Source organism: Equus quagga, chromosome 11 (assembly GCF_021613505.1).
Source record: "Equus quagga isolate Etosha38 chromosome 11, UCLA_HA_Equagga_1.0, whole genome shotgun sequence".
NCBI classification, from domain to species: Eukaryota; Metazoa; Chordata; class Mammalia; order Perissodactyla; family Equidae; genus Equus; species Equus quagga.
Window position 1 is genome coordinate 28,538,337 of NC_060277.1, and position 144,179 is coordinate 28,682,515.

A 144,179-nucleotide genomic window follows, 5' to 3' on the forward strand; every position below is an offset into this window, starting at 1 on the left:
GCACACAAACTCCAGGCTTGGTGCCCACAGGACCTTGTAAGTGATTTATATGGAACAACAGCCTAAGGAGTGGCAGTGATGACAGGGGCTAAGGTGCTAATTCCTGTACAGCAGCGGGGATCTTGACTTTCTGAATGGTATGGGGAAGGCCAGGAAAGGCTTGAGCATTTCTAGTTGAAACCAGGTTACAAAGTGTTGGGCATGGCCCAGACCAGCCCATAGCATTTGTCATTCTTTTGAAGCTTTGACCTTCCACCTTGTTGCCAGACTGGTTTAGGTCTCATCTAAACCAACTGGTTAGGAGGTCTGCCCTGAGCCTGTTGCACCACTGGAACAAGTAACCCACAGATGCAGGTTGGATTTAGGGTGGCATTGGCAGGCAACATCCATGCCACCCACCATCTGCCCCTGCACATGCTGGATAGGCAGGTGAGACTCTCTTTCTCCCTCTGGACCAGACAACATACATTATCAACACGCATGTGCCCATTCGTTGTATGTAGGAACAGCTTTGCCTCTTGGAGGAAGGAGAAGCTGAGAAAGTCCAAGCTCTTTGCTTCTCTCTTACTGCAGCATCATCTTTGCACTGATTATGTCCAAGAAGAGAAAATTCCTCCTTAACATTTCATTGTCAGTGCTATTAGCCAGGCTCATATTCACTTGGATTGGATTAATTCTTTCTTGTTTCAGGTGCTCAAATTTTTGTTCTTATCCTGGCTGTGCTCTACTTCTGTGTAGAGCTGACAAATATGATCTTTCCCCAATTTCTTTATAACTCCTTTCTTCCACACGTTGTGGATATCGTCAAGTTTTTTGCCACGCACAAAGTGAAACTCTTTGGATTTCCCAGTGGGATCACCTTGACACCTCATCTACCAAAATAAACTAAAATTTTCTTTCAAGATCTCACCCATATATTCCCCAAAGTTTCAACCTTGTGTCAGGTGCCGTGGTAAGTATCGGAATATAAGGCACAAGATAGAGTGGTGTCCTTGCCCTTATCAAGTCGCCCAGCAGGGGAGACAAATAATTAAGCTCTAGTTAAGTTACTTGCAATGCAACAAACACTGTATTCTGCTTTTGCGTTTGTTTGACTTTATTATTCTTTAAATTTGACATATGAAAATATAATATTTCAACAGTTCATGTACCTGGGAAACGAATGTACCAAAACTGGGATGATGATGATAGCTAGAACAATTGTGCAAATCCCCAATCTGCTATGCAGGGGAGTGACAGAATTGCAGAAAGCTGCCCCCGTACAACTTTGGAGGGCAGCAGGAGGGGGCGTGGGGACACCCAGGAAGTCTCTCTGGAACTTCGGTGTACGTTCAGTCTTACTTCGTTGCTTTCAGCACACAGCGCCCTACCCCGGCGTCTGCGCTGCTGGGGCGCGGAGCCAAAGGCGCACCCAGCGTGGCTCCGCCCAGGGCGCGCGGCTCGGCCGCCTCGGAACTACAGTTCCCAGAAGGCCGTGCGAGTCCGGGAGGGAAGCGGTGGCGGAGGCAGGAAGGGCGCCAGCTTCGGCGGCAGCTTCGGCGGCAGCTTCGGCGGCGGCGGGTGTCTGCTCGGTGGTCGGTCCGGCAGTCCCCAGCCCCAGGACGGAGGACGCAGTCCCGAGCGGCCCCGCAGCCCCGGGCGCTGGCTGGGGCGAGCCAGCGCCTCCGGCCGCAGGACGGGCCCGGGGCGGGATGTAGGGCGCTGGCGCGGAGGCCGCCGGCGCGGCGGGGACAGCGCGGAGGGCGCGCCGAGGATGGAGAGAGCGATGGAGCAGCTCAATCGCCTGACGCGCTCGCTGCGCCGCGCGCGCACCGTGGAGCTGCCGGACGGTGAGCGGGGCCGCGGCGCTGGGGGCGCCGGGGCGGCCGGCGGGGCGAGGGCGGGGCTTCCTCCGGCCGCGGTGAGGTCCGCTGGGAAAACGAACCGAAAGCTGAGCAAACGCCCACGTTGACTTTCCTTCCCCGGGGCTGGGGGGCTGGGGGGCTGGGGGGCTGGGCGGCTGGGCGGGAGCCCCGGCCACCCCTCGCTCGTCTCTCCAGACCGGACAGGTGGGAGTTTGCGGGAGGGGCCCGGGCAGTGCGGTCCTGCTGCGGGAAGAAGCAGGACAGACCGAAGTCTCTCCCGACTGTCCATCAAGGGTTTTTGGCGAAGGGGCAGAAATATCAGCCAGATGGCGGAACCCTGGATTCAGAAAACGTTCCAGTTGTGGGCCGTTTTACAAACGCTGCTTGCTGGGGCTAGAGAGGTGCTTCAAAAACAGTAGTGTTTGCTTTAAGCTGCAGGTGGGGATGGGGGAGGGGTGCGGGTTAAGCAGCTTTTGTTTTCGAAAATGTGGAGCACCATTGTATTTTGACAATGAACAGATAAATAAAAGGATGTCAATGAAACCAACCTGTACTCTTAAAGTGCTGTGTGTATGCGTATATACACTTTAAAATGCATGCCTGCGCTCTTCATTTATTCATCAGACGTCAGTGGGGCTGGGGAGCTTCTACAAAGAGGAATAAGGCGTGATCCCTGTGGTTCAGCAATTTTAGTTTAGTGTGCCAGGGTTCCCTCAGGACGGGTAAAACACTGGTAATAAAGAAGGTCAGAAAGAAAGCGTTTTCTTAGCAGCCTCATGAAATCAGACGTTTTAGTGACAGTGAGAGATCGCATGCTGCCCCTAAGAGGCTTTTGGTTCTGTATGCCCAAGTGAGAGAAGGGCTAAGGGGCTTATGGCTGGTGAGTTTTTAAAAAATACATGGTGTGTGTTTATCTTATTTCATTTTTTCCAAAACTTTCTTTGAATTTCTGCTAGAGAGGTGATTTGTTAGGGAAGGGAGGGGGACCTTGGGAGAGAGCTATCAAAGAAATGTGGAAATGGGGACTTTGGGGGTAATTCTCTTGGAGAAATTTTCCCTGGTCTCTACTTATGACTCAGAATACGGATGGTTTGTGGTGACTGTTTCTCAAAAACATTTTTGTGCTTGGTACTTTGCTAGTATGAAGTAAACTGAAAATAATCCTGATTTTAATAACTAGATTTGCAGCTTCAGCTTTCTTTCTCTTTCCTTCCAACTTCCACCTTTGAATCCATTTCTTACTTAAGAAATGGATTCATATTTCTGTGGTCATTTTCCACAGTCAAATTATTGGTATACGTTGATGAAGAAGACTGCTTGTATAGTTTCATTGACACAGCAATTTGTATTGCTTAGTTTAAATCTCATTTTTTTAAATAAATGCTATTTAGAAGACTTTGATAATGTTTCCTGGTTTTGAAAGTAATATATTTTCATTGTAGAAAATTTTGAAAAGGAAAATAAAAAAATCTGTTATTCCGCCACCCAGAAATAAACAATGTTAGTATTTTCTTTATTTCCTTCTATTATTTCTTTCTCTACCAGATTAAGATCATACTAAATATAGTCTTTTATTTTGCTTTTAGAAAACATGTCACGTTTTTTATATCTTTAAATATGCATGACTTTGTAGGATTTCATAGGATACATGCAACAAATGTTCAGTCTAATTTTTGTTTTTGTAGTAGATTTTATGAGGAGCACGATTGTACTCTTTGAAGTCTCAGTCTGCCTTTATAAATATTTCCTCAGGATTAACACATGGGAGAATTATAGATCTAATTAGATCAGCATTTTTAAGGCTCTGAGTATCCACCTCTCAGCTTACTCTTTGGAAAGTTCCACCAACAGTCTGAGAACCCCTGGAAACTAGAGTGATTGAAAATAAAACTTTTTCTCATGTTAGTAGGCCAAGTAGTGTCTTGCTTACATTTCTTTTTCTTTGATTATAATAAGTTTGCTCATCTTGTTCCTTTAATTTATCTCTGTCCCTAAGTTCTGATGAATCTTTTTGAATTCTCTGATGGGCTCTTTCGAGTATGTACGTGTGTGTGTATAAATATATTATATTCTAATTATGAAAATCCAGATTGTTGTACTTGCGTTTTAAGGGCTAAGCAGAAGTTCTGAGATTTCTCTAAATTTAGGAAATAATCAGATATTTATTCTGCCTTAGAATTCAGTGATTCATAATGATCTAATTGAAAGAAATTATTAAGGTTGGGATGTTTTTAATGAGCTTTTACTCAAGTTCATTACTCTAAAATCAAGTTTGTTGCGTAGGATTAAACTGCAGATATTTGATGTACCGAGTGAGATACTGGGTGGTCACATTTATGTTTCCTTGGGATGATGAAAAGCTGAGTATTACCACGAAGTAATGAGTGTGGCCTGTTGACTCATCCTGGGCAGGGCTGACAGGGATATTCTTGGGAGGGAGGAAGGAGGGGAAAGAAATTACCTTAGGGAGATGCATTCTCGGTGGACTTTACAAAGTTGGTTTACGTTGTTTACTTATGTGGAAAAAATACTCTCAAACTACTGCATTTACAATGAATGTAGTTTGTTTAATAGAATAATAGGACGTGAGCCCATTTTAGCATATATTTGAATCTTGATTTAGGATAATCATGAATGTTTCCAAAATCGCTTCCATGAGTCTGAGCTCCCTGTTTTTTAAGGTTTTCCTTGTAGTTGTTGAGTTCTGAAACTTTTATCTATTAATAAAATTTTATTATCTATTAATAAAAATGGCCAACATATCTGATAAAGTGAGAGAGTAAACTTTTCTTATCACTCTAAAAACTTTAATTATATGCCTTCCTCAAGGTATCTTCATGAGTGTGGAGAAGGAAGCCCCTCATGACAAGTTTTATTCTGTTCCTTCTTAGTATAGCGTTTCCTGGATAGTCTCCGTCTAGCACCGTGGCTGTGGCTATATTTGTTTCTTCATACCTTTCAGTGTAGGTGAGCTATATATTTATAAGGTTAGATGTGACTTAAAAAGTAAGATCCACATCTAATTTTATCTTAATAAACACCCTATACGTAAAACCCAGGCAAACCTTATGATGCTCACTCATGCTCACTTAAAATTACGTACTGTCTTGATTTATAAGTTTACATTCACAAATAAGGGCATTTCTTGTTTATGACTTTATTTACTATAAGGTGACTTAATTGAAATTATCATGGTTTAGATGTTCGGATTTTTATTGGGGTGTGTATTATATGAGGGATAAAGAATGTTGCCGTGCCCAGGGAGGCTGAAAGCAGTGTGTTTCAATGCCTAGTGGTGACTCACTGGTGGTTAATGAGAACAGTTTAGTGGTTGCAGTCAGCATTTAAAAAAATGAAATAGAAGAGAATAAAACAAATTAGAGAGTATTGCACATATTAAATATTGTGGACCTTTTGATTATGCTATGTAATGTATACTGGATGCACTGTAGGATTTTTATTGTTGGGGCTCTGCAGTCAGTCAGGTTAGAATTCCACTTAGCCCTTTAATGCCACCACCACACAGCTTGTTAGTGCTTCAGTTTTCTCTGTTGTAAAATGGGGATAATAGTGCCTAGTTCATAAGATGGCTATGAGGATAAAAGAAATGCTGTGTGTAAAGTGTTTAGAACAGTGCCTTTAAGATCACGATTTAAAACACGTTGGCTATTACTAATAGGATTCCTTGGTATTATTTTATTTTTCTATGTTATAGTGAAAGAATTTTGTTGCATCTGCATACTAAACTTGTGAATATTGACTAGGACTAAATTGCTTTTTGTGTATATACTCACAAATAGTAAAATAATGAAAAAACGTGAAGAAATGGTAATAACTTGTTTCTTCTCTCCTCTAAATACTTCAGTGTATTTCTTTTATTTTTTTTTTCTTGCTGAGAAAGAGTTGTGCTGAGCTAACATCTGTTGCTAGTCTTCCTCCTTTTTTGCTTGAGGAAGATTGGCCCTGAGCTAACATCTGTGCCAGTCTTCCTCAATTTTGCTTGTGGGTCACCGCCACAGCATGGCAAACAGGTGGTGTAGTTCTGCTCCCAGGATCTGAACCTGTGAACCTGGGCCTCTAAAGCGGAGCATGCCGAACTCAACCACTATGTTGTGGGGCCATCCCCAATATTTCTAAATATATATTTTTTCAAACGTAATCATAATACCACCATTAGAGCCAACACAACTAACAATAATTTTTTGTCATCAAATACTCAGTCCATATTCAGTTTTCCCCCTCTCAAAAATAGCTTCTTACAGTTGGTTTGTTTGAATCAGTATCCAGACAAAGTCCACGTTATATTTAGTTGATTCATCTCTTAAAACTCTTTTAATGATAACAGTTCCGCATCTTTTTCTTTTTTTTTTTTTTACTTTTTTAAGTAATTTTGGACTTGTAGAAAAGTTGCATAAATAGTACAGAGTTCCCATACACCCTTCTCCCAGCTTCTCCTAACGTTCATATCTTGTACAACCCTAGTGCAGTTATCAGAACTAAGGGATAAACATGGGTGTAATACTATTAACCACATTGCAGACTCTATTCGGATTTCATCAGTTTTCTCACTATGTCCCTTTTCTCCTCTAGGATCCAGTCCAGGATACCATATTGCATTTAGTTGTTGTGTTTTCTTAGCCTCCTCCAAATTGTGATAGTTCTTCAGTCTTTCCTTATCTTTAATGGCCTTGAGACTTTTTAAGAGGATTGATCAGCCGTTTTGTGGAATTCCCTGTAATTTGGATTTATCTGATGTTTTCTCATAATTAGACTAAAACTATGTATTTTTGGCAAGAATACTACAAAAGTGGTGTGCCCTTCTCAGTGGACCATATCAGGGGCTACATGCTATGGATATGTGTTATTTCTGGTGATGTTACCCTTTATCAGTTGATTAAGGTGGTGTCTGCTGGGTTCTTTACCGTAAATTTACCATTTTTCCTTTGTAACTAATCAAAATTTTGGGGAGATACTTTGATACTATGCAAATATCCTTTTTCTCCTCAAACTTTAGCTCATTAATTTTAGCATTGGTATTAACTTTCTGAGGGCTGAATGGGAGTTGTCAAGGTTACTTCTCTGTAAATAACTTATTAAAAATCATAAACCTCTAAAATGCATTGAATTGAGGAATGACCATTAGTAATATATAAAAATAAATTCAAACACGAGCTGAAATTTACATAAGTATATAATATGGCATCATAGATGTTGTTGACTATTTTTTTTTTGGAGGAAGATTAGCCCTGAGCTAACTGCTGCCAATCCTCCTCTTTTTGCTGAGGAAGAGGAGGGCCCTGAGCTAACATCCATACCCATCCTCTACTTTATATGTGGGATGCCTACCACAGCATGGTGTGCCAAGCAGTGCCACATCTGCACCTGGGATCCAAACTGGCGAACCCCGGGCTGCTGAAGTGGAACATGCGCACTTAACCGCTGTGCCACTGGGCTGGCCCCAGATGTTGTTGACTTTTAATCTTTTTTTTTTGGACCAGGTTTCTGTGACTTTATTCTATAAAAGATATAAATGAAAATGTTAATAGTGTAAAGTAATAAGTAAAAGTAAGTCTTTAATGCTGTTTCATAAAAGCTTCTAAAATAATTTCTTTTATTATAGTATTGGTAGGGAGCAGGTATGGTGTATATTTAATGTTTTAAAATTGTTTTAGCTCATATAACTTTAATATTCATATATACTTAAAATTCCTGCAAACTAAATATAAGTATGATAAAACAAAGTCATTAAACACCTCTTTGAAAGCAAAAGAAATTTCAGCTGTTAAAGGTACAGAAAATATTTGGTTTGTAATTTCCCCCTCAAATCCAGAAGCTAAGTACTTTTGTGACAGTGTACAGAGGACGAGCATTAGAAGGGATAAGAAATTCTGCATTGTTGTAAATTTTGCAGTACGTCTGGTATTCTGTACTATCCTTAACGTTCTTCCATGTCTTCTTCTTGCTTTTTATGTAGAGCTAATAAAACTCTAAAGTAGTCTTAAGTATCACCCTTTGGAAAAAGTAAGGAGATAATTCTGTTTCTGTTTTTTTTTTTTACTCAGATAATGAAACTGCTGTTTATACATTAATGCCAATGGTCATGGCTGATCAACACAGGTGAGTGCCTATTTCACAAATTTACACTTTTTGAGAAGTAGAAACTTTCCTGAATTTTGTGTGTACAGCCACACACACACATACACACACACACACACACAATTTGTATGTAGATGTTGCCCTATTTAGCCTCTGTTAATACTTTTCTGCCTGTGAAATAAGAAATAAGATTTCCTGGGGGCTGGCCCCGTGGCCGAGTGGTTAAGTTTGCGTGCTCCGCTGCAGGCAGCCCAGTGTTTTGTTGGTTCGAATCCTGGGCACGGACATGGCACTGCTTGTCAAACCACGCTGAGGCAGCGTCCCACATGCCACAACTAGAAGAACCCACAACGAAGAATATACAACTATGTACCAGGGGGCTTTGGGGAGAAAAAGGGGAAAAAATAAAAAATCTAAAAAAAAAAAAAGATTTCTCAAGATCTATATCAACCGTAACATTCTATGGTAAGAGATTTTCTAAATGAATAGGCAGATATTAAGTCAAATATTTGATTGGTCTCTGACAGTGAAAAAAACATTGTGATGATTTCTGCTGGAGGTCACTACTGATCTTTAGTAGCAAGAGGTTAGGGCTGAAGGACAACTGATTTCCGTAGTGTTCCATTCCATGGATGTTCTTTTTATTGATGTAGTGGTGATACTCTTTTTGCAGGGCACATGTGAGATACAGTTATCTGGCTATGTGATGAGACGTTTACCCCGCAGCAGACAGCTCTGCTGTGGTTAGCCATTGGGTAGTTTGCTATAATGAGAAGAAAGTGAAGAGAAACTATTTTGAAACAAGTTTAAAATATAAATGATTTTTTGCTTGAAACTTCCTGTCTGGTATAACTAAAACATGTTTTTGTCTGATTTTTCTTATTTGGCCAAAAGTAATATAGATAGGCTCAACTTCCTACAAGGGGAGCAGCCAGCCCTACTGTCTTTGTTTCTCAAGAATCTAGGGAGAGCTGAAGCCAACTTAGGTGTCCTGAGAGCAGGCCACACAGCCATAGCGGCAGACCAGGAAACCTTCAGCCCTAGTTTATAGGTCAGGGCAGTCAGTTTTGGGATGATGCTGTGCTGGCTACCATGCTACACTTAAGAGAATAGTGCCTTGATTTTAGGTTGACGTGGGACAGAACCTTCTTAATAATTGGTAAGAGTAATTAAAGAGCTTTTAACTTGAGTTATTTTGTTTGTTTGTTTGAGGAAGATTAGCCCTGAGCTAACATCTGCGGCCAATCCTCCTCTTTTTCCTGAGGGAGATTGGCCCTGAGCTAACATCCATGCCCATCTTCCTCTACTTTGTGTGTGGGACGCCTGCCACAGCATGGCTTGATAAGTACTGCTTAGGTCCATGCCCAGGATCTGAACTGGTGAACCCTGGGCCACTGAAGTGGAGCACGCGAACTTAACCACTTTACCACCAGGCTGGCCCCGTATTGTTTTTAAAAACCATCTCTTTAGTGTGATGACTTGTCTTTTAATTCTCTTGGTGTAGGTCTGTTTCTGAACTACTATCAAATTCAAAGTTTGATGTCAATTATGCATTTGGACGTGTGAAAAGAAGCTTGCTTCACATTGCAGCGAAGTAAGACTGAAGATATTTTGGATTAAAGTCTGGTCTAGAGTAATGATCAGGAAGCTTTGACTCAGTGTTGTCGCACAGTAGTTCTGGGAGACATGAGAACAGACGCTTTATTCTGTTCAGGGCTTAGTGTGCTATGCTTGCCTTCTTTATAGATAGATTGTTAACCTTGAGATTGGACTCAAGTCACATATCTACTGTCTTGGTGGATTCTAGATCTCATCAGAGGAGGTTAGGCATGGGGATTGTGTTTACTGGATGTACTTAAGAGGGTACAGTCATTGAATTTTCCTTTTATTCTACCATTACGAGATTTTATGTACCAACTGCATGTGAAGTCATTGTGTTTATATTTTTTGCTTAGGTTTGAGAATGGTTTTTATCCACAATCTTCCAGGGTGTAATCAATGAATTAGTTGATATCTGGCCTCCTTTCAGGATTTAGGTAGATGTGTCAAAATTAATTTTTCATAGTAAATTTAACTTCTGGAAGGCCAAAAAGTTGAGACTGCTCTATGGTTTCTTTTGTGTACTAATACTTGATTTCGCTTTATTTGAAGTTCTCACATACTTCATAGCTTTCATCGTAGAATGTGCCATTTTGAAAGTAAAGGATATTTACTGTTTGTGACAAGTTAAATCAAAGTGTAGTAAAATCAAAATGAACTTCAAAAACAATGTGTTTAATAGAAATTTTTGTTCTTTATTTAAGCTTTGTCAGCTGTGGCTGTTTTCTGAATGTATCTGAACTGTTTTTCATATTGTTTTAGCTGTGGATCGGTGGAATGCTTGGTTCTGCTGTTGAAGAAAGGAGCAAATCCAAACTATCAAGATATCTCAGGCTGTACGCCCCTGCATTTGGCAGCTAGAAATGGGTAAGTATTTTGTGTCCTTACGTAGCTTAAGTTGTGTTATCAGATATGACTAACAGTATTCAAGGCACTCTACCTTGATTTGGTGATTTTTTTTTTGTCACCCAATATTTGCCTTGGGAAGAGGCTCTTGGGTTGTTATATACAACTTTTAAATAACTAGCATATTTAATTTATTAAATTGTTTGCTGGTATTTTCCTTCTTGAAAATATATTTGTCAAAGTTCAGTTTTACTTGTATTATAACGACATTGTATTTTCTGAAAAGTGTAATTTTCACTTCCTTGTTTTGGTGGTGTTTGTCTTGCTAATCTTTGGCCACATGTAACTCCATGGCTTATTTTTCCAAATTGTTTGTTGAGTTGATTTTATTAATGGAATTAAAGACAGAGCAAATGTAGTATGCTCAGCGTATGTGTAATGATTTGAGAACACGCTGTACTAGAGTGAACTTTCTAGATAAGGGCCGCTTTCTCCTTTCTGTCTCAAACTATTTTTCATTTTAACTATAACAAAAAGTTTTCTAAATAAATAATGTGCTTTCTAGCCCTCCGTTAAAGTTTTTTTATTAAGTAAGTTTTTTCCTGTTAGAAAAGCAGTATTTTCAAAATGGGCATATGTTTTTGCCTCTTCCTGATAACTCCGGTCATCATTATGAACATCATTATGTTTTTCTGTGCTATTTTAAACTCTACTATACTCTTCATGGGTTTTTCCTTTTTTGGTCAAGAATTTCAGATGTCACATCTCTGTGTCTACCTCTACCACTGTTTTTTCATTTCTTAAAATTCTGTTGGAATGAGAAACCAGACCAAAGTGGTTGGAATTAGGTTTAAAATGAAAGTAAGTAGTTTTGATTTAGGGCTTGAGGAACATAATTTTTGAATGCTATAAAACTTCTCTATGAATGTATATTCTGTGTCTCTTCTTTTGATTACTCTTGAAAATACTTTTGTTTCCTGTTTTAAACTGGGATTCTAGGTAGTAGAGGTGGCAGCCTAAGAGAGATGGACATGGAGCTAAAATTGTCCATTGTGTCAATCTGAGGCCAAATTATTGCATTTAAGGATTAAAGTGGAACCGAAAAATGGAACACCATAGTGACGTCCAGGTTGCACAGGGGAAGACGTGGTCCTTTGACTGTCTGTGGTCTGCCCCACTTCCTGATTTACCACGTGACCCAGTTTAGTTGTCCACTGTTCTAATAGGTAGCAATGTGCTGATTAAACAATTGTTTTTGTAGTAATTGGCCACATCAGGTATGTTGTAGTGTGTCACACCCAAGGTCATAGAGTAGATGGTTCATTTCCTTGCTGAATTGATCTCAGGTCTAGATACATTATCCCAAGTGTTTGTAGGGCAGTGACAAAGCTCTTTGAAAAAGTTACATAGAAAAATATCTCAGTATTCTGTCTCAGCAACTGTAAATGAAAGGACAGATGGTGCACAGCAGAGATAAAATATCTACTGCCATTTAGCAACAGACTTAGTCATTTAGGAGACATTAGAGTTTTTTTTTTGAGGAAGATTAGCCCTGAGTGAACATCCGCCATCAGTCCTCCCCTTTGTGCCAAGGAAGATTGGCCCTGAGCTAACATCTGTGCCCATCTTCCTCGATCTTGCATGTGGGATGCCTGCCACAGCGTGGCTTGATAAGCGGTGTATATGTCTGTGCCTGGGATCCAAACCACTGAATCCCAGGCCGCTCAAGTGAAATGTGTGAACTTAACTGCCACACCACTGGGCCAGCCCCGATTACCTTTTTTTTCTGGCTCTCTTGAGGTATAATTGACAAATAAAATTGTAAGATATTTAAAGTGTATGGCATGATGATTTGATATCCATATACATTATGAAAAATTTCCTCTCATCTAGTTAGAAACACATCTGTCACCATCATCTCATATATTTATCTTTTTATATTTTGGTGAGATCATTTAGGTTGGAGGCAATTACATCTTAAAGGTAAAGAAATATGACAGATATTACGTGATTCACGTGGCAAGTCAATGAAGAGAAAAGGAATAAGAGTAGTTCATAAGCCTCACATAACATCTAATTTGGATGCCTTTCTGTTTCTGTAAATATTACTTTTGATACTCAATTCTTAACTATTTTGGTTTTTATTATTTGTTAAATGGATGTTCTGTCCAACTTAGAGGTGCTCAGTAAATGTTTGCTGAGTGACTTGAGTACTTGTTACTTCTGTAGCCACTAATGTTTTCAGAAATAGCTTCTTACTGTAATTTCTCTATGCGTTCCAGTTTGTCTAGACTGGAGCAGAAGTCAGGGGAATTCTGCCCCTTTTGCTGTTCCATCTGTTTTTTGGGGGGTTAGTTTTTTGTTTTGTTCCCTCGCTATCATTGTCAGATGGGTAGTGTATTTCTCTTGGCCTGCTTTATCATTTCTCTCTTGACCCGTTAATGCTGGGAGCATTAGTACTGAATTGCCTTCCTTTCCAGTAGAAGACCCATTAAGCTGCCACAAAGCACTTGGATGACTGGTCCCTGTGTCATTTGGGTTACCGTAAGCTTCCTATAATTGTTGCAGTATCTGGGCAGGAAAATACTTGCTTCCTGTACGGGAGGATCCAGCATTGGTTACAATTGCATGAGAATGTTGAAAAGGGAAGACTTCAGAGTTACTGTGTATCCTTAGGTTGCATATTGGTCAGATTTGAAACCTGATTTTTTCGGCTAGATTGTGAGCTCATAAAGGGCAGAGCCCGTGTATTAGTTAATATTTTAGCTCCAATTCTTAGCAAAATAGGTGCTCACTTATTGGGTTGTTTTGATTTACTCAGGTTCTGGAAAATAGGAATAATGACTGTTAGGTAAGAAAAAGAGGATATATTTCTCTCATATTGTCCTGTACCGTTTGCAGTTCATTTTGGGTGTGTGGGGCAACATTATGGATGCTGCTTTTCTTCAGCAGCTCTTACCCTAAACACTTCTTTGGGACTGTTTCTTTGGCTCATTCCCACCTAAGTGTTTATTTTGGTAATAGGCCAGTGGTCCATGGCAGGCTTTTGAGTAGGTTTTAGAAATCCAGCAATATGGTTACAGACACACACACACACAAACGTTTTAAACAACATGTTCATTTTAATAGGACAGTCTGGTCTGTTGTCTCAAGATTATTGAAGATTTATTTCCTAAGATTTTTATAACAATGTGTTAGATGAAGGAACTTTGTAAATGTTTGGACTTACAAGTTTGCTGAGAGCTTTAATTTCTTCGGTTATAATGCTGATTTTAAATGATATTTAACTTTATTTCTGATCCCAAAATCAAACCAAGAAAAGTAATTTGTTAGTTTTCTTTTTTTGCTGAGGAAGATTCACTCTGAGCTAATATCCATGCCAGTCTTCCTCTATTTTTTAGTATGTGGGCTGCCAGCACAACATGGTGGCTAACAGAGCAGTGTACGTCCATGCCTGGGAACCAAAATTGGCCCACTGAAGTGTAGCACGCTGAATTTAACCCCTAGGACACTGGGGCTGGGCCATAGTTCTCTTTTCTTTTGAAAGGCTTATTCAGTCAATGAAAACTTTAGCTATTGACTTATATGATTGATAATTTAATAATCAATAAAGTTTTGTTGAGTTTTACTGAGAGCACCTACCTATGCTTAGTACTGAGTTGGTTAAAGAAAAGTGATATAATTCATGGTGTGAAGAAATTTATGATCTAATTGAGTAAGGAGTAATATATACACGTATATACTATACGTACTATGTACTCTATATCGTATACTATGTATGTAGTATACTTGTATATATTAATACTATATATACATACTATATTATATAACATATGCATAATATATTATTACATGTACACTATTTTATATTTTATATGTATAACTGTTTACTTAACTAGATCATAAACCTCTTCATGCTGTGGATTGTATTGCCTTAATTCAGTACTGAGCATAGTCCAGCATGTATTTTAAATGTGTATTGTGTGTGTATATCATTTGCAGTTTTCAAACTGTGAGTTTTCATTTTATTATTTAATGAGGGGAAAATTGAGATGAATATTGAATAGTGACTAGGAATGGATCAAGCTAAGGGGAAACATTGTCAGCAAAATGAAATGGGTAGGCAATTTAAAAGGGGACAAAGGACTTGAATAGACATTTCTCCAAAGAAGAGATGAAAATGGCTAATAGGAACGTGAAAAGATGTTTAGTATCACTCATCTTTAGGGAAATGCAAATCAGAACTTCAGTGAGATACCAACTCACACTTATTAGTATGGCTATCAAAAAACCAGAACGAAATAAGTGATGATGAGGATGTGGAGAAATTGGAATCCTTGTGCTTTGCTGGTAGGAATGTAAAGTGGCACAGATGCTCTGAAAAACAGTTTGGGCAGTTCCTCAAGAAATTACAAGTGGAGTAACCGTATGATCCAGCCGTCCCACTTCTGGATATATACCCAATAAAGTAGAAAGCAGGGTCTTGAAAAATATTTGTACACCCATGTTCATAGCAGCCTTATTCACAGCAGCTAAAATGAAATCAACCTAACTGTCCAATGGCGATGAATGGGTATGCAAAATGTGGTATATACATACAATGAAATAGTATTCAGCCTTAAAAAGGAAGGAAATTCTGATGTATATGCGACAGTGTGGATGAACCTTGAGGACATTATGCCAGGTGAAAGAAGCTAGTTACAAAAAAGACAAACACTGTATGATTCCACTTTTATGAGGTACTTAGATAAGGCCAAATTGTAGAGACAGAAAGTAGAATGGTGGTTTCCAGGGGCTAAGGGGAGAGGGAATTGGGAATTACTGTTTAATGGGTATGGAGTTTCAGTTTTGCAAGATGAAGAGTTCGTGAGATAGGTGGTGGTGATGGTTGCACAACAGTATGAATATACTTAATATGACTAAACTGTACACATAAAATTGGTTAAGATGATAAATTTTATGTTATGTGTATTTTACCATAGTACAAATAATCGGAAAAAAATGAGTGGGGGGATGCATAGACATGAATTTTATTAATTTTGTGGTTATGTTTTTGTAACTCATCTTAGTATTAACTTTTAAATATTTTGCAATCTGGATGTAGGATACAACATTGAGGCATCGTTTTGCTATATCCATTCCCCTTCCATTGGACTTACATTGTCTTATATTTCTAGTGAAGATTGCTGTTCCAGATATTCAGTCAATGCTAGAAAGTTCTCAGAATTTTGAATGATGAATTTGTCCCAATGACATGGAAACCTCATTGTGCCTTTTCTTTATCCTATTATCTTTGAGTCATAGAAACAATTTTGTATTCTATTTCAAATGTTATAGTGTTTATTTAAATATTGCAGATATACATTGATACTTGCCATCGACTAATGTTGAGTGTACTTAATATTTCAGTAAAATAATTGTCATTTGTTTATTTTTCTGGGACCAGTTATCCGTGACTGTCTCTTTTTCTTTTTCAGGCAGAAGAAATGCATGAGTAAATTATTAGAATACAGTGCTGATGTCAACATTTGTAATAATGAAGGCCTTACAGCAGTAAGTGCTAAGAATTTTATCTGAGATTTTTAAAATACGTTTTAGAAATTAGTATTGAAGGTGATAGTAATGTAAAGTGTAGTACAAGTGTTTCTGCAAGTTACTTCTTTGTGATAATTAAGAAGATGCAGAATGGTTTGAGATAGAGTTCTCAGCTCTATTTTATTAGGGGAAGTTACGGTTCACCACATTGCTCCTTTCTCCTCCTTTTTAAGTTTATGACCTTTCATTTATTTTGAAGTCTTATTCCCTTAGCTTTTGTCACTGACTTTCAAGAGACTTCTTAGGAGCATCTCTGCTAGGGTGTGTTACGAGTTCATTATAGGAGAGCTGTTTTTCATTATGTCCTTTTAAATGCTTTTCATGTGTACATTGTAGGAAAATTGGATGGCTAGGCAGAAAGGAAAAGAAAGGAATGAAGGGAGTGATGACTCACCTGTGTTTCTGCACTCAGAGATAATCACTGTTAATATTTTGGCCTGTATCCTTTCAGACTTGTTATATCTTACTCAAAACTAGTATTTTTATTCATTTTGCCATATGACTTTCTTTTCAAAAAAAGTTAATGTATTTTTCATCTACATAGATATTATAGGGAGGTAGTGTGGGATATTTCTGAACAGATTGTTGAAATCCAGAAACGTTAATCAAATTGTCATTATTTAGTGGAGCATTATTTATTACAAAAGTAGAGATAAAATAGAATTATGTGATTATTGAGAAATTATTTTGAAGTCATGACAGAAGACGTTAAATTTTATCTTCCTGTATGTGAGGTGATGGATGTATTAATTGACTAGATGATGGGAGTCCTTTTACAATGTATATCAAATCATCACATTGTACACTTTAAAAATCTTATAATTTTATTTGTCAGTTATACCTCAATAAAGCTGAAAAAATTTTTTTGCCTTCCTTTGGTAGTATTTGTAGATATTTAATCTTTTATCTTTTGACTAAAGAATATTGAGTATTTATGTGCCATGCCAGTTTTTGAGGCCTTTCTGATTAAATTCTTTTTGGTGAGGTAGGGGGCTGGGGCATTAAAAACAGCTTCCCTAAGATTTGAATTATTTTGTGAATGACTTATTAAAGAAAAAGCTCAATCATGATTATTATATGGAATCCACAATTTCTGTGATAATCCTGATTTTTCTTATATATTAGCAATATAGCACCATCTACTCTGTAAAGAAAAACTGTATTCTGAGTATCTACAAGATGCTTAGTGATATTGTAGGTACCATAGAGGGTTATTAAACTATGAAATTGACAAAGCTTATCCTTAGGACATTATCTGGCATAGGCAAGATAAGATGTCTAATATTGAGGCTGGCCCCGTGGCTGAGTGGTTAAGTTCATGCGCTATGCTGCAGCAGCCCAGGGTTTTGCTGGTTCGGATCTGGGGCGCGGACATGGCATGTTGAGGTGGCGTCCCACATGCCACAACTAGAAGTACCTGCAACTAAGATAGACACCTATGTACTGGGGGGATTTGGGGAGATAAAGCAGAAAAAAAAAATGTCCAATATTAACATAATATGTTTAATCACGTAAGTTTGTATCTGCTAATTTCTCCCCTTCACTCTTGAACTTTAAGGGAAGTGGAGTAGAAAATTTTTAAAAATCAAATTTTTCTTTGAAAAATTATCCATGCATATATTTGAAGAGTGAAATTATTCTGTCAGGCTTATTATAGAACAGTCTCTACACTCCTGCCTGGGACCGACCTTGATGTTCTCTCCTGGGGCTGTGAATGGTGTGATGTGCCTCCTCCTCTTGGAAACTGTTCTGGCCCCCAGATTTGTTTCTACCTAGTCCCAGACCACCATAGTGGAAATGAATTCAACAGCCGGGCCCATTGACCCCATCAGCTGAAGCAAGATGAGATGGTGAAAATGTGTTGCTGCAGAACTGAACAGTTGCCACCAAATACGTGGGACAGTAAAGCCAGGGGCTTCTGAGATGGAAGAGACCTTCAATGGGGAGCCAAGAGTCCCAGGATTTTTCTCACAAAAGGAGAGAACGGTTGACTGCATGCTTTCTAGACTGGTCACCCTCACAAAGGACTCCTCATGTTTCTTCATTCATTTGTTCTTTCAACAGGAATTTCTTGAATACCTACTATGTGCTAGGCACTTCACTGGTGTGGTGATAGAGCAGTGAATATGGCTGATCTGATCCTTCTTGTCCCCAAACTTCCAAAGGAGACAGGAAAGTCTTCAGGCAGTGGTGACACAGTGTAATGAATGTCAACATAGGAGCCGGAGATGCTATCCAAGTCATAGGAGGGGACCCATCCTCACCTCGGGCATTGGAGGAGGCATCCTAGGGAAGCATCACATGGGCTGAGGCCAAAGGGTCAAATAGAAGTTAGACTGGTGGAAGTGGTGGTTGTAGGGTTGGCAGTGGGAGTCGGGAAGAGAGTTCTAGCTCTATGGAAGTGGTTGGCAAAGACTTAAAGCATGTAATTCTCTTCACCTTCAAAGTCACTCTTCCACTTTTTTTCAATAAAGTATATTCTATGCTTACCCATCCTGAATGTTGCCAAGGTGCATTGTCAAGGATGAGGTGGGGATAGAGCCAAACAAAAGAACAATTCCAAATGTTGGTGTCTGCCAAGGCTCCATCATTCAGCACCATAAACCATAAGCTCAGGGCTTTGTAGACTTTTCCCTGCCTTATTTATATTGCTGGTAGGGGTGAGGTATTTAGACTTGAGTTGATTTGTTCTGAACTCAGAATTATCAAAGTGAGACAGTAAGAGTGATGGAATATTTGTTAACGTGCCTATACCATCCCCCAACTACTGTCAAAGAATTCATTGCCTCTAACAGAGAGTTCTATGAGAACAAAGCAAAAGAACATCCATAAGAACTACTGAAGGCAGTGATGACTTACTTTACCCAGGTGGCAGAGTCAGGGTGAGATCTTTGCCTTATCTGTCTGGAAGAAATGGAGGAAATGGGCAGTGACTGCTAATGGGTGCAGGGTTTCTTTTTGGGGAAATGAAATGTTCTAAAATTGGTCGTGGTGATGATTGCACAAGTCTGTGAATATACTTTAAAAACCAGTAAGTTGTATACTTTAAATACAGCTTACTTTAAATGGATGAATTGTATGGCATGTAAATTATATGGCTTTATACCTCAAATAAATATACATCTACCTTATGATACCCTCCCCCTAAAAGAAAACATTCTCTTGACCTTCCTCCCCAGCCTCCAAACTTCTCACTCAGGAGTCACCTCCTCTCAACGGTTTTAATGGGTTTAAAAATTTTGTTTCCCTATATCTAAATAACATGCTAATATTGCTACCTTTTGATTTTTCAGTTTTAGGCATCACCTATTGACTTTCTGGAAGATAAGGTGATTGCTCTCTTTTTCAGCCACTCCCATTATCCATCCTGTACAAGAACATTTCCCTCATAGCCTTCAATCTAGTCATAATTTTAGTTAGATCATTTTTCAGTGTTTTCATTTTTTTTTTTAAGATTTTATTTTTTTCCTTTTTTCCCCGAAGCCCCCCGGTACATAGTTGTATATTCTTCGTTGTGGGTCCTTCTAGTTGTGGCATGTGGGACGCTGCCTCAGTGTGGCTCGATGGGTGGTGCCATGTCCGGGCCCAGGATTTGAACCGACGAAACACTGGGCCGCCTGCAGTGGAGCTTGCGAACTTAACCACTCGGCCACGGGGCTGACCCCAGTGTTTTCATTTTTTGTCTGTATAAAATTATTCGTAATTAGGCCAAGTAGTTTGCTGTAGTTACTTTCTTACACAGCATTTGCTTTTCATGTAGTTAATAATTGCGTTAAGAAAATTGAGATAACTGTAGATTCATATGCAGTTATAAGAAATAATACAGAGAAATCCTCTGTATATTTTGCCCGATTTCCCTCAGTGATAACCGTTTTCAAAGTTGTAGTATAATACCATGGCCAGGATATTGACGTTGATACAACCTATCTTATTCAGATTTCCCCAATTTTGTTTACTTGTATCCAGTTTTACCTGTGTGTGTATTAAGTTCTGTACAGTTTCATTACCCATGTGGATCCATGTGTCCACTATCACAGTCAAGATTCTGAACGTTTCTGCTTCCACAAAGATGTCTTGTGTTATTCTTTTATAACCACAGCTTTCCTCCCCTTCACTCCCAGCCTAAGCCCAGGCAACCACTAATCTGTTCTCCATTTCTAAAATTTTGTCATTTCAAGAATGTTGTATAAGTGGAATCATACTGTATGGAACTTTCTGGGATTGGCTTTGTATGCTCGTTATATTTTCTGTGTAGACGATCATCTCATCTGCAAATAGAGATAGTTTTATCTTTTCCTTTCCAATCTATGTATCTTTTATTTCTCTTTCTTGCCATATTGCAGCTTTAAAATTTTTTTAAGTTTTATGAGTATTTATTATTAATTCATTACCAGATTTTCCCTGAGCTTTGTGAATATCCACATAGTATGTATTCAGTACCTTTCATCTTCCTGATTAGTTTTGAAGGAGTCTCTTATGCAGACTTCTGTTTTCTCGAAGCTGAATCGGTTGACTTCTAGGCCTGCTTCACAGCTGTTTGGAATGTCTCTTCACCATCTTCCTGGAGATTGCTTTTGCCATTCTCTTGTTTTGGTTTTTTTGTTATATAGGTTCTGTGTCTGTCTTTCCTAATTACTATTCTGTCACTTTACTGGAGCACATTTTCTAGTAGTTAACTGAGAAAGGGTGCATGGGAGGTAAATTTGTTGACATTTTGCATGACTGAATATTACTTGAGTCTTTGAGTCTGATTATGTAATTGGTAATTTAGATGACTAAAATTCTAGGCTGGGCATCATTTTCCCTTAGAATTTTGAAAGCATTGCTTTGTTGTCTTCTATGAAACTTGGTGCCATTTTGATTCTTGATGGCTTTTGTGAAACCTGTTTTTTTCCCTCTAGAAACTTACAGAACCTACTTTGTCCTTAGAGTTCTGAAATGTCATGGTTATATGTCTTGGTTTGTATTAATTTTATCCATTTGGCTGGATAATACTGAGGCTCTGTCAACCTGGAAACTCTCATGAGAAATTTTCAGAAATTATTTCTTTGATGATTTCCACTCTTGTGTTTTCCCTGTTCTCTCCATTTTGAATTCCTATTATTTGAATATTGGACCTCTTGGGCTAGCCTTTTAATTTTTTGTTGTCTTTTCTCTTGTTTCTCCTTTTCTTTGTCTTTTTGTGCTTTCTGGGGGACTTCCTTAATATTATCTTCTAAGTCTTCCTTTGAGTTTGCCTGACTATCATAGTATTAATTTCCAAGAGTTCTTCTTCCCTTTTTTTTTTTGCCCTGTCCCTTTGAAAAAATAGTATCCTATTCTTGTTTCTTTTTTTTTTTTTTTTAAAGATTTTATTTTTTCCTTTTTCTCCCCAAAGCCCCCTGGTACATAGTTGTATATTCTTTGTTGTGGGTCCTTCTAGTTGTGGCATGTGGGACGCTGCCTCAGCGTGGTTTGATGAGCGGTGTCGTGTCCGCACCCAGGATTCGAACCAACGAAACACTGGGCCGCCTACAGCGGAGCGGGCGAACTTAATCACTCGGCCACAGGGCCAGCCCCTCCTGTTCTTGTTTCGAGGATGTAGTCAGTATGTTTTCTCCCTGAGCGTATTAAATATAGTTTTTTCTTTTGCAGTTTTTTTCTTGAATATTCATGGTTCCTTTTCTTCTCTACTTTTTCTTTTTTGTTTGTTTTGTGTTTTGTCTTTCAAATTAGATGCATTTGTCAAATGTTTGGTGGAACAGGGAGAAGCTGTCTGAAAAGTCTGTCTGAATGTGTGAGGTCTTTTCACTGGGCTTCAGTGTAGAGTGATCTGCTTGGGCATTTGCCTTCAGGATCCTTCCCGATGGTAGTTTCTTTGGCATTTACTCCTGAGCTGGTCGGATTCCTCAGAGGAAGCTCTTCCAAGTGCAAGGAGCATGTTAGCTTTCTGGACCCTGGGTAGAGGGGAAGGCTTTGGGATTTCAGTATTCAGTGTGTAAACATGCACTTGGTCTCTCTCTTCCAGCGTGATGTTCTTGCTTCAGCGTCCCTGGTGTCTCTTATCTAGAGACTCTGAAGCCTCTTGTGCTCTGCCAGGTTGGGGAGGGGCAGGTATCAGCCTTGCAGAGTAGGGGAAGGATGGGGATCTAAGGGGCTAAATCTTAATGTATGAACTTTCAAGTGATGTGTTTTTAGTCCCACGCTCACCCCTGCATGAGGAGGGTTCTTACTACCGGTTCTTAAGCCTTTGGGGAGTTCTGTGATCTGAATCACCTTCCTTCTTGGCTTTCTTGACTACTGGTTTAGGACTCAGCTTTTTGTTCTGACAAGTCAAAAGCATCCAGCTTCCAAGATTTGTTGCTACTATATTCTCTCCTTTTCTTTATCTTAATGGTCTGTTGTTTAAGAAAAAGTACTCTTCTGTCGTTTCAGTGGTGTTTGGGGAAGAGTAGACTGATGCATGTGTTCAGGCTGCCATTTTAAAACAGAAGTTTGATGATAGATTTTTTAATGGAAAGAGGTCAAATAAAAAATACATGAATGTCATAGTCCACAGTTTTAACATTGATTATCTTTGAGTGATAGACTTATAGGTGTTTTATATTTTATATCTTCCCTATATATTTTATTATTTATGTATGATACATGCATTACTGGTCAAATACCAGAAGTAAAGAATATGACACCTACTGTGTTAATTACTTTTTAACTTGTTTGCTTCTGGGGAAGGAAAAATATCCATTATCTTTTCTCTAGAGACAAACTGTGCATAGAGTCCAGGGTCATCAGAGAAGCAGAGTATTTGGTGATCCTAAGTCTAGGATACTTAACTACTTTGAACCATGAAGCACTTGGTTTTGAAATAGATGGTGGTGTAACCTACATCTTGATGCATATTTTTACCCCGTTAAAAAAATAGGAAAAAAGTATATGTGCTTAGATTTTAATATTTAATATGCATGTGCTCAAAGTTGAGAAATAATAGTGTTATTTATCTGCTGTTTTTATATGAAACACTCTTGCACAAATGTTAAGTAACTAAATGGCTGCACAGATACACTGGCTGGCTGTGAATGGGCGGACAGAACTACTCCATGACCTTGTACAGCACGTCAGTGACGTTGACGTTGAGGACGCCATGGGGCAGACGGCACTGCATGTGGCCTGCCAGAATGGTCACAAGACGGTAAATTCAGCCATGAGGACTTTAAATTAAGTTGCATGTGTTTATTTTTGAAAACTTGGAATTCATGGAAAGTTTTTCTCTGCATTATTTTGGAACATGAAACGTCATAGCAAAATCTTGTAGCATTTTCTGCATCATATGGACTTCTGATTAATGTATTCTATGTGGATAAAAGGAATAGAAAATAATGCTTTTAAATCTGTTTAAAATATTTGTGATTTGGATTTCAGTTTTATTTCTGATTCATAGATTTTCATATGAATATACTAACATTTTTCAATGTAGTATGTTCACATAATTTTGTTATGTTTATTCTGTTCTGTTTTATCAAATAACTTTTTCGTATTTTATTTTTTACCTTTAAACCTCAGTTATTGGCATTAGATAGTGAAGAAAGTGAGCACCAACATTGCCTGAATAGTTCAACTTGGATTATCATATTTTTCTGTTGTCTTGGAATATGATGCAAGTACTAGAGTGGTGACAGTTGTATTCTTTCTTACTTTAGATTTCTAAAATCATACATATGTTTTGTGGCAATCCTTTTCTGTTATTGCCATATATAAACATTTGGCTTTTGAAATTGCTAATAGTTTTCTATCTTGTTAGGAGACTTTGTTGCCTTATATGAAGATTGTTAGCTTAAGATTTTAGGTTAAATTTCTGCTTTGCTCTAATTTCCTATCCTGGTTACTTTCAGGTTTTTTTCCCCCACATTTAACATTATTGATAATAGAATGTTACTTATTTACTTGCTAACCAGAACAATAACAACAACAAAAACCAACCGACAATGTAAATCACCGCCAACAGCTACAAAGATGCAATGTTTGTTTGTTTGTATTGATTTTTTTGTACACACTCTCTATGAGACTTTGTTGAGAGAATTTCTAAGTGGAATCTGGATTTCCATCTCTGCAAATTTTTTTTCCTAAACTGGGTTCAGGATGTAGGATTCTACATGTTTAGATGCTGTAGGTATGACCTCAGTTCATGATTCTTTAAGATAGTGAGGCCAAGATTGACACTGTCTTATGTTTATTAAGAGTTGGAGAAAAGGAGGGATGTAGGATTGGTTTTTTCTTTCCTGGAATTTCTTCTGAACACCAATGTTCATTTTTATTTTTTTGTCTTTTGTCATCTGAAAACCAACCCAGTATTCTTTCTCATCAGTTTGTACTTCCTCAGAGTCAACACTATTGAATTTAAAACGTATTCTGTGTGGAAAAAAAAATTATCTGAAATGTCTTAATCTTGAATGGCCCAGGATTTTAAGCAACTGTTGCATATTAGTGAGTGAGTCCTGCTGGTAGCTCTCCTAGGACAGAAAAGCACCTACTTTAATGTAAACACTCTCTGCTATAACAGATGAGTGGAGTGTTGTTTACTAAGATTGCAAACCCTACCTGTTGCCCAGGAACTTTTGTAGGAAAAAACTGGAATTCAGATTAGAAATGATCTACAAAAGCTAATTTTAGCTGCCTGAGTCAGTGAAGAAGCAAGAATTACAAAACATTTGTTCAAAGCATGGGCATTACAGACTGCATTAAAAACTTAGAATTGCTTTCTGAAGTTATTGAAGAGTAGTTAGTATAAGTATAATATATTCCATATGGTTTACAACCTAAAGCAGGTGTGGTAAAGTAAGGGAGAATGCCTCATAGTCAAATGCCTTTGAAGAATTGTATTCTCAGAAGATTTATAAGAGAGCCTGCCTTCACTGTGGTGATGAGTTTCACAGGGTGAGATTTTGCAGATATAGTAGAGGAGGAAAGGTACAAAAAGTCCTGGTGACTTGTGGTTGATTGTATTGGTGAGTGAGATCCCATCCCGTTACAGTTGGTCAATTATAGTTATCTGCAAGGATCAAATAAAGAGAATGTTTAACACTATTTTCTGAATTATTGTATGCATCTTAACTCTTTCTTCAATTAGGGCAAGAAGGAATCTTGAAAAATTAGTCTATTTCCTAGCCTCCAGGCTGAATATACCTGTAAAAGTCTGTGTTGATAGTTGTGTTCATATTATCTCCATCTCATAATTACTCATGTATTTCTGGGACATGTTCAAATCTCAGTGGGTTAGCATATCCTTTTATCTTGAGTTGGATATGATTTACTGGGCTATGAGATATGATAAGTTATTACAGGGTAAGGGATTATTGATTTTTTTTAACCCTTTGTGTATCTTTCCATAAGTTGAACACTGAGTCTAAAATGCTTTGTCAGGTATCCTAGTGACTTATTTTAGCAGCAAGTGAAAATGGCCTTTTCCTTGTCTCAAAGTAGCCAGTTGTTGCATAAATTCATGAAAAGGTCTTCAGACTTGTGTCCATGTAGACGTATACCCGTGCACATAGGTTTCAAGATTTTATTTTATTTTTAAGCTTAAAAGCTTGCTTTTTGATTATATTTATTTTATTGAATAAAATATAAAACATAAAGAGGAAAGAAACTCCATTTTAAAATATTTTTAAAAGCATGTCTGTTCTTTTTAAATCAAAGAGGCAGATATGATAAATTCTTTACATTCTACCTTCTAATCTCATTTTAGGATAGATCTCAGGAGTGCATTGAAAAGATTTTGAGCAACTGGCTAAGAGTTCTAAAGCTTTGTAGAATTTATAATTGAGTACTATATTCTTGCATCTGATGACAAGAAATGCTTTTCAGATTTGTGTTACTTTTTTTAAAGATGAAAGATTTGGAAAAAAGATGATTTTTTGTCATAAGTAAGAAATCGAGTAATCTTTGCCCTGGTTTCATAGAGATGCATCTGTTTTGTTGGAGGTAAACTGAAATAAAGGTCCCATCGTCCTCTTGTTGGAAGGAGGCGGTTTGGGCGGTTGAAGAATGCATTCCTACCGTTTTTGTCCTGCAACATAATAGCACTATGATTTTGAACTACTTCTATTTCTATTTAAAAATGATCAGATGAAAGAAATGGTCATGACTCCTTAGTAATTTAATTTTTAACTTTCCTTACGTTAGCTGTTATTAGCTGTACAATACCAGAATTATGCTTTGTCTTTGGATATTGATTTAAAAAAATCATTTCAGAGTTTGGTTATTCAGCTGGCTTATTATACAGTCTTTGACGACTTTTTCTTCCCCTCACCTTATCTACCTCCTAAGGTATTTTCTGTCTACTGATTACATAATTCAGGAAAGTGCTGTGAACACTTTGGAAAACACGTAAGAGCCATAATAGTATTGGTACTATTACTGACGTTATTAATGTGGATGACGTGATTCTGCAAGAAAAGTACAGAGAGCATTATCTGGACCCTTAATTCATTTCCTTTTTTTCAATAAGCTAGGCCTAGAGTGTTGTTTAATTTTTAATCTCAGTTTTAGAAAGTGTAGTAAAACCTATTACTATTCTACACAGATATAATTGACTCCAATTTTTTGGGGCATAAACTGAACTTACTTTTTGGTAACTATTTTCTTTGTCATTAGTTCTTTAAGATTTATTAATGTATTGAATTGCCACAAATGATTGATAACTGTTTTCCTGGAATAGCTTGGATTTATAAACCCTAGAGACCTATCAAATGGTTTAATCTCAATTTATGTAAGTTAGAGTACACAGCAGGATTAGTTTATGAATTCACTGAAAAAAGCAATTATCAGAATAAACTTTATATTGTTAAATTTGTATAGCTGAATATGAAGCTTCACAAACAGTCTAAAATGGTAGTTGAACCCTGCTTAGAGTAGATTTAAGCTCCTGAAATTTAAAAGCAGTTGTTTGACACTGGTGTTATAGACTATCTTTGCTAGAACTGTCTGGGTTTTTTACTGAAATTGTAGCCTTTTGAGGGAACAGTGCTCACCCACATTGTCAGCTTTCTTGATATCTTTAGCTAGCTCCCAAGCTTTTTATCCAGAGAATTACAGGACAACCATGCACACTTAATTGAAAGCTTTTGCAAAAACATTAATTGGATTCAGCCTTGAGGCACAAAGGTAGACTGACTAACATTTCAGAATGTATTTTTAGAATTAAAGAATTTTGTTTATCCTAATGTTGGAATTCTCCCTTAATCACTTCTGGGAAATGTGAGCAAATAATGGTTCTCCTATTACTGTTATTTTTCTAACACAACTGGATAACATTGATTTTTGCTAGACATTACATAAGGGTTCAAAGTCTTGATAGGTTTAGGTGGATGGTTTCTAGAGAAGACCTGTATAAACCCGTGACTGATTAGTGAGTTGGCCATTATTCTTATTGCATAAGTTATTTTTGCATTGCTGTTAAGTCATGTCATCAGGATTATTTTTAATAAAAGATAAACAGAGATGCTTTTTTGTTGTTGTTTGGTCTTCTTTTAGCAAATAATAATACCACAACTGAGATTTTTACTTGTAGTTTTAATAGTGAATATCTATTCCATTTTACTTTGATCAGTGTTGTTTAGAGAGTTGACATTGATAAAGTAGAGCTGCTGTGGGTTTCTTGCTTTGTAATTTATCAGTGTATTGGGCACAGGTGGTCTTGGTTAGTCACTGCCTTCAATTAAATGACTTTTGAGATTGACCCAAACATTAGCTTTGTGCATTAGTTTTCCACTCAGGATATTGTTTTATCACTTGAAAGGTCATGAAGTCTGTTGAAAATGTGTTATTTCTTCTTCAGGGTTTCTTGAAGGCTATAGGAAAATTCCCTTTCAATAGTGTTATTTCAAGGTTCCTCCCCTGCAGTTTCTTCTTCTGTGAAGAGGAAAGCCCCCATTGTAGATTATCTGGGAATAGGAGAATAGTTTTGTTTTTTGTTTTTTGGATTTTTTTTTTAGGTAGGGAGGGTTGGACAGGGAATTGAAGTGATGAATTATTTTAAAAGCATATTTTGGTGATCGAAATTAGGCACAATGATTTCAGTTCAGTGTAGTTCTTGAAATTATGTGTGTTGTATTAACTTGAAAAATGTAGATAATGAGCCGTCAGTCACAGATACTTATGTTGGTGTACTTTTACACGTGTATATTTACTAAATTGTAAGCTGAGAGGCTGAATTTTTACAAGTAAACGAGAAGCCATAAAATTTTGAAAACAGAAAAACTTATGACCATCGTAAATCACAGTTATGCTCTTTTGGACCTGGTGGCCTACAGTCTGTTAAACAGACACAGTTTAGTTTTCACAGAAGTATTTGTAGGGCTTTAGGGGTGACAAATTTGCTAAAACATATTGAATCTAAATCTGTCAAAGAGAATCCTGTCAATTTTTCTGGCTAGAACTATCACCCTCTAGCACGCTACGTATTTTGTGTATTTCTTTTGTCTCTTGGTCTTTTCCACTGGAAGGTAAGCTTCATGAGGGCAGAGATTTTTGTCCATTTTGTTCATTGCTGTAACTCCACCACCTAGAGTATCCACAGCACGTAATAGACATTGAAATTTTTGTTGAGAGAGGACTAGGCAAATGCAATGTCAGTTTGCGTGGTTTTTTCCTGCTATTTTCTTTCCATTTCTGAATGTTTGTCACTTTTTTCTTTTGTACCTTTAAGTAGAGCGTATATTGATAGTGCTGATTCTTATAAAACGTCATATCTGATTTGTTGGCATCTGTCACTGAAAATCTCTGCATTTGAGAATCCCTAGGGATATCAGTAATTGGCTGCAGAATTTATTCTTTTCAGTTATGTTTTTGCCTTATGCTTCTGTGTAATTTAAAATCCTCAAGTAGTATTGTTTCTTCAAGAGCTTTTATGTATTCATTTTAATTTAATACTTGCTCAGAGTTTTGTCTACCTGAGTTTTACCAGTTTCAAAGTTATTTTACCCTTTGTATACGTATAGTTTTACACAGACTGGAAATTTTTAAGAAAACCTGTGATTTAGGTTGTCTGTTGCTTTCTTGCTCCTCCTGTTATGCTGTTTAATCAGTAATTGGATTTTGCATTATCCTTTCTTCTCCTGTTTCAGAGCTTTTACAGAAAGAAATCTGCAGACTTTTTTTTTTTTTTTTAAATCACAAAGATTGATGGCTTTTCACTGATTTCAGTGCTGCAAGGCAGTTTTTTATTCTTCGCATTCAAATCCCTTTATATACTTTTTATCCTTACTCTGAGGGAAATGGATTTTTCTCCCTGTTTATCTCCAGGCAACGTTTTACCTATAATTGAAGCTATTGAAAGCTTTTTAGAAATGTGTGTTTCTAGAGCTGACCCGGTGGCATAGTCGTTAAGTTCGTGAGTTCTGCTTTGGTGGCCCAGGATTCACAGATTTGGATGCCCAGCGTGGACCTACGTACCACTTGTCAGCCATGCTGTGGAGGCAACCCACATACAAAATAGAGAAAGGTTGGCACAGATGTTAGCTCAGGGACAGTCTTCCTCAAGCAAAAAAGGGGAAGATTGGCAACAGATGTTAGCTCAGAACCGGTCTTCCTCACACACACATACAAAATATGTGTTTCTTTTAATGGTTGCATAGTTTGAGGATCTTAATTAGGATAATTTTATTAGAAAATCAGAAAGATTTATGAATGCTAAAGAAAATACTTGGAGTGAGCTATTTCTGCTTTCTTAATCAATTGTTTTTCTCTCTTAAGAACAGAAAGAATTTTTAATGTCTTTGTAGGATATTTCCTATATGTAAGGATATGATAGGAACATGTGACAGTTCATATTGTAAATCATGCTTTTTTGCTATAATTTGCCTGAAGTTTGTCTCACCACGTTGTTGAACAGTAGAGGGATATGTTAGTCTCATGGCTAAATTGTTTTTATACTGTAAGCTCTACAGTATAAATAAAAATACAGAAGTACTGTAAAAAGTATATGGTTTTAGAAAGGGCGTTATTTTATAACTAGATGTAAATAGCTGACTAGGCCCTTGAGCCTGACTCGCAAATCATTGTTTAGTTAGGGGAATTAGTAGATCATCTGAGATTAATGTAGTGTATGAAGATATGCTGAATTAGCCATAATACTATTAAGTAATCTGAATTCAGAAAAAATAAGAATTCCTGTCTTTTGGTAAATAGCATAGTGGTTATGAACATGGTGGCTTAGGGTTTAATCCCTGCTTCCCCGTTTGTGTGTTGGGTGCACATTACTTGACCTATTTGAGACTCAGTTTCCTACTTGTAAAAGTGGAGAGAATATCAAATTTCTCACAGGATGCCTTCAAAGAAATGATAGATGCTTTTTAGCACAGTGTCCAGACAAATGGTAAGGTTCTTCACATTATAATATCATTATGTAGTTGTAACAGATATATAATTTTTATGAATGCATCGTATGTTTTGTTAATAATCACTTGATTTCAGCTTCTCTCTGGATTGCTGGGTTTTAATTGCATGTTAATGTATATTTTCGATGTATTTGCTTTCATCTCTCCTGAGCCTTTTGAGAGATGGCTTTCTGTCTGTACTCTCTATAACAGTTAGTGAATGTTGTTGCTGCTGTCCATCTCACTCCTGTTTTGGGACCACACAGATGCAGCTTCTAGGTCAAAAATCAAAAAGGGGAGAGCCATAATCAAAAGGCTCCCAAAGGCCTTGTCTTAGAAAATAATGACCTAAATGCTTGTTTTTCTTATATTTGAAAGCTGTACTTGACCACTTTTCCTTGTGCATAAAGGAATTATGTAGCTAATAATTAAGTTCTATGTAACAATGTTTTTATTACGTAGATTTTAGAATTCCTTTTGGGATAGAAGTAAATTCAAGTAGCAATACATGAATATTATATTTTAAAATATTTTTTATCAAAATCTTTGTAATAAAACATGATAGTCCCTTAAACCACCCTTCTTCTTTGTCAAATGATGATCACCAGGCAAGTTTTTATTTTTTTTAGCTTTTCTTCTGGTATCTATTTCCAAAGAATATGGTTCTATTGCTCTTTCTTTATTACTTCTTTTAGATACCACTGAGTCATTTCCTGTTACGGTAAGTGAGGGTTTAATTCCTTTACGTCTTCCCATGCCCTCTTTCTCCATTTCTAAAATTACCTATATCGTAAACTTTGGTTAGACAATATTAGATTTATATATAGTCAGGTAAATATTGTTTACTGCTGAGTCAAATAGTGAACTATAATAACATTTTCTATCTAGGGTGATTATTTTTCTTAAAGTTAATAATTGGCTTTGCCCACTTTTCTTTTTATGAATCAGTAATTCCTCCTATGTGCTCCAACAAGATATCTCTCAGTATTGTATACTACACAGACAAATTCATTAGATAATGTCAGTTCTATTTTTTTCCTCTAAACCTGAGAATTTCTTAGTTTCTCCTGTTTTTGATCTCCAGTATTCTGGGTTCCACATCTTCTATTTTGGTGTATTCTCCTGTTTTGGAGGATAGTATCCTTCAGTAGCTTCTTGAGAAAAGGTGCACTGGAAGTGATTTTTTTGAAATCTTAATGTAGCTAAAGTATGTTTTTTATTTAAAACCATGTATTTGAATGATAATGTGGCTGGCTATAGAGTTCTACATGGAAGTTATCTACCTTACAGTTTTGAAGACATTTCATCTTTTAGATTCCAGTGTTACTGTTAAGTTTAATGACTATCTAATTATTGTTTATCTCTGGAATCTTATATCTCCAGTATGATGAAATTTCACTGTGATATGCCTTGTTGAAGATCTTTTAATTTACTAGACTGGGCACTCGGTGAGCCTTTTCAATCTGGCAACTCATGTTCTTCAGTTCTGGGAAATTTTTTGATATTATTTCTTGATTACTTCCCTTCGTTCTCTCACTTCTGTCATTTTCTGCATTCTTGTTTTCTATGCTATGTCTGCCTGGATTGATCTACAGTACTAATTTTCTCATTTTTCCTATTTTCTTTGTCTTTTTGTTTTACTTTTTTTCTTGTAAAGTTTTTCAACATTGTCTTTCCAAACTTCTATTAAATTTTTATTCCATCATATTTTTAATTTCTTATTCTCTGAATATTTTCCCCCCAGTATCGTGTTCTCATGGCTGTAATGTTTTTTTCTCTCTGAGGGTATTAGTTACTTTTCTAATTTTTGTTGTTTTCTTTGGTTCCCTTTATTGTGTTTGTTTTTCTGACTTTCTTTTCTGGTTTTAATTTTGTTTTTCGGGTTAGAGGCCTGCTTCGGTTGCCTCTTTAATGTTGTCTGTCCATTCCTGTGTCGTGGTGAGGCACTAAAACATTGGCTGGAAGCGTTGTGTACATGGCTGGGTTTGTTGACTGTCCTCATAGTATGCCAAGGTTTCTCAATCTCAGCACTATTATTTTGGGCTGGAAAATTCTTTGTTGTGGGGCCTGTCTGTAGGTTGTAGGATGTTTAGACATATCCCTGACCTCTACCCACCGGCTGCCGATTACACTCTTCCTACCCTAGTCATGAGAATAAAAAAAATCTTCCGGCATTGCTGAAGGTCCGCTAGGGGACAGCTGGGCTATTTGACAGGTGAATCTGTAACGCCATTGTCTGTGGGACTGTTGTCTGGTGCCACTCTCCAGAGAGGAAACTTTCAGTCTCTTCCTGCTTCAGGCTTTAAGTCTGGCTGCTGGATTTCTGGGAGCCTAGTGGAATGTGGGGGCTGGTTTTCACCTAACGAGTTATTTTCAGCATGGCTCCTCATCCCTGCTCTTACCTGTATTTCTTGCCTGCCAGTCCAGGACCTCCCTCTTCACCTTGTCCTGAGAATAAGCCTCCCTACCTCTGAGACGCTATTAGGAGGGATAGTGGCTAACTGTGTGTGATGGGGAGGAAGGGTCTAGGGGAGGTTCCAACTGGGTTTTTATAGGCTTTCAACTCCTTCTGCTGTTTTTAGCTGTATGTAACCGTTCCTATCTTCCAAGGTACCTGGTACTTCCACTTCCTATGTTTTGTATGTGTGTGTGCTGTAGCAAGAATTTGCTGGTTTGTTGTTGGAATCCCCATTTGCAGGCTCTTAGACTTCAGCTTTCTTTGATCTGCTAAGTCACTTACTATTCCCCCACTGGCTTGCTGTTTTCCCAAAGCTTACTGACTTATCTAGTTGCTGTTGTATTCTTTCCTGTTCTTCCTTGTGGATTTATCGTCTTATTTTACTGACATTGTACTAAGTTTCAGAGCAGCAATAAACATAAACGTGTTCAATCTAGAAGTAATATTTAAAAGTCTAATTCCAGAAACTTAAGCTTTTACTCATTTTCTTCTTTCTGCAGGAGAAATTCAAATGAGGCTCATAGGAATAGAACCAGAAAAGACTTTCCTTGTTAAGGTTTTCAGGAGAGCTTCACCCTATCCCTAACCTTCAGATGTGTATCTCTAGGATCTTATATTAGCTTACTGTCCCTTAGTATGAGTCAAATGATTGTAGAAGTAGAGCTTAGGGGACAGAGAATATATGAATGACTATCAGAGAAACTGAGGCAGTATTGGCTACTGTTAATAGCAAAAGGGCTTAGTTTTTTAACATTTTGTATTTTAATAATTATGCTCTCTGATTTTTAGAAAGTTAGAGCTCTGGTACTTTTGTCTTTAGAGGCAAAATTTTTGGTTTTTAAATTCAAATATCTAGAGCAGCACAGTCCAATTTACTGGCCACATGTGACTATTTAAACTTAATTATAATAAAATAAAATAAAAAATTAAGTTCCTCAGTTGCACTAGCCACATTTCAAGTCCTGTGTAGCTACACGTGTCAGCGATATTCTAGAGCCTTCCCGGATTCACACAGTTTCTATTGCATTGATATTTCCACATATATCGTGTAGAGCCTGAGAGGCTCAGGGAGCTTACCAAGAAGTTGAATTGGTTCAGCCATCATAATTGTCATGTTCCTACTCGTTCTTCTTTAAAGCTTCAAGTTGTGGCAGGAACTTTCCTTATATGGATTAAAATTGTGATAATTGTGTCTTTGTTTGACTTCTCTGGCTTTACTTTTGTTTCTTCTCCCCCCAGACAGTGCAGTGCTTGCTAGACAGTGGTGCCGATATTAACAGGCCAAATGTGTCAGGAGCCACTCCACTGTACTTTGCTTGCAGGTATGATATTTTATATTTCCAGATGCTCTCATTAAAGAATGTTGTACTTCTACTGTATTTCCAAATACAAATATTTCTGTATATTTTCTAAAGCTTTCTTGTTTTCCCACAAGTACTAAGCTCCCTTTTAAGATGTTTACCTTTATCATTCTGTTACTTAATTGCATGAGGAAAAGTATTTTCTGTTGCCACTGTTTTTGTATGTTATAGATGGGAGCCTTTGATTTGCTTGATTATTTAAACTTTAGACCGGAACAACAAAAGACCCCAAATAGCCAAAGGATTCCTGAGAGAAAAGAACAAAGCTGGAGGTATTACACTCCCTGACTTCAAATTATACTACAAAGCCATAGTAACCAAAACAGCATGGTACTGGCACAAAAACTTACACAGATCAATGGAACAGAATTGAGAGCCCAGAAGTAAACCCACACGTTTATGGAGAGCTAATACTCGACAAGGGAGCCAACAGCATACGATGGAGAAAGGAGAGTCTCTTCAATAAATGGTGTTGGGAAAACTGGACAGCCACATGCAAAAGAATGAAAGTAGACCATTCCCTTATACCATGCACAAAAATCAGCTCAAAATGGATTAAAGACTTGAATGTAAGACCCGAAACCATGAGACTTCTAGAAGAAAACATAGGCAGTACACTCTTTGACGTTTGTCTGAGAAGCATATTTTCAAGTCCCATGTCAGACCGGGCAAGGGAAACAAAAGAAAAAATGAACAAATGGGACTACATCAAACTAAAAAGCTTCTGTACAGCAAAGGAAACCATCAGCAAAATGAAAAGACAACGTAACAATTGGGAGAAGACATTTGCAAACCATATATCAGATAAGGGGTTAATATCCAAAATATACAAAGAACTCATACAGCTCAACAACAAAAAAACCAACAATCCAATTAGAAAATGGGCAAAAGATCTGAACAGAGATTCCTCCAAAGAAGACACACGGATGGCCAACAGGCATATGAAAAGATGCTCAATATCATTAGCTATCAGGGAAATGCAAATCAAAACTACAATGAGGTATCACCTCACTCCTGTCAGAAAGGCTATAATTAACAAGACAGGAAACAACAAGTGTTGGAGAGGATGTGGAGAGAAGGGAACCCTCGTACACTGCTGGTGGGAGTGCAAAACTGGTGCAGCCACTATGGAAAGCAGTATGGAGTATCCTCAGAAAATTAAGAATAGATCTACCATATGATCCAGCTATTCCACTGCTGGGTATTTATCCAAAGAACTTGAAAACACAAAGGCATAAAGATACTTGCACCCCAATGTTCATTGCAGCATTATACACAATAGCCAAGACATGGAAGCAACCTGGGTGCCCATCAAGGGACAAATGGATAAAGAAGATGTGGTATTTACACAAAATGGACTACTACTCAACCATAAGAAATGATGAAATCTGGCCATTTGTGACAACATGGATGGACCTTGAGGATATTATGCTGAGTGAAATAAGTCAGAGGGAGAAAGTCAGATACCATATGATCTCAATCATAAGTAGAAGATAAAAACAACGACAAAAAAACACATAGCATTGGAGATTAGATTGGTGGTTACCATAGGGGAAGGGGGGAGGGGGGAGGGAAAAAGGGGTGATTAGGCTCACATGTGAGGGGATGGACTATAATTAGTTTAGAGGTGGTGAACATGATGTACACAGAATTAGGAATATGATGTACATCCGAAAATAAACAAAACAAAAAAGCTTTAGACTAATTACTTAATAAGTTAAAAAACACGACATATCAATAATCCAGTAATTTCCATGGTTTTCTTTATTAAGTACCAGCTGAGTTCCAGTAGGAAAAGCTATTAAAGTATGTCTTGGTCCATAGTGGTATCTTTGCTTTCTCTGGATTTGTAACTTACAAAAGTTCTTCGGTCATTCTTTTTAGGTATTAAGTTATGCATTAAGTTATTTTTGAACTTCTCTCGGTTTTTTTTCTTGAAGCATACATTTTGTTCATGGGTCCATTCACATAATAAGCAAAGATTTTGTTAGCAGTTGCTGTGTGCTGTGCATTATTATAGGCATTAGTGATACATTAATACATAAACTCCATTCCTTCAAGGAACTAACAGTATAATAATTATACATGTATACCCTCTGTACACACACACACACACACAAATACATCATTTTTTTATATCGTTTTACTGAAGGTTTGTTTTAGACTGAAAGACTTGCTTTTCTTCTTGTTTAGCTTCTCCTTAGAGTCTCTGATGTTACTTTGATCAGGGTGATTCAGGTCATCATTGAACAACCTTGAATTAGAATACAAGGATTTTTGGATCTCTAGACTTCTAGATCTTATCAGAATCCAGCCATTTTCTTACATTATACTTATGATTCTGTTGCTTGGCTGGAAAATCAGTTCTTTTTGTAGTGTCCTGAATTTATGAATAATATCATTGTTTGATTCCCTGAAATCATATCTTATCTTGAGGGGTTATGTCTAGATCAGACCTTTGAAGTTTCAGATTTGAGTGTCCGCCTGCTTGATTTACATCATCGCTTGCAGGTCTCATACAACCTCAGATGTTAACATGTCCAAAATACAACTTCTGATTTTCGTTTTCAGACCTTTCTTCTAGCTTTTCTCTTCTCATTCATTGGAACCCTTATCCTTCCAGTTGTTTAAACCAGAAACTGGATCATTATTTTTTATTTCTCTCTTGCTTTCTCACCCTCCACTTGGAATTTGTTAGCTTGTTCTGTGAATTCCACCTTCAGCGTATGTTCTGAGTCCCTTCACTCCTCTCTCCCTCACTGAGGCCACCTTGTTTAAGTTGTCCCCTCTTGTCTAGAATACTGCAATAGTCTCTTCGCCAGTCTTCCAGATTTCTCTGTTGTTTCTCTCCCATCTGTTCTTTCCTTGGCAGCCAAAGTATCTTTAAAAAAAATGAATCAGTCTTGTCACTTTGTGTTTAAACCCTGTATCCCAAAACTTTTCAGTGCCTCTTTGTTGCCTTTCAAATAAAATCCAAACTGTGCCTCCACCTGTGAGACCTGTGTGGTCTCACCCCTGCTTAGCTCACTGTACTGCGGCCACACTGGTTCTCTTTGACTTCCCCAAATGCAGTGGATGCTTTCCAGCAGACTTTTCTATGTGCTGTTAGTTTGCCTGAAATGTTCTTCCCTAGGCTTTTTGTGTGGCTGACTTCTTCACGTCACTGTGTATCTGTTGCTTTTGAGTAAGGGGATTCCTGACTGGTCTAACTTGGCCTCTACTCAGATTTTCTTTCTTCTTTTTGGTGAGGAAGATTAGCCCTGAGCTAACATCTGTTGCCAGTCCTCCTCTTTTTCTTGAGGAAGATTGTCCCTGAGCTAGCATTCATACCAGTCTTCCTTTATTTTGTATGTGGGATGCCACCACAGCATAACTTGATGAGTGGTGTGTGGGTCCACGCCCGGGATCTGAAGCTACAAACCCCAGGCTGCCAAAGTGGAGTGAATGAACTTAACCACTATGCTGCTGGACTGGCCCCCTCAGATTTTCTTTCACAGCGTCATGATTGTTTCCTTCATGGCACTTCATGTTTTGCAATTGTTTATTTACTTGTTTAGAGTGTGTCTCCCCTACGAGACTGAAAGCTCAATGAAAGCAAGAATTTTATTTATTTTATTCACCACTTTATATTTAATGTATAGTACAGTGCTTTGCACTTAGATGCTTAGTAAATATTTTTGAATGAATGAATCACTACAACTGTGTGTTTTAAAAATATCGTATATGAAACAATGCCATGTATAATAGCAAAATATAGGTATGTTAGTGTTGTGCACAGGTGCGATATTTGTATAGTTAGTCTGAGCATAGGGATATGGTGAAAGAATTTCTTGGAAGTACTTTCTGCTAGGATTGTATTCTCAATAGGTTTTTTTTTTTAATTGAGGTCATGATAGTTTATAGCATTGTGAAGTTTCAGTTGTAGATTATTGTTTGTCAGTCACCATATAAATGTGCCTCTTCACCCCTTGTGCCCACCCCCAGCCCCCTTCCCCTCTGGTAACCAGTAAACTGTTCTCTCTGTCTGTCTGTTAGTTTATCTTCTACATATGAGTGAGATCACATATGAGTATTTGTCTTTCTCCATCTGGCTTATTTTGCTTAACATAATACCCTCAAGGTCCATCCATGTTGTTGTGAATGGGATGATTTTGTCTTTTTTTATGGCTGAGTAGTATTCCATTGTGTGTATATACCACATCATCTTTATCCAATCATCAGTTGATGGGCCCTTGGGTTACTTCACTTCTTGGCTATAGTGAATAACGCTGCAGTGAACATAGGGGTACCTAAGTCTCTCTGAATTGTTGATTTCAAGTTTTTTGGATAAATACCCAGTAGTGGGATAGCTGGGACCTATGGTATTTCTATTTTTAGTTTTTTGAGAAATCGCCATACTGTTTTCCATAGTGACTGCACCAGTTTGCATTCCCACCAGCAGCATGTGAGGGTTCCCTTTTCTCTACAATCTCTCCAACGTTTGTTAATTTTTTTCTTGATGATTACAGCCATTCTAATGAGTGTAAGGATATCTTAGTGTAGTTTTGATTTGCATTTCCCTGATGACTAGTGATGTTGAACATCTTTTCATTTGCCTATTGGCCATCTGTATGTCTTCTTTGGAAAACTGTTCATGTCCTCTGCCCGTTGTTTTTTTTTTTTTTTTTGAGGAAGATTAGCCCTGAGCTAACATCCACCACCGATCCTCCTCTTTTTGCTGAGGAAGATTGGCCCTGAGCTAACATCCATGCCCATCTTCCTCCATTTTATATGTGGGATGCCTGCCACAGCATGGCTTTACAAGTGGTGCATAGGTCCGTGCCTGGGATCTGAACTGGTGAACCCTGGGCTCCGGAAGCGAAATGCGCAAACCAAACCACTTTGCCATCTGGCTGGCCCCCTCTGTCTATTTTTTGATTGAGTTGTTTGTTTTTTTATTGTTCAGTTGTGTGAGTTCTTTATATATTTTGGAGATTAATCCCTTGTCGGATATATGATTGGCAAATATTTTTCTCTCACTTGGTGGGTTTTTTTGTTTTGTTAATGATTTCCTTTGTCTTGCAACAACTCTTTAGTTGATAAATTCCCACTTGTTTATTTTTTCTTTTGTTTCTCTTGTCTGAGTATTTGAAAAGATCCTTCCAAGACTGATGTCAGAGGGTATTACCTATCTTTTCTCCAAGGAGTTTTATGGTTTCAGGTCTTAGCTTCAAGTCTTTGATCTATTTAGAGTTAATTTTTGCGTATGGTGAAAGCTAGTGGTCTACTTTGAGTCTTTGCATGTGGCTGTCCAGTTTTCACAGCACCATTTTTATTGAAGAGACTTTCCTTTCCCCATTGTATGTTCTTAGCTCCCTTGTCAAAGATTAGCTGTCAGTAGATGTGTGGTTTTATTTCTGGGCTTTCACTTCTCCTTCATTGATCTGTGTACCTGTGTTTGTACCAGTACCATGCTGTTTTGATTACTGTAACTTTGTAGTATATTTTGAAGTCAGGGATTGTGATGCCTTCAGCTTTGATCTTTTTTCTCAGGATTGCTTTAGCTATTTGAGGTCTTTTGTTGCCTCATATGAATTTTAGGATTCTTTGTTCTGTGTCTGTGAAGAATATCATTGGGATTCTGATTTGGATTGCATTGAATCTGTAGATTGCTGTAGGTAATGTGGACATTTATATATTCTTCCAATCCATGTGCATTGAGTATCTTTGCATTTCTTTATGTCATCATCAGTTTCTTTCAATAATGTCTTACAGTTTTCAGTGTATAGATCTTTCACCTCCTTGGTTAAATTTATTCCTAGATATTTTATTCTTTTCGTTGCAATTGTAAATGGGATTATATTCTTGACTTCTCTATTAGTTCTTTATTAGAGTATAGAAATGCAACTGATTTTTTTAAGTCGATTTTGTACCCTGCAACTTGTCTTTTAGAATTTTGTATATATCATTCCACTCTCTCCTTGCCTGTAAGGTTTATTCTGAGAAATCCGCTGAAACCCTGATAGGGGTTCCTTTGTAAGTTATTTTCTTCTGCCCTTAATATTTTTTCTTTGTCATTGACTTTTGCCAGCTTTACTACTATGTGCCTTGGAGAAAGTCTTTTTACAGTGATATAATTAGGAGATCTATTAGTGTCTTTCACTTATATTTCTAGCTCCTTCCCCAGGTCTGGGAAGTTCTCAGCTATTATTTCTTTGAACAAGCTTTCTGCTCCATTCTCCTCTTCTTCCTCTGGAATATCTATAATCCTTACGCTGCGTTTCCTAATTGAGTTGGATATTTCTTGGTGAATTTCTTTGTTTCTTTTTAATGTTAGTTCTCTCTCCTCCTCCATCTGAAGCATTTCTATATTTCCATCCTCTAGACTGTTGATTCTCTCCTCTATAATGTCAGATCTGTTATTCAGGGACTCCAGATGTTTCTTTATCTCATCCATTGTATTTTTCATCCCCAACATTTCTGATTGGTTTTTCTTTATAGTTTCAATCTCTTTTGTGAAGAAGTTCCTGATTTCATAGAACTATCTCTGTTTTCTTGTAACTCGTTGAGTTTTTTTATGATAGCTATTTTGAATTCTCTGTCATTTATATTAAATTTCTGTGCCTTCAGGATTGATTTCTGGGTGCTTGTCATTTTCCTTTTGGTTTGGAGTATTAACATATTTTTTCATACTGTTTGATGGCGTGGATTTGTGCCTCCACATAGTGAGAATATTTGGTCATAGCCTCCACCTGCCACCACTGGATGGTGTTGAAGAGCTGAAAATTCTGAGGCTGCTGCAACCCTAGCTCACTCTCTCACAGCTGCCGCTTTTTTATCTTATGTACAAGGTGCTCTGGCCAACCAGCTGAGCTGGAGTGCCGGGTGTGGAAAAGGCGCTTTCTTTTGCCTGTATGATCCTGGGTGCGTTCTTGCTCTGCCCTTGCTATCTGCTCTCCAGGGGTATTGGCTTGATGAAGACACCCCCGCAAGTGCTTAGCCGCCTCTGTGTGGACCTTTCCATTGGGCTGTGTGGCAACTTGGAGAGTGAAGGTGGTCCTTCCAAGGGCTGCCCCTCCCTGTCTCCTCTCAGAGCCGCACATGGTCCCGTGCTCTGGGTCACTGCCATTGAGGAAGGGAGAGGAGATCCTGTTACCTCCTTCCACTTCCTCCTGGGGGTCCAGCACCTTCACCTTCAGATGTGTGGCTGTGTGGGTCTCTCACATGTCTTTTGTGTTGTGTGAATGTCCTCTGTTGGTATATGAATGTCCTTTTTGTTGTATCTTAAGGGGGAGAATCTAAGCGAAGAACTCACTGTGCCGTGATGCTCTCCGCATTATGTTTTAAGCTAGCAAACATTAGATCTCTTTGAACAAAGATGGTTTAGCAAGTCTGGTTAAAATTGAAACTAGAAAATAATTTCATCATTGTAGCAGGATGATAGATATGGAACATGGTTCATTTGTAGGACAGACTTTTAATGGTACCTGTGATATCTAGATATAGGTATACATTAAAAATATAAATTATTTCCGGGGCTGGCCCTGTGGCCGAGTGGTTAAGTTTGCACACTCTGCTGCAGGCGGCCCAGTGTTTCGTCACTTTGAATCCTGGGTGTGGACATGGCACCACTCATCGAGCCACGCTGAGGCGGTGTCCCACATGCCACAACTAGAAGGACCTGCAACTAAGAATATACAACTATGTATCAGGGGACTTTGGAAGAAAAAGGAAAAAAATAAAATCTTTAAAAAAATATATATATAAATTATTTCCAATGTATTATCTCTCATAAATGAAAGGGAAAGGAATGTGGGAAATGGAACAAGTTGACCCTGCAGACAAATTCTAGGGGTCTAAGATAAAAGCTAAACTTAATGTAAGTTTTTATTAATTGAGAGGTATTACAAGATGTATCATCATATGTCTTATTCCAGGATCAGCTAACGAAAACTTTTTTTAAAATTTAGAATTAAATTCAGAAAGTATTGAGATACATAGGAGAAAGAGCCTAGGTTTTGGAGGCAGGGTTCAAATCCCAGCTGTAAAGCTGTGCATCTTTAGTCAAGTTTCTTGACCTCTGAAGCTTTGTTTGGTTGTGAAGTGGAAATGCTGACGTCTGCCTTGTGGGGCTCTAGTGAGAATTAAATGAGGTGGCTCATATAAAGCACCCTGCAGAGTAATTTGCCCTTAGCAGTTGGTAAGTGCTCACTAAGGTCTGACACATTTTTCCACTTCCCTGTAAGTACGAAGTTGTATTGTCCTCATTCAGTTTCATTGCTATACAGGATTTTCTTTCTAAGGAATATGATGCTTCTCCCACCATACAGTCATTTTCTTTTTTTCTTTATATTACTTCTGTTCTAATTCTGAGCACTGTTTAATAAGGTAGTGCTTCTGTGAGCGAGTCATTGTCAGACTGATTTTGACGTGGAAGTGTGCTGGGAACTCTTTCCCAGCCACTTTTCTTCTCTAGGTATTTAGCACATTATTCATTAGCTTTCTTTCCTGTGTCCTGTGGGCACACTTTGATCCCCCTCCCCTGCATCTTTGTTTTCAGGACTGTAATACAGTATCTTCAAATGCTTCAAGTTCTTAGATTATCAGATTGGTTTTATAATCAGTCGTAATACTTCCAATTCCCTTAACTGGGTTCTTCAAATAAAAGTTTGGATGTATAATGATTTTCAAGTATTTTCTGTACCTGCAGATAACTTTTATTCTATTAGGAAAAATGCAGTTTAGCTGGGCTTATATAGATGCGGGAAATCAGTGGGATGTTTATGGAATTTTAGAGATCTGTAATAGAGTGAGAAAGGGGTAAGATTCTGAACATGCATTTGTAGCTATTGCCAAACAACTACTTTAAATTAGTGAACTCAAAATCAAAATAGCCGCATAAAACAGCCCATAGACCCAGGATTGTAACCCTTTAGAAAAGGAAAAGACCGTTAGAAAATATGGTCTCTTTCTTTCATAAGCAGTTCCAAAAAAATTGCAATGTATTTATTCTATGCACTTTAGCCTAGTTTTCACATGATATTGCTGAAAGAGCCTAAACTTAGAAGACAGTGCTTGAGAAATCAGTCCTAAGTGCTTTAGAAGCCCCACAGGTTCCTTATTAGTTAAATCTTTGCCAACTTCTTAGTTTCCAGGAAATACATTGGCATTTCTTTGAGGGGAGTCTTGTCTCAATCAATATGAAAAAATAAGTTGAATCGTAAAGAATAATTATTCACTGAGCAAATTTTTGCAATTATTTGAACTGAAAAATCTTTTCTGTAACACTCTGAGCCATCTGTTAGGGGATAGTCTTCATCTCTCGCAGTATTACAGGCGAGGCACGTGAGGCCCTAATTGGGTTATGTGGATTTTGTATATCATTAGCTATTTTTTCTTGGTTTTAATTTATTTTTTAAATGAAATGTTACCTGATTATAGATGAGATTTTAATGTTTTAGAAATTGCTCCAGCTTTCTATAATGTCATAGTAGACGTATTTCTTTTTCTTCATGCTAATTATCCTTTTTGCTATATATGGTACAAAATTAATTATTTTGAGACTTTTTTTTTTTTTTTTAAGGATTGGCACCTAGGCTAACAACTGTTGCCAATCTTTCTTTTTTTTTTTTCCCCTGCTTTATCTCCCCGACCCCCCCTGTACACAGTTGTATATCTTAGTTGCAGGTCCTTCTAGTTGTGGGATGTGGGATGCCGCCTCAACGTGGCCTGACGAGTGGTGCCATGTCTGCGCCCAGGATCCGAACCCTGGGCTGCCGCAGCAGAGTGCGCGAACTTAACCACTCGGCCATGGAGCCGGCCCCTTGAGACTTTTTTAAAATCACAGTATTGAAAAGTGTCCTATTTGCACATGGTGATCTTGTCTGTTCATACTGTTTGATCTCCATCATATTGTTGTCATAGCATACATCCCCTTGGCACCTTATTCCATACTCTCATGAGTACTAAGTTGTTTACTCTTTGAGGTCATACTCTATGTTTATCTGTCTTGGTGGAACAGTATGATATAGATGAAGAATTTTGGAATTAGACTGATCTAGATTCAAATTCTGCTCTGTCTTGTAACTGTTGATCTTGAGCAATTCTATTACACTCTTGAGTTATAGTTTTCTTAATTAAAAAATGGAGTGAGGGGCCAGCCCAGTAGCGTAGTGGTTGGGTTTGTGTGCTCTGCCTTGGCAGCCTGGGGTTTGTGGGCTCAGATCCTGGGCACAGACCTACATACCAGTCATCATGCTGTGCTGTAGTGGCATCCCACATAGAAAATAGAGGAAGATTGGTACTGATGTTAGCTCATTGACAATCTTCCTCAAGCAAAAAAGGAGAAGATTGGCAACAGATGTTAGCTCAGGGCCAGTCTTCCTCACCAAAAAAAAAAAAAAAAAAAATCAAATAGTTATTTTATAACAGTATCAGGGTTAAGTCAGACTTTGTACAAAGAACTGAGCATTATGTATCTCATCTAGTGGATCCTAATTAAGTTATGATTCAGGTCTCTTTGTTATTTTCAGTAGTGCTGTACCTTATTTAATGCTTATTAGTCAAATGAATGCTGTCTAAAGTTAAAACCTATAATATAATTCAACAGATGTATTGAGTACGTGTTATAAGACAGCTGCCATACTTGGTGCTGTGGAACAGGTTTGTTGTCAAGAAGTTTGCACTTTAATTGGAGAGATGGGACACATGGATATTAAATAACTGTAAAAGAAACGTGAGTAAAGTTGAACAGAATAGCTTTGTAAATCTGGGTTTCTCAGAATCTTGGATACTAGCCAGGACATCACTGTCTCCCTAAATAAATTAAGCTCAGGTTAGTTTCTTTTTACTTAGCCTGTATTTTTAAACATTATAAAGAGTAGAACAGTATTAATTGTAAAGTTACTACTATTAGCTGTAATGTATAATGTCCTGACCAGCTCAATGACAAATGATGCTTGATGAAGACTTTTCTTGATGTACACTAGTAAAACTAGTCGCTGTTGCTCTTGGAGGGATTGCTGATTTACTTGGTTTCTTGATTTTTTGCTTTTTCTGGAGTAAATTAGATATTGTGCATAAGTTAGTTTTGGCCTATTGATATTTATATTAAGGAAGGTAATCAGTATTACAGTAAAGTATCGAGAGAGTGATAGACCTATACTCTGCCACCAGATTCATAGTAGGATCCTGTTTTTTTAAATTGTTTAATTATAATTGGTTATAAATTATACTTTTCCAGTGTAATTTTGTGGAAAAGAATGAATAGGGTTTTTTTTTGAAGTTTCTGAGAAATCTGCATAGTCTTTTTCTTTGTGAAGTGGTGTACCTTTTTAGGTAATGGTATTGGAGAAAGAGTATTGGTCTAGAAGACTAGAGATCTGAGTTCTGGTTTCACCTGTGCTTGAGTTAGTAGCTTTTCTTATTTACAAAATAAAGATTTTTCATCAGATTCTGTTTCAGAATGTATGACTTCCTTGGGCATTTCGTAAAATTAGCTGTAAAGTTTGATGTCCCTGGGTTGTAAAATTGTTTTTTATTGCTTTTATCTAGAATCAGATTAGCTCATTGAATAACGAGACCTAGAGTCTAGTGGTTACTACCCTTAAAGTCGCTTCCTCCTAGCTGAGAGAGTGGCAGTTACTAATTTTCCTCCTACTAGAAAGAGAGCAGTTGGCGAATATGGGGCCTGTGGATAGGAGAGTTGCTTCTAGGTCAGATTGAATAGCTCTCAGCAGAAAACAAACTGAGTGGGTTGATAAAATGAAGGTTGGAAGCTAGGTTGTATTTTTGACTAATTAATCCCTACCCTCCCACCATTATTTTACTTTGATATTTGTCTTTTCTCCTTCCTTACTTCCTTTTTATTTTTTTAATAAGTATTAAAGTGCCATAAAATGTACTCTTGTTTAGGGTAGTGAGGTTCTTTTGGACTAGGAAGTCTAGAGACTTGGGTGTGTGTGGTAGGAAGAAGGTCAGGCTAGAGTTGAGAAGGAAGTGATTGGAAGAAAAAAGTAACGCATAAGCCTGAGTAGCAGCTCCTTATCCCAGAATATTGTGCTTTATTGTGGGTAACGTGTCCCAAGGCAGTTTTAAGATTTAATAGGTCAGTTTCTTATCTACATAGTGAAAGTATAACTTAACACTGGGCAGTTTTCCTGATTGTTGAGGATGGAGTGCAGGTCTTCCCGTCAGTTTTTTGAAATTGTTAATCCTCTGTTGATACATAGTAACTGTTCATAATTCACGAGGAAGGACTTTAAATTAAAAATATTTACTTTTGACTTGGTTCTGTTTCTTACAGCCATGGTCAGAGAGACACAGCCCAGATTCTTCTATTACGAGGAGCCAAATATCTGCCAGATAAAAATGGAGTAACCCCTCTGGATTTGTGTGTACAGGTACGTTGTTGATGTATAGTCTTAACACCTTACTTTATAATAGAAACTGAGACTGGTAAAATCACGTCATTCTCAAACGAGAGGGTGGGTGCAAAGATTTTTGTTCTGTGAAGAGTATGATCTTTGAAAGGAACTATGATACTATAAGAAATATATGTCAGTCTTCATCCAAGTTCCTCACACGACAGCTTTTAAGACCCTCGGAATCTCCAGAGTGATCAGAATGACTTTTTGTATATTATTGAAATGGCTATTGGCTGAAAGCCCCTACATAGCTTCCTGATGGGGACTGGTGGCCAGAGGAGCCAACCGTATGATTAGAGGGCAGCCTCCTCCCCCGCTCCCGGGGAGAAGAAGGGCTGGAGATGCTCAGTTACCAATGACCAGTAATTTAATAAATGATGCCTATGTAATGGAAAAAGCAGTGGGTTCTGAGAGAACTTCTGCATTGGTGAACACGTTGAAGGGCTGGGATGGTGGCATGCCCAGAGAGGACATGGAAGCTCTGTGCCCCTTCCATGTACCCTGTACCTTCCATGTAAGGTGACATAGCTTACCCTATGCGTCTCTTCCATTTGGCTGTTCCTGAGTTGTACCCTTAAAATAAACAGTTAATAGTAGGTAAAGTGTTTCCCTGAGTTCTGTGAGCTATTCTAGCAAATTCTCAAACCCGAGGAGGGGGTGGTGGGAACTCCTGACTTATAACTGGTTAGTCCGATGTATGGGTGGCCTGGATCGTGATTGGCTTCTGATGTCGGGGCACACTTGTGGGACTGAGCCCCTGACCTGTGGGGTCTGCGCTAACTCCAGGTAATTAGCGTCAGAATTGGATTAAATTGTAGGGCACCCAGTTGGTGTCCACAGAGAATTAGAGAATTGCTCGGTGTGGGAAACCCACAAATTTGGCGTCAGGCTTGTGGAGGAAACAGATATTCCTTTAGGAACTTTGTTTTTAAACTTAGATAATTTTAAATTTCGTTTTTAGGGTGGATATGGGGAGACGTGTGAAGTGTTAATTCAGTATCACCCTAGGCTTTTCCAGACAATTATTCAAATGACACAGAATGAAGATCTCCGAGAAAACATGGTAATGTAGTTGTGCTAAGTAGCTTGTAAATGAACAAGCCTTGTTCGTGCTTAGTGTATATGGCATTTTACAGTTTTGCTTAGTAATTTTATTATAAATATTTTAATAATTTGAATTTGCTTATCTGCATTATAGGATAAATATGAATTATATCAAAACTAATATTTGTGGTGATATTTGGCCCTTCTGTCCTCTGGGTCTTTGGTCTCTCCTTAAGATAATTAGAATATTCCCCATAGGTAGAGGAAAAGAATCTAAGGAGGAATCTCATGTTATGGTTGGTGATCACTAGTGTACTGAGCTCTGTATTTATAATTGATCTACTCTTTGAAAAATTGCAGTACTTAAAATTCTCTTAAATTTTAGAAGTTTAGAATTAAATTTCCATAAATACACTTGGTGACTTCTCTTCAATCTATTTATATTGTTTATTACTTTTTATTGGGTGATTTTGAATAAAGATTTTATGTCATCTAATCTCTATATTAGCTTTTGAATTTATGTAAGGCAAAATAAGCGTAAAGGACTTAATTTCAGCTCATTGGCTTTGGGATACTTACTAAACTAATAGGTACTTAATTTCTTGATAAAGTTTAATGGATTATTATATAATCACATTTTTAAATTTGTAATATATTTAGTTACGGCAAGTTCTGGAACATTTGTCTCAACAAAGTGAAAGCCAGTACCTGAAGATTCTAACAAGCCTTGCTGAAGTGGCCACAACAAATGGTCATAAACTGCTTAGGTAAGTATTTCAAAATATAATCAATCAATGGATAGCAGTGTCTGTCAGCTTTGTCTCCTTTTAGGCTTTTCTGGGAATAGTTTATTTTGTTGGATGCCTTTTGTCAGTGGTAAGATGTTCTAAAAATTTGTTGACATATTGTTTGTTTTGTTTTAAAGGACCAGAGCAATCAGCTTATTACTGAGGAGACTTTAGTCTCTCTAGAGATTAAAAATAGAGACTGACTTAAGTGGATTTGGGCATATGTGTCTAAAATTTTATAAAATGATTGCTTAGACTAGTCACATAAGTAAAATGTGCGTGAAGAAGAATCAAGAAAGTGGTTTAGGAATTTGATCACTAATTTATAAAACTGGTTATAGACTGTTGCTCAGCCTCCCAGTAAACCCTCATGATTCCTTATAAAATCTCCTCCTTGAACTGTCTCCCTCAGTTCAGTTCTTTATTTTTCCAAGAGTCTGTGGTTTAATGGCTTATTGCTAAGTCCATGAAATTGATGCCTTTGTATTACTTGCATTTATACACAGTCATGTGTTGCTTAATGACAGGGACGCATTCTGAGAAATGTGTCGTTAAGCGATTTCGTCATTGTGCAAGCATCATAGAGTGTACTTACACAAACCTAGATGATACAGCCTACGACATACCTAGGCTGTATGGTGCTACACTTACATTTCACCATTTTACACCTAAGAAAATTGAAGTTCAATGAATTGTCAAGCTAGTATATAGAAGAACCAGGATTCATACCCTCACTAATAAAGAGCGAATCCTGGGTTCCAATCCAGCTCTTCAAAATGACAGGAAGATTAGTGGAACAGGAGCAACAAGGTAGGAAAAAGGGATCCATGGCCAGAATAAGTTTTAAAACTACTTTTCTAGGGGGGCCAGCCCCATGGCTGAGTGATTAAATTCACATGCTCCGCTTCACTGGCCCTGGGTTTGCTGGTTTGGATCCTGGGCACGGACCTACACACTGCTCATCAAGCCATGCTGTGGTTGACATCCCACATAGAAGATCTAGAATGACCTACAACTAGGATATACAGCTATGTACCGGGGCTTTGAGGGGGAGCGTAAAAAAAAGAGGAACAAGGGCAACAGATGTTAGCTCAGGGCCAATCATAAAAAAACCAAAAAAACCCCTACTTTGCTAAACTGTACCACCTTACCACTTACAATGCTACCTTTAAAATGCTTTATAGAATCTGTTATTATGGTCATTTTTGACTTGTAAATAGCTCTTTGTTGGGATTGGTAGTGAGTATTGGTTGATAGTATTATGTTAGAATTTATTGTATTGTTATTGTTTTGGGAAAACCCAGTCCCCCTCCTGTGTTTCTCCTTTACTTTCACCCTTCTCCCACACCCATAACATTTCTGACGCCAGATGTTTGTGGGTTTTTATTCCCTACCTTAAGCATTTCTTCGACACCAGCTGGGTCTCCTACCATTTAACTCAATTCTGACACTATCTAGCTGGAGATAAAGTCCGATCTCACAGTTAAGGGCTCATTCCCATGAGGCTGCCCCCCTCTTCAGATGCTATCGCAAGTAGTGGGTTCCCGGGTTACCCAGAACTTCTCTCTGACTTGACTACAAATTGGAGGTTCCTCTGACCTCTTTCCCCTCAGATTCTGTTATTTTCTAGAACAGCTCACAGAATTCAGGTAAGAGCTTACTTATGTTTATTAAAGGGTTTGATAAAGGAAACAGGTAAACAGCCAGATGAAGAGATACGTAGGGCGAGGTCTTGGAGGGTCTCAAGTGTGGGAGCTTCCGTCCCTGTGGAGTTTGGTGTGTGTCACCTTCCTGGTATGTGGATGTGTTCACCAACCTGGAAGCTCTCTGAGCCCTGTATTTTTGAGCCTTTCTGGAGGCTTCATCATGTAGGCATGTTGACTATTAACTCCATTTCCAGCCCCTCTCACCTCTCTGGAGAATGGAGGTGGGGCTGAAAATTCCAAGCTTCTAATCATGGCTGGGTCTTGGGGGACCAGCCCCCATTCAGGGGCCCACCAAGAGTCACCTCAGTAGAACAAAGGACACTGCTGTCACCCAGGAAATTCCAAGGGGTTTATGAGTTGCGTGTCAGGAACCAGGGTCACAGACCAAATATTAGAACAAAAGATGCACCTAGTGCTCTTATCACTTAGGAAATTATAAGGGTTTTCGGAGCTTTGTGCTAGGAACTGGGGGCAGAAACCAATATATATATTTTCTACCATCTTCACAGCTACCAAGGTAGATTCTTAAGAACATCTCAGATACAAATCATTTCTCCCTGCCAATTTATGTTTAATGGTACTTTTGCACAATATCTCCCATTTGTTCATTTATTTTTGAATCATTTATGTTTCTTTTTTTTTTTAAAGATTTTATTTATTTATTTTTCCCTTTTTCTCCCCAAAGCCCCCCAGTACATAGTTGTATATTCTTCGTTGTGGGTCCTTCTAGTTGTGGCATGTGGGATGCTGCCTCAGCGTGGTTTGATGAGCAGTGCCATGTCCGTGCCCAGGATTCGAACCAACAAAACACCGGGCCGCCTGCAGTGGAGCGCACGAACTTAACCACTCGGCCACGGGGCCAGCCCCTCATTTATGTTTCTTAACTCACAGTGTGGTGTAATTTTAGCCACTTTAATAGAAGTTTTAATTAAGAAACTAACTGATTCAAATTTATGTTAATTAGTGATGATTGAGTTGTTATTTAACACACTTTTGGAAAAATGGATAGCCTTTTCTCTAACTGATTCTAGGAATATTTGCTAAAGAGAATAAATATTTACTGAGGTCCCTTTTGCATGTCGTGTTGTGTTTCACTGTGTTATCCTGCTTTCTGTATATTTATGATTGAAGGTAAGGTAGTTATCAATGTGCAAATGAACAGAGAAAGCACAGTTATTTGCTAAGTAAGATACTGAAGGAAAGTGTACTCTTATGTAAACCGAAGTTAAGTACGTGGATAAGGCTTTGAATTAGGAAACTAACTTTTAAACTTTCATGTTGAGACCTGGTGGCTTGGAATGAAATTGTCATTTTGTGGATAACTGGAGAAGGATATGATAAAGTTTGGATTTTATGATCTTTTCGTATAATACAAAAGAGATGTTTGGTTGGAAATGAAAAATGACATTTTTTAGACCAGCAAATCAGCTTGCAAGAAGTTTAAACTCGATAAAGTATAAAATTAGTAGACTGTATTAATAATTGATAATGATATTCAGATTCCATTATGTAAGAAAATACTTCTTACCTTAAGATAGCTCATGAAATGTTCCCTCGATTGGGTACTTTAAACAAATATTTATATGTATGGTAATTTTGCAGAGGAAAATCACACTCACACCTTTTTCATAGAAGAATTTGAGAGTCATTGTAGTTGACTTTTCCAAGAGCTGCGGCACAGTTGAAGGAAATAGTTTCAACCAAACTACATTTCTACTTTGTCAGTCTCAGCAATCTTAGGATATAAAATTAGAAACGTTTCGTAAACACAAATGTGTAAAAATCAATGCAAGCTACACTAATGATTCTATACACATTTGATTCAAAGTTATTAAAACAAAAAATTTTGCTAATGTGCTCTAGTGGTCCCAGTCAAATACAGTCTGGGTAGTAATGGCTATTATATTATACTAACAGTTGTAACTGAGAGCTAATTTTTATTGACTATTTTTAACCATTTAATAATAATTCTTAGAATGAGAAAACAACATGAATACTGAAGTGAAAATGTTGAGAAATTTTGGTTCACGTGTCACCAGGATAGAAGATACTCTGTAATTTGGCACTTATCAAACTGGAATATTTATAAGTAGGCATTTGCTATTTCCACATTACTAACCCTTATTTTTTTAAGATTAAAAGATACATAAATATATCATAGAGGAAGATTTTAAAGGACCGGGTAAAATACACTTAGGGGAAGAGAGGGTAAGCTTTGATAATTAAATTTATTAAAAAACAGTCATACCAATCGGCCCCCAAATTTATACAACTCTTTACTCTGCTTTTGTGCAACTGTTGTAATACAAGATAACTGACGTTAGAGATTTCGGAATGAAACCACCCCATGAACAGCAACAGCAAATTTTTTTTTTAAGATCTCTCATTAGATTCCATACAAATGTAGCCTAATTCCTCCAGTTTCCCTGCAAAAGAGTGATGATTGATGTTCATGATGATGGCCAATCCCTAGGCACTATGGCATTCTAAAGGGCTGTTTGATTTGTCAGAGAAAGTTTAAATTATATTTCATATGGTTTAATGTTAACTGGATCTGCGTCCTTTTTTCCCCCCATAGTGGGGTATATGTTTTATATTTATGTAGAGTCATAAGACAACTGATTATGTGGAGACCCACCCTAATGCAGATTGTCACTAACTTTAAGATTATTCAATTTGTGGCTGTTCTTACGTGAGCAATTGGTCACTGTTCTGGGGTGAGGAGGAGAAATGGGGTTATGGATAGAATAGTAGGGAGCTCAGCCTCTGCAGCTGAGTCGTGGGTCGGCCTAAGAATGTAACCAACATTTCTACCATTGCTTCTCTGTGAAATGTTCCTAGAGTTTTAAAGAATCAGTTTAATTTACAAATATACTTTTGGAAGTGAAAGTTGGAGAGTGCCTTGAAGTTGGTGCCTCAGGAAACCACCTGTTCCATAGTGGTGATTTTTTTTCATATTTTATGTTTTGCTCATTGGTTATATTCTGGTTGCTTGAAAATTAATAATTCACTCATGTGCAATCCAAATAATGTATATTTGATAACTTCCTGTTAAATAAAATATTCCATCCTGTATCATGATAGGAAAAGAATTTTTTTTTTTTGGTGAAGAAGATTGGCCCTGAACTAACATCTGTTGCCAATCTTCCTCTTTTTGCTTGAGGATGATTGTTGCTGAGCTAACTTCTGTAACAGTCCTCCTCTACTTTATATATGGGTTGCTGCCACAGCATGGCTTGATGAGTGGTGTGTAGGTCCACTTCTGGGATCCAGACCCACAAACCCTTGGCCTCTAAAGCAGAGCACACGAACTTAACCAGTACATCACCAGAATGGCCCCTTTAGGAAAGGAATTTTGCTAGTTATATTATGAAACATGTTCGATGTGGTGAAAATGTTTAAAGTATGTATTTTAAGATGTAATGTGTTTTATTCCATCTAATCTGTTCATATTTTAATTTTTACTTTCAGCCTATCTAGTAATTATGATGCCCAAATGAAGAGCCTTTTAAGGATTGTGAGGATATTTTGTCATGTCTTCCGAATTGGTCCATCCTCTCCCAATAATGGAATCGATATGGGCTACAATGGGAATAAAACTCCAAGAAGCCAGGTGTTCAAGGTCAGAAAAGGATGTGACGTTCTTAGGGAGATAGACTTAAAAGAGATGAATTTGGCAAAGCGTGCGTTCATTAATCAGAAACCTCGTCAACAGGACATAAATTTGGTTCATACGTGTGTCACTTTGTAGCTTAGGCACATCTTTCTCCTTTCATTTCTGTCTAATCAACAGCAAGTCTTAGTTGGTGAGCTTTCTATATTTTCCTTACAAGTAAAATTTTAATTCGTTAGTGTTTTCTTCTAAGCGTGGAGGTATTTAATGTTTAAATCTAATTAAATCTACTTTTTTATTGGATTATATGTTTTTAATGTGGCAATATGCAGCCATCATGATTTAAAAAAAAATTTCTTATCCGGAAGGAAAGAAAATATCCAAGATTTTTTAGATTTTGTTATTGTGTGTGTTTGTGTATCTGTTTTTAAAGTAAGGTTACTTTCCTTTACTGGGTTTACTAACAGTTCCTGAGATCACTTCAAGGAAGAATTGTGGCGATATTTTCTTAAAATGTTTTGTTTTGCTTCAGCTGCTGCTTCTATACAATCATATTTATGGATGGAATTCTTGGAAGAACCATTCCATATAAAACCCAAGGCAATGTCGCTACCCATGTTAAATTATAATTTTATGAAGTAAACAAAATGAACATGGCTGTAATTGCTATTGTTAATGTTTTTTTGTGTGTGGCATTAAATTTTCAAATAACTCAGATTTTGGACAAATGTGTACTTTAATAACTTTCCATGTTATTCTTTTAAAGGTAATTTATCTTGAGATTTTCATAGTATAAAATTTGCTTTTGGAATCATGAAGACTTCTATTTCTTTAAACAGTCTTTTGAGTATAAATATAGGTTCTTTATCCAAAAAGTGATATAAACATTTTCATGTGCCACTTCCTTGCAAACTAGTGATGATTGAGAGCTTAACTGTCTGTAAAGCTCCAAGTTGAATTAATGATTTATGCTAAATGATTCTTCTCTTACGTGGAAAATTTTTGGCAGACACAAATAAATGGTTTGCAAGCATTTGAGGCTAGTAGACTCTTTAATACCTGGAATAGGTATAAGATAGCCTTTTGGAAAGGTAGGTGCAAGTGTCTGTGCATGTTTGTCTGCTTCACTCTTTTAAGTCAGTGTAGGAGAGTTTTCATCTGTGTGCGTGTCTGTGCGTTTCTTCTTTTTTTTCCCTCTTGTGCCACCTCCTGGAAGACAGAAGTTATGCATCTTCTTGTAATTAAAATTTTGGCTCTTCACCTGCCTCTTCTTTGAACACTAGTTAGGAGTGATGACTTGCTGTCTTTGTAAAATTTGAATCTAAATCGTTGATGCACTGTCTTGTCAATGCTGTTTTAAGTGAATTTCACTGCTCAAATATTGATATTACACCAAGTTGTTCTTAATGTATTCTGGCATGGCTCATGTTGTTAGAATCTACCCGATTTGATTCATACTCATCTATAATGACGAATAGAAAATTCAATCAGGTATAGATATGGTCACCATTATCCAAATTGGGCATAGATTATACTCACTATTGTCTGATTTTTCTTTTCTTAAAATTTGAATCTTTCATCCATTGCTAATGATACCAGAAAATAACTATGTGCTAGCCTTGTATAGGCATTTAATGCTTGATTTAAATGTTAGTTTTCTACCTAGCTGATCAGTACAGATATAACAGAATAGACAAGGATATCACTGTGTTTCTTTTAGATTTTTTTTATGGAATTCAGACTCTGTTTTGATTGTCGTTTGACGCATATAATATATAAAGTTCTATTTCATTTGTTAGTATTTTTATTTTTTTTTTAAGATGATATTTTCTGCATCATTGACAACTGCTTTTGCCTCTGACCACTTGTTTTCTCTTAAATTTTGACCTTTCACTTTGGTAAAACATTTTTATTATAAAACTCAGCTAAATTTTTAAAACGTAAAGTGTTATTCTTAAGGAATTTATTAGTTGCTTTCCATCTAATTTTATGAATTAAATGTGGACTCTTTGGAAGATGGCAGAATGTTCTGCCCTTCTACTTAATAAGGATAAAATAGAAACTACATTGTCATCCATGTATATAAGGTCTTCCGTTCATTGTAGGGTGACTCAAGTTGTAAAAGTCTTAACTGTTTGCTGAGTTGCTGCAATGTTAGACTGGAAATACCATTTTAACTTTTACCACATTTTGTCTAAGGTAACAATTGGTCCCTACTTTGCATTTTGTTCACTAGGTACTCTAACATGTCACTTTATTGTTAGGATTAACTAATGGGTTTTCCATTAAGAATGAGTGGGTTTATAGGCCATGTGTTTTTAGTAGATAAAATTGTTTAACATCCTGTTGGTAGTTTTCTGATTTGTCTTAGAAATCCTTTAAGTTAATCTTAACACTTAGCCATTTTTTCAGTGTCTTTTCTAGTGCCTTGGGGCCAGGGGAGCTTCTGAAGGAGAAGGTAGCATGGTGTGAGCTGGGGAAGACAGTTTAGGCTTCCTGATGCTTGATAGGCTCTTTTGTTGTGAATATTGAGAAATCTTTCTCAACAGTTTCATAGAACTTAACTGGGAAAATTTGGAAGCCAAGGAAGATTGAGAAACTTTTAACTTTGAGATCTTATCTTTCGAGTTGTGACATTTGACTTTATCAAGTTGAAAATAGTCAGACTAACTGGATTTCAAGATACTCTTATGAACTTAAGTTAGTAATGGTTTCCTGTTCAATTTGTATCTCACTTTGGCACGTGGATCTTAAAATTTTTTTTGTTTGTCCAAGTTTGGGATTATATATTATAGCTTTGAAATATAACTTGAAATGTTTTGAAAAATCATGTATGATTTTCATATGCTTGTTACTTGATGTAGAATATGATTCTGTGGTAAAGATCACTCAATAATGTGAAATGAGGCAAGATTTTCACCGTGCCAAGAAGCCTACTGATATTTTCTGTAGTCGTTGACTCATATTTTAGTAACAATTCATATGTACAGTGCTTTGTATCTTATCTAATATTTTATCATTATTATTTATGGATATAGAAAGCATAATAGATATGGTTTTCTTTGGTTTATTTTTGATTTTTAAAATTTAGTCTTTTTTGTCTGTGGCTGCCACAGTTAGAAATTAAAGTTATTTTCACAGTATTCTTTTTGGTATTGAGGAATGAATTTTCTGAACAAACCTTCAAAGAGACAATTCTCTAGGTAAAAATACCTCAAGGTTGGGATTAAGTTTTAGTGCATGCATAAATGAAGAAAGAAAAAGTGTGAAAAAGAGAAAAGTAAAGAAGGCCTAAGATGACTTACTACTTCTCTTCTTTTTTTTCCTCGTTCTCTTCTAAGTCTTCGCTGTGTTCCTTTATTGAAGACTCTTTCTAGCTTTTTCGTATCTTTATCATCACTATCATTTTACACAGATCTGAGGTTTTATTATTTCTTTTTTTATTTTTTCAGGAAGATTAGCCCTGAGCTAATTACTGCCAATCTTCCTCTTTTTGCTGAGGAAGACTGGCCCTGAGCTAAGATCCATGCCCATCTTCCTCTACTTTATATGTGGGACACCTACCACAGCATGGCTTTTGCTAAGTGATGCCATGTTCGCACCCGGGATCCGAACTGGCAAACCCTGGGCCACTGAAGCAGAACGTGCGAACTTAACCGCTGTGCTACTGGGCCGGCCCACAGATCTGAGGCTTTTTTTGATGTTATTTCTAGAGTATTCACAATTCGCCTTTAATTTTTGCGCACTGTTAGGACTTGAAAATAGGAGTGTCGTAGGTTCAGGCTCTGCTCTCATCTGCGTAAGCAGCAGGCGTCATTTCCTGCCCTAGACTTCATCTCCACCTAGGCTGTTGATTTTCTAGGTTTTAGCCCTACTTGTTTGGAGACCAATTATTCCTTTTTTCTTTTGTTTCAAGCATTTTTACATAACCACCTGTTCTTTCTGTTTTGGAAGTTCATTTTCTGAGGTAAAGCTAAATAGTTTTGCTGACATAGAAAGTTCTTTTTTGGGGCCGGCCTGGTGGCGCAGTGGTTAAGTGCTCACCTTCTTCTTCAGTGGCCTGGTGTCCGCCGGTTCGGATCCCCGGTGGGGACATGGCACCGCTTGTCACGCGATGCTGTGGTAGGCGTCCCACATATTAAGTAGAGGAAGATGGGCATGGATCTTAGCTCAGAGCCAGTCCTCCTCAGCAAAAAGAGGAGGATTGGCAGCAGATGTTAGCTCAGGGCTAATCTTCCTCAAAAAAAAAAATTCTTTTTCATCTTTTATAGCAGGTTTACTGTTTTGCTCATGAAGAGAAACCATAGACTCAAACTTGGATCATGATTAGAATTAAGATGTGAAGGTGTCATGTCAGTATTTATGGAAGCTGGTGTTTCTTGCCTTTCCCCTGAGCAGCTCGGGGACCCTGAATCTTCCCACTGCTGTGCCTAACCATGGAAAAGCCCTCTTTGTGGGGAGAGCGGTGCTCATTCCAGCTCAGGGTGTAATTAGTTTCTTGCTAAATTTTCAAATATGGTTGTGTAATCTCCTTCCATAGTGGTATTTGAAAGAAGATTATTTCTTTTAGTTGAAATATTGTAAGGATAGGTCTTTCTGAAGCGTATGGTCCAGTTTGTAGCATTCTGTGATCATATAAGAATCAAGATTAACTTCTACATTCATTTGCAGAATGACAATTTATCATTTTCAATAGGAATGTTTAATAAAATAGTGTAGCAATGAAGGACCGTTTTACCACTGTCCCTCTTAACTGTTAATCTTTATTTGGGATTAAAAATGTTCTAGCAGGTCTTTTTTCCCCCCAACTTTATTAAGATATAATTCACATGTAACATTGTATAAGTTTAAGGTGTACAATGTGGTGATTTGATTCATATTTATATTGTGAAGTGTTTACTGCGGTAAGGTTAGTTAACACATCCTTTACCTCACATAATTGCTATTTGTTATTGTTATAGTGAGAACATTAAAGCTTTACTCTCATAGCAACTTTCAAGTATACAGTACAATATTGATAACTATAGTCACAGTGCTGTACATTAGATCCCGTTATCAGGTCTTTTAAAAGTAGTTGGGCATTTATATTTCTGCTTGTGTTATAAACTATAATTATCAGAGATGATGTATATATTTCATCTTCTCTTGTACTTAGTCCTGTTGTAACATTTGTGATCCCATAATATTTAAAAAATAAAATTCTATTTGCTGTTAATTTACAAAAGACATTTATTCTCAAATGGCGGAATATTTTAAATAGTGTAGAAATAAGAAACAATTTACTCTCTCCCCTCCTTTTTCTTTTTTAAGCTGTTAATCTTGACCTGGAATTAAGAATTTGCTAGTCAGTATTTGATAGTTACCAGTCATTAGAGATGGATTTTGTATGTGTGGGTGAGTGTGTATATATATGTGAGTGTGCGTGTATATATAAAATCATCATATTTTAAAATTTCTTATAAGTTTCCAGAGTTCTAGGAATTACATGTAAAGAAAAGAGTCCAGTAAACCAAGCTGTTTATTAGGCTTTTTAGGAATTCTCATTTCTTTAATTGGAAAAAGCTGTAATTGAAAATTGTTGACACAACATTAATACCATAAAGGTTAGGGGGATGTATACGTAAAAGAGATGTATACTTTTAAAACTAAATATTTGAAAATTTCTAAAAGAAGAAAGATTGCTTATAAATTTTTTTGTTAGATTTTAGTTTTCCCAGTTTATTCCAAGGAATAAATAAATGCAAATTAAATTTTTGCTATAAATAAAGAAATTGTCATTTATATGACATTCATATGTTTTTGTTACTTACCTTTAGGCATTACTGTCCCATAAACTTGGGGAAAACAGAAGTATCTGGAGTACGTCTTCTCTTTTATAATATTTATTTGGCTGTGTGGGTTTTTTATCCTGGAGTTTAAGAATGATGTTTGAAAAACACTTTTCTTTTTCTCTTAGCCTCTTGAATTGCTTTGGCACTCATTAGATGAGTGGCTAGTTTTAATAGCTACAGAATTGATGAAAAACAAAAAGGACTCGACGGATATCACTTCTATTTTACTGAAACAGAAAGGCCAAGATCAAGATGGTGCTTCCATTCCTCCATTTGAACCTCCAGGGGCCGGGAGCTATGAAAATCTATCCCCTGGCACAGGGGAATCTAAACCAGATGGTCTTGGAGGGAAGCAGGAAGCCAGTGCAGACTGTCAGGATGTGATTTCCATGACAGCCAACCGGCTAAGTGCTGTCATTCAAGCTTTTTACATGTGCTGTTCTTGTCAGATGCCTCCAGGGTAAGAAGGTTTCTGCTTATTATTTCCTTCTCTGATAGGTGAAGAAAAGCTATGATTTTTTTTGTAATTTTGGTCACAACAAATAATAATTTGTTGACTTTAGGTTCTGTTCTGATCTTGTTTTAGGATACTCGTTGTACTACTCTAGAATTAGTACAGAATAATTGAGTTTTAACCATTTTATAAGTTATTAACATACAGAATGGTGATTGTCACTTTGTATAGGATCACTTAATTATGTATTTGAAATGTGTAGAGCAGAGATGCTTAAAATCTCAAGGTTTTTAAAAAGTCACTTGTTTATATCATCTGTTAATGAAAAGTTATTATGTATATTTTTACATGTTATAAATTGGCTAGACATGCCTCAGTTTCCTAAATTTATAAAGATGATCCAAACCCATGTTCTTTTTTTCCTCTAGAAGCCAGTCCAGTTCAATACATAGTTATCAAATTGATAGATTGCCAACTTGTCTCTATATTTTCTGATTGTCTTTTACCCCCTACAGAATGACTTCACCCCGTTTCATTGAATTTGTCTGCAAACATGATGAAGTTTTAAAATGCTTTGTTAACAGGTAAGGCTTTCTCTGACTCATGGACTGCACTTTTAGCCTTTTCTTTCTTCATTTATAGTTTTCGTGTCAACAGAAAAAATGTTACTTCTGTTGCTAATCAAAAATGTTCAATGACAAGAGAAAGTATAGTAGATGTGGATTAATATGTGTTTTTCTTCTGTTTCAGTGTCTGTATATCTGAATTTGCGTTTCACTTAATGCTACTCATCCTTCCTGTACATTTAAACAAAATATATTTTTCTTTTAGAAATCCCAAAATTATATTTGACCACTTTCACTTTCTTCTTGAATGTCCTGAATTGATGTCAAGATTCATGCATATCATAAAAGCACAGGTAAAAATTTCTCTTAATGTTGTTTTTAGTCTGTCTGAAGAGAATTAATTTTCTTAATTTGAGTACTGTTTAGTGAAGTAATTATTATACTTGAGACCTCCTGCTATGGGAGTAGTGAAATCACCTTTTTTCTTTACTTTAGTATGTGGAAGCACATTAGTCTGTTACTTTACTATGAGGAGTAATCTTTGTTCTTGAAAAAGCGTGTATTGTGTGCCTACTATGTACAAGGCTTGTGCAAAGACAACAGAACATGTTGCCACATTTCCTGGAAGGAGTTTTATGGAATACTAGTCCTATAAGGCTGGTGGTCCATGGCAAGAGAATTTTGTCCCCAAATAGATTTGAGAAATGTGACATGTGTCCTGTTGGGAATTTATAAAGCATATCAGCAGCTGGGTAAAGGCTTTGAGAAGCACCTTGATAAAAATAGTGATTTAACTTTGTTAATCCTCCAAACTTATTTGATCCAAGAAGCTTTCCCCCACCAGGGTTCATTCCACATATCTCATGTTTCATGAAACATGCTGGGGAAAAGCTTGTTTTGCTCCTTACCAGTTCTGTCACTTTGGGCACATTTCCAATATCCTTGAGCCTTAGATTCTTCATCCATAAAATAGAGGTAATGACCCCAACCTCATAAAACTATGGTGAAGAATAAGTGTTAAGTAGTGACTGGTATATGTGTTCTACAATTGGGAGTCGTTTTGGAGATAGAAAGCATAAGTCCTTTCTCCAAGTGGATCTTAATTCAGTCTATCAGGAGAGATAATAAATGTAGCTATACAATAGTGATTACAGTATTACCTGGTTCTTTAGGAGTTTAAGGGAGAAAGAACTTGCTTCTGGCTGCTGTAGCCAAGGGAAATTTCAAACAGGAGGTGGATTTTAAGCTGGACCTTTTAAAACATGCTAAATTTTGATGCGAGTAAATGGGGAAGGTGAGCATTCTAGCCTACGTTTGGGCCAGGGCACGTAGATGGAAAACTGTATAAAACTACAGTGGTTGAAGCACAAATTTTCTGTCGGTGAGGAATGAGAGATGATTCTGGAAAGGTAGGTTGCACTCATACTGTGTTGAGCCTTCCTCGACTGCCATATTGGAAAATCTTCTTTGTTTGCTAGACTGTCAGGAGCCACTGACAGCTTTGCTTCAGGAGAATGACATGAATGATCCCGGCAAAATTTTAGAAAGTAATTTATCAGAAATTAGGCTAGACTGGAGGCTATGGTTTGGTTAGTAGTCATAAGATAAATGTGATAGGTGTTTTAAAATGTCTTTAGGGACACCGACCCTTTCAGAATCTAAAGAAAGCTAAGAACTAATTCCTGTAAAATTATATACGTGTATATAGGTCTTTTTTGACATCTGTTTAATAATGATGTAAAAGAGAAGGTATAATAATAACTTACATTTACTGAATGCTAACTTTAGGTCAGGTACTGTAGACTTGCTTTACGTGGATTCTTTTATTTTCCTAACAGTCATGTGAGATGAGTACTCTTCTACTGAAGCTGAAGAGGTTAAGTAACTTGTTTAAGTCATTTAGCTACTAAGTAGGAGAACCAGAATTTAAAAGTTCATCTGGTTCTTAAGTTCATTTTCTTCACCTGTGCTATGTGACTCCATTCTAGGACAAATGAGATTATAGATGAAAGAAACTTTTAGTTTTTGAAAGAAGTAGTTTGCTATTTTTATTATCATCTCTGCTTTTCACTTCCTTTTCCCTCTTCCCTTCCTGAACAATTAAGTCAAAAAGCATCTGTGTTAGCTATCCACGTTTTTGACCCACAGAGGGGATTTTGTTGCCTGACCGGGGTGAGGAAGGTGTCGTGTATAGATGTGGCCCAGCATGGGGTTTTGGAGGTTGGGCGTGGTAAAGAGAGTGTCTGTGTAGAAGAGGGGCTCAGCATGGAGTGTGTGAGTTGCAGCGGCATGTGGAGGATGTCTGATGTGGAAGACAGTGACAATTGCGCAGACTAGTTTGACAGAGCCCGAGTGGGGGCCAGGGCATCCATGCAGTAAAGGTCCAGGTCGGTGACAGGAAATTAGTTATATACAGAGTGGGGTGGTTGATCAAATAAGAAAGTATAGTAAAGATAATGGCTGCCTAGTTTCTCACCGTTGGAGAAAGGACTTACAAAATGGAGGAGAATAGAATGAACCAGTGCTATTGGAGAGGAATTGGAGAAATCAGTGTGAACTTACAGTTTTCATTGTAGATAGATAGAGCAAACCTGGCACCCAGTTCTTGGTCTCTCAATACCATTCTCAACGAACCAGGGCTCATTGGAGAAGTGGCTAATTTCAGGGCTGGGTCAGGGAAAGTACAAGATGAGCTTGGAACATCTTATTGTGCAAGAAAGTTCTTCAAAGATTGATGGGGTTATGTCAAAATGACTCAGAACTAGCTTGAATGGACTCTACTGGCCAAATCTGGATCAATTCAAACATAAACATAAATAATGATGGAAAAATATTATAAATAAAATCAGAACAGTACTGAAAAAATTAATGAATGAATGGAAAATTTGATGAGGGATGGGATATTTTTACAGTCTCAAAGTATCTCCGCACAGAACACTTACTAGTTACAAAGATTCAAAAGGAACTTTACGGTGGAGAAGCTGGGCAGTGGTCAAAGCAGACATATTGGTGTGCCAGCTGATAGGATGCACTGAGAAGAACATGGCGTCACTTCCTTGGTATTCCTGCCAAAGATGCACACCCTGAATTTAGTCATGAGAAAACATCAGACTAAGTCCAATTGAGGGACATTCTACAAAATAACTGACTTGCAATCTTTAAAAGTATCAAGATCATGAAAATTAGGAAAACAGTGAAGAACTGTGCCAGAGTGAAAGAGACAGGACAACTAAATGCAATTCATGAGTCATGGTACTATAAAGGACGTTATTAGGAAACTGGCGGACTTGAAATGGATCTAAGGATTAGACGTAATACTGTATCATTGTTAATTTCCTGATTTTGATGGTGGTTATCTGGTTATGTAGGAGAATTCTTTTATTTGTAGGAAACACACACTGAAATATTTAGGGGTGACTGGACATCATGTTGGCAACTTACTCTCACATCAGGAAAAAAAACTTTGTATACTACTGTTCTTAGAAATTTTCTATAACTTGGGGGCTGTATCATAAAAAAAAAAAAAACCCACCAAAACCAGTAAAAACAAAAACTACCTCTGCTAAGGGGTTGACTTCTTGTTCTGTTGGTTTTCATGTAGGCTATAGTTAGAGGGAGAGACCTCTGTAATCAGTCCTGTTTTGTAAATTATTTTATGGAAATGCAGGTACTCAGAAAGGTTGCATACAACCATGTGCCCTTTGGCTTTGTAAGTGTATATATATTTGTGTGGGATGATCTTTTGTTTGTGTTTTTTTTGCCGGGAAAGATTAGCCCTGGCCTAACGCCTCTTGCCTATCTTCCTCTTTTTTTGTTTGAGGAAGGTTATCCCTGAGGTAACATTTGTGTCAGTTTTCTCCACTTTTATATGTGGGTTGCCGCCACAGTATGGCTGATGAGTGGTGTGGGTCCATGTCCAGGATCCAAACCTGCGAACCTGGTCCACCAAAGTGGAGAGCGTTGAACTTAACCACTACACCACCGGGCCAACCCCCTGTTATGTGTGTGGATGTTTTTATCTTATAGATATCTTAGTAGCTTTTGAAGGCTGGCATTTTGTACCTTTACTGTTCCATTTGAATTATTTTTAAAAAATTACCGTTTCCTTTTGTTTCTTGGTTCACATTTTATAGATAAAGGATATAGTTTAACATTTAATATCTTATAATGGCAAGTAAGTTTACTGTCATTTTAAACATTTAGTCCAATAATTTTAACATTGTTATGAGTAATATAAGGACAGCACCTATTTATTGAGTGTTCTAGATGTTGAGTATTTTCACAAGTTACTTAACCTCTTGGTGCTGCAATTTTCTCCTCTGTGAAATGGGGATAATAAGAGTCCCTTTTTCTTGTAGTGTTGTCAGGATTACATGTGAAAACGCACGTGAAGTGCTTAAAACAGTACCTGGCTTATAGGTGCATAAGCATTAGCTACTTTATGATTATAATTATCATTATTATGTTCTGTATTTGTATTGTTTCATTTAATCCTCACAATTAGCCCTTGAAGTGGGTATTATTTCTGTACTTTACAGGTGGGGAAAACTAAACTTCTGGGAGGATTAGTAATTTCCCTAAGGTCACAAACCTAGTAGCGACAGAAGCAGCATTTCAGACCATGTATATCAAACTTCAAAGCCCATTCTTAAATACTTTATTTCTGTGTAGTGTTATTTTCCCTCCTCTTTTACCAAAGTTTTAGAAATAATCAACATTAAAATTTCAAGTACTTTACATTCTAGTCTGTTTATTAAAAATGAAATATTCAATTTATATCCCCAGTACTGTATATAATAACAGCAGTGCTTTATTCCAAATGTGAAAGACTACTAGAAGTATGAACAACATTATACATTTGTTAAATTACTACAGTTAACTTTTAAAAAGGGAACATTTACTCTTTTCTTACTGAAAGAGCAGATATTAAAAGGCAGAAGTTGAGCCAGTCCTGATTGCCTAGCGCTTAAAGTTTGGCGTGCTCTGCTTTGATGGCCCGGGTTTGCTTCCTGGGCTCAGAACCACACCACTCATCGGTCAGTAGCCGTGCTGTGGTGGTGGCTCACATAGAAGAACTGGAAGAAGATACAGTTATACACAACTATGTACTGGAGATCTGGGGGTTGGGGGCGAAAGAAGGAGGAAGATTGGCAACAGATGTTAGTTTAGAGTGAATGTTCCCCTGCCAAAAAAAAAAAGTTAATTTCTCACCAGTTATCTTTATAAGAATAATATTTTTATTAAGAATTAATAAAAAGTGATGTTTAAGTCTCTAATACTTAGTTTAGCTCAGATGAAGAAATGTACTGGTGTCCTAAAAACTGCCTGAAAGATAACCTCTTTGTGATGTTGGATATTGATCATATTTCTCTCTTGAAACTCTTGGCTTTTGTGGTATTGCACCATTCTGGTTCTCCTTTGACTTTTCTAGCTTTGTGTATCATTTGCTAAGTAAATTCTCAATTCTGACCTGTGATCATACTTCTCCATTCTTGGGGGTGTTCCCTGTATCTTTAATCTCTTGAACCAGGAACCTTACCTTATCTCTAACTTCACCTTTTTTGTGACTATTTGCAGTGTCTCAACTGCAGCACATTCCAGTATTTATTTCTAGCCCTTAGTAGTTACATTCCAAATAATCTTAAATTCAGAATATATAACCTCATTCGTTATCTTTCCACCAGTGCCTTCTAGGAGTGTAGGGGTAGGTTGTGAGGGGAGGATTTTCCTGTTAAGTTCTATCCCTAGAGATTCTCTTACTTTTCATCTTTATTCAAAGTAGTAATGTCTTTCAGTTTTACTTTATTGTCCCTTTTTCCTACCAGACCTGGACCTTGTCACTCAATGCCTGTTATTTCAACTGCTGCCTAGATGGTCTCCCTTTATACTCATTTTAATTACTGCGTTTATCGTGTTATTCCTCTGACCAAATTTCCACAGTGGCCTCTGTATCTTTTACTTGATTCTCAGGATCCATAATTATGTCCTCAGTTTATTTATACAAACTTATTTCCTTCAGTATGTGTAGGAATAGGACTCTGGTTATGCCAGTGCCTTCACTTCATCCTCCAGAGAGACACAGTTTCTCCTGCTGTGCCTTTTTCCTTGTCTCCCTTAGCCTGGTGTGCTCTCTTTCCTCCCTGCTTGAGCAAGTCCTACCCATGTGTAAGTCCTGTACTCCACTCATCTGCACTCTCTCTAAATTCTTAGTGCACTGTAGTCTGCACCTCACTATTTAGAACTTGATATTATATATGTATTGTATTATTCTATGTTAATCTAATCTCTTTAACTGTATTAAACAGTTTTTGGCAACGAAATTGAGATTTCACAGCTCTTATGTACCTGCAGTGTTGGCACATACTAGGTGCTCAGTAATACTGATTGATCATAAAAATTACAAATCACTTGCAGTTTGCATATCTGGCAGATGGACAAAAGGTAGAGATTTTCTTTATCATTCAAGGGATCTTGTTCTTCAGTTTTAGGGTGGAGGAAGGGGAGAAAAAAGGGAAACAAATTCCTTTTGGTTGCTGCATATATTCTGTTGTATCTCAGTGTCATCCTATCAATAACCATTGTTGTGGATGGACCAGCCCTTCTGGTTCTTATTATGATTGCGGTTCTTCTTATGATGTGGTTCTTATTATGATGCCCTGTAGCAGTAACCATCAGGAAACTTTGAAAAAATAAATGTTTATTACCTACAGGACCTGGAAATTACACAGCACACCTGGGGTCATATAGCAAGGTAGAGAGAGCGGGCCTGGGGTTCTGCTTTAATTGGGGTCAGGCATGAGGCCTCGGGTTTTGCGGGCTCACCCTTTATTGGTGAGTTTAAAACATGAGTGGGAATGTAAAGGTGGGAAGAGAAAAAAACAAGTGGCCAAAATGCTCAGTGATTGAAATCGACCAAAATCTCTGAAAAAAAGGAGCTTCAGTGTGAGGAGGTGGCCTGGCTCTTTAGTCAGTGGCTGACAATGTGTTATTTGAGATAGCAGTCTTTGAAGTGGGTGCCTCTTTGACTTGGATACATCTTTAAAGTGGATGCCTCAGCAAGTAAAGCTTAAGTCAGGCACTTGTGTTACAAAAAAAGAAAAAGAACAGCACCTGTTAGGGTTTACACTACAATCCATCCTGTGATACCAGCGCATCAGCCAGTGATGAGGACATTAACTGCCTACCTGATAAGCTGAAAGTCAGGGGTAGGGCATGTTGTAACCCAGAAAGTACACATCTAAATAGAATTATAGTAGCAAGTCCTATAATAATTATACAAGCAGTAGTCTGAAATCCAGTCTGTAGCCGTTGTCCCAAACTTGAAGCATCCAGCCATGAAAATAGGTCAGTTCAGTTAAACAGTTGTATTTCATTTCAGGAGGCAGTCCTGCAGTTGGGCTCCCAAAGTTAGGCCTATACTGTGTGAGAAATCAGGTATTTAATAAGAGGCATTTCAGTGGAAAAACAAAGGTTAATGGTTGAAGTGAATTGTAAACCCAATATAAGTCCTGAGGGCAGCCAGTTAAGACTTTTAGATGTTAGGCTCAAAGCATCTTTACAGTTTTAATGTGTCTGATCATGCCATTGGGTGTTCAAGTAAGCTTTTTGAGTGGCCCGCACAGCAACAGGCATGAAGAGTGTCAGTATATGAGCTGTTGTGGTGATTCCTCTAAAGTTTATATCAAGTTGTCCTATTTTAGCTTGTGTGACTTTGGGGAAAAGGCAGTTTTAGTTCTCAATGATGCCAAGTCAGAGGGTGGGAGAAAAATTGGAAATGTTGGTTTGGAAAGTTGGAGGAAACTAGAAGAATTTAGGATCCAGTCCACTTTACAGGTAGAAAACAGAACCTCAAAGACAACTAACAGCACTAGAATCTGATATCCACAAAGGTGTATTACTGAAATGTAATTTTTTCTCTCCATAATCACTCTCATTTCTATCAGAGATAATCAAAACAAGACTAATTTGTTTTCAAAATAAGTCTAGTCTCATTAAACTTGGCCTGGTTATTTACATAAGAGCAGCAGGAATAGTAATTGACCATATAGACTCTTTTAAGTTTACTTTGCTGGGACTTTTCCTAAGGAATCTCAAATTGAACTTTTAAAAGCCTCTCAAGGCTAGGAAGTCAAGCCAAGGACTCGACATCAGACTTTGCCTGCAATACTTACAGATTTGAGTGAATTCCTCTTTTCTCGAGGTCCCCAAAATATCCGGAGATTCTTGGGCCTGCCAGGAACTGACCTTCCTTACTCACCTGATAAGGCTGCTGGGAACCCTGTAAGCAAGGTACCAAGCGGCTTTATTGGCTCCAGAAAGTCATCCTCAGTTCCTTAAAGTTACCTGGTTATATCTGACTCTCTCTCAAATGTGACGTTCCAGTTAAAGCTTTGGTAATATAACCAGGTTTCCAATTGTGTCCTATTACAAGAAGAATAGATTCTTATTGAACTTACGTAAGTAACCATATTGCCATGAAAATATAAGAATATTCACTGAGAGTTTCCAAATTCTGTAAGGATCAGGTAGGAAGAAAAAAGTAATTGCTTCATCTTTGTTCTCAGAGGTATACTTTACCAAATTGCTGTAAGTCATAACTAGCTTAAGAGAAAAAACTTCCTTAACTCTGGAAAACGAAAGATTAAAGAACCAGCAATGGTTCAAACAAAAGTCATAAAAGATTATAATTATCCTCATCAGTTCATTAAATCCTATGTAATTAATTCTTGATCTTAACTTTGGTTAGCAGTTTTATGAATCCAGTTTTTCTGTAGAGTTCTATAAATTCTTAGGTTAGTGGTATGACCTGAAAGTTACCAGAAACCTGTACTTCTCAGAGTCCTTTCCATGAATCTCCTTAAAGGTGAAGCACTTTAGCGAAAGCATCAGTGTAAAACAGTAACTGTCTGTAAATGACAAAAGATTTAAAAATGCCCATGGTTAAGATCTGATGAGAGTTCATTATAATGCAGCTCACAAGGAAATTTGGTTATTTCTGTGGCACACAACATTTTAAGGTAGCTGGAATTAAGACTGATAACAATTTACATCAGATTTTTAGGAATTTCATATAATGTTTGGAACACTTATGTTAATAATACATATCCATACAGGGATATCCATAAAGAAGGTTTAACATTATTTCTTATTTGACAGTGCTCCTCATGTAACTTAACATATCATATAAGGTTAATAAATGTCTCTTTTTTTATAAGAAGAGAGAACAAATCTTTTGAGATGTTCTAGGAGGCCTTTGGAAAATCCCAGAGTTACTTCCAGGTCAAAAAGACTTCATTTGGAGCCAGCCCTGTTGGCCTAGTGGTTAAAGTTTGGCACGCCCCGCTTTGGTGGCCTGGGTTCAGTTCCCAGGTGCGGAACCACACCACTTGTCAGTCAGTAGTCATGCTGTGGAGCAGCTCACATAGAAGAACTAGAAGGGCATACAACTAGAATATACAACTATGTACTGGGGCTTTGGGGAGGAAAAAAATAAAGAGGAAGATTGGCAACAGCTGTTAGCTCAGGGCAAATCTTTCCCAGCAAAAAAAAGAAAAGACTTAGTTTGGAATTTGATTTTGGGAAGTTTGTCAAAACTGTTGAAAGGTTTTGGACACTTCACTTGACTAAATAGGATCACAGATCTTTATGAAACAATGCTTAATTATTTACTTAACCAAAGTGACAAAAGATTTTAAAGGCAAATATCAAGTTGTAAGCAAAACTTAGCTCTCTTAATATTAAGAAGACTCTGTTTTGTTAAGTAATCAAAGACCTGATTAAGACACCATGAAGCACAAGAAATTATTTTGATGAAACACAAAATCTTTGCTTTCTAGACAAATTACTTTGAAGGTAAAGAAAAACTTTTCATAATCTCTTTTCAGAAGCAGATCAATACTCCAAGAAAACTTTGTCCTTTTATCAAATGAAAGAAAATTACTGTTCTTTTCTAAAAGAAAAGCATACTGTTGATATTAAAGCTTACCTCTTATAATAACAATTTGATTTTAGCCAACTTGACCATCCAAGGTAAAATTCTATCTTTCTCTTTCTTCCCAACTTTCTATGCAGTTTTGTCCTTTATTTTCCTCTTTTCTGTTCTAAAAAAAACGAGTTTTATTTTGGGATAAATTTGTTTTCTTTTTACCTTTAACAAAAATGCATCTCCATACCTCATACCTTCTCTTAGCCAAAAATGCATCCTACTTTCCTTGCATACAGAGGTATTTCCATTATTATTTGTAGTAGCTTTAATTACATACATTAGTTAGAAGTTTTAACCCTTAGAAACCTGAATTTCTAGTGAAAAGTAAGAAGTAAGCAATTGTGAACCGTCTGTTAGACCAGCATTCTTTAGATTGGCAAATTTATGAATACATTTCATAATTTCTTGAAACATACATTTCGTTATAGAATGATTTTTCAGCATGGCACAAGACATAGCTACTAATAGAGCCGAACATCTTTAGTTCCTCTGTCATAAGAGGGCAAAAGTAGATAGACTTGTTTAGCAATTAGTGTTTCAGTATTTTATCTTATTTGGAAATGATCTAGACATTCAGTGGATTTTTATAATTTAATTTAACTTAGCAAAATTCAAAGGGTGGAAGTTACCAAAGATTTGGGAAACTATTTTAAGTAGACATACCGTAACATATAATTATTGCTGAAAAGTTCACCTGAGACCTCTTGTCCCACTTACGTCTTTCTAAATCACTTCCTCCCAACAATTATGTTTAGACTACCCATGAAAACTTCATTAGACAGTAGAAAAAGTCAGCCATCATCACAAGCTACTTTTCTTGCTGATAAGTTTTGTGGTAGAGATAACATGAATTTGTTTGACTAGTAAACCCAGGTGGATTAAAAGTTGTTTATCTGCATTACATTTGATGATAACTCTGAAGACATACCTATTTTAATTAAACCAAACTTAAACTAGCTTTTATTTACCAAAGATTATCCCAAATTGTGTGAACTTGAAAAACATTTGGATTAGTTTCTGTATTTCTGAGTTTTAGAAATACTGAATTCATAACTGTCTATTTTTAAGCCAGTTAAACGGAGCTCTTTTACAAATTAATTTTGGCAATACCAAAATTACTGGAGGTAGAGAGAGAAAAAAGTCACATATATGTAACATACATCCATAGACATACATAAACATCCAGATAGACACAGAGACCTTCTAGCTTTTGTTCCAAAATTTTAGCCACAAATCAGGTACAACAGTATAAGACTCACAAGTTTATAAATAATGGTTGAATTCACATTGGCAGATGTAACAAGTAAGGTTACTCGCTTCAGTGACTAAAGCTTTTTACTAATGTTTGTTGAGAAGACTTTTAAGATTTGTATTTCTCCTGACAAATAATCTTAAGGAGGCTGTGGACTAGATTTTGGGCAAGAGAGCTTTTATAGCATTTTGTATTTTAAAAGGCTTCTTTCCCCACCTTTTTTTCCTTCAGTCTCAGGTGATTGTGGACAGAATTTTAGTTACCTCCTGGGGTGTTTACATTTCAAAGACATGGTAAGATTTACACTTTCAAGGGGCGGAGAAAGAATGTAAGTTTTTTCCCAGAAGTTTTAGTATCTTTGGGATGGTTTTGGCAGTCTCAATAAAATGTTGTAGTGTTACCCTGTAATTAGGGGGAGTACCCTGTGGAAATAATTCTCTCTGGACTCCAGGTCCAATGGAGCCTCTTCAGGGTTGGAAATGAAACGGAGTCATTGGGTTCCTGTGGTCATGGAAATGATAAACTCATTGGACCATGCCAGTTTTGTGCAGAAGGAGATGGGCGGCTTCATCTTAGTGTTTTCCATTCACTGTGAGCCTTAACAGTGATCACTGTGATGGAAGGATGGCCATGGCACTAGGCAATAAATATCCAAGTGAAGAGAAGAAGGGCCCCGGTGGGAGTATCAGTGGCTCTAGGGGCCTTTGCCTTTCCCTCTTCTCCTTGCTCGAGGCCTTGATAACTCTGTCATCTTTGCCCTTGGTAGCAGGGCCACCTTGGGAGGTGTGCTGCTGCTGCTTCTCTGTTCAGGGGAAAGCCAGGGGGATAGCTGGTATCTCAGGAAATGAGCATATCGCTCGGATGGATGTTATGAGAGTCATGGATTTTAGAGTTTTTAGAGATACTGGTCAGTTGTGGTATTTTAGCAGCCGTAAGTAACAATTCAGAACCCATTTCAGACCAATACGAAAAAAAAATAGCCAATTAGTTCCCCTCTCTCCTTCCTGCTGCATAAAATCTTTAAGAATGGTTTGAATTCTATTTAAGGTATAGTTTTTTATCTCAGTTTCTACTTGTTGTTTTTATCCTATAGCCTTAGTTTTATGTGTTGTTACCAGAAAATTTTGAATGACTGTGAGCCCTCTTCATAGGTGGCCACTTTCCTTTCCAGGGTATCCCAGGAGACCTCTCTGGGTGTGGGGTCTGCCTCCGCTAGCCCAAAATGCACACCTTCCAGGGCGTTTTGCATTTATCAAGGAGCTGGTGTACCTCCTCAGGGTTCTTAGGAGGTGCTGACACCAGATGTTCAGGACATTTGTATTTGTCCAGTAACTCTTGAGCAACATCATGCCAGAGATTGGATACATATCTCGTCAGGTCAGGGGATGAAGAATGACAGTAGTGGGTGAAGTGGTGACACAGGGACTGTAGGCCTCGCTTGTATTTCCCCTCTGGTGATGCCATTAGTTTCTGGTTGCAAGGCTATTTCGCTATTCTGGGTTGGGTTATTTTGGCAGCCATGACCTTTTGGGTTGGAGACTGCAGGCAACGCACAACAGAGGCAATGTGTGAAAGCACATAGCAGCGTGACTGACCTGCAGCAAGTGGTGCTTCTTTCCCAGGTGGTGTTACCCACCTGGGTTAGGTAGTTAGTAAGCAAGTTGCAGGCAGGTAAAGAGCATTCCCCTTAGTTAATTGCAAGGGCAGTCGTGCAGGCCCCCTGACTACGCCAGTTGTTGTGTGTCAGTCTCAACCTATCAATAACCAGCCTTGTGGTTCTTATTATGACTGTAAGACACCCTTCAGTAATAACCATCGGGAAACTTTGAAAAAATAAAAGTTTATTGCTTACCGGAGCTGGGAATTACACAGCTCACCTGGGGCCACATAGGGAGGTCATGGGTAGAGAGAGAGCGCATGGGCCTGGGGTTCTGCTTTTGTTGGGGTTGAGGGTAGGGGCCTGGGGTTTTGCGGGTTCACTCTTTATTGGTGAATTTAAAACATGAGAGTAGGAATTTAAAGCATGAGAAGAGAGAAAACAAGTGGCCACAATGGTCAGTTATTGAAGTCAACCAAAATTTCTGAGAAAAAGGAGTGTCAGAGGTGGGAGGTGGCCTGGCTCTTTATCTAGTCATGTGGCTGGTAATGTGTTTATTCTAGGTAGTCGCCTTTGAAGTGCATGCCTCCTTGTGGTGGATGCCTCAGCAGTCAAAGCTTAAGTTAGGACTTGCATTACAAAAAGAAAAAAACTCAGGGTTTATACTATGTATTCAAAGAATGGAAATAAGAATAAAGTTAGGTGTAAAAGATTATTTTCATGAAAAATGAAATAGAACATAATTTTTCTAGGTGTAGAAATTCATTCTTATAAGCCTTGTTGACTATAAAAGAAATTGAGAGTAATGTATTCAATTACATATGTGATATTAAATCCTAGATATAACCTAATTTATGAAGTCTTTTCTGTTGAAAATGTAGGGAATTTTTAAAAACACTCTCTAGGTAGTCAAGAGTATTTCCACTAAGATCTGCCCTTTTGTGAATAGTTGTTGAAATGTCAGAACATTGTCTAGAACTGTTTATTAAAAGATCTAAGAATAATTATTTGTAGAGAGGGCCTTGAGCATGTATTTAAGTAAATCTGATAGTTAGATAACTGAAATACTGCTAACATATTTCATTGTTATCTGCTGGGGTAGCCATTTAAAGATCGCTGCGAATGGTTCTATGAACATTTGCATTCAGGACACCCGGATTCAGACATGGTGCACAGGCCAGTGAATGAAAACGATATCCTGCTGGTTCACAGAGGTATGTTTAACAGAGAAATTGATGTGTGTGTGAGGCACAAAATACTAGCTATTGTAAATTTTAATATATAAAATTAACCAATGCTACATATTTAGATTCTATTTTTAGGAGTAGCTGTGAAGTTGTGTCAAAAGCCAACTGTGCAAAGCTAAAGCAAGGAATTGCTGTACGGTTCCATGGAGAAGAAGGCATGGTGGGTATAAAAATAAGTGCTATTAAGATAACTGTATCAAAGATTGAAATGGACTTGAATAAATTTTAATATTTAATTGATAACGGAAAAAATTTAATATGATTTTAATTTTATTATTTGGAAAAAATTTCTCCTTATATTTCTGTTGATACTCAATTTTATTTTCTTGAACTCAGGGTCAAGGTGTTGTGCGTGAGTGGTTTGATATTCTGTCTAATGAAATAGTCAATCCCGATTATGCATTGTTTACCCAGTCAGCTGATGGTAAGTCGTACAGTCTAGATGACTTTTTCTGTGACTTGTCACATTTTCAGACTTCTTCGATGCATTTTATCCTTTGATTCCCATAGTAGCCCTGTGAGCTAGGTGGGGTATTTCCATTTTATAGAAGAGAAAACAGAAATTCCGAGTTTTTGTCGATGTTAGTACAGTTAGTGATTGGTAGGATCATGAGTGGAACCTGGCTCAGTCTGACGTTCTTTCCTCTAATCAATTGCTTGTCTCAGGGACTAGTGCTGGCCCCAAGGAAGTTTTCATCAGTCCTTTGTAAAATAAAACTGAATTTAATCAATTTAAGGATTGTCCTTTAGTCTACTTTTTTGAGTTAAAATTTCCTTTTGTGAAATCCTGCTAGTAGATGGATTAAAAAAATTCAAGTCTTTGTTTGTAAAAATTAAAGTTTGCTAACCCTATTTGAATTTTCAAGTCTTAAAATGTATTGGTCATAAAAAAACAAAGTCTGGAAATCATGATGTTAAATCTTAACTTAGAATCTATTTATGTATAGTAACTTAGTTTTCAGTTCTTTTAAAACAACAAGACCTGGCAACTAAAAAGCTCTTATTTAACCATATAATACGGTTAAAGAACTCTGTTGAAATGGTGCTTGCAACCTACAGAACTGAAATGTGATAGTGCAGGCTAAATGCGTGGTCATCACCTCATTCGTGCAAGGTGTAGTAGAGAGTTCTCTAACTTAATAGAGACGTATCCAAGTGAAGGTGGGATTTTCGTTTTTAAATGCTTTGCACAGTTGCTTTTATTTCCTGAAGGTCTTTTCTTTTCCAGTGTTTAAATTCTCTTTATAAGGAGAGAATGCTCATGAATGTAGCTTCTGACTGCATCCAACCAAACCAGCAGCAAATCTCCATTGAATAAGAAGGATGAGTCTAAGGGGGGCAGGGGCGATGCCAGGGAGCTGCCCGTCTCACCTGCGGGCTGGGCTCCTCAGACACACCTGGCGTATTCGAACTTATTTGGGAATGTGGGACTGCCTGCTTTAACTCTGTAAACTCTGATTATTTACTCTGAGGTGAATTTTGTGTGTTTGTGATTTTATGCCAAGTTTGATGAGACACTCAGTTTACTTATTTAGGACTAATCCTTGAAGCAAGATTTGGCAGTAGAGCGTTATGTTTTAGGTTTATTTCTTTTCTTTATAGTCCCATATTCTGACGCTATTTAGTTTCATACCTGAAAAACAGATTTGGTGTAGAATCGTTAGTTGACATACTTCTTCATACTACAAATTTATAGCAGCGGGGATGTTGAAGCACATAGACCGTAAAGACTGTGATTTATCCTTTTTGTAAAATAAAATGAAGAACTTTTGAATGTGGGAAATGTTTAGATAGACCTAATGTCTATAATAATTTCTTTAAAGCTTGCTTTCTAATCAAATTAAGGTTGTTACTATAGAGAAGTGGTGTAGCATAGTGGCTAAGAGTTTGGCCTTTGGTGTTAGACTGGATGTGAGTCCTGGCTCTGCCCCTCTTTTTGCTGTGATCATGGGCCAGTAAATTTAACCTTTCCCCGTCTCAATTTCCTTGTTTGAAAATGGTGATAACCTATGTTTTGTAATGTAGTGAGAAATCAATTGGCTGGTGTGTAAAAATGCTTAGCCCAGTGCCTAGCACACAGAAAGCAGAAAGAAATATTAGATGCTGTTGTTATTATTTTGTGAAGAGGGTATTTTCTTGTGCAATAGGATTTTTCTGAGGCAATGGGAGTGTCACAGTTACTTTTATTTTGAACTTAAAATATAACATAAAGTTTATATTCTCTTTTAACAAGTTTTCAAGATAAAAACTATTATTTCTTTCCTGAAGATTTTTTCCCCCATTTGTTTCCTCTTTTTTCTTTTGATTTCTCCTTATCCTTTTTATTAACCCAGATTTCCCAGAAAGTACTTAGAGAAGGATTGTACATAGCCCTAGGGAGGGAAGGTTCAGTCATCAGAAATCTTTGCTGGTTCATCAGTAACCCTAAGCACTCACTATTTTAATAGGTAAATAATATTTGTGATTATTCTCAGACTGTTAAGTTTTTGGAATTATGGCTTTGTTTGTCTTTGAAGTCTTTCTTCATCTCAGAAAACTTTGCTTTGACTTTTACTACCCAGTCTTACATCATGACTCGGAATGATTCTCAGAAGGTACTCAGCAGTGAATGACTAGCTTCATGGGGCCCTCTTAAGTCACTCAGCCATAAGCTTTCAAATTTGTACTTTTTATCTCTGTAAATTGGTCACAGCAATTTAGTCCAGGGCCAAGACTGATAAATCAAAGACCAGTGAAGCATAAAGTGAATTGTTGTCAAAATTTGTATATTAAATGACCAAACATTTCACTTTCCAATACTTTTCCACTTTTCCTTTATTTTTCTTTGATGCCATTTCATTAGATTTTTCCGTTAGGTATTCTTTCTTTTAGCCCAGGTGCTTAGAAGAGTAGTAGTAGCATGAGCTCCATAAATATTTGTTGAATGAATGAGAGAATTTGTAATCTGAGTTTGTGATGATCCCAGAAAAATAGGAAAGAGAGTTATTTAAAGTTGAGATCTTGCTATTAGGTTTTTCTATTGCACTAGGGTTTTTTTTGAGACTTTTTTTTATACTGGTAAAATATACGTAATGTAAAATTTACCGTTTTAACCATTTTAAAGTGTACAATTCAGTGGCATTAAGTACATTCACAAAGTTGTGTAACCATCACCAGTATCTGTTTCTAGCCCTTTTTCATACAAGTGGAATGAGATTCCATTGCACTAGATTTTGACAGTAATGGATAACTATTGCCCTTGCCATTTTTATTTTTACTTCAGTGGTACTTATTTAAATTTGGTTATATGTCGTGAGAAAGACTTGGTTGACTTGTGGACTTAGGTGATTTTCTGATAATTGTTGAAAAGCATCAAGTTCATTGACTAGATCTATCACTGAAGAACAGTTGTACATTTAAAATTTTTAGTTATTCTCTTGTAGTGCTCTGTTGCTTTGGAGCAAAAAGTAGTGAATACCTACTGCACTGGACATGTATAGATGAATGAGACAATATCTGCCTTAATCCACGGCTTAGTAATTATTTCCACACTGCCTGGGAAAACATGCGTGTGTGTGTGTGTGTGTGTGTGTACCATCTTTTAACTATATTATTTCCAGGATCTCTCTGACACATCTTCTAACTACTTTCAATTAAAAGTGTCGTAAAATTTTCTTTCTGCACAAAGACTTACTCTGATAAGTCTGTGTGAGTTAATGATGGTCTTTTGTATTTCCAATTCCACTGCCTGTTATGTATTCCACAAAGAACTTTCCTGTTTATACGTAATGTAATCTTAGCTTTGCTGGAATTATATGTCAGCTAATTTATCTGCTTTGAAGTGATCTCTCTTCTGCGAATAGATTATTAAAAATAAATTACATTGTATTTATTTTAATAGGAACAACTTTTCAGCCTAATAGCAACTCCTATGTCAATCCTGATCACTTGAACTATTTCCGGTTTGCTGGACAGATCTTGGGATTAGCTTTGAACCATAGGCAGCTGGTCAACATTTACTTCACAAGGTCATTCTACAAGCACATTCTTGGTATGGCTCTATTGTTATTTCATAGGCATTTATTTAAAATGTTTTTTTTTTAATAGTCTTTAGGAAAAACTAAGATAAGTGGTGACAATTTAGATGAGAAAATTTTTATTTTGATTGGAGACTATCTGTGTATGTAAGGCATTGGGGGGCCTGAGGGAGAGGAAAAACAACCTACTTTTTGCTAAAAATTTTTTTTTCATTTTAATGTATATATGTTTATACTAAGAATGCATTTTAATATGAATATCCTTAAGAGAATTGAAGTTTATAATAATTTCCTGAATAGCTATTTCAAAGGAAGAGTACATTGTAAAAATGCGGAAGAAACGTAAACTTAAATTCACAGACTTCCAGATTCAGGAATTAGCCTCCATTTAAATCACGCTGTGAATTGGATTATATTTTGCAGTTTTACAGAGTGTCTGCAGAGGGCAGTATTTTACCATTAAATAGGTAAGGAAAGACAGAAACGTTTAGAATATAACTGCTGTATGTTTGCATTTTTAGGTATTCCTGTAAATTACCAAGATGTGGCATCCATTGATCCAGAATATGCCAAAAATTTGCAGTGGATTTTAGATAATGATATTAGTGATCTGGGTCTAGAATTAACATTTTCTGTGGAGACTGATGTGTTTGGAGCAATGGAAGAGGTGCCTTTGAAACCGGGAGGTGGAAGTATTCTTGTGACACAAAATAACAAAGTGAGTATTCAAGTTTTTACATTAGCCATTTTTTAACATGGCCCTGATAGTTTGCTAATTACTCCAAATTCTCCTCCGCTAGCTAGGAAAACTTTTACTGTTAGAGTTTCGTAACATTTTATAATAGATAAAATATTTAAAGTAACGAAACTATCAAATATCAAACTGTGAATTAGAAAGGATGATTTCAATATTGTGTTAGATATGCTAAGGCCGTTTCTGAAACAGCCTAGATCACAGTTCAGTTGGTTGTATAAATTTCGATTAAAAAAAAAAGCTTATATCAAGATCATATTTGTACTATTTCATGTTTTATAATAATCTCTATGTAATTTATCTATATAAGTAATCACTATTTCATGCTTTCGCCAACCTTAAGATTTGGCACTCTCACCACTGCAGCCTGAGTTCGTTTCCAGGTCAGGGAACCACACCACCCGTCTGTCAGTCGTCATACTGTGGCATCTGCTGTTGCTGTGATGCTGAAACCTATGCCACCGGTATTTCAAATACCAGCAGGGTCCCCCATGGTGGACAGGTTTCAGTGGAGCTTCCAGACTAAGGCAGACTAAGAAGAAGGACTGGCCATTCACTTCTGAAAAAATTGGCCATGAAAACCCTATGAATAGCAGCAGAGTCTTGTCTCATAGAACGCCGGAAGGTGAGAGGGAGGTCCAAAAAGATCGGGCAGGGTTCCGCTCTGCTGTGCTCGGGGTAACTAAGAGTCAGAAGTGACTTGCCAGCACTAAAAAAGAAAACTTCATGTTTTAAAATTAAGAATTCCAATAGAGAAAAGAAGAAATCCCATTGTTTAAACTTTGTACATGCTTTTGGGATCCAGTAAATCTGTTAGACCTCTGAACTTGATTTTTTTTATAACTTTTTCTGTTTGGTATTATATCTCCTGTTTGTACATATAAATTTTTTTTCCAATTTTACTAAGAAATAATTGACATCCATCTGTACATATTTTTAACCCTCGGCATGTGTTTTAAATTTCACTGTTGAAAATCATCTTACTTTTATATATAATACAGTTTTATTTTATGTTTTGATACATTATATGGCAAATTGGGAGTCAGAAAATCTGGTTTTGGAATTCCAGTTCTGTCATTTACCTACAGTAGCAACTTCTGATTAAACAGCCTTTTTCCTTTCCTTTAGTTGGATTATAATTCCAAGACAACTTCCTAGTCAACTAACTATGAAAAATAACGTCCATTGAACCACTTTGTAGACTAGAGATTTAGTAAAATATAGCTTTTTTTCCTAAAAAAGGCTATAAGGCTTGGCCTCATTTTAACTTCTTTGAGCTTCAGTTTTGTATTCTGTAAAATTGGGATTAATAATGCCTCCCGTTCAGAATTGTGACCGGCATTTTATAAACTGAAAACAGCAACACAAAAGTTAGTTGGTATTGTTTGGAAAGTTTTCTATAGAAATAGCCTTAGTTTCAGATATATACAGGGAATTGGAGACCAAATTCAGCTGCATAATTTTACTTTTGGAGATTTAATACTGTATACATATTAAAAAAACATGAAGTTTAATTTTTGAAAATAAAATCAGGAGCTGAGTTTTTGTGCATTTCTACTTGCAAATTTTTTGATCTACCCTCTCATTTTACACATGAGAACCTGAAGCCTAAAGAAAAGCTGGGGCCAAAACCCACGTCTCCTAGTTTCAAGTCTAATGTTCTTCATACTCTTGGCAAAATTAATCACATTGAGGAAGATCTTTCTTGATTTTTTTTTTTAAAGATTTTATTTTTTTTCCTTTTTCTCCCCAAAGCCCCCCAGTACATAGTTGTATATTCTTTGTTGTGCGTCCTTTTAGTTGTGGCATGTGGGACGCTGCCCCAGCGTGCTTTGATGAGCAGTGCCATGTCCGTGCCCAGGATTCGAACCAACGAAACACTGGGCCACCTGCGGCAGAGCGTGCGAACTTAACCACTCGGCCACGGGGCCAGCCCCCTTTCTTGATTTTTAATATGAATCATGTTAAGCTCTAGAAGATTAAAATAGTAAAATGCTTTAAATTAATTTTTAAAATCTATATGAGCTTGCCAGTGAATGAAAATATTTTCACGAATCTTCTAATTATTAGATCGTGTACCCTGTAGTGCATTTATTATTTTATTTTACACTAGAGACGTACTCTCAATTAAGGGTAATGAAATCATAGAGTCTTTATTATAAGCAAGTGATTGCTTTTCACCAGAGAACCTCAAGCATGCTTCTTATCTGTGAATACTGTATCTGGTGAGTGGGTTTGTCACTCCCTCAGATATGTTTTGAATGACATTAACAATTGCGTGATAGCTAGCTATATTTATAATTGTATCTCTTACCAGCCTCCCTCCTAGTATGACATGATTTTTGTTTAGATTTTTTAAATACATATTTTATTCTTTTGCATTTGTCTTTTATTGAAACCTAGAAAGAAGGAAGACATTGAATAAATAAGAATAAGAATATACTCACATTGAGGATATATCTTTCATCGTGAGTCTGGTCTGAGGCTGGAATACTATTGCAATATTAAAGAGCTTGAAACTTGTTTCTTAAGTTTAATACATTTTTATTTAACTATATTAACTGATTGATTGATTACAGGCTTTTTTTTTTTAAATGATGAGCTGTGGAAATAGAGGTAAAAGCAGGATTTTAATTACTAATATGTTAATTCTACTTAGCTTTCACTTTTCTGATATAAACATTTCTCACAATAAAGTGAGCCTTTTCATTTTCTAATATTGCCAGGAAGAGTCAAGTATAATTGTATATCAAATTGTTGATGCTTAAACATTTAATGCTTTTTCAATAAACAACGTGATTATTTAAAAAATATTAAAAATCTTTAGAAACATACCTACATCTTAAATTGATCACTTGCTTTAAAAATTAATTTATAAATAAAATTTTCAAACCGTGTTTCTTAGAAATATTATTTTTTAACATACATTCTTTCATGAACTTTTCTGTTATTTTAGGGTTAGCCTTTTACTTACTTAATCTTTTTAGGCATAAAGTTATAATTGTCACATTTGGAGTTCAGCTTCAAAATTTGTGGGCATACTGCAACTTAAATGACTTCCCAAGCTTGTTAGTAAGAGGAAGTCTGTGTGAGCTGATCTCCACATGGGGGAGTCATTTATTCCTAAGTTTTATTGAAAGACTTTGATAATTATAGAGTGAAACCAAATAGATGAAAATACGTTTGTTTAAAAAGCAGTACCTTAAATAAATACAAGTAATGTAGACAGAAGAATATATATCATTTCCACATTTGAAATGTCATACTCTTTTAAATTTAATTTTGTGTTTACTCTTTTAAATATAATTTTGTTTTAAAGTCTAAAGGGAAAAAACACCTTGGTTTCAGTTTTGAAAGTGGCTGAATTACCAGGAATGGAACATTTACATTTAAATAGTATTTTCATCTTTTAAAAAAGTTTTGCTTTTGCTTCTTCACTTTTTCTTCTTCCTTTTTTTTTTTTTAGTGAGGAAGATCAGCCCTGAGCTAACATCTGTTGCCAATTTTCTTCTTTTTGCTTGAGGAAGTTTGTTCCCCAGTTAACACCGGTGCCAGTCTTCCTCTATTTTTGATACGTGGGATGCCACCACAGCATGGCTTCATGAGCCCTGTTTGGGTCCATGCCTGGGATCCAAACCCATGAACCCTGGGCCACCGAAGTGGAGTGTGTAAACTCAACCACTGCACCACTGGGCTGGTCCCTTCACTTTCGCTTTTTTATTCTCCACCAAAAGCTGAAATTGTAGAACTATAAAATCTTGAGTTTGAAGTAACATTTTTTCCTTAGATCTTCAGCTCTTAGAACTGAAGAGTAAGCTACATGGGTTTTAAGTGTTAACACTTTTGCAGTACTAATCAAAAAGTTCATTTAGGCTGGGAGGGAAAAAAAATGGATGTGAGTTGGGGCAGGACATCAGGGAATGGAGGAGGTGGCATGGAAGTTGAATTATAGAGGAGAAGCATTAAGTGGTCACTTAGGAGTACAGGGGAGGAGGAAACGTTCTGGGCTTACAGGAGGGCACAGAGATGACAGAGCACGGTGTGTTTGGGGAACCATATGTAGATCAGAGCTGTAGATCGTAGGTTAGGTTGCAAAGTGAGTTGAAAAAGATGAGGTTGAGGAGGTAGACTGGACCCAGTTTCTGAAGGACTGCATCCACAATTAGGATTTCGAAAATTATTCTGAAGGCTGTGGGGATGATTGCACGTGTTATTGAGGAGAATGGCATGATCGGATTTCTGTTTTTTTAAAAACGAAAACTCAATTGTGTGAAGAATGGATTGAAATGGGGTAATACTGGAGTCAGGGCCGCTGATAGGCGGTTGTGACGTTGGCCCTGGGAGCATGCCCGAGGGATTTTAAACAGTGGCAGTGAGGATGGAGGAAATGAGGTAGCTTTTGAGGCTGTAGAATTTATAGAACTTGGTAATGAATTGTTGGAGAGGGTGAGAAAGAAGAAGGACTCAAGGGTGACTGCCACTTGTGTGGGGTGGACCCTGGAACAACTGGTGGTGTTGTCGTCCTCCTCTTCATCAGCCACGTTACCATCAGTTCTGTTTCCTGGTGATAGTAATAGCTACTGCCTATTGAGTACTTTGTTTATATTGCGTGTATTTGAGATGTGTTCTTTGTCCAGTTCTCATTTACTCTAACAGCCTTTTTAGGTAGTTATTTCTACTTATTCACTGTGGAAACAGCTTTAATATTAAAAGCTGTTGACATTTATTCGGTACTTGTAATGTGCTAGGCACTGTTCAGAGTGCCTTATGTCTATTAACTCATGCTTAAACAGTCATCTGAAGCGTGGCTGTCCCTTTCTCCAGGCGAGGAAGCTGAAGCCTAGCGGGGTTAGGTAGCTTTCCTCCAGATCACATGGCTCACAAGTGGTAGAGCTAGGATTTGAACCCAGGCCATCTATACATTTCAAGCCTGAGCTTGGAACTACGACTCTGTATTTCTTTAGGTGTTAAATAACTGCCTAAGGGCTCAAAGTTAGTAACTAGTGGCCCCTCAGTTTAAATTGAAGTCTGAATGATTGTGTAACTGCTAGGCCTCATTGACTAAGGCAATGAATATGAAGGAGGTGGCAGATCCAAATTTGGCACGTGTTCCCCCACTTCGTTTTTGTATGGTTAATACCTTATCTTCTATTGCTAGTTTCACTTGATTTATTTCACACACAAATGCATTTGATGCACATGCAAGCACAAAAGACAAGCTTGCGTATGTAGATTACTGATTTAATGTGGATTCTTATTCATATCTTTAGAAAAGTGAATGGTGAGAAATCTTTTTATTGCTCTGAAAGCTTTTAAAACAGTTTAGATCTGAGGCTCTCCATATTGAGTGTGTGTATGTATGTATTATTAGATTGCGTTTTAAATTATCTTTACCATCTTCCTGTCAGCAAGGAGGATATACTTTTCCCTGCATTTTAATTAGTATATTCTAAAAATTCACTTTGAAAATTACCAAATCTATGAAATGCTTACTTGAAGAATCACTATTTTCAATGAGTGAAATTATTCCAATGAAACTGAAGTAATAGGATTTTTACCAGACTGTCAATCTTTGTAACTAATTTGTGACCTTAAAAGTAAGAATATGCTGATAAAGAATAAATTGAAAAATGTTACATTGCAAAAATGTGCTTCTCCTTTTTCTTATATCTACTTATTCCTACAAAGGAAACCTGGTATTCTTTTGAGTTCTCAGTGGGGAAATTTTCAGTGAGAACTCTTATGTACCAGAGCAATAATAATTAAGTAGGTAAACCCAGGAAGGAAGCTTTTATTACCAAAGGGTTTCTATTGAAACAGTGAATTGGATTATGCCAATAAGAATGCCAATTAAACTATTAATTGCTAAAAAAAAATAACTATTCCAAACAGTTTTACAAATGTGGCCTAGTTTGTCAGTCTACTTGGAGGGAAGAAAAAAGAGCATCTTGTTTTCATTATTAAAAATTGTTTATTATTTTAATAAATATGGTTTATTTAGATATCTTTAAAGAAATAGTGAAAAAAGTTTTTTTTTTTTTTTTGGTGAAGAAAATTGGCCTTGAGCTAACATCTGTTGCCAATCTTCTTCTTTTTGCTTGTCAAAAGAAGATTGTCACTGAGCTAACATCTGTGCCAGTCTTCCTCTACTTTGTATGTGGAATGCCACCACAGCTTGACTTGCCGAGCGCTATGTAGGTCTGTGCCTACATGTGAACTGAACCACTACACCACTGGGCTGGTCTCAAAAAAAGGTTTTCATGAAGAAAACTAGCTTCAAAAAAATATGTCAGTTTTTGACATCAGCACTGCCTCTGATAAGAAGACATAATTTAAGTTCAAAGCCTGAAAAAAGTTAAAAGTTTAAGGAAGATTTCTGAAGGGTGATATTATTCATTCCACACATTCAGAAGAGTAGGAGATTATTAAAACAAAATGTTTCTGTAACTAGACGTTTAATTTAACTGGAACATAATGTCTGAAAGTTGAATCGCCTTAATCTTAGTGTTTTTATTTTTTCCTGTTGTAATTATTTTGTGCTTACCTGTCTTATATCAGTTGTCAGGCTCAAGGCAGAGCTAGAAAAAAGTTGCTAAGGTTCTTTTTTGTTCTTGTTTTTGTCTCTATGCTGAGGCTTTCTAAGTTGAAAACTTTCTGTGTATTAACATAACTATTTCGCCAGTGCAAGTACTAACTCATTCTTTAATATGGTGAATTCTCCAATTTCATCCTATGGCATCTGGTGTTATTTTATGTCCTCTGAGAACTAACACCAATCCTCAGATAGGAGCAAATATGACTCCTAGAATATGCATATGTCGGGGATACAAGATCCCCACCCCGAAGTTATACCATCTCTTTTAATACCTTAGAACAAGGTGAGATTTTAGGTTTGGTTTATGTTTGTTGTTTAATTGTGCAGCTATTAATGCCAGCGTTTTGTGCTCTGATTGTCATCTATGTCCACTGTTTCCTTAAAGCGTGTATTTGACGTAGTTGATGTGGTAACTGATTAATTTTTTTTAAGCTTTTTTTAAATTTTATTTTTATTGCAGTGACATTGGATTATAGCATTATATATCTTTCAGGTGTGTATTGTAATATATGTTGAATTCTGTGTAGATTACATCCTGTTCACGACCCAAAGACTAATTATAATCCATCACCACACACATGTGCCTGATCACCCCTTTTGCCCTCCTCCCTCCCCCCTTCCCCGCTGGTAACCATCAATCCAAGCTCTGTTGCTGTGTGTGTTGTTGTTTTTATCTTCTACTTATGAGTGAGATCATACGGTATTTGACTTTCTCACTCTGACTTATTTTACTTAGCATAATACCCTGAAGGTCCATACATGTTGTCACAAATGGCTGGATTTCATAATTTCTTATGGCTGAGTAGTAGTCCATTGTGTATATAAACCACATCTTCTTTATCCATTTGTCCCTTAATGGGCACCTGGGTTGCTTCCAAGTCTTGACTATTGTGAATAATGTTGTGATGAGCATAGAGGTGCATGTATCTTTATGCATTTGTATTTTCAAGTTCTTTGGATAAATACCCAGCAGAAGAATAGTTGGATCATGTGGTAGATCTGTTCTGAATTTTCTGAGGATACTCCATATTGCTTTCTGTAGTGGCTGCACCAGTTCGTGCTCCCACCAGCAGTGTGTGAGCGTTCCCTTCTCTCCACGCCCTCTCCAATACTTGTTTCCTGTCTTGTTAATTATAGCCATTGTGACCGGAGTGAGGTGATACCTCATTGTAGTTTTGATTTGCATTTCCCTGATGGTTAACGATGTTGAACATCTTTTCATGTGCCTGTTGAGCATCTGTATATCTTCTTTGGAGAAATCTCTGTTCAGATCTTTTGCCCATTTTTAATTGGGTTGTTGGTTTTTTTGTTGTTGAGACATATGAGTTCTTTGTATACTTTGAATATTAACCCTTTATCTGATAGATGGTTTGCAAATATCTTCTCCCAGTTGTTAGGTTGTCTTTTCATTTTGTTGGTGGCTTCCTTTGCTGTGCAGAAGCTTTTTAGGTTGAGGTAGTCCCATCTGTTTATTTTTTCTGTTGTTTCCCTTGCCTGGTCAGGTGTGATATTTGAAAAAATGCTGCTAAGACCAATGTCGAAGAGTGTACAGCTGTGTTTTCTTCAAGAAGTTTCATGGTTTCAGATGTTACATTCGAGTCTTTAATCCATCTTTAGTTGATTTTTGTGCATGTTGTAAGATAATGGTCTACTTTCATTCTTTTGCATGTGGCTGTCCAGTTTTCCCAGTACCATTTATTGAAGAGACTCTCCTTTCTCTGTTGTATGTTCTGGGCTCCCTTGTTGAATATTAGTTGTCAGTGTATGTGTGGGTTTATTTCTGGGTTCTTGATTCTGTTCCATTGATCTGTGTGTCTGTTTTTGTGCCAGTATCATGCTGTTTTGATTACTATAGCTTTGTAGTATATTTTGAAATCAGGGAGTGTGATACCTCAAGCTTTGTTCTTTTTCCTCAGGATTCCTTTGGCTATTCAGGATCTTTTGTTCCTCCATATAAATTTTAGGATTCTTTGTTCTATTTCTGTGGAAATGTTGGAACTTTGATGGGGATTGCATTGAAACTATAGATTGCTTTAGGAAGTATGGACATTTTAACTATGTTAATTCTTCTAATATAAGAGCATGGAATAACTTTTCCATTTCTTCATGCCTTCTTCAATTTCGTTCAACATTTGATAGTTTTTGGTGCACAGATCTTTCACCTCTTTGGTTAAGTTTATTCCTAGGTATTTTATTCTTTTTGTTGCAATTGTAAATGGGATTATATTCTTAATTTCTGTTTCTGCTATTTCATTGTTAGCATATAGAAATGCAGCTGATTTTTGTATGTTGATTTTGTATTCTGTGACTTGACTGTATTCATTTATTATTTTAAAAGTTTTTTAGTGGATTCTTTAGGGTTTTCTATTTATAAAATCATGTCATGTGCAAATAGTGACAGTTTCACTTCTTCCTTTCCAATTTGGATCCCTTTTATTTCTTTTTCTTGCCTGATTGCTCTGGCTAGGACTTCCAATACTATGTTAAATAAGAGTGGTGACAGTGGGCATCGTTGTCTGCTTCCTGTTCGTAAAAGGATGATTAATTCTTAAATAGTGGAGAAAAACTTGGTGTGGTAGGAGTAGGAGTCAATTGAATAGCAGAGATGGCAGCCTTCCCTGTGCCAGGTTGTACAGGGGTCTCTGTAGGGTTTGGGGAGAGGTGTGAGGAATCCCCTGTGACACTTCAGTAGCTCTGAGTTGTGTAGAGAATTCATAGCCAGTAGTCATGTGTAACTTGCTGGCTCAGTGCCTGTGAGTTTTTGTGGGAAATCAGATCATCAGATTTCTGCCAAAAGAAAGGAAAAAGAGAAAGGAGTCTAACACAGGCTTTCTCCCTCTGTGTTTACAGCATTTATTCCTGGGAGGGGAAAACTGTATACATTTTGCTTTTAACTCACTAAGTTTCACTTAGACATAATTTAAAATATTTAATGATAGGGGGCCAGCCTGGTGGTGTAGTGGTTCACATGCTCTGCTTTGGTGGTTTAGGATTCACCGGTTTGGATCCTAGGCGCAGACCTATACACCACTCATCAAGCCATGCTGTGGCTGCATCCCACATGGAAGAAATAGAAGGACTTACAACTAGGATATACAGCTATGTACTGGGACTTTGGGGAGAAAAAAAAAAAATTAATGGTAACAATTGATAGAGTTTTTATATATAGATAGATATGATCATTTATTCTGGTCTGAGCTAAAATATCTTTTTTTATTACCAGTTAAATTTTAAGGGACACTGTTTTCTATGATGACGATGATGTTTTTTAAAATAAAATGTGTCTATGGCCATACCACCCTGAATGCGCCCGATCTCGTCTAAAATAAAATGTGTGAAAGTAGTTTACCTTAAGTGAGAATCAAATTGGCTATTCTTGAATGAGCTGTTTGGTCAAGTTCTAAGTATGTATTAAATGAATTTGTTGAATGTATGCATTCATCACATATCTATTGACACTTACAAAGTGGCAGCCACTTTTTTAGGAGCTGTGGTATATACTGGTGAACAAAACAGAGCCCTTGCCTATAGAAATATTACATTCTAATGAGACATTTCAGTGAGAGACACCAGGAAGCATAAAGACACTGCGGCCTGAACAAGCTTGTGTTTGGAGAATAGAGTGAGTGAGCAAGGGAGAGAGTGGAAGGCAGTGAGATGAGAGAGCTAGACAGAGGCTAGATCATTTAGGGTCTAACAGATGGGGAAAGGAATTTGGATTTTCCTCTTAAGTGGGAAGTCGTTGTAGGATTTTGAAGAGGAAAGTTATGTGATCTGTATTATATATAAAATACATATATATTTTTCAAATCACTCTGGTGTGGAGAAGCAGCAGAACGGAGGTAAGAATGGAAACAGGGACACCAGATGTTGCAGTAATCCAGGTGAGAGAGGATGATGGCTTGCACCAAGGCACAAGAAGTGGTGGTGGTGAGACAAGGTCAGGTTGAGAATAATTTCTGGAGGTAGATCTGATAGCACTCACTGAGAGATGTGTGAGAGAAATCGTGGGTGATTGATTCCTAGGATATTGGCTTAAACATTAGCTTAGTGAATGGTAGATTACCTGTTTGCTGAGATGTATGATGATTGTTGCTAAATTAATTCTAAACTTTTACCTATTAAATGAGAAATGATTGTATCAACATTATCTTAAATATGTGAAATTAAAACAAAATCATCACAAAAGCTTTTTTATTTTCCTAGGCGGAGTATGTCCAGCTTGTTACTGAACTTCGAATGACAAGAGCCATCCAGCCTCAGATCAATGCTTTTTTACAGGGCTTTCATATGTTCATTCCGCCGTCCCTCATACAACTCTTCGATGAATACGAGTTGGTAAGGAAAAACATCAGTTCTTCTGTTGTTACACAGGACACAAATTCCAGTTGATGTAATTCAGAGATAATTTTGAAGTACTATGATGAATGGAATAATGTATAATAAGGCCTATGGTTTGATTTTGTGTTTAGAGATTTGTATAAGGTTTGTGATTGTGCTTCTCTTAAACTTAATAACCAGATTAGCAGTTCCTTAATGTGAAATGGAGTGAGGTAGTGATAAACAAAAATGCAAAGTATTTCCAAAGTATTCTGCATGGGAGATGTTGAAGGCCAGTCCTCCCAAAAGCAGTCTTCACCTGATTCCTGAGTGTCTTCTTTGGCCATATGAGGTCAAGGATACTGATACTAACTGCTTATGCTTCCAAAAAGAAGAATTGATTAAGACGGTTTTTCTTGTTGTATTTGTGTTATCTTCTCCAGCTTCTTATTTTATCATATATATAATTTTATAATTTTCTATTTTAAACCAACGTGGAGTCCACTCTTGGCTAGTCTGTAATGAATGTTTTGTTTTGCTCCTTTAATTTACCTACCTTTAACTATGATCTAATGGGATTTCTAATTTTGTACGATTTATGTCTGCATTTTCCTGTTTCCTTTTTCTCTTCTATTTTTAGTAATAAATTATTTTCAAACTCTTTGAGTTGTCTAAATCCTTAGTAAAACACAATATTTTAAATAGAGTGTAGCTGCTTTCTTATTTAAAAAATCATAATTTGGAATAGTAAATTTTAGGTCAATGGAAAAGTATCCCTTGATTTTTATTCTTTCTCTTGAAATTAGTTTATGCCTTTCGTTTTAATATATGAGTAAGTACACTAGTGTGTACCTTTAATTTTACATATATACCAGTATTTTCAACTTATTATTCATAGTATATCTTAGTATAACAGTGCACAAAATTTGCTAATTAATTTTGAAGTCCATTGTGACTTAGTTTCAGTAAATAACAGTATTGAGGTTTTTCAGTTGTGTTTTTAAGTTTAGGATTAATGGTTTTGTTTAGCATAAACTCATCTAGTTTTTGGATAACCAAAAAAGTTACTATTTTTAGTATTTAAAAATGGAGGAGTACTTATGACTATTATTAGACGTGACTGAAATCTGACTTTTCCTATACTGCACTTAGATTAAATTAGCCTTGTGAAGTAAGTTCATGGGGTTAGCCCCATGGTGTAGTGGTTAAGTTTGGCACACTCCAGTTTGGTGACCTGGGTTTGCAGGTTTGGATCACAGGTGCAGACCTACGCCACTTGTCAAGCCATGCTGTGGTGGTGACCCACATACAAAATAGAGGAAGATTGGCACCGATGTTAGCTCAGGGCTAATCTTCCTCAAGCAAAAAGAGGAAGATTGGCAACAGATCTTAGCTCAGCACCAATCTTCCTCACTAAAAAATAAATAAATAGCCTTGTGAAGTTTTTCAAAAGAGAGAATTACATTATTTTCTGGACCTACATGTAAAAAACACATAACAACAGAAATAACTTATAAAAACTTTGCCTCATAATTTCCTGATACTGAATTACAATATACATAGAGCAAAATACATACATCTGTAAATGTATAGCTTTATGAATTTTCAAAAACTGAATATACCATAAAACCAGCACCTAGATCAAGAAACAGAAATCCTAGCACCTCAGATGTCCCTCTCATGTCCTTTTCCAGTCACTGTCCAGCCTTATGGGTAACCACTCTCCTGACTTCTAATATCATAGATTAGGTTGCCTGTTTTTGAACTTTATATAAATAGAATAGTCACCTAGAATATATCTGACTTCTTTAGCTCAACTTTTTGTTGTGAGAATCATACATATTGTTGCATGCAGTTGTAATTTGTTCATTTTCATTGCTGTATAGTATTTCATTTGTCAATCTGCTTTTTCTTTTCTTTTCTGCTCTTGATACACATTGGGTGGGTACTTCAGTTTCAGGCTATTTGAAATAGTGCTGCTACAAATGTTGTAGTACATGTTGCTGGGAGAACATTTGTATGCATGCTGTAGATTATATACCTTGGAGTGGAATTGCTGGCATATAGGGTGTGCATATATTCCATTATAGTAGGTACTAGCAAATAGTTTTCCAAAGAGTGTGTCAGTTTACACTCCTGCTAATAGATATGAGAGTTGTGGGTGTTCCACATCCTCACCGGCATTTGATATTTTTTGTCTTTTTCTTTGTTACCATTCTAGTGGATCAGTAGTGTTATTTCATTGTGATTTTAACTTGCATTTTCCTCATGGCTAGTGAGGTTGAGTGTTTTTATGTGTTTATTGGCCATTTATGTACTCTGTTTTTGAAGGATTTGTTCAAGTAACTTGTTCATTTTTCCACTGTGTTTTCTGGGTTTTGTTTACTGATTTGTAGGATTCTTTATATATTCTGTATAGGAATCTTGGTAGATATGTGTGTTGTGAATATCTTCTCTTACTTCAGTGTCTTTTAGTGAATAAAAGTTTTTAGTTTAACACAGTTCAGTTCACTTGTTTTTTCTTTTCTTTTTTTAATGAGTGGAGCTTTTTGTGTTCTGTTTAGGAAACTGTTTCTTATTCCAAGGTCATGAAGATATTTCCCTATGTTTTCCTCTAAAAACTTTATTCCTTTATCTTTCACGTTTAGGTCTGCTACTGGTAAGTTTTCAGTTGTGGTTCTTATATTGGAAGTGAGGTCAGGATTCCTAGTCCGTCTTAGCTTCTGGCTTTACAATGTTGAGCTGATTGATTGAGATGGTGGCATTATTTAGGAAGAGCAGTGTTGTAGACGTGGCTCTGATTTATGCAGTGATGATGATGATGATGATGATTAAACACTTAGTATTTGCCAGGCGCTTTATGTGTATTAACTTTGAAAATCTTCACAACAGAACTCTGAGGTAAGCGGTACCATTCCCATTTCACAAATGAGGAGAACTAGAACAAAGAAGGTACAGAACTTGCTCCTGTTCATCGAGTGTGTGTTAGAGACAGCCCAGTCTCTCTTCCTCAGCATTGCCACACCACCTCTCAGTGGCATGAGTTATAAATGGGACTTGGTTTTAGAACCTGTCGTGGGACTTTATGTCCTTCGTAGGAAAGGGCTGTGCTACACTGGGATAGGAAACTTTTTTCAAAAGTTGACACAAACATCTAAATGTGCATCTGAGTTAAAGGCTACACGTTAGATTCTAGAGGTTTAGTGAGAAGGAGGTATCTAGTAGCGTCATTGTCCTAACCGGAGGTGTATTTGTCCATTGTGGACAGAATGCAGTTCCAAGTCAAGAGATGATTATCAGGTTCAAAAAGGGTGACAACATTGTTGTCATTAATACATATACAATGCTATTACAGTGGAGAGGTTCTTACCCAGTGTCAGAGGGACTGTCCTTCCATATTGTGCTGCTTATGAATTTATCCATGATGGTACCAGAATATTAAAACTTTGAGCCATGTGAATACTAGGTGAGCTGATGGCTCTGAACACTTGCATGATTCAGTTTCTGACGTTAGAATCGGTTATATGTTATACCCAGTTCCAGTAGGTTAATTCAGTTTTGTCATATGTTAAAAAAATAAGAAATTATTGATTGGGACTTTGTGTTATATGTACTTTTCATTGTGGAATTCCCATTTCATCTACTTGTTTTCAGTCAGTTTAATAACGTTTTTTGCCCAGGTGTTCAACAGTTTAATAAAGATCGTTCATCCTCTTCACTAGAAGTCATAACAAATAATGTGACATTTTATGAAATACCTCAAATTTCTTGAGAGAATAAAGTCACAGTCATTTTTATTCATAATTATTAACAATGCAAGCCTACTCAGTATTATTAAAAGCTTATCTTCAGCCTAGAAGGGAAGAGGGTTAAACTCATGGATTGTAAGAAAAGTATAAAATTCATCCCCACCCCTTTTGGCAGATGTGTATCAGGGTCCTGCTAGGGAACAGAATTTCTCCTGCTAATTCAAATAATGAAACTTGAACCAAGGGCCTATTACAGAGGTGTGGGCAGTGTTAAGAATAAACAGGATGTGATGAGGCATCCAGAGACTAGCTCCGGTGGAAAGCCTTTGTCACTCCTGGAATTGAAGAGGCAGGTGGAGGAGTTATTGTGGAGACATAGCTACTGCAAAGATGGGCTGAAGCAGGAGGGAGCAGAAAATACCCTCACCTCCAGACTCCTGCCTGTTTCTCAGTGACGGAACCCAACCTGAAGCCGACGGGCAAGAGAGCCAGTCTGTACGGAGTGGCCTCCTGGGGCACAGGGCAGTGCGAAAAAAGGTGGAGAGGGTGTTCGGGGGTGATAAATGGACATTAACCAGAACGTCTTCATCCAGGAAAAGTATCTTATAATACTATGGCAAGGAGAGGGCTAAAACGTACCCTAGACTAGAAGCTCTCAAACTTTGTGGTCTTAGGATCCCCTTTCAACAAGAGTTTTTGTTTATGTGGGTTATAATAATTGATAGTTACTGTATTTGAAGTTAAAACAGATGTGTAAAATATTTTATTCTTATAAAAATAACAATCCATTACATATTAATGTAAATAACATTTTAAAGATGAAAACTTCATTTTCCAGAATAAAACAAAAATAGTGGGAAGAGTGGCATTGTTTTACATTTCTGCACGTTTCTTTGATGTCTGACTTAATAGAAAACAACTGGGTTCTCACGTCAGCTTCTGCATATAATCTATTGTGACATGTTTGGCTGAACTATATGGAGAAAATCCAGCCTCAGATAAGTTGGAAAAGGGAGAACCTTGCAGACTCCTTGAGTAGATATTAGAAACCCCCAAGACTTCTCAGACATCACCTTATGTTAACCATCGTTAACCTTCTTTAGAGCACAGTCGGTACCAGTCAGATGTATGTTATGAGTAGTTGCTGCAGGAGTTGTGGTTTTTGAGCCACATTGTATCTATGTCTCGGTAATAGCAAACCCTGCCTTCTGGCCCGTCAGGGTTAAGAGTAGGCTAGTCAGTGCCTTACCTGAGTGTGTAAACACATCCGACTGTGAGATATGGACTGATTCAGAGATGTGGACAAGCTCTTTTCATGTTTTCTTTTATTTTGGAAGACATAATGGGAAATTTTACCATTCTTAATTTCATTTTTAGTTATTTGGTTAATACTTTGTTTGATGTTCTTCCTGGCAAAAAGGTGGCTACCAAAAGTAATTAGGAAAATTGCATTTTTTTCTCATCTTGGGGAAACTTGACTTTAAAGGATATGAATTACTCCAGAATAGAGGCCTGAATCTGTTTTTTAAAAAAATAATAGCTATTTTTATTGTATTACCTCCTTTTTCCTAGTGATAGGGTTTCTTGATGATCTTTTTCTTTGCTCAACTCAGGCTTTATTCAGGTCTTTTTTGTCACTTTCATGTTGAAAGTCGGTCTCTATAGGATTTAACAAATTTGTAAAATAATGAATAAACATAAACCAAAGATAATGTTCATAAAATTGTTGGTGCATCTGAACTGTTGTTGCATATGTGTTTATATATAAACGTAAACTATTGTCTCTTCTTATGTTTTAATTAAATTATATCAACGTGGACACATCTCCACATCTCACACTGTTGGAGCTTATCAGTGTCAAGTGTTCTTTCCCATGTCATGCTTGTTATTGATGACATGCCGAAACTGTGGCAAAAATAAATCAGTTTTATATGGGATTAGTTTCTAATTAAGGCAAATTTACTATTTAAATGTAATAGCTTCTTTTCCCCTGAGAAGATTAATGAAATACTTTTCTTCTTCCCCAAAGGAGCTGCTGCTTTCTGGCATGCCAGAAATTGACGTGAGTGATTGGATGAAAAATACAGAATACACCAGTGGCTATGAAAGAGAAGATCCGGTTATTCAGGTACAATCTCTCTAGAGCTTAGAACGAAGTTAAGTTTTGCCATTTAATTTTGTAAGCTTTTCAGCACTATTGGATGGAAACCTACATTAATTAACAGAGTCAAGTTTTTCTCTGAATTCTTCTCTTGGGAATATTGCCTATGAAAACTTTTTATAAAGTCATTTTTGATAAATGAGTCTCATAGAATAGAATATGCTTTATGAATGTTGCATATTTCGGTGGTGTTAGGCAGTCTGCACTTGCCCTGAAACACGAGCTGAGTTTGTTGTTGTTGTTGTTAGTGGTTCTGGGAAGTGGTGGAAGACATTACTCCAGAGGAGCGAGTTCTTCTCCTGCAGTTTGTTACTGGCAGGTAAGAAGTTTTTTACAATAATATGGAAAGAATTTAATGTATTCCTTTTCTATTGGCTTAGAGATAAACAACCAAGTGAATTATTACTCTGAATTGTCAGTTTCTTCCTCCCTTTCCACTTTTTAAGGTATTAAACAGAGATTTATTCAGGCATTAAAGATAAAACACATACAGTATGCTCAGTTATGTTTGTTTAATGTTAAAAAATAAATGTTGTTTGCTAAAAAACAGATTGTTCCAGTCATAACTATTAGCATAGGTATTGTATTTCATAATTTGCTAATCCTTTTATTCAGTTTTTCTCCAGTTGTTATCAAACTTTTAAAGTCTCGAGATTAATGGCCTAAAAAATAATTTGTGATACCATACTTCTTTGAAAAGTCCAGTTTTGGAACCAATTAAATATTATAGATATTAGAAAACTAGATGATTTAAACCTCTTAATTTATATATCTGAAAGATGTAAAGAAAGAGTTTGATCTTCATTCTTTTTTGTTTTTTTATGCAGCTGAGGAAGATTGTCCGTGAGCTAACATCTCTGCCAATTTTCCTCTATTTTGTATGTGGGACGTTGCCACAGTGTGGCTTGATGAGCAGTGTGTAGATGCATGCCTGGGGATCCAAACCCACAAACCCCAGGCCACCAAAGTCGAGTGCGCAAGCTTAATCACTACACCACTGGGCCGGCCCCCTGATCTTCATTCTTGATAACTTAGAATTTCATCTGCATCCTTCTTTTTATAAAAATATAGTTCAGTTTTTCTGTTATAAATGTGCATAGTTCTAGGAAAGTTAGGATACTCAGAAAATTAGAAGAAATAAGGAAAACCACCGTCTACCAGCAATAACCACTATAAACAATTTGATGCAATTATTTTTCTTAATTTTTCTTGCCTATTTTATTTTTTTATTTAAAAAAAATTTTTTTTTTTTTTGAGGAAGATTAGCCCTGAGCTAACTACTGCCAATCCTTCTCTTTTTGCTGAGGAAGACTGGCCCTGAGATAACATCCATACACATCTTCCTGTACTTTATACGTGGGATGCCTACCACAGCATGGCTTTTGCCAGGCAGTGCCATGTCTGCACCCAGCATCCAAACCAGCAAACCCCAGGCCGCCAAGAAGTGGAACGTGCGAACTTAACCTCTGTGACACTGGGCTGGCCCCTTTCTTGCCTATTTTAAAAACATAATTGTGAGTGTATATCTGTATGAAATATATATGTGTAATTTCAAGTCAACTGTTTTCTTATTTTAAAAGTAGTTCATGACCATTATAGAAAATTTGGAAAATGGAAGATATAGATAGAAGAGAAGAAAGTGAAAATCCTTTTGACTAATTCCATTATCAGAAATAAGACTATTAACATTTTGCTTTATTTTTTTAATCTTTTAACTATATAACTAGAAAAATAGTTGGAGTCACGCTATACATCTAATTTTAAAGCATAAATAAAGCATGGATATACACAGATTGTAGACTAAAGATATGAAAGAAAACCTTGTTGTTGGTTTTGTTTTGTTTTTTTAGGCTTCATAGTGCCAAGAAATACCAAGAGATTTGAGTAATTTAATAAAGAGAATTAAACAAAAATTATAATTTCTATGTAAGAAAGTTAGACAATTCAAATTAAAAAAGAGAAATCACCTCTGAGCTCAGTCTCTGAAGATAATTGCTGTTAACATTTTGGTTATTCTTCCAGAATTTTTCCCACATACATAAATTTTTACTTTTTAAAAACCTTGTTTCTGTTCTATAACTTGAATTTATCAATATATCATTAAAAATTGTTCCATTTGTAGATCTGATAGTTTTAATGGCTGCTTGCTCTTCAATTTATGGACCTCCATTAATTCATATTGTCCTTTATTGTTAAATTTTCCTGTTTATGAGTAGTGTTGAACAAATAAGGAATTCTTGTGCTTATATACCTGTGGGCCACTTTGATTATTTATGTAGGATAAATTCTTAGAAGGGAAGTTTTTGGATACAGAAGTATATAAATTTCTGCACCTGTGATACGTGCTGTTCATTTACCCTCCAGAAGGTTCTCAGTATTCACATCAGCAGGGAATGAGAAGAAGGCCTTTCCCTTATTCAGTCAATACAGGATGTAATCATTTTTATTTTCATATAATTTCTTATTTATGTAATTATTTTGTGTCATGTGAATTGCCTGTCTTTATTTTTTGTGCATTATCCTGTCATTAAAAAAATTCAATTTTTAAGTGTTCTTTATGTATTAGGGACATCAACTTTATAAATATTTGTCCAGTCTGTTTGCCTTTTAACTTTATTAAGTTAAATATACAAGTTTCATGTAATTTAAGTTACAAATTTAGTTTATAAAATGGGGGCCAGCCCAGTGGCACAGCAGTTAAGTTTGTGTGCTGTGCTTTGGTGCCTGGGGGTTCACTGGGTCGGATCCTGGGTGCAGACCTACGTACCACTTATCAAGCCATGCTGTGGTAGGTGTCCCCCGTATAAAGTAGAGGAAGATGGGCATGGGTATTAGCTCAGGGCCAGTCTTCCTCAGCAAAAAGAGGAGGATTGGTGGCAGATGTTAGCTCAGGGCTAATCTTCCTCAAAAAAAAAAAATTATAAAATGAAAGTTTTAAGTTACGTTGCAAGTCAGTTATCAATACTTTTCTTTATGGTTTTTATAAATCCTTCCCTGCTGCCAAGATTTTATATATATATGTTTGTCAACATTTTTTTCTGTAACTTTTTTATGATTTCTGTTTTTACATTCCAATTTTTAAGCCATTTGGACTTTATTTTGGCTTATGTTGTGAGGTAGCACTCTTTTATTATTTTTCTAAATGGTTTATATCTAAACACCATTTCATGAATTAGATTTTCCCCCGTGATTTGGTCAGTGTGAGTTTTAAATGCAGAAAACAATCATTCAAGTTTTTTGGTACTAAAAATGTCTATTAAATTACTTGCTCTTGCAGAATAAAAAAATACTTGAATTAGCAATGCAGAGTACCCCTCCTGTGTCGGTAGTATAGTCTTTGTTAGCAGTGCTGAAAAGAGCTACGCTGTTTATTGTTTAACTGGTCATGAAGTGTAGCGCGTGAATCCATTTAAACTGAGGTGAAGGATGTGGGTGAAGATTCGATGCCAAGGGGAGACAGCACAGAGCTAAGCTTCACCTTCAGCTTGAAGGAGCCACCTGTCAACACTTAGTCTATGTAGAGTCCTTGTTATGAATTCAAACTAAGTCATACGTTCTCTAAAACCTTAACTTTCCTTTTTATTAGACCCGTAGTCGTTAGTATAGGTATTGCATTTGCCATTCTAAACCTAAAGTGTGTATTTTTTTCCTTTTAACACTTTTTGGAAAATTCTGATTGTCTATTTGTTTATATTTGCATACTAAACATGTCTTAATCCATGTCCAGAGTATAATTTAGTGCAACCTTACTGAAAATTCAAGTGTGTTCCAAGTGTAGAACCAAGAATCAGTACAGAAAGTAACTTTTATAGTAATGACAATATTTTGTTGGTCTATAAGACTGTCTTAAATGTCTTACTCTTTGGTTTCATTACCCTTTAGGAGTAATGAAAATCAGACTTGATGATTTCTTTGTGTATAAAATAGAATCATATCATTTTTATTAACGGTAATTTTACATTGTATAATCCAGCTGTCATGATATTCAACCAAAGACTATTTCATTTATTTTTCTCACATATGCTTAAGCTTGATGAGCCGTGATCTTAGCATAAGATCCACTGATTATTCAAGTATGGGGCCCGGTCATATTTGGCTGTAGTTTAGAAGAGAATTGAGGTTTCAAGGATGGTTTGTGAATATCACCTTACAGAATAATTTCAATTTAGATGTTAAAAATTGGGAGATCTTGGGGGCCGGCCCGGTGGCGCAGTGGTTAAGTGTGCACGTTCCGCTTCAGTGGCCTGGGGTTCACTGGTTTGAATCCCGGGTGTGGACATGGCACCGCTTGGCAGGCCATGCTGTGGTAGGTGTCCCACATATTAAAAAAAGTAGAGGAAGATGGGCACGGATGTTAGCTCAGGGCCAGTCTTCCTCAGCAAAAAGAGGAGGATTGGCACCAGTTAGCTCAGGGCTAATCTTCCTCAAAAAAAAAAAAAAAGGAGATCTTCTGATTTTTTAAGCTGATGTTTCAAAATTTAGTTATATGAAAGACATTAGATTGATCATCCTGCTGTTGAAATATTGTGCTATAATTTGTGTAAGAATCAGTGTCAAGGCTTATTTTCTCATCTTGTCCTGATAAAGTAGTATATTTATTTCAAAATTCTGTCTCTATGGGAAATTAAGAACAACTTGGCTTTTTATCCTTTTTCATTTTTGTTGCTGTTGTTAATTTTTTAGGCATAGATTAATCTACATAGGTTAGCTAATGCTGAATTTTATTTTCAGGTTACAGACATATCCAGGTCTTCTTTAGATAGTCTCTTGCCCTAAGTGGGAATTGTTCAGGCATTAGTGTTTTATTAGCAAGATTCAAGCATACTTTTAATATTCACTTGGATTTCTAAGGTAAACTCAGGCATTTCGTCAATAAAGCATTTAACAGCAACTAAACTGCTTTCCCGCTAGAAAAGAAAACTGCTCTTTTTAGGTATTCATCTATATTGAATTGTTAATTATTTTTCCCTGTGAATGTATATGTATCATCAGTGATTTCAAATAGAAAATTCTGGTCCATTTTTTTCATGTTCTTTTTTTAGTGTATGTGGTAAAAAATACATAACTTAAAATTTAACATTTTAACTACGCAGTTCTGTGACATTAAGTACATTGACTTTGTTGTGCCACTGTCACCACCATTTCTCTCCCAAACTTTCTCCTCCTGAGCTGAAACTGTACCCAGTAAACGCTGACTCCCCATTTGTTCTCCTCCCAGCTCTTGGCAACCACCATTCTATTTTCTGTCTCTCTGAATTTAACTATTCTGAGTACCTCATATAAGTGGAACTACACATAATTTGTCTTTTTGTGACTGCCTTATTTCATTTAACATAACGTCCTCAAGGTATGTCCATATTGTAGCACATATCAGAATTTACTTCCTGTTTTAGGAATTTTATAGTTTTAGCTCTTACATTTAGGTCTTTGATTTATTTTGAGTTAATTTTTATATATTGTGTTAGGTAAGAGTCCAACTTAATTTTTTTGTAGTGGATATCCAGTTTTCCTAAGACAATTTGTTGAAAAGATGGTCCTTTCCTGTTGAATGTTTTTAGCAGTCCTGTTGAAAATCCTTTGGCCGTATATGTGAGGGTTTATTTTTGGGTTCTCTGTTCTATTTCACTGGTCTATATGTCTGTCCTTATGTCAGTGCCACACTGTTTTGTTGCTGTAGCTTTGTAGCTTAAATTTTGAAATCAGGAACTATGAGACCTCTGTCTTTGTTCTTCATTTTCAAGATTGTTTTGGATATTCGGGGTTCAACAGTTTTTTTAATGAACTGAATTATGCTTTGTACTGTGAATCATATGTTAGAAAACATTTTTAATACTAGTCAGATTTCTGCCTTTGAGTATGCATATAATACCTATGCATTAAATGTTTCTTTGTCATTCTAATTTATGTAAGTCATTCTAATTTAGTGTAAAAAGCACTACAGATCTCATTTTAAAAACAGCGAAGTTTTGGGGCTGGCTCCGTGGCCGAGTGGTTAAGTTTGCGCGCTCCGCTGCGGCGGCCCAGGGTTCAGATCCTGGGCGCGGACATGGCACCGCTTGTCAGGCCACGTTGAGGCGGCGTCCCACATCCCACAACTAGAAGGACCTGCAACTAAGATATACAACTATGTAACCGGGGAAAGGGATTTGGGAAATAAAGCAGAAAAAAAAAAAAAGGAAGATTGGCAACCGTTGTTAGCCCAGGTGCCAATCTTTAAAAAAAAAAAAAAAACAGCGAAGTTTTTTCAATCAGTATGTTTAATCATGATACATACAAAGGCTAATTTGAAGTAATAATTTTCTTTCAAAGGAAACATTTGAATTTAGGAAGTTGTAATTATATCGTCTACAGCCGTGTACCCAAGATTAAATTTTCTAGTAGTGTTTATGCATTAAGTGTTAGCCTTCCTGTGAACTCATAATGTTAGGTGACATTAAAAAAAAAATAGATCTGATATTCTGAATCCCTGGAAAGAGAAATGTGAAGAATTTTCTAGTTTTCCCACTGTGAAAAGTAAAAAACAAAAACCCTTTGGATGGCCCTAGATATTTCTCACAAACAGGGAAATCATTTGGATTATGTGTGAGAGCTTCTGTTGCTTGAGTTAATCAGGCAAACATTCATTTACTCAGCAAATATTTAATGAATGTCTCCTAGATGCCATTTTGCTAATAACCCCAAGGATACAGATACAAATATGACCTATTTGGGCCCTCAGATCATTTCCAGTTTAGTAGGGGGATACAAGAAAGAAAATAGATGTACATGCAGTGTGCTAAATGCAATAGTAGGGTCTGTGCTGTGGCCAATTCACAGCGTGGTGTGGCTTATAGAAACGCGGTGGGGGAGTGTCTCCATGGAAGCCTCCTGACTGGCCAGAAAACAGCTTTTAGTAATGAGTTGGAGATTTGCGGATTCAAAAACGTTATCTTGTCAGTGTCCTAGAGTTGAATATATTCTTAACCTAATGTAGAATTTGAAATACATTTATCACCAAGATTTTCCTGTAATAATTATAACTTATTAAGATATGAACTCTTAGCTCCAGGGTCCCACACGGTGGATTTGCTAATATCATGGGTGGAAGTGGATTGCAAAACTTCACAATTGCTGCTGTGCCATATACTCCAAATCTCCTACCAACCTCAAGCACATGGTATGTGAAATTGGCTCATTTGCATGCATCGTAAATTGTTTTAATTAATGTTGAATGATCATAGGTCTAACTAATGTACTGCTGCATTGAGAGGAAAACCTCAACAGTGTGATCTCTATTCACCATTTTGGAGTCACTGATAAATAAGTAGCTGCATAGTTCCTTACCGCCGCCTTTTTTGGTGGGGAAAATGTTTGGGGAAACTACCTATAATTTAATTGAATATAGTTCAAGTATCACTAAAGTTACGGTGTCATAAGTATCACTGAGTTATACCATCACTTCAAACTCAAATTGCTCTAATGCTTATTTATTTTAGGCTGAAAGGAACTTATTTTCTTCCACTACATTTGCATGCTAAAGGAAACTGCAATGCAGCAGTTTTTTTCTTTTTAAATACTACTTTAGGGTTTTCCAATTTGAATGCAAATTTGAGAGGGTGGTTTCATGTTAATTTTGAGTGGTGTTTCACTGCTAGACAAACAGTCAGAAATTTCATAGGTGTCCTATTTAATTGTGGTATATTTTTCTTTGAAAGCATCAACATGCTCAAGTTACCTGAATACCCAAGTAAAGAAATACTCAAAGACAGACTTCTTGTGGCACTACATTGTGGCAGCTATGGTTACACAATGGCGTAATGAAGTCTGGAAAACTCATCTGACTACTGATGCGCAATTCAGAGTGGCAGAAGTAATCTAGGAAACTGTCAGCAGAAAAGCAGCCCGAATGCAGCCCATAGGCAGGGCTGATGTTTAAAATTCAGAGAGGATCAGGTTTTCTTTTTCCCCTCCTCTCTTTTTCCTTTTATGTTTGCTCAGTTTGTAATACAATTAGAAATATAAAATCACAATAGTCTTTATTTTAAAAAATGCTCATTGAAAGTAGTAGAAACTGTTCTTTTTTCATATTTCTTTAATCTTATCCAAGATTGTGTTAAACCACAATCTTAATGTACATTCCACCTCTGCTATGTAACTGTCTTGTTAAAAGGGTGTTTTCTCTTTATTTTCCTATATATTAAATTATATTAGGACATCCAGCTGGTATGTTCTATTGCATGTAAAGTGCTGTTTATATTTTGGAAAACTATTGTATAGAATGGATTAATTTCGATTGTGTATAAAGCCACAAATATGTATTTTCCCATATTGAATCTATATTGCAATGATGTTTTTTAGCTTTTTAATATTTTAATATATAACAAAGTTTAGACTGATGTGACTAACACCTATGAAATGACATCTAATTTGTATAGTAAAGCTTATACTATATTGTATGAATTCTTTGTGTCTTTCAGTGGTCAATTTTCCACATATATTGTAGTCTCAAAGTTTTTCTTCTGCCTTATTTAATTTATATTTTAGGTAAAATTAAAATGTGATATTTTACCGTATTTCTTTTCATTACTTTTGTGTGAGCTCTGATGACACATTTGAAGAAGTAATCCGATGTGCAGATTACAATTTAAATCTGTACACTTTTGTTTCTTAAATTTGCTTTTTGTAATTAAAATGTTGAGTTCAAGTGATATATGCCTAATACACAGCACTGAGTTTTTAAATTTTAGGGTGGTCTAGTCAGTTTTCTTTTGAAAAGAGACACTTGAGTAGTTACAGCATACCTTTTAAGGAGAAGTCAGAACACTCACATATTCAGAAATACTGACAGAGGAATTTGTAATGTTTGGAACCTTGCCTCTAGGAACTGAAAATAGACTATCCAATGGCATCATTGTTGGTGGAATGGCTTTTATGTACAGATTTTCTCATATGAGCAGCAGTGTATTTATCACTGACAAATAACAGATAATGTATATGTCAGTATAAATACATATATATGTATATAGACATACATTGAAAGCTTTGCTAAGTTGTAAAACTTCTTTCGTACGTGTTTTTTGGTCCTCTTTTGTTATTGTGTGGTTTTTTTTTGATATTAATAAAATATCTCAACAGATTACATTATAAACTAAGAATTTTTTACAAATTACTGTTAGCTCTGAAATTATGATTCAGATGCTTTATTTACAATAAATGAAGCTAATTTTCCAATTTTTATTTTCAAAATTTATTTGTAGAAGAGATCATTGCCTTCTGAGTTTTCAAATAGGTAACTGACTTTAATATTACATTGCTTCTAAATTTAATGTTTACAAGATTTATTTCTGTTTATAATTGTATGGTACATTGGCTTTGTCAGATTGGTCATTTTGCAAGTATTTATGTAGAAGAGATAAGACATTAGAAGTCTCATGGTATTTTATCCATGAATTTGAATATTTTTTGATATAGATCTAGCAGTTTCAGGGTTTATTCTTTTATATTGTCTTAATTTTTTTAACTATAAGAATGTAGTTAGTATAAAGAGATTTTATACAGATTAAAAATACTATTTAAGGGGCCGGCCCCATGGCCGAGTGGTTAAAGTTCCATGCACTCTGCTTCAGTGGCTTGGGTTTGCGAGTTCGGATCCTGGGCACAGACCTACTCCACTCATCAGCCATGTGTGGAGGCATCCCACATACAAAGCAGAGGAAGACTGGCACAGATGTTTAGCTCAGGGCTAATCTTCCTCACCAAAAACAACAAAAACAGAAATCTATTTAAACTAGAGGAAGAAAGTCTTTTTAATTTATTCTCTTCCCACAATTTCTTTTGTAAGTAGATGGACATGTTGAATGCATGGGAATATAGAAAAATGATTAAAGATTTTCTTCTTTGGGTAAAAGAAGATTGCACTAATAGGAAAGGAACTCAACTCTTAAAACGTGGGAAATCCATATATGAAAGAAAAGAGAGAAACATAGCATTCTAAAGGAATAAAAATATAAGGCAAGGGAGCATGTTTTAGGAAACCGATTAATGAAAACATCTGGGCAAGAAGTAGATTAAGTTATTCAAATAATTTGAGGGGATAGTGACCATGTAGTTAATAAAATCCATCTACTTTATCCAAAAGCAAAATGTGATATAGTCTAAGGAAATCCCAGCTTTAAAACAATATGCTGAACACATCCTACTGCCACGAGGATCGTTGTTGGATGTCATGGGGGGAAATGAAAGCTTTAAAGCGTAGGTCACGAGTTGGAGGCCCAAGAGATGATTCCCACTCACACATGTGTTTTGTTTGTCATGCCAATTCTAAAATTTTGATGAGTTGTCAACATTAAAAAAAGTCTGGAGATTTCATGCAGAAGTCCAGATGTTTAGCTTTTGCGAAATCAGACAATCTAACAACATTGAGCATAGATTCCTAGGAAGGCATTATTAGTAGGCTGGAGTTGAGTGGAAGCCACTTCTTTCAAAGACTGAATGTGCTCCTGGTTTGCCGTTTTCTTACCCCAGCCTGCTTCACTCATTTATGTCACTTTCTGGGCCATTGGCAGCATTGGAGTTTGCTTTAAAGAATCTATGTTGACCAGAAATGTTACCCGGAGTGTAAACTGGTACCGGTTCTTTGGATGGCAATTTGGCAATATCGGATTTTTAAAATGGACCCATACTCTGACTCATCAATTCTGTGAATTTATCTTATGGATATACTTGTTCGTGTACGTAAACATATTTGTATAGGATTGTTCACTGAAGCTTTGTTTGTTATAGAGAAAAACGGGAAATAATTTAAATGTCTCTCAGTAAGGAGTTACTAATAAATTGTATTACATCCATACAATAGAATAGTAATTAGTATTTACAAAGAATGAAATGGATTTGTGCATACTCGTATGTAAATGTTTCTAAGGTATGTTCAATAAAATAAGGTAATATAGAAGAGTGGTTAAGGTGGAAATACAATATTCCTGGGCTTATATGCAAGACAAGTTTCTGGGCTGGAGACAGTTGCTACATCTAGGAAAGTTGTAAGATGGGATGAAGACTTTTTCATTATATAGCTTTTTTTTCCTGTTTGTCTAAATCACATGCCTGTGTTATTTTCTATATCATACATACATTAAAAGAAACATCCAGTATCTTTAATTAAGAGAAGCAAGTATCAGTAGTAGGTTTTATTAGATCTATAAAATGCCATAGCAGTAGCCATAAGCAATATTTTCATAATCACATAACTTATTTTATAATGTGGTTAATTTAAAATGTCTTCTAATTAAACTCTTTTGCAAACAAAATCAAAGAAAGGAATGCTTCTTTGTCTACAAAGCTCTATTTCCACATTGCTAATAACTAGCTCTATTTATAGCTCTCTAAAATTCTACTGATTAAAGAGTTTTATTTGAATTCACACTTTTCTCCTCAATTTTTCTTTTCTTTTTTTTTTTTGCTGGGGAAGATGGACCCTGAGCTAACAAGCTAACATCTGTTGCTGACCTTCCTCTTTTTTTTTTTCATGTGAGCCAGTGCCACAGCACGGCCACCGACAGATGAGTAGTATGGTTCCACAACCAGGAACTGAACCCAGGCCCTGGAAGAGCATGCTGAACTTTTACCACCAGGCCATTGAGGCCAGCCCAGTTTTCCCTTTTTTTTAATAACAAAAGTGGTACTTTCTTGAAGTGGGGAAATCTGGAAAGCATGGATTCATGTACCAACTTGGAAAAAATAATAAATTATAGTTCTACTACTCAACAAGTTGTATTTTCTTCTAGTCTTTCTCAATGCATTTATTCCGTGGTTGAGTTCATAAAAAACATAGCATTTAGTATCTTTTTTTATTTATTCAGCATTGTATTTTAAACATTTCACATGTCATCACAACTTACTTGTAAACATTTTTTAAATGGTGGCGTAATATTCTATTGTGTGGGTGTATCATAATTTACTTGACCATGTCTCTAAAGTTTTTAGCCCTTAGATTTCTGATATTTTTGCTTTTGTAAATAACAGGTGATCTTTTTCAACACCAGTTATAGTCGAGGAGTGGTAATGTTTACTGGGCTATTTGTTGAAATGGCCGTCAGTTGCTCCGTGGTTGTGGAATTACTGTTTGAAGGCTCGAGAATGGGCTGTTGGAACACTGAACTCTTTGGTAGGTCAGACCAGATGGGATTGTTCTACCAGCACAACTGGGGCTGTGTGCCCCACCCGAGTGTGAAAGTGCTAAAAAGAGAATCACAAAGGTGTGACCAAGGTACATTTGTTTGAGTAATTGCTTGCTTCCGGTCTTCTTCCCAAGAATAGGGAAGGAAACTCATCTTCAAATGAACCAAGCCCCTTCCTCAGGACCCAGAACTTCAGCGTTTCCTAGTATGTTACATAGCTCAGCTACATCAGGAGTCATGCTCTTATGGGTTAAACTAGAAACCTAACCTCCATTGATAAAGTTTCCCAGAAATGGACTTACATGGTATTGGACTGCAACCCTTTTGTCATTTGGAGAATTTATATATAACAGTTGTCTCTGTGAATGCGTTTTTAGCTGATAATAAAATTTTGGTTTTTTTCACCACAATTTAGGTGTATGTCAGTATATCAGATTTTTTTTCATGTGAAACACTCTTCTTTCTTGTGCACTTCCACAGTTGTTAGGCAGCAAAACTCACTTTTAAGGTTAACAATAGTATCAGAAATCCCAATTTTACAGTGTGGTTTAAAGCTATTTTAATGTGGACAGATTTCCTTAGAATGTCCTTTGTGAAATTCTTAGGTCCTGGGTTATGGTTACCTGCCTATAGGTCCAGTGCAAATTGGCACAAATTTATTTAATTTATAATCAGTCCTCATTATTTTACCAATGAGAAAATTGAAGAACAGAGAGGTGGTAACTTGCTTAAGGGTTTCAGGGCTATTTAACCAAACTAGAATTTAAACCTAGATTTTCTGATTCTTAGTCCACTAGGTTTTCTTTTACTCCATGCTGTCTCTTTATGACATAACTGCATAATAAAAAGACTCTTTTAGAAAAACACCTGCAGCCTATTAACAGTCATGTAAGACAAGCCTGTTGGGAAACTATAACTTAATAAGCTGATAGTTAAGAATGATTAATAGGACTATATTTCTTCTCTCCCACTGTGCCACAATAAGCTAGGGTGGGTATTTTACCATCTCAAGATGAAAAAGAACAGATGTATTGTCAGATCATAGATCATGGGTAGTCATTAACTTTTATTATCTTTATAAAAATGTTCAATTTCAAGCATACTTGGTGCTTGGAAATACATTGTGCATCTAATGTTGCAAAACCATTAAAACCATAAACGGAGACTGTAATGACTATTGCTGTATCCTTGTGTGAGTGAATCGAGTCTAGCTGAGTGAAATGGAGGGGAAGTAGTCCTAGGTGGGTGCTGAATATACAGTTAGTGGAGAAAACTCTCCAAGTCAATTCAACAAATTCCCCTTAAATGTCTGCAACTCTGGTTTAGGGTCTGTGACCCAGTCCCTATCCTCAAAGGAAATAAAATTCATTTGGAAGGAATATTTGAGACAAGTTTTAAAACTGTGCAGTGCAGCACATAATTAAATGTAAAGATGAGCTACAGAAGTGTATTAGTGTAGGGGAGGAAGGGTTTAATATACACTGAGTGTCTAAGGCAGCTTCAAATATTTGGCCTCACTGAATTATTAAATTCCCCCCCAGATTTGGAGACAAATAATCAGCCTGTTGTTTGAACACATACCTGAAAAGGTTAAAAATGATAACAGCAAAATAAGGCCAATGCATACTAGTCATTGAGTTGTTCTCAGATCTTTAATTAGTGCATTATTAGCTTGCTTAGTTCTACGTTCTGGTCGTTTGAGAATTCTGATCTCCTGGTGGTTTTCATGATTTGGAGACTGTTGTGTTCATGTACCAACCCTATTTGAAGATGGCTCTATGTTTTCCTCAGAAGAGTGGCCATATCTGATTCTTTTTGAAAAGCTTATTGTAGGAGTGAGAAGGAATGCTTAAAGTGGCGTCTGCCCAGTATTCTCTTATATAGTATTCCTCTTGTCCTAATATCTAGAAATAGAGAAAAAGCAAAATTGATATTCTCATTCAGATTCCAAAATTCTGTATGCAGTGGCCTACTTGACGTCTTCACTTGGGTGTTTGTTAAGAATCTCAAACCTTAAATATGTCCAGAGAGGACCTTGTTTCCCCATTGTCCTCCTGCCACCTGTAACTCCATTCCTGTCTTTTCTGTCTCAGCAAATGGGCACCACCATCTACGTCATTGCTCTGAGCTGAAAACTGAGAAGTCATCCTTTATTTTTCCCTTTCCCTCATCTTCTACATGCAATCCATCACCAACTCTTGTTGAGTTTACCTGTCCAGTATGTCTTAGTCAACTTCAGTTGCCCTGTGCAAGTCACCATCATCAGTTCCTTAGACGACTGTCATCTGACACAAAAGATGGCAGTAGAGGATCACGGTTAGGAGTACAGCCGTGGAGTTAGATTGCCTGGATTTGAATTCCGCCTTTTCCACCATTAGCTGTTGTCAGGAGATCAGCCAGACTGGGAGAGAGAGCTAAGCTGTCAGGTGTTGGAGTGGCCGATTAATGCAACACGCCAAAAATGAAAGAGTCAAGCCTTTACTCACCTACTGTGATGGTGTGAGAGTCTAAAACTGGAGAAGACATTGATTCCCCCCTTGCGTTGTCTGCATGGAATGGTGCACTGATCCAGGATCAGGTGCATCAGCGTAGACGTACGGCTTGGCTCACTGTTGAGGGAGACCTGAACTAAAGGCTCCAGCAATTTTACGGACCCCACAGTTGTAGGGAGGGTGAAGGAGAAGGGCTGGGAATGGGAAAGTACTGGGAAAAGTCAGTGGGACAAAGTGTTTTCAAGGTTTCCTCCTCCTCCCCTCCTAAGGAGGCCTCAGCAGCGGCACCTGAGGAAGACCTCTGCCCAAGGCCTTAGATAAAGAGACCTAGGAATGAAGGCACCAAGGCTAGGAATACAAATATGTGAAGAGCATGACCTGCTGGAATCGTTGACTGCGCTGCCTTCAGAGACTACAGTGCACTGGCTGTGCACCAAACCTGGTATGTTTCAGGGGGAGCAGCCTTCCCCCATGAGGCCTGCCAGGTAAAGTCTTTGTAATTGCCTGTGGTCAGATCTGAAAAGTCACACATAGGTTTTTAACCAGGAGCTAGAATCCTCAGCTGTGTGACCTTGGGCAAGTTACTTAACCTCTCTATACTACAACTTATAAAGGAGATGTAAAATTATGAGAATTACATATTGTGTTAGTTTCCTATTGCTGCTGTAACAAATTACCAAAAACTTAGTGGCTTAAAACCACACACATTTATTATCTTAACAGTACTGCAGATCAGAACATTATTTGAATAAGGGAGAAAAATATGATTACATCAATAAATGTAGAAATAAACACTTGACACAATTCAACCCCTATTGATAAACACTGTCACAGAATTCAGAATTTAAAAGAATTTCCTTGATTTGATGAAGACAATATTCCAAAACTTCTCCAGCAAATATCACGTTAATGGAGAAACTCATTCTTACTAAGATCTGCCCCAAGACAAGAATACTCATGTCACTGTTAATGTTTGACATAGGACTGAAGATTTGGCCAATGCTATGATGAAATTATCAGCATTGGAAAGAAAGAAATGAAATTATTTGCAGATATTGCACTTATGTACATAAGAAGTAAGTGGAGTGAACAGAACGATTATTAGAACTGATGGGAGATAAGAATAATAGCATTTGTCTTTATCAGCAATAACCAACCAGAAAATTTAATTGGAAATTAGATACTACCTACAGTAGCTGCTAAAACTATAAAGTATCTAAGAAATAACCTCTCAAAGAAAGCAAAAAAAAATTATAGATAAAACCTTAAAACTATTTAAAGGACTTATGGCCTGGGCGTGGGGAAAAATAATAAGACCTAAAAAGCATAAACTTGAAGGTGAAAAATTGCTTATTACAAAACTAAGAGGTTCTTTGATTTGATGGACAGCATGGAGAAAGCTAGCAGATGACAATTGGGAAAAGATATCCATAATGTCTAAGTCCAACAGGGGATTGACATATAGACTATGCAAACAAATCCTGCATGTGGACAGGAAAATGATAGGAAACCCAGTAGACAAATGGGCAAAGGACATGGTCAGGCAATTTACAGATGGAGAAGCCGGATGGGCTAAGAAGTGTATGAAAGACGCAAGTCAAAAAAGGCAAATTTAAAATAAAAATTAGGTCCCATATCAGAATAGCAAATATTAGAAAATAGAAAATACCAAATTTTAGTGAGAGTGTGAGAACTCTTGAGTCCTGCTATTCAGAGTGTTAACTGGTAGGGCCATTCTGAAAAGAATTCTGGAAAAATTTAGTAAAATTAAGTATGTGTACCTATGACCCCAATGATCTCATGCTTCATATTTCCCAGAGGAATTTCACACATGTCCATAGGTGAACATTATTATTTGTTTATCGTGGCCTTGTTTAGGGTAGACATTTGAATTGCTTCCAGTTTTTATTAAAACAATACTGCTGTGAATATTCTTGTATGTCTGCATATGTGCCAGAGTTTTTCCAGTGGATTTGCTGGATCATAGGGAATGCACTTATCCAACTTTAACAGATGATCCTAATTGTTTTCCAAAGTAGTAATACAAATTAATATTCTCTCTAGTGGTCTATAAGAGACGTGGTTACTCTAGATTCTTGCCAACACTTAAGATTGTCAGACTTTTAAAATCTGCCAGTACTGTTGGTGTGAAACAGTATCTCAGTGTGATTTTAATTTTCGTTTTCCTTATTACTAAAAAGTTAAGCAATATTTTTAGAATTTATTGGCCATTTGTGCTTCATTCTTCTATGAAACACATTGTGGGAAAGAATATAATATTTATGGTACCAGTCATTTAAAATTAGTTATATCTTGTTTGGAATTACTTGTTTGGAATCAGTCGAATTGCTGCCTCTGCTTGAAATACTGCTCCACTCTTTGGGTAAAATGTTCCATATATACCCATTAGGTAAAGCCTGTTAACTGTATTGGTCAAATCTTCTATATCCTTACTGATACTTTCCTACTTGATTTTGTGAGCCATCAACCACTGAGGTGAGTTAGAATCTTCAGCTCTACTGGTGTGTTTATGGAGTCCTTCTTGTAGTTCTTTTCAGTTTGCTTTATATAATTTCAAGCTATATTATTTAGAACTTAGTTTGGAATTTTTATATCTGACTGGTGAATCAACTTTTTCTCATTATGTAGTTAGTTTCAATGCCTTTTGCCTTGAAAGTACATTTTGTCTAATATTAGTATAGTAACATCAGCTTTATTTTGGTTATTTGTACTGTATATATTTTCATCCTTCTAATTTCAACTATTTGTTATCCTTATGTCACAAGCTTCTTTTTAAAATCCTTATAAGTGGATTTTATTTACTTTTATCCAATCTGATAGCCTTTACTTCTAAACGAGTTTATTTTTCCATTTAAATTTATATAATTATTCATATTTTATTTCCACATATTAATGTTTATTAAAACATTAACTAATGTTTTTTATTCAGCTTTTCTATGTTTTTGGCTTTTGCAGTTGAGGACTTTCTGAATCTGAGGATTTTAATCATGCAGTCTGGAAAACTCAGCCATTATTTCTTTGAATATTGTCTCCCCCCACCTTACCCAGTTCTCTCCTTCTGGAATTCTAATTTGACTTTTGTAGCTATTTCCCCTCTACCGTCTCTTTCATATTGTCCATATGCTTATGTCTCTGTTCTGTGTTATGCAAAATATTCTGATTTCTCTTCCAGTTTGTTCTTTTATGCTATGTCTATTCTTTTGTTTAACCATCCTTTGAATTTTACATTAAAATTATTTTACTTTTCATTTCTAGAAGTTCTATTTGGTTCTTTTTCCATATCTTCCTTTTCATGGTTTAGTCTTTTGTTCCTTATTTGTATTCTAAATTCTCAGGCAAGTAGTTTATTGTTGGAAGTGAACCCAGGGAACAGGAGTGGGAGATTGCAGAGTCAAACAAGGAAAGAGAAAAAGCCAATGTAAGAGAGCCCTGTGGATTTATCTCCACTGTGGACAACAAGGACTCAATCTCATCAGGACCTTTTGAAGAGCTGGCATCTCAGAATTGTCCACCCAAAGAATGAAAGAAGGGAGCATTTATCCATTAGCTTCTGAACCCCATTGGTCAAAGGTTGACCCAGGGATGGCAACATCCCTGTACTTTCAGATACGCATGTATGAGGCCTGGTTGATTTCTGAAGACATCCTAACTGACATCAGAGAAGCCCAGGGACAGAAAGCAAGAAATAAGTGGTACAGCTGAAGCAAAGCACTACCAGGTTACACCTGTCATTCTCTGTTGCATCATTGTGCTATCTGGTGTCTTTTGGGGTCTGATTCTTATGACGATGGTTTCTACTGGCTCTACACTCATGGTGCTTTATTCATGTGTTTTGTGATATTTTGGTCTGAGCTTCTATTCTTTGGTAGTTTATCTGTGGGAATCCTTTGAGAATTGACTTTGAGTCTGGCTCCTTTAGAAAGAGTTTGCTTTTGATTCTGGCAGGCATCTCAGCGCACTACCAACCTAAAGCTGTTTTAAACCATATTCTTAACCTGCAGTTTCTTTGGTGCCACTCTAGTAGTGTGAATTTAGACTAGAAACCCAGATGAAGGTCCGTTTTCTGGTTATGAATTCTTAGGAGAGAATTTTTTCCTCCTCTGCTAGCACTATGGACTGGGTCGTCAGTTTTTATTGTTGTCTCTAACATAGGAAAGTGGCTCTGAGGGTCCAGCTTTCCACTGAGGTCCCCTGTTAGACTCCTCACCTCGGTCAGGCCCTGGACTTTAACTTGTGTCTTCATGCTCCATACCCTATGAAAAGCAAAGATCAAGGTCATCAGGATCAGTGAATATCATCACAGTGAAAACTGACTTCAGGGTTCAGCTTGCCTACCTGGGTCCACCTTTTCATATAATTTTAGGCATCTCAGTATTTCTTATTTTCTGGCCAGCTTATTAGCATGTTTTAAAAAGTTTTTTCTTTTTAATTTTATGCATCAATTTTGAGTGTTTCTAATGGGATGGTCAGTCAGACTGTTGAGGCTGTAATCCTGCTTGAAATGGAAATATTCATTATTGCTTTTAAGTCAGAAAAACAAATGAAATTTCTCATAATTCGGAAAGTCTTCCCAAATTCATCATTATTACCACAATATAATCAGAGCACAAGTTTGCCCAGGTTGGAATCTTGGTTCTAACATTTACTAGCTGAGGGGTCACAGGTAAGTTAATCAACTCCTGTTCCCTCAGTTCTCATCAGAATAACAGTACCTATTTCAAAGGGTGGTGATGAGAATTTAATAAATTAATATACACAAAACACTTAGAATAGTGGAAAATATCAAGTGCTAAATATACATTAGCTATTATTATTACTATATTATTCTTTCAAGTTTACCCTGTAGCCAGTCTTCTGTTTTATTGCCCTTTGATTGTATTGAATGTGTGTCCCAATTTCTCTTAAAGCTTTCCTCCAACTGTTAATAAGTAGAGGTCATTCTCAAAGAACACTTATCCCATCACTTAGGGAGAATTTTCAGCCCTGCCCTCCTCCAGACCCCACTCATTCTTGCTGCCTTCCCAGCTGCTGTTTCCTTGTCTAAAGTTTGGTGGGTTTCTCTGTAGGGAGCAGAGGGACCCTGACAGCATGCCCCACCCGGGGACAGGATTCTCAACACTGCTCACCCACCCGAGTAATCCTAGCACCGGAACAAAAGCTCCAATAACAAGCTTTACAGCATCAGGAAGACCTCAAAACCTGAAACCATCAGATGTAGGTGAGAGTCCAAGGTCTGCGACTAACGAACGAAGTAAATGATGTTACCCTCTCTACTGACCTCTCAGTGCTGTCTGATAATTAAACAAGATAAAGTACTTAAAGATCTTGGTAAGTAAAGCCCTAAATTGGTAGGGACATTAAGAGGGTGGGACCCTTGTTTAAAACATGAGACGCTTAAAAACGACAACAACAACGACAAACCTTTATTTACAGTGAGGAATTGAGCACACTGTTGATAAATGCTTGTGAGGACCGTGGATGATGCGACATGAAGTCTAGTTGATGTAACATCATTAAACATGAGTTGACATCACCACACACAACAGTATACTCCTCCACCAGACCAAATGCAGCAATCATTAACTTATGCACGAGAGGCGAGAGTTTGTGTGTCAACACAGAGTTCAGCTGTATGTCCTTATTCCTCTAAGTACTTGTGACACACCGTGTCAAGAGTTCAGCGGCTGAGTTTCACATAGGGCAGTGTGATTCATCAGGATTATTAGGATCCTCCTGGAATAACTTCCCTGAGTTGATTGCCTTTGACAGATCAGTTTGCTTAGATTAAAAAGCAATTGCTGCTGTCTAGTCAGATTTAAACACTTTGGCTAGAAGAAGCTGAACTCTAACTCTGTCCAGTCTATAGAAATACGTTGATGTGAAAATTACATCGAATGGAGTGAAGAGAAAACTGAGTTAGCAATACTCCGGGGTATAGTTTTGTAATAATGTGAAGGAGCGTAAATGCCAAACAAAAGTGACCCCAGGCATCTATGAGGGAGGGAAGAGCACACTGCTTTTAACAGCAACTTTATCTGTGCCCCGTGAACTGCTAAGTCAACAACAATGTTGGAGGTACCAGTGCGCTTCACATTCCTACAACGCTCGCTGACCACCATCAGAACTGGAGAAGAGAGGATTCATCATCTGGGCTGAACGACAGAAAGTATTTTGGGATCTCTCGCTTCCCCCTTTCTGAATGGAGCCAGGAATTTAGCAGAAGAAAAAATAGCATCAAGGGGACTGAAACAGCAGTATGCTAAAGTTTAAATCTTAAAAAAAAAAAAAAATGAAGGGAATATCTGATTTAAGTGAAATGTAAGCCGAAAGCCTGAAATTACATTGCCAGCCTGCATGAGCTGTAGATAAGATGGAGGCTGAGATGACAGTAAACTGACATCCAACCTATCTGGCAGATCAGCAAATAGTGTTGAAACTAGGCTGAGTAAGAGGAACGTCTCATACACACCATCCCTTTCATCACAGCGTCCCTTTGTATTTAGGCTCCTTGACCTCTTTGAATATGGAGGCTGACTGGGATGTTTAAAGTGGAGATGAGAAGGCTGGCTTAATGGACTCCTCTCTTCTTTCTTAGGAGTATAAGTCCTCTAAGAGTATCATCCTTACGTGGACCTAGGCTACAGAAAGCATTGGTTATACAGAATTCTAATTTTAGTGAATTTTTCTTAACAAAGAACATTGTTACCATGTCCATCTATTAGTATATTTGTGGAGTTGAGCAACCATCATGTCATCTCAGTTTAGACCATTTTCATCACCCAGAAGAAACCCAGGTACCCATCAGCAGTCTGTGGAGCAGAACACTGTTCACCTGTGTGTAATTAACACCAGAGGAGGACTCTAAATACATGGAGGACAGCAAAGATCAACACAGTGCCAGCCGCCAGGAACAGAAGTCCAAACACTTCTGCCCATTGCATCTTGGTATGGGAGTCACCAAGGAAAGCACAACATAGTCGAGTACCGGATGAAGCAACGCCTTCACTCAGAGAAGAAACAGAGCAAGATGAGCTCTTACAGTATACGTTGTCACTCGTGGTTAGCAGGTGCCCCCGAGAGCTGACACAGGGCAATTGGCCTACACACACCCCTCTCCTGCCACAGCAGAAGGACCTCAACCCCTCCCCTGTGGAGTCTGAAATACTGAAAGCTGGGGGCCTACCTATGGGCCACTGACATACCTGCTAAAGCAGAACAAAGGAGCACCCACTGAGTCTGAAACAGGAAAAGATATTCCCACACAAGGCCATAAGCCTGGTACAGGCTGTGGGCCTCCTTGTCTCTTGATAAGGAAGCGTCCTAGGTCCAAGGCCCACTCTTATGGGGCCAGCAGAGGTTGAGAGACTGCACAGGAGACTACCTTTCCCAGTCAAACTTTTTCTGTGTGTCTGTTTCCATAAATAAAAACGTTATAAATTAGAAAACTCTACAGTGTGAATGGGGAAGGGAGGGCCGGCCCCCTGGCCCAGTGTGGCTGGCCATGGCCTGCACTGGGGCAACAGGAAGGGACAACAGTCCTGCGCTGGGCTGTGAAGGGGCTGCAGCTTCCTTCTGACAGCAGCAGCAGGGCTCACTGGGCTGGGAGGATGTGTCACAGCAGCTGGCCTTGGTCTAGGGCATCTGCTCCTGTGGCCCGAGGAGCGCCACCCTCCTGGCCGGCTCCTTCATTCACTGTGGGTGAGGAGCCCGGCCCCTAGGTCTTCTCTTGGGCCCACTTGATCCTGGTCTCAGGCGAGTGGTACAGGAAGGTGAGCTTGGCACAGCCCTTCCTCCAGCTCCAGCTCCCACGTCTCCTGCACCAGGAAGATGGCGTGGCAGAGCTTGAGGAGGATGCAGTCCACATGCGGCAGCTCCTCGAACATGACGGAGCCCGAGATCTTGTGCAAGAAGCCACGCACAAACTTGCCGATGACCAGCAAGATGGATACGTAGAGCCCTGTGATCCCGTAGCCAGCCAAGGAGCTGAGGCTGGGAGGGCTGACTTTGTCAGTGAAGATGACCACATGGAACAGGCTGCAGTCGGCCCAGGAGTCCAGCAGCTCGATGACTCACCACATGCTCCCTCAGCAGCTGGAAGTGCACATCAAGGTAGTCGGCCTCCTCATAGGCTGCAGCTGCTTCACTGGGTTGGCTTTAGGCCCTTTGGGGGCGGGGATGTACTTGGGGAAGAGGGTGGGGATGACCACTGACTGGTCCAAGGTGCCCTCGAGCAGGCTGGCCAGCTGCCATCGTATGGTGCTCTTGGGGACCGTGTCCAGGGTGTGCTTCTCGTTGGTGTACTCCATGGTGCTGCTTTCAGCCAGGTCCCTCTGGAAGTTCCAGGTGAAGCACAGGGTGATGTCAGCAGTGCCATTGTATCTGGGCTTCATCTGGGCTTGGCTTTGTGGGCTGATGCGCCACAGCGCCATCCTCTGTCTGTGCTGTGACCATTTCCTCAGAGATAAACCGGCTGATGAACTGCCTGGGCAGCTCCTCATAAGGCCTGGTGTGTGAAGAGCACAATGGATGGCTGCTGGGTGCTCATGGTGAACAGGGGTTTGGAGCCACTCAGCTTGAGAGTGAAGGTGACATCGATGGGCTGGTTGACAATGCTGACCACAGAGTGCACCTGAGAAATGAAGAGCAGCAGTGACCAGATGATGGCCACAAGGAACAGGATGATGAGACCGCCCATGCTGTACTTGACGATTTTTATTTCTTCTTCTCTTGGGCTGTGGGTATTTCTTTTCTGTCTCTCTGCCACATGTGATGCTGAAGACGTTGGTGTAGATGTACTCCCCGCACATCCAACTGGACAAGGACAGTGTGGTGTCCATCCACACCCAGTCCATCATGGCCTGCAGCTTCGCCAGGAACAGCACCAACGAGAACCCCTGAAAGAGGAAGAGGTTGAGGTGGTTGTACTTCTCGGTGAGGAAGTTGCTGAGGACGCAGGTGGGGTAGCCACAGCTGATGTGGTATGCGGACAGGGTGAGGGAGATGCCCGTTACAAAGTACCACAGCTGGGCCACCACGTTCTGGCTGAACAGCCTCTTGGTGACCGTGGACAGGATGAACAACATCCAGAGGTGGATGGCCAGCACGAGGAGGACCTGGAAGGCTAGCTTGCCTTGCACATCTTGTGTAGGTAGAGGGCTCCGTCCATGGACGACCATAGTGCTGAATCGGGACAGCAGCATAACCAGCCCGGCCTTGGGCACCTGGTTGTCTGACAGGGATTTCGTGATGTCTGTGGCCACTGAGTGCTTCCCAAAAGCCCAGAAGGTGAAGATGGTGATGATGAAGTCGACGACGTTGTCCAGGAACATGAAGGTATAGACATCGGAGTCCGCACGGTACTTGGTGCAGAATGTTCTGGAAGAAAGGTCAGCGGAGCCGATACAGGCTCTGGGCCAGGGTCAGGCAGAAGCTCTGCAGCCAGAGCCCCGTAACCCTCCCTCTTTGCCGGGGGCGACTCCGCCGCTTCTCTCTTCAGGTGGCTGCTGCCTCCGTAGCCTCCGCCTCCTCCCCCATCTCCTCCCCCTCCTCCTCCTCCTCCTCCTCCCCACCCTGGGCTTCAGTGGCTGCGAGTCCTCGGGGTTTGGGGCTCTGCTTCCTCCTCCTAAAACGCAGACTGATGCGCTTGGTGTTGCAGGTCTTGAGTTCCACTGGGGTCTCGTGCCTGGGCCAATGCGTGCCTCATGGGTGTCGTCCTCGGTGGGGGCCCCGGCTACCTCTGACTCCTCGGGAGCTCTGTGCCTGCCTTGGTCTGGGGTTCCAGCAGAGCTACTGGCTCCTCCTCAGCCCCCTTCTCCTTCCCACTAACGCTGTTGTGCTCCTTGGAGAGCGGGTCTTCTTTGTGGACCCAGAGGTGGTAGCACAGCAGCTGGGCCAGTGGAAGAAGAGGGCCATGAGCGGCTTCAGGTAGTCCCTGACGCAGCCATCAATCTTCTCCAGGCCCAGGATGCAGGGCGGGGAGGACTCGTTTTGGGGACGCCTCAGTGCCACGTGGCTGTTCCAGGGGAAGAAGCCAAACTGGAACAGATACTAGTTGACCACCAGGCCCTCGGTGAAGACGATGGCCGTCATTCTGCAGCACCTGCAGGGCCGTGGGATGGACAGCCTGGCCCTCAGGAAGATGAGCATGGGCAGCATCAGGGAGGCAGCCGAGGCGGTGACCACGTGGGTGAGGACGCCGATGACTTGGCACAGCAGTTCCGAGTGGGTGGCCCTACGCGGGTTCAAGGCCCCTGGCAGCCGCAGGCCTGGCCTTGGCAGCCGCAGGCGTGGCCTTGCCCGCCGCTGGGCCCCCTGCAGCTCCGCATGCGCAGGCGGGTCCGGAGCGGCTGCTGGCAGTGCCCCTCGGGGTGCGAGCAGGCCCGGGGCTCCCGCGCAGGCAAGCCCCGGGCTGAGGGCCATCGCCTAGCTGCTGCTGCCGTGGGGGCTGTAGCTGGTGCTCAGGATCCTCGTGCACCACGGTCGTGCTGCTCAGTGGCTCCTCGGCCCCGCGTCCGCCTGGGCTGTGCTCGGCCCCTCGCGGGCCTCCGGGGGGCCTGGGCGCCGCTCTGCACAGCTGCCCTGGCCTCCTGGCGCCTCGCCACCCGGAGGGGCTCCTGCGGGAGGAGGGGCGCGTGGCCCACGCGCCCGCCAGCGCTGCCCCCGGCCCACCGGACTGCCCGCGCCCGGCACTGCTGCGCCACGGGGCTGCGCCACGCCGCCTCGGTCTCCAGGTCCTCCCTTGGCTCCTGGCTCAGGCCGTCCTGCCATCCCTGCTCCTGCTGCATTGGTGACTCACGCTGGTACGCCATCTGGAAGGCGCTCTGTGCCCATGGCCTAGGGACTTGGGTCTCCTGCTCTTCCTTACTGATGGACTCGAACAGGAAGTAGTCCCTGAATGGATGAGGCCTGGTCCAGCCGGGGTAGCCACCACGGCCTCTGTGGCGGGGAGGGGCCCCTCGGACTGCATGGCCCTGCCTCCTGGCTGGGGCCCAGGGGGTCCTGGAGGTGGCCACGGCCCACCCGGCCCTGCTTGTGCTTCTCCTGTGTGGCATGTGTCTTTTAAGCTGGACCCGCGACTTCTCTGCTTGGAGGTGGAGGTCGATGCTTTTGAAGTCGGCAGCGTTGTAGAGGGTGAAGCACCTGGAAGCCTGCAGGGCGGTGGCCTGGAGCTCAGCCCTGACATGCAGGAAGTAGTAGCTGCGGAAGATGCAGAAGGACAGCAGCAGGAACAGGAAGCAGACGCTGTTCCAGAGGAGGCAGCTTCCCTCTACAGGAGCAGGCAGTTCTGGTCCCTGCCCAGCCTGTTTCCTTGGGGTCATCGTAACCTTTGATGGTGTCCACGAGGCTAAAAAGCTGATTGACCTAGCAGAAGTTACTCTGTATTTGCTCCACGAAGACACAGGACAGAAGCAAGAGCATGGTCTTGGAGATGATGACAGTGACGTTATAGAGAATGAGACAGTCCCACAGCATGAGATGGGCACATGTCCTGCAGCAGGGTTGTACTGAAGAGCAGCAGGTAGAGGCCAGCAGGTAGCGCAGCCCCAAGATGCTGATGTGGGTGGCCTCCATGACGAACACCACCGCCAGCACCAGCCAGAAGAGGTAGTGGAAGATGGCCACCTTCAGCGTGTTGAGGTAGGACCTATAGTGGATGAAGTTGGGCACAGGGTTGGGCTCTCCCTGTGGGCTCCAGCAGGTGGGTGTTGATGCTGGCCTCACGCTGCCACTTCTCCGTGTGCTAGGCTGAGTATGCTTGCCACTGCTGGGAGGTGCAGAGCAACAGGAGGAAGACACTGATGAGGTTCGTGGAGTTGGGGGCCCTGAAGAAGTCTGGCAGGTACAGCCACTTGATGAGCACAGAGGTCATGGGGATGGCCTGGTTCCAGCGCCGCTGGTAGTAAATGGATAGGGCAGGGGGGATGTCCAGGCACAGCAGGTACTGGTACAGCAGGAAAGCAGCAAGAAGAGGCGGTAGGTGGGCTGGAGGCAGGCAGTGACCTGCAGCACCAGTGGGTGAGGATGGCCAGCAGCCATGCAGGATGACCACGAAGTTCATGTGCTGCCCACTCACGTTCATGGCCATCAGGAAGCAGATCTCCAGCCCAAATTTGTAGAAGTTGATGAAGTACTTAAGGCAGCCGAGCAGGTCCCGGTCCAGCTGCTGGTGGGTGTCGCTCATCACAGATGGCCTGCGCAGGCAGCGGGGCCCGCAGGTGCTGCAGGTGATGGTGCTCCTGGCAGTGGTACACGACGGCCTCAAACACCAGCAGCAACAGGATCTGTGTGTGGTTCTGGATGCAGCCCAGGTTCAGGAAGCCCTTCTATACCCCAAACCAGTTAGCGTGGTCAACAGGACTCGGGGACAGCATAGACTGTGTGATCTCCATCTCCTGCAGGTTGGTGCTATTGGGGAAGGGCTTGGTGCAGATGCTGGGGTACTCGTGGGGGCTGGCGATCTTCAGCTGGTAGAGCGTCTTGCACATGATGATGATGCAGATCCACGCAGTGGAGAGGCAAGAGGCCATGGGTGGGAAGTAGGGGTAGGGCAGGGCAAAGGCCCACAGCACAACCAGCAGGAGGTTCATCACTGACACCCCTTTCAGGGCCACCCAGATGGTGTACAGGGCCACCAGCTTGAAGATGTGCAGCTCCAGCAGGCGCTGCATGAACACCTGTATCTGGGTGAGGACATTCCAGACACCAGTGGGCAGGTCCAGCAGCCACTGGGTCACCAGGCCCCACTTATTGGCTGCAGCTTCCGGGACCTGAGAGACCTGGTGGGGGGTGCAGCTATGCTCAGCCCCTTGTCCCTGGGGGCCTCCTCCTTCTCCTTCTCCTGTTGCTGCAGCATGGGGTCCTGCTCACTGCGTGCTGCCTGTGAGCCCAACATAGGAGGCGGTGCTGGGCAGGGGGGACATGCTCCAGGTTGCTGAGCTGCAGGAAAGGCTGGTGGAAGTATTGAAGCTGCAGGATGCGGGCGAGCAGGAAGAAGTCAGGAGTGAGGGTGCTGGAGGATGCTCAGCCCAGGACCCTCAGCTGCTCATCAGTGAAGCCCGTCAGATCACACCAGTACACGGGGAAGTTCTGGAACTGGAAGGAATAGATGGCGATGAGCACCAGCCTGGTGTAGGCCACCACCAGCCTCCAGAACACCTTGAGCAGCTTCTGCCACAGGCTGTAGTAGACCTGGACGAGGATGAGGCAGAGCAGGAAGAGGAACACGTAGATGATCTTGTAGATGATGAGGCAGCTGGCGAAGCTGACCACGATGAACACGCGGCACACGTGTTGATCCAGTACTTTGGGTTGACACCCGTGACCAGCTCCCTCAGGCTCCTGAGCAGTGTCTGCATCTGCATGGGCTTTGTGTCTGCTATGGTGACCTCCATCAGTGCAGTGGGGGCCTTTGGCTTCTTCAGCAGCATCTCCTTGACAAACTGGCATAGTAGGAGCCAGAAGGTCAGAGTGTACAGCAACATGGAGCTGAGGTTCAGGCAGGGGTAGTAAGTATGCTCCAGCCCCAGCTAATGCAGGCTGACAGGGCCCAGGGTGTGAGCAGCTCAGGACCCAGGTCCACGTGTAAGTGCAGGCCACACAGCGCCAGCCCGTAGAGCAGGATGAAGGGCGAGCTGACCATAGTAAGCTGGTGGAAGACGTATACCGTCCAGATGAGGCAGGCTCAGAGCAGCAGCGTGGAGGTCAGCCAGCTGGGGTAGGTAAGGCTCCACACCATCATGGTGATGAAGATACACACATAGCTCTGGTCCATGTTGAGGTGGCCCAGTCCATGCAGCGGAGACATCTCTCTAGGCTCAGCAGCCTGGGGTGCAGGGGGCACTGCTGGATGGGGCTGTGGCCAGTCAGATCATGCGTGGTGCAGTTGTCGACCTCGGTACCACAGGCCCTGTGGGCGTAGGCATCATGTGCTGGGCAGCCCCTTCTCCTTGGCTGCAGCAGACCTGGCCTGGCTTTGGGCCACTGGCCCAATTCAGTCAGCTCCGTCTCCCCATCCTTGTGGCCCTTGGCCACCTTCCTCTGGTCCAAGAGGTGGTATGTGGAGAACTTTAGGAGTGAGCTTCAGAAGCTTGACTACAAGACCTGCGAGGCCCTGGAAGAAGTCTTCAAGAGGCTGGAGCAGATGGATCTGGGTGAAGATCGTGCCTCAGCCCTCTTTGACACGACCAAGTACTGTGAGTCGGCAGCCCCCTCAACATCTCCTTCAACAAGCACGTTGTCGCTGTGGGCCGGGAGGCCGCTGCCCAGGACTGGGGCAGAACACTTGTCAAATGGTAATGCAGGTATCCTAAGGCGAGCTCAGGGAGGACAGCAGTCCCCTGTGGAGCAGAAGGGCAAAGGGTCTCTTGATCTTGATTTCAGTGCGAATACAGACCGTGAAAGCAGGGCCTCACAATAGGGCCTCACGATCCTTCTGACCTTTTGGGTTTTAAGCAGGAGATGTCAGAAGAGTTACCACAGGGATAGCTGGCTTGTGGCAGCCAAATGTTCATAGCAGTGTCACTTTTTGATCCTTCAATGTCGGCTCTTCCTATCGTTGTGAAACAGAATTCACCAAGCGTTGGATTGTTCATCTGCCAACAGGGAGCATGAGCTGGGATTAGACCCTCGTGAAACAGGTTAGTGTTTCCCTCCTGATAATCTGTTGTTGCCATGGCATTCCTGTTTAGTACGAGAGGAACCGCCCTGACATCTTAAATAATCACAATTCTGGAATTCACTTTAACTTCAAAGGAGTGTTCTTCACTAAGCTTCACACTTAGGAATTCTATTTTGTTAATGCTATTTGAATGAAAAGTTTAAAAACAAATGTACTACAGTCATATTTAGGACACTCAGAATTTGTTTCTGGAAGGATTTTGGAAATTATGTGGCCCAAGGATTAAGCAGCAACCACTCAGTACCTATCAATTATTGCAGACTAGAATGAGGGCCCAGTGATGCTGCATCTTCCAACCCAACCTAAAAAAAAGGTGGAAATCTGGATATTTATGGGAAATCTCCAAATTTTTGAATTCAAAACTCTTAAAACTCTGTTACGGTCAAGGGCCCTGCTCTTCTAGTTTATTGGTATCCCAATCCTCAGCATGCTGTGGATTGTTTGATAGATGTTGCTAAAGAGTTTAGTTGAAGGAATTCTAGGAGATTGCAGGTCTTGCTAGATCTTAAGACTGACCCAGACAAGAAAACATTTATTAGCTTCAGCCTTTTAATATAAATATTGGCTATTTGGAACCAGATGGGTATTAAGAAGCCATGTCACTGAACTTTCTTCCCTCCTTAAGCTTTCACACTTGATTAACCAGTCATTTATAAAGGTGGATCTTCAAATACACTGTGTTAGCCCTGGAGGTGGCCTCCCCGCTCAGCTAGAACTGGTCGAAATGCTTTATAAGTAAGCATCTATTCTCCTATTCAGCTCACGTTTTAAGGATTGGTATCTTCGGGAAGTGAGGCTCTCATAAAGAAGTATCCTGGGCGATTTGACATTCAAGGAGAATGGCCTGGAAAACATGCCCTTGGAGAATCCAGCACCATTATTCAAAGCAAAGCTCTCAGTATGTTTAAAGCCATACTCGAAGTGACTAAAGATACTCACATTTTAAAAATTGAGAATGGGAGCCATTTTTTTTTGGAGATAGAGATAGAATAACTCTTGTGGTCTTTTTCTCCTCGGCTGATTTGGGATCTCTGAAGTATTTGGAGCTCTTTACAGATGACTGGCCTGGTCCTTAGTCCCCTGATACCTTTCTTAACATTTCCCTCCTGAGGAAACTTTGTCTCATGGTAGAAGAATGAAGCCTCTGGCCACGTCCTGACGTTCTGGTGTGCTTCCACCAGCCTTTTTCAGATCCTAGGAAAAGTCAAGGGGAAGTGGGCTCCTCACACTTCTCTTTTCTACCTATAAACATTTAGAACTAGAAGCTTTGAACCAACACAACTGGGTGTCTCAATATGTTTCGCCAGCTTAGGCAATCCTTTTAAAAAGGGACCATTTAATGGTGAAAATGAAAATCTTGAACATTCAGCCCTGGAGAATGCCTGATGGCTGGAGAACTCGAATAAGTGCAGTATAAGAATCTCTCTTCTGGAAGACTGAAGTGCTTTTACACTCTTGTTTGTGACTTCTCTTTTGTACTCCATTTAGGCAATGCAGATTTTTTCCACCTTAAGGAATAGTGATTGAGGTATACATTTTGTATACCAGTAGGTGACTGTGAGATACTTCTGAAAATTACCCACTAGCAAGTCCATTTCATGGATGAAGCAACATTTTGGCAGATGGACTTAGCTTAAAATTGAGACTGTCCTGAAGTGGCTTTTGGGATGACAAATTAATTCCATGTGGAACCCCACCAAACCTTTAGGCACTAAACGGAGCATGGTGTAAATGCTTGAAATGTACGTCACACTTGATGAGATGGCTGGCTTTTTTGATAAAAAGTGAGTCCAGAGGCTAGACATCTGGTGGTGTTGTTTATGCAAAAATATGTTGTCAAATTGCAGCATATAGAAAAATAATGTTCATTGTTCTCTTTTGCTGCCATTCCAGGAGCATGTTCTTGTCGCTTTCTAGTCAAAATTATGTTAAATAAAAATCATAATAAATAAGCATCATAGTTTTCCACTTCCCAGTTGGTTGTTCTTCTGGAATGTGATTTATGACCTCTGCTTTGGGATGCTGCAGTTTCTTTGTTTCTCACACACATAGGTAAGATCTACTCAAAGCGTAAAGGAGGAGGATGTATATTTTTCAAAAGCGGACTTCCCTTTTACTATCTGCTTTTATCTATAAAAAAGAACATGTTGTATTTCTTCCTCTTCTGAAAGTAGTTTATTCCATTTCAGTTTGCTTTCCAATTCCAGTTAATATTTACTTATTATTTTGAAGGTATTCTTTATGGTTATCATCAAATTCTTAGTTTTACTTTTGTAAACTTTAAGATCTGTGACTTCAAATTATTGTTGTTCCTTTATTGATTATAAATAACCGTTATGTGTTTAATCTAATGGACTTGCAAAATACTTCAGTTGATGAAGATAGTATGTGTCACAGTGGTTTCAGTCGACCGTGATAATTCTGTCTGAAATATTCTGAATGTGAAGTTAAAGATGGTATAGTGATTTGATCTGCATATCTTACCTGTTCAGGCCAATATCTATAGGTTACCGTGGGAATTAGGTGCTGGTGTCCATTCATTTCTCTTCTGTCTGGAAAACTTTCCCCCTGTTCCTTTGTACCTTTGTCAAATCCTACTTATTCTTCAGGCGTGTTGGTGTAGGTATTAATTATATGTTCTGCAAGCTGTTTACATTGACATACAATGAAAAGCTTCTTTCATGCAATGTTCCTCTAAATATGGAAAGTCTTAAATGGCCCACCTTGGGACCATACTTTCAATAATACGTTGAAGAGACTTTCCCCAAATTGCCGCTGTCAAGGAGAACCCAGCCCTGTGTTAAAGGAGGCAGTACAAAGCAATTTATATCAGTGGAAAAAATCTAAACTTTATTGAAATCACTGTATTGTTCACCGACAAACAAGGAGACTATAATTTTAAAGGCCTCCTCCGGTGACTCAACTGCCATTTGGCTGAATTGTCCTGGTCCACTGTGCGTGGATCCCTGCCCATAAAATGAAATCTCTTTGTTGCCTGTGGTTATAAGTTTTTGTTCTTTCACCGTAAATCTAGCCCAAAGACATTTCTTTACTGTAAATTTGTCTCTACTGAAGTGCTCATAAACCGTATCTGTTTCCATTACCAATGGTAGAACCGAGTTCTAGCATCTTGTAGAGTAAGCATATGCACCAAGAATCAATATGTGTTTTATTAGCACCAGGAGACTCATTGCATTGATTTTTTTTCTTTTTACCTTTATGGGCAATTGCTATAAAAAGGTAAATTAAAAAGTTAACCATCTGCTACCTCACTTTTCATTTAAAATCTTTTATTTGATTACTCTTTCCAGGTAATCAATGCTTTCTATTTTGCTATTATCCTGGCTGGTGAAGGAAGGTGGTTTTAATTTATAGCTTTTATTTATCTAACGGTATTGTCAGAGTCACAATCTTTATGCATCCTATTAGTAGTCTGGAAAATATTTCTTACTACATTGAAACAGAACAAAATTCAATTTAGAAATATAATTTCCTGCCATGGAGACACTTGATAACAGGGGGGAGATTAATGGAGCCCAGTGACAGAAACTTGATTTAAAGCAGGAGATTAATACTGCTTTATCAGCCTACCCTGCAAGTGAATTGGCTCCGAAAGAAAAAAAATCTGTTTGAAGTTGCTGAGTTGTCGACTTGGTAGTTGGAAAAAGGTCTCTGGACATTTATTTTGTTATTGCTGAGTATTTGCTGCATGCTTGTCTATTTGACAACATAGGAACAAACCTGCACACAACACCAGACTTGCTTATTTTACAGTAGTAACATGTTTCTTATTATTCCTTTTGATCCTGCAGGAAGCTTGAATGCTGTGGAGGTCAGCTTCTGACTTGAGGGGATTATACTCAGTAAATCATGTCAAAATTAACGAATAGAATTGCGCTGACACTCCGGTTTGGTTGGACTTAAGTAAAATGTTTAAATGGTATTTTTAATTGCAAAACTCCTGCCCCTAAATCCCATTATAAATACTTTTTCCTATCCTTTACAGAAGCCATTAATTTCTTTTCCCAACTATAAAAGTATGAATCTTCCAGAAGAATTTAAAGCAAATCTGAAGATTACCTCAGAGGGTTTAAATGCCCACTAGATCTGTTCTGAAACAAAATACAGAGCTTGGTGAACTGTTACAATGAGTACTAAAGGAAGTGGGTCCAAATTTTGATTTTTTTGATTTTTGTTCCCAGTAAATTAAAGTGTTCGTATTGCAGGAATTAAATTTTTGAACTTTGCGCTTGAGCTATATGAATTTTTAAACTTGGTATTTGTCTAATAAATCCCTCCTGGGAAATAAAAAAGAAATAGATAAAGTTCCTTACCCAGTAGCTTTACAAAAATGGCTGCATGTTTTTCAAAAGCTTGAATTTTTCCATTAAGAGTTTATGGATGAATTACTTAGTTACCTTATTACTGAGGTAAACAGATGTTTAACGACTTTTATTTGTTTTTACTGACTTTGAAATTTTGTAGAAGTGAACTGAAAAAAATAGTTTGCATTAATTTTTATTAAGTTTTGTAATAGAAACAGTATTTTGCCAGAAGTCAGAATATCTGGGTTGTATTTTAAGGTCATTTAACAACTTTCTGTGTTCTTCTGGACATTTTAAAACCACTTTCTGCTTCCAGGAGAACTGAGTAGTAATAATATCTGCCTTACTGCATCACAGGGTTATTGAGAATATTAAATGGGGTGATTTATGCAAAATGTATGACATATAAAGGGCTTTAGGAATCTAAAATCTATTACTTAAAATAATATTGGTATGTGTAGACTACTTTAGATATATTGCATTTAGGGTTTTATTGGAGGAAGGTGTATCATCTCACAGACGTCTACCTTGATTTTATGTTGATGTAACTAAAACTATCAATATTCCTTGGAATTGATCCACTGAAGGTTGTTTAAATGTTTTTAAGTACATGGAGAGTAATGCCCTGTAGTGCACTTCTCTTTGGCACTAAACACATGGAATAAAAGATGTAAAAGAAATATAGGGCCAATCTGATTTGCTCATGGTGAGCTCTCAATACATTAAAAAAATGAAGGATAGTGAAGATGGTCAGTGTAGTGGATGTGAGATATAAGGGCTCTGAGCCACATGCTTTGGATGGCGCTCTGTCTGATGTCAGCTGTGTGGCCTTTTTAGTCTTCATTAGCTTATGGACTCTCTTTGTTGGGTGCTTGGAAAACTACATTCGCCTGCAGGAATATTAGACCCTGTTAAAACTCTTCCTGGCTGAAGGCACAAACAAACCAAACCCCCCCCCCCCCCCCCCCCCGACCCCGGTGAAGCATCTTAAAAGTAGCTAAGCATTCACTCGGAAGGGAAGGAGTTGCTTTCAGAAATTTAAAATCATTTTCAGGCCATAAGAATTTAGCAGAGGACAACCTGAAAGGGTTTTTAGTTTCAATGAACATGCATATGCCTTTATTCCCTCTTGTTTCACTGATCCAGAGGGACCTTCAGCGAATATGCCCCTTTGACCTTTTCCTAGTCATCAAATTACCCTCATCCTGCTTTTTCTCTTTTGCACTTCCTTTCCCAAATGGCTTTCTTTGGTGACGCAGTTTAAGTTGTGCAGTGCCTACTCCAGACGTTGCCACTTGGATTAATTTTAATCCCCTCCGTTCTGATTTTGCTGGGATGTGACCATCAAGCGTGTTGACCTCTTGGGAGCCAGTCTGGGTTTTGCCTGCGGTTCATGGCATACCCAAATTTACAAACATTTTATTTTCCATTCTTGGGAATACAGTAATGGAGATTTTTCTTCTCTTTTAGTTTTCTTTTTTAACTCCCTCTTCTCTGTGCTGAGAGTGACATTTGGGAGCAGGAGAGCCAAGTATGAAGATTACTGACTGTGACAGCTCAGCTGCCTTTATGAGTCTGAGTTGGCAAATCAGACTCGGGAGACACAGACAGGCTTTAATCTAATACCACTCTTACTGGACTTTCCTGAAGAAAACATGACAGGAGACACAGAAAGGAGATACAGCATTGTCAACTCAAGGGGAAGCCTAGCAGCTACCCTAGGAGCAGCTTTTTTTGCCCCCTCACCCATGCAGGGCCAAGGTGTGAGAGCCAAGGTGTGTGGGGTCACCTTATCACAGACAGGCCACAGTCCATTTGCCCCACCAATCTTGTATATGGTTTTCATCAAGCCTCAGGTCTGCTGCCAGCTTGCAGATACCCCAACCCAGGTTTTTGTTTCGCACAATACAGAGGGAGGGACAACTGTTCCCATTTATCTTAACTCTACTGTTTCCAAGGAAACAAGGCCATAGCAGACGTGGTCATTCTCAGGCAGGCCTGCTTCAGCCAGGCCTGATGTTAACCCTTTATTCACAGTCACACATGATGCTGTAGAAATGGTAGCATCTATATATGCAATGCTAATGCTAAGCTTCAATGGGCTAGTAGTGTCTTTAATAGCAACATTTACCACTGTATATTTTCTAAGGCAATAATTAGAAAGAGAAACCCTTAGATATCTATCCATTTATCCATTCATCCATCCATCCAAGGCTCCACATTTACTAAGTGTACACTGCATGCCTCACCTGATTTAAGTATGGAGGATGCAAAAATGCACAGGAGGATGCAACAGGACACAGATCTCGTTACTGAACGCTTCAGAAGCTGGAGGGTAATCTCTCTGCGTTTGGGATACTATAACACAAATCTCCAGGTTCTATACAGAACAGAATGCTGTGGGAGCACAGAGAAGAGAGCAACTCAGTCTTTTGCCAAAATTTCGTATCTTATAGACTTTATTCAGCCTTTCCTTATGAGCAGGTCCATATAGAATTGTAACTGATATTCTTAATGATTACTCTGGGATGTTGTAAGATCATAAGGTGCCCTCTGAATCACAGACAAGAATTTGGGGTTATCTGTATTTTATTATATTCTAGACCACAAATATTAGGATCATCTTTGTATTCCTCCCAGCACATTAACACAGTATTGTGTGTCTAGGAAGTGATTGACAAAGGTTTGTTAAATTAAGTCTAAATAATGCTGCTGGGGCATTTCACGATATTTAGGACATTAAGTTATAAAGTTTTATTTTAAGAAAAATAAAGAAGAGTGCTTCAAATTCAAACTTATGGAACTTATGCCTTCTAAGAGTTCATATGTGCTGATAAAAGAGAATTACTCAAAACATATTAGATAAGTCCATTAACTATAGTTCTGTAATTGACTAGGTAGGGGAGGGTAGAGTGTTGAGGCGTGTTACAGCCCTACCCTTGAAACAGATGTCAAGGGGTGTACCTGCTGCCTTACACAACGTAGGTTCTGGATGTCAGCATCAGATGCAGTTCTAAGCAGAGGAAGCTGTGGATCTGACCTGGTCATTCTGATTTCATTACTTAGGATTCTTGTTTGTAACATTCACAGATTTTTCTTTTTTGCCTCGTTATCTGAGTAGAAAACTAATTCATGAGTCTTTTTCCAGTTTGGGGAGAAGCCAAGTTTAATGTTAGCTGGGAATGTGTTCAATATTTTTTAGTTTCAGCAGTTTCTGAGTGCTTACTAAATGGCAGACACTTCCACGTGAATTATCTAATTTGATTCTCAGGGTAAGCCTTTTATAATTTTTCACTTTTCAACTGAGAAAATTAAGTTCTGAGAAGTTGAATAACTTGGCTGAGTCCCATGGCTGGAAAATGGTGGAGCTGGAATTTCAACCCTTGTCTTTTTTTTTTTTGAATTCTTTTTTTTTATTGAGTTATTGATAGGTTACAATCTTGTGAAATTTCAATTGTACATTAATGTTTGTCAGTCATGTTGTAGGTGCACCACATCACCCTTTGTGCCCACCCCCCACCCCACCTTTCCCCTGGTATCCACTAAACTGTTCTTAGTCCATAATTTTAAATTCCTCATATGAGTGGAGTCATACACAGATTATCTTTCTCTCGCTGGCTTATTTCACTTAACATAATTCTCTCAAGGTCCATCCATGTTATTGCAAATGGAATGATTTTGTTCTGTTTTGCAGCTGAGTAGTATTCCATTGTATATATGTACCACATCTTCTTTATCCATTCGTCTGTTGCTGGACACTTAGGTTGCTTCCACATCTTGGCTATTGTAAACAGTGCTGCAGTAAACATTGGGGTGCATAGGACTTTTGGGATTGCTGACTTCAAGCTCTTTGGATAAATACCCAGTAGTGGGATGGCTGGATCATATGGTAGTTCTATTTTTAATTTTTTGAGGAATCTCCATACTGTTTTCCATAGTGGCTGCACCAGTTTGCATTCCCACCAGCAGTGTATGAGGGTTCCTTTTTCTCCACAACCTCTCCAATATTTGTTGCTATTAGTTTTAGATATTTTTGTCATTCTAACTGGTGTAAGGTGATATCTTAGTGTAGTTTTGATTTGCATTTCCCTGATGATCAGCGATGATGAGCATCTTTTCATGTGCCTATTGGCCATCAGTATATCTTCTTTGGAGAAATGTCTGTTCATGTCTCCAGCCCATTTTTTGATTGGGTTGTTTGATGTTTTGTTGTTGAGTTGCGAGAGTTCTTTATATATTATGGATATTAAGCCTTTGTCAGATATATGACTTGCAAATATTTTTTCCAAGTTAGTGGGTTGTTTTTTTTGTTTCAATCCTGTTTTCATTTGCCTTGAAGAAGCTCTTTAATCTGATGAAGTCTCATTTGTTTATTCTTTCTATTGTTTCCCTTCTCTGAGAAGGCATGGTGTCCGAAAAGATCCTTTTAATACTGATGTCAAAGAGTGTACTGCCTACATTTTCTTCCAGAAGCCTTATGGTTTCAGGTCTTACCTTTAGGTCTTTAATCCATTTTGAGTTTATTTTGGTGAATGGTGAAAAAGAATGGTCAATTTTCATTCTTTTACATGTGGCTTTCCAGTTTTCCCAGCACCATTTGTTGAAAAGACTTTCTTTTCTCCATTGTATGCCCTCAGCTCCTTTGTCAAAGATAAGCTGTCCATAGATGTGTGGTTTTATTTCTGGGCTTTCAATTCTGTTCCATTGATCTGTGCACCTGTTTTTGTACCAGTACCATGCTGTTTTGATTACTGTAGCTTTGTAGTATGTTTTGAAGTCAGGGATTGTGATGCCTCCCGTTTTGTTCTTTTTTCTCAGGATTGCTTTAGAAATTCGGGGTCTTTTGTTGCCCCATCTGAATTTTAGGATTCTTTGTTCTAATTCTGTAAAGAATGTCATTGGGATTCTGATTGGGATGGCGTTGAATCTGTAGATTGCTTTAGGTAGAACGGACATTTTAACTATGTTTATTCTTCCAATCCATGTGCATGGAATGTCTTTCCATCTCCTTATGTTGTCATCCAATTCTCTCAGAAAGGCCTTGTAATTTTCATTATATAGGTCCTTCACTTCCTTAGTTAAGTTTACCCCAAGGTATTTTATTCTTTTTGTTGTGATTGTGAATGGTATTGTATTTCTGAGTTCTTTTTCTGTTGGTTCATTACTGGAGTATAGAAATGCTACTGATTTATGCAAATTGATTTTATACCCTGCAACTTTACTGTAGTTGTTGATTACTTCTAACAGTTTTCCAATGGATTCTTTGGGGTTTTCTATATATAAGATCATGTCGTCTGCAAACAGTGAGAGTTTCACTTCTTTCCTCCCTATTTGGATTCCTTTTATTCCTTTTTCTTGCCTGATTGCTCTGGCCAGGACCTCCAGTACTATGTTCAATAAGAATGGTGATAGAGGGCATCCTTGTCTCGTTCCTGTTTTCAGGGGGATGGGGTTCAGTTTTTGCCCATTGAGTATGATGTTGGCTATGGGTTTGTCATATATGGCCTTTATTATGTTGAGGTAGTTTCCTTCTATGCCCATTTTGTTCAGAGTTTTTATCATAAATGGCTGTTGGATCTTCAACCCTTGTCTTTTGATTCAAAGGGTAATAATGTTCTATTCATTATACCACTACCAACTGTAAGTTTAGAAGGAAAAACAAGAATTTTCTGGGAGCATTTAGAAGTCAGAAGGTAAGAAGCTGTAAAGATAAGAAGCCCTAAAGTCACTGTAGTGTCTTTTTGGTCCCTCAGACAAGCAAGTTTAGCATATGCTTCTGGGTCTTCTTCAGATCTCACCTTGAATATTATCACTTCACAGAGGATTTCTCCCACCTCTTTATTTTCTATCCCAGTGTAATGTTTGTTTTCTTTATTGCATGTTTCTTAATTTTTATTTCATATTTACCTCTTAATCTATTTATTATCCATTTCTGCCTTTGGGCTATGAGGTTGATAAAGCCATTGTCTCTCTGGTGTCTATCACAATGACTGCAATATAACAGACACTCAGTAGATACTTGTGGAATGAGTAAATGAAAGATGACCAATGAAAGGACCCAATGCAGATGCCTATCACCATTAATCCTGATTAAAAATCAGAATTGGCAAAATTGGAATTGTTTAAAATTGTCTGATTGAACACATATATTTAACCACTACTCCCTCCCCAAATCTATCCCCACAAAATAAGAGTAAAAGGTTTTACTTAACAAGGAATAAATCTTGAAGGAAAAGGAGAGCAGAAGAAGATAACAGACATGAAATTCTGGAAGCTGGAGTGCAGATGAATTAGTTGCAAGTGGGTAAAGCAGATTTGAGAAATCTGAACCCTGGCTCAGAGTTGGGAAAGTTGAAAAAAGCAATCTGATTAGCACTGCAAAACCCCAAGAAAGCGCCAGAATTGGTGTCACAGGTTCTTGTAAAAGGGGAAGTAGAGGTAGGGCCAAGAATAGGACTGATTGAAAATCTGTTTGAGATGCCGTGGTAGAGAAATTTGGGGCTACTGTCCCCAAATCCAGTCTACCTTTCTTCCTTTTGGAATAGAACCCTCTCATCACCAAGTTTTAGCTGAGCACATGCTGCCCTTTGGCAATTACATTTCTCAGCCTTTCTTACAGGGAGATATGGCAACATAAATAAATTCTAGCTAATGGGATATAATTGGTTGTGCCCTTTGAAAAGAAATTAATTGCCCTTCAGTTTCTCTCTCCTTTCTTCCTGTGGGCTGGAAGGTAGATATCATGTGATGAGTTAGTTTTGATCATGCAGATGAAGAGAACCTCCTAGCACAAGGCAGAGCAATAAATAGAATGCACCTGGATCTTTCGATCATCTCATAGAGCAAAGTCTACCTATCCAGGACCATCTGCTTACTTCTGAACTATTTTTTGAGAGAGAAATAAACTATCTTCCTAATTAACATAGAAACAGATCTTACGATCTTCTCTCCTACTCTGCACAACCAGGTGACTGCTTCTTGCCTACTCTAACAGGACCGTTTTAAAAACAGGGACATAAAGTGAATACTTAGATATTGACAGTTGTGACTCCACTCCCTCTCCACTTCTCGTCCCAGTAGTTCCCAGAATGTAGAGTCAGGCTTCACCTATAGACAGGAGACTGAAGAGACTTGTCTGAAAAATCTGACTAGCCCAAGAGAAAAGATCTGCATCACCTGACATTGAATGTTTGCCAATGAAGTGGCCTAGGCAGATGACCATGCAGGAGAACAAAGTTGCCAAGCTTTGCCCACGCACACAGAGCTTCCAATAACTTGTTAGTGCAACACTTGTAAATAGAGGCAGACAACCAGGATCTTCAGACATTTTAGGAAAGCATCCAATAAGGCAGACAGAGATAGAAACAACCTAAAAAAAATCTTGGAGGGAATAGACACTAGGAAGGCAATAGGAAGAAGAAAATATGACCAAAGGAAGTTACTAATATAGTCAGAGAGGTGAAAGAAGATATTACAGCCATAGACAAAAATTAGTGGCTATAAAGAAGTAACATTCTGAAAACAATAAGAGATCTTGAAACCTAAAACTATGAGAGAAGAAATGAAAATTCAGTGGAATGTTGTGAAGATAAAGTTGAAGAAGTTGGTCAGAATGTAGACCAAAAAATAATTTTGCAAATATCTCAGTGTTGAAGGACAAAAGCTTCCAGAATCAAAGAGCCCATGGACTTGTGGGAATGTAAATGGATCCAACCAATTTGGAAAACAGTTTGGCCTTGCCCATGGAGTAGGAAGTAGGCATGTGTAAGCGGTGGTGTTTTTATTTTTATTTTTTTTAAAGATTTTATTTTTTCCTTTTTCTCCACAAAGCCCCCCGGTACATAGTTGTGTATTCTTCGTTGTGGGTTCTTCTAGTTGTGGCATGTGAGACACTGCCTCAGCGTGGTCTGACGAGCAGTGCCATGTTTGCGCCCAGGATTCGAACCAACGAAACACTGGGCCGCCTGCAGCAGAGCACGCGAACTTAACCACTCGGCCACGGGGCCAGCCCCAAGCGGTGGTGTTTTTATAACAAGACTGATAGTCCCATTAGACCGTTTAAAAAATGTGCTTATGTCTCCAAATAAGATAGACAGATGGCCAATAGGCACATGAAAAGATGCTCAACATCACTAATCATCAGGGAAATGCAAATCAAAGCAACACTTAGATATCACCTTACACCAGTTAGAATGGCTATAATCACCAAGACAAAAAATAAAAAATGTTGGAGAGGATGTGGAGAAAAGGGAACCCTCGTATACTGCTGGTGGGAATGCAAACTGGTGCAGCCACTACGGAAACAGTATGGATATTTCTCAAAAAATTAAAAACAGAAATACCATATGATCCAGCTATCCCACTACTGGGTATTTACCCAAAGAACTTGAAATCAATAATTCAAAGAGACTTACGCACCCCTATGTTCATCGAAGCATTACTCCCAATAACCAATACGTGGAAGCAACCCAAGTGCCCATTGACTGATGATTGGATAAAGCAGATGTGGTATATATATACAGTAGAATACTACTCAGCCATAAAAAAGGCAAAAGTGTCCCATTCGCAGCCACATAAATGGACCTTGAGGGTATTATGTTAAGCAAAATAAGCCGGAGAAAGACAAACACCGAATGATTTGACTCTTAGGTAGAAGATAAACAAACTTATGGACAAAGAGAACAGAAGTGGTTACCAGTGGGGAGGGGGGTGGGGGTGAGCACAAGGGTTGAAAGGGCACATTTATATGGTGTCTGGCAAACAAGAATGTACAACTGAAATTTCACAATGCTATAAACTGTTATGACCACAATAATAAAAAACATGCTTATGTAACTTTTTTAAACATAAAACTAACCTTTTTAAAGAAAGCTATTATGCCAGTTTCTTTTCATTACTATTATTAACAATAATAGCTACTGTTTACTGAGGACCTTCTATCTGTTAAGCATGAAAATGTTTTTTCAGACATTCTTTCTAATTTTTACGTGAGTCCTGCAAGTGAGCTATTATCATCTTCATTTACAGAGAAGAAAGCTATCCCTCTAGAGAAGTTAAATGACTTTGCCAACGCCACATAGAGGGCCCTGTGCCCTTTGAAAACGCCATACCTCTGGCTCCACAGCCTGCCCACTGCATTCTAGACCCGCCTTTACTTCTCTGAGGCAGTTTCCCAGAACCCACCTGGGGATAAGCATATTCCTGACTTTATAGGAGACCTGGGAACTGGGGATCACATGGCTTTGCTGTGTGACGTACATTCATGACGGTGGCAGCGACAACAGGAAGTTCTGAATTTGATCACAAGAAGTGACCACTTTGTTCTCTTCTGGCAACTGGAGGCATTTAGGGGGCTTCTCTGCTGGCCACCGGAGGGAGAGCCCTCAGATGCCAGGGGCCTTTCCAGCAGAAACGTGGAGTAAAATTGGGAGGATGGATGGCAAGTGCCAATACGTGGATGAAATATGGCTTTTGATTCTCTTTTTTTGTGAGCTAGTTTGAGACTGCTGGGTTCTGCTGAGGCAACTTCTAAGTAAACTAGAACTGACAGATAATAAACATACAGCGAGGGCAGTAGCAACAGAAATCGATGCATTTCAAGTTCCACCTAGGAGAAAACAGTCAAGATGTTTCAAGTCCTTTTAGAGTGATAAATGCAATTTACACAATAAGCAAGAAGCAATGATTGGGACTAGATGGTGTAAGATCCCATCTAGGAGATGGAAAAGAGGTGTCTGATGGGGGTGATGTTGCTAACCGGAGGAGCTGCCAGCACATCAGCTTTGAAAGTTATAAAGAACTTGTGAATATAAGCCAGAGGCAGGAAAAGCTTCGGTTTTGTGTTGATCCCCGTTACCCTCCTAACGGTGACAGGCCCAGTCTGGACAGTGCAGCAGACTGCATTTGTTTTAAGTGATATCACTTTGCTTGTGTGAGAGAAGTGCAACCAAACAATGGTCAGGTCTACACATATATAAAGACATTTTATGCAGGTCGAGGCAAGATGAGCCCATGTGTTTCCAGAGAGCTTTCCCCAGGCCACTGTCAAATCTTATACTATTTGTTACGCTTAATCTGAATGGCACACTCCATTGGTGGGAGCCTTGCAGGCCACAAAATGAACTCACTGACATTTTTACTATGATATTTGTTATAAAATAGGCCTTATGCATTCCCCAACCTGTAAAGTCCGTGCATTTCAATAATAATATAGCGGGGCCATGGGAGTGGAGGGAGATACGCCATTCCCCCGCCCAAGGTCATACTCTTGATGTTGAGGCCACTGTCTTTCCATCCCTCTTGTGACGGGGGGTGGGCGGGGGGGGGGCTTTGCCAAGAGGCAACAGGTGTGCTGTGGGCCAAGCCTAGCCTTTGGAGTTGCCACAGCAGAGAGACTCTGAGTAGCGTTTGACCCAGTGAAATCCTGCTCTCTCAAGGCCACTCTGTGACCCTGGGCAAATTCCCTAACCTCTCTGAAACTAGGCATCATCTGTTGTAAAATGGGATGACGTGATTCCCTGCTTTAGAGTGCCGCTGTGAGCATTCAGTAGGATAACGCGTGTGGAGCACGCAGGAGAGCCTGCACAAAATCAGCACGCAGTAGATGTCAGCTTTATACAGTTACTTCATTACTCTAAGCTTCCTTTCCTAAGTCCTAGAATGGGGACAATAAAACCCTCCTCCTGGAGTTGTTTGTGGAATTAGAGCTAGCGTCAGTTGAGAGTCCAGCTCACGATGAGTCCTAGATGAATGGTGGTCATTATTCCTTAGCCCTGCAAACTCCACCAGAGGCTGGAGTTGCAGAAGGATTCAGTGGCTTGAGGGTTGATCCCAGGAGACACACAGACTGAATGGAGATTAGTTAACTTAATAAGATATGGTGTCTTTTCACTCTCTTTACCTCCTCTATTAGGCTCTTGGAATGGATGCACCCCTGGCTCACCAGGCTCTGGGTGGAGGCTTCATCCCAGGCAGTGACTGTCAGGATGTGCCTTGTTTCCTGGGTTCCAGGCCCAGCTTCTTTCTTAACTGTTCCTCTCTCCTTTATTGCACAAAAAAGATTGAAGAATTTATGGTTGAAGGAATAAAATTGTCTGGGATATTCCAGTGTTCCAGTTAACTGTTGTTTTGTAAAAAAAAAAAGAATCAGCCTAAAATTTAAAGACTTAGAATGACAACCGTTTTATTACCTCTGAGGGTCTCTGCTCAGGAGTTTGGGAAGGGCTCACCTGGGCAGTTCTGGCTCTGGGTTGCTCATGTGTTTGCAGTTAGACAGTGGCTGGAACCGGGACATCAGGAGCCTAGAGCATCCGGGGGCACCTCTCTCTTCATGTGGTCTCAGCACTTGTGGTCTCCTTGCGGGGATATTTTGATTTCCTCACAGCGTGATGGCCTCAGGGTAATTCAGATTGCTCTTGTGATGGCTTAGGGCTCTAGACCCCGAGTGTTCCAGAGAGCCAAGTGGAAGCCGTATTGCCTTTTATGACCCAGGCTCAGAAGCAGGACTGGCCACTTAATTTGTGGGGCCCAGTGCAAAATGAGAATGTGAGTCCTCTCGTCAAAAATTATTAAGGATTTCAAGATTGCAACAGTGGAGCGTTAAACCAAGTGAGGGGCCCTTCTCAGCACAGGGCCCTCTATGACTTCATGAGTGCTACAACTATAAAAGTTACAGTGTCACTCTCACCATATACTATTGGTCACTAAGGTCAACCCAAACTCAAGGCGAGGTTGAACCCACCTTTTGGTGTCACCTTTTGGTGACAAGAGTGTCAAAGAATTTGCAGATGTACTAAAACCCTCACATCCAGATTCCTCAGATTCCTCATTTCTTTGACTTGTCTGTGTTCTGCTGATCATTCTCTTCATTCTTGCTTCATGTATATTATTCTTCCTTATATTAGGGTTCTTAGTACTATTTACAGATTTTTAAGTTTTTTTTGAGCTTAGTCAAATTTAGATTTTAAATAACATCTTGAACAACTGTATGGAAATATGACTTTCAGATTTACTTGATGAAATGCTTCTGACCCCCTGGAAATGGCTGGCCAGAGTGTTCTGCCTTTCGCTGAGCCCTTAGCTCTGTGGCCAGCTGCCTCTGGGTTGTGTCCCTTTGTGTTAATCATTGTCCAGGGCAGAGGGAGGGGTCGAATTCATTGAATTCCTCAAAGAGGAAGAATAACTTCTTGATTGGGATTCAAACTGAAGAGAAAAAAATATATGTTCCACCCCCACCCCAACACACACACACACAAACACACACCCCACTCTTTGGACAAATGTGTGAACAGTGCCCTCTCCTCGGATACATTGAATGTCTTCTTTGCCCACTGCAGCTGAGGGTTGTCTATTTAATTCTCCTTGTCATGTGGCCTTCATCAAGATTTTCAAGATTGTCTTCTTCTCAGGCCACTGAGTTTCTTAATTCTTAAAACTAATTATGTATTAACTAGCTTGTTCATGTCACTTTACATTTACTGGCACTTTCAGTTTTATCATCACCCAATTGGAACCTCACAAGAAACCCTCATAGTGTTTGTCCCTGTTGATAGTTGAGAACACTGAGGTTCCAAATGTAAGTCCCTCTTTCCAGATCACACAGCTTTTATGACATGGAGCTGGAAACCAAACCCAGATCTTCTAATTTTAAATAATAAATAAATTCTATATTCAATATTTACAAAATAAATAAACTTTAACTTTAAATAATAAATAAATAGATAAGTGTGCGTTTTCATTGCATCATGCTACCCCCCTTTGAATTTCAGACTTCACTGAATTCAGTCCTCAACGAACAAAAAAAAAAGATTGTATATAGTCAGTTCTTCATTATCTATGAAGACAACAAGGCTCAGTGATGCTGGCAATGGTAAATCACAGATAACTGGCCAAGTGTTTCAAGGCCTTGCTTGAACCTTTTTTTCCTTAATTTTTTGAATGGGTAATATATGAACATGATAAAAAAATCAAAAGTTTTCGTCCATCCTACATCCTACAATGTACACATATAATAGTATACATATGTTCCTTAAAACACTCACAAATAGTAGCATACCCTACATTCTGTTCTGCGCCTCCGTTTGTTTCATATAGCAGTAGAACTTGGGGCTCACTCACTTAGAGCTATCCACTCCCATTATCTACTGCAGAATATTTCACTGTACGTCTGCGCTATCGCTTATTTAACCAGTCCTCAGCTGAAGGGTATTTTGATTTTTATCCGATTGTTTTCTTTTACCCAAACAAATGTTACATTTTAATTTCCCTTTACATACTTATTTATATCCACATGACAGTATTTTTACAGGATATATTAGGGTCAGAATATGTATATGTAAAATTTTCAGAGATACTTAATAATTTTTATATAAGTGGAATTTATATGTCAAAACCTTGTACATTTATATATATATATATATATATATATTTCTTTTGCTGAGGAAGATTAGCCCTGTGCTAACATCTTTTGCCAGTCTTCTTCTTTTCTTTGCTTGAGGAAAATCAGCCCTGAGCTAAGATCTATGCCAGTCTTCTTCCACTTTATATGTGGGTCACCACCACAGCATGGCTGATGAGTGGTGTAGGTCCATGCCTGGGATTCGAACGTGCAAACTTGGGTTGCCAAAGCTGAGTGTGCTGAACTTAACCACTATGCAACCAGGCCAGCCCCTGTACATTTATATTTTTGATAGATACTCCCAAATTTCTCTGTAAAAAGGTTGTTGGAGGAGGTCTTTGAGGACATGACTAGTGGCTGACTTTTGAGCTGGACCCAGGCAATCAGATGCTCCTCACCCCCTCCTCTGTCCTTGGAATGTGTGTTCCACTCACCATTCCCACAACCGGAGCCATTTTCAAGGATGCAGGCTTGACAGGGTAAGGTCTTGTTGAGACCATCTGCACAGTATGCATGACTGAACCCAGTTAAGGCCTCTTACAGGCATACCTCCGAGATATTGTGGTTTCAGTTCCAGACCACTGCAATAAGGTACATATCGCAATAAAGCAAGTCATGTGAATTTTTCAGCTTCCCAGTGCATATAAAAGATATGTTTACACTATTCTGTAGTCTATTAAATGTGCAATAGCATCATGTCTAAAAAAACAATCTATGTGCCTTAATTAAAAAATACTTTATTGCTTAAAAATGTTAACCATCACCTGAGCCTTCAGTGAGTGGTAATCTTTTTGCTGGTGGAGGATCTTGTAAAAAATGCATTGTCTGTGAAGTGCAATAAAGTGATAAAGATTCTGGCAGATGGGTGCAGAGATTTACTC

At 38.4% G+C, this 144,179-nt stretch overlaps 1 protein-coding gene and 1 pseudogene across 3 annotated transcripts; one reads left to right on the top strand and one right to left on the bottom strand.

Annotated features, from left to right (window-relative positions):
- The first annotated feature begins 1,531 nt into the window (after positions 1 to 1,531).
- Positions 1,532 to 105,442, top strand: HACE1 (HECT domain and ankyrin repeat containing E3 ubiquitin protein ligase 1). 3 transcript variants are annotated; one of them, XM_046676546.1, is made up of 24 exons: positions 1,532 to 1,829; positions 7,907 to 7,961; positions 9,445 to 9,534; positions 10,302 to 10,406; positions 15,863 to 15,938; positions 23,017 to 23,148; positions 34,029 to 34,111; positions 46,434 to 46,530; positions 47,516 to 47,617; positions 48,259 to 48,365; positions 53,564 to 53,714; positions 59,662 to 59,996; positions 60,506 to 60,574; positions 60,822 to 60,909; positions 74,493 to 74,604; positions 74,700 to 74,797; positions 74,974 to 75,061; positions 78,518 to 78,667; positions 79,175 to 79,371; positions 90,209 to 90,340; positions 96,101 to 96,199; positions 96,481 to 96,551; positions 103,275 to 103,388; positions 103,927 to 105,442. In XM_046676546.1, the coding sequence occupies exons 1-24, from the start codon at positions 1,754 to 1,756 to the stop codon at positions 104,027 to 104,029; spliced, it is 2,730 nt and encodes a 909-aa protein (XP_046532502.1). In that variant the 5' UTR covers positions 1,532 to 1,753; the 3' UTR covers positions 104,030 to 105,442. The 3 variants fall into 3 exon arrangements, with proteins under 3 accessions (XP_046532502.1, XP_046532503.1, XP_046532504.1); XM_046676547.1 differs by lacking the exon at positions 23,017 to 23,148; XM_046676548.1 differs by lacking the exons at positions 103,275 to 103,388; positions 103,927 to 105,442 and adding an exon at positions 97,060 to 97,095.
- A 13,172-nt stretch (positions 105,443 to 118,614) lies between these two features.
- Positions 118,615 to 125,572, bottom strand: LOC124246726 (piezo-type mechanosensitive ion channel component 1-like; annotated as a pseudogene).
- Between the last annotated feature and the right edge of the window lie 18,607 nt (positions 125,573 to 144,179).

Bases quoted from the DNA above. Each gene is read 5' to 3' on its own strand.
- HACE1 (XM_046676546.1), top strand. From the start codon at position 1,754: ATGGAGAGAGCGATGGAGCAGCTCAATCGCCTGACGCGCTCGCTGCGC. The intron at 74,605-74,699 runs GTATGTTTAACA...CTACATATTTAG, and splicing joins TATCCTGCTGGTTCACAGAG to ATTCTATTTTTAGGAGTAGC. The intron at 79,372-90,208 runs GTGAGTATTCAA...TTATTTTCCTAG, and splicing joins TTGTGACACAAAATAACAAA to GCGGAGTATGTCCAGCTTGT.